The sequence below is a fragment of the Petromyzon marinus genome, chromosome 9 (genome assembly GCF_048934315.1).
Source record: "Petromyzon marinus isolate PM22_M1 ecotype Great Lakes invasive population chromosome 9, UKy_Petmar_22M1.pri1.0, whole genome shotgun sequence".
Lineage (NCBI taxonomy): Eukaryota > Metazoa > Chordata > Hyperoartia > Petromyzontiformes > Petromyzontidae > Petromyzon > Petromyzon marinus.
In genome coordinates this window covers 11,917,376-12,061,554 of record NC_133675.1, presented here as the reverse complement: position 1 = coordinate 12,061,554, position 144,179 = coordinate 11,917,376, and the positions used below count along the sequence as shown (strand labels likewise).

Genomic DNA, 144,179 nt, shown 5'->3' with positions numbered 1-144,179 from the left:
GAGGGGGGGGGGGTGTCCATACACCCACGAGACCCACAGTGACTACCACCCTGCTCCTCGCCGCTATTTTGACTCCGACTTTTTTAGTAGCTCACGTGTAGCCTGTGTCCCATGCAAACCCCATTTGCCAGGATATGTGGCTGTGAATGTACAATACTTTTACATTATTTCTCCGTCCATATTATGTTAAATTTATAGGTTGTAATGCTAGATGTGTGCACGTTAAACGCGTGTTTAACTTAGGTCACTGCCCAGGATGATGTCTGCGATTTGTTCAATGTGCATTTTGGAGACATGAGTAACCCAGTGATGTCGTGCTGTGTGTGATGAAACCAAGTGGTATGAGCGGTGTTTTATTTAAAATGTGAATGTATTTTTTAAGAAGCGTTAGTCACTCATGCTTTAACAAGAGGATATGTTCAATACTTTATACGAATTGTTTTAAAAAGTTCTAATTGTTTTTTTCCTAGATTTTTTTTCAGTTTCCCACATCTACATTTTAGAGAAATATTTAAATAATTGTATGTTCTTGGAGCTCATTTCACATATATGCTTCCCAGACAATTTTGTACTGTTGATGACATTTTTTTTGTACCAAATAAATATACTTGCAATGCATAATTTACTCTTCCTGTTGCAATAAAATTGCTGCCTAAGTATGGGAACTTTCTGCCTAATTGCTTATTTCTTAATTACTCTTTTTTAGACACTCATTTACAATATTTAAAGCCGTAAAATAATAATCAAAATTGCATTAAACGGCATTCATTATTAATTCTTAGCTTTGAAGTGTAAATCAATGGAATATTTTATTGAAATAAAGACTTTATGTACAGTATCCATTAGTCCGCCAAACCGCCAGATACGATATCAAACATGGAGACCAAATACCATTGCTCTACAAGTAATATTTACAACGATTTTTAATGAATAAAGAAAGAAAAGTAATTTTTCAGAGAACATAGTTTTCATGACATTATTTCTCCACAGCCACCCTTTACTAAAATACCCAAGTGGAAACAGTCCAGAAGCGTTCTCATGCCAACAGAATTAAAATAATATGGTTAGTACTAAAGCCATTTTACAGCATCATTTCCGGTAAACCACATTTAATCAAGAGGGTATTTCAGAATATCCACCCAGATGGGTGGATATTCTGGGTTGTATGTTGAGGTGGCTACTCTGGGATGTATGTTGAGGTGACTACTCTGGGCTGTATGCTGAGGTGACTACTCTTGGCTGTATGCTGAGGTGACTACTCTGGGTTGTATGTTGAGGTGACTACTCTGGGTTGTATGTTGAGGTGGCTACTCTGGGATGTATGTTGAGGTGACTACTCTGGGCTGTATGCTGAGGTGACTACTCTGGGTTGTATGTTGAGGTGGCTACTCTGGGTTGTATGTTGAGGTGGTTACTCTGGGTTGTATGTTGAGGTGGCTACTCTGGGTTGTATGTTGAGGTGACTACTCTGGGTTATATGTTGAGGTGGCTACTCTGGGCTGTATGTTGAGGTGACTACTCTGGGCTGTATGTTGAGGTGGCTACTCTGGGCTGTATGTTGAGGTGGCTACTCTGGGTTGTATGTTGAGGTGGCTACTCTGGGCTGTATGTTGAGGTGGCTACTCTGGGTTGTATGTTGAGGTGGCTACTCTGGGTTGTATGTTGAGGTGGCTACTCTGGGCTGTATGTTGAAGTGACTACACTGGGCTGTATGTTGAGGTGACTACTCTAGGTTGTATGTTGAGGTGGCTACTCTGGGCTGTATGTTGAAGTGACTACTCTGGGTTGTATGTTGAAGTGACTACTCTGGGCTGTATGTTGAGGTGACTACTCTAGGTTGTATGTTGAGGTGGCTACTCTGGGCTGTATGTTGAGGTGGCTACTCTGGGCTGTATGTTGAGGTGGCTACTCTGGGTTGTATGTTGAGGTGGCTACTCTGGGTTGTATGTTGAGGTGGCTACTCTGGGTTGTATGTTGAGGTGGCTACTCTGGGCTGTATGTTGAGGTGGCTACTCTGGGCTGTATGCTGGATGTTCTAGAATACCATGTCGAAGCCTTCACAATAATTCCAAACGTAACCCTCAGAGGACAAAAACAAACAAAAAAACGGGATGTTGCTTTTCTCATGTGCAGCTGTTCAAGGGCACTTCCTTCTTAAATCACATGACATATCTGAAGTCTAGCAGGGAAATTTTGATTTTAAAACAATATATTAAATATGATTACCAGGCTCATGCCAAAATCACGATGCAAGTTTTTTCAAACTCATACCAACATGAGTTGCAGAATTATAACAAATCTCTTTACTTGTTGAAATTCCTACATGCATTATGCAAAGCAAAACGTTGTATGCCTCTGGTGGAAAACGCTTAAATATTATTTATCATCGCGCTTGTTTTTTCAGGAAAGTCTCTCACCGAGTCTCAAGATTTATTTTCAGGAGCCTCCTGTCAGGTTTTCGCAGAAGGGGATGATGTTGCTAATTGAGTAATTTGCAAGTAAGTGCTGAGCATTGGGATGCTTGGCCAATGCTGAGTACGTTGTATATGCTTTTCTTTTTTGCTATGGGAAGGAACTGTAAAACAGGGGCAGAACATTCAAACTTCACACGAAAAGGCACTCGAGTCAGCATTCGAACCAAAGTCCTCCTTGCTGTGAGACACAAGTGTTCCCACTACGCCACCCTGCAGCTCAGAATAGTTTAATTTGTTTGCAAGCTGTTAGCTATGGAATAACGTAGTAAAATACTATTTATGTATCTTGTCTCTGCTGGGCTTCTGGCAAAGTCATTACATGAAGAAAGTGACAATAAAAGTCCCCAATTGTTGACTCTTGTATCTCTCATTGATTGTGAAAGTATCACATGACATGTAAAACACATATATGGAGCCTTGCCTCGTGTATACAAAACGTTTAAAATGCTCTGCTGGTTGGGTGCTGTATACAATGTATGTTACATATGTTGAACTTCTTTCGCGCCATACGTAGCCAACCGTGCTCGGAAGTAAGGAGAGACATTTGTAAGTGAAACGGTTTTAACAGTGGACATGCCACCCATGGAGAGGGCAGGCACTCCATGCAAGCTGAGCAGAGGCCACGTCTGCTATCCACGCCACCTCAGAGAGGACCACATTTACATTTCAATATACTATCAAAGTATTAAAAAGGCAAAAGTGCGGCCCTTCAACCTCTTGCTCGCGTCACTGCTCGGCGGAACGGCCTCAACTAGAGGCAACTCTAGAGAGGCCCTCTAGTGTCCTCTTGGCCTACTCTTTCACACTGGCCAGATGGGAATACCCACATTCGCGGTAGGAACACCCATGTTTCCCCACACCGCACGTAAGACTTGCTGAAGGACCAGCTGTGGTGTATCCAATGTAAAATGCTGGGTGGACAGAAGTGATGGGATCTTAGTAAGTAACTTTCCATTGTTTCAACTGCCACGCCGTGCTGATCTAACCGATGCCCTCTGGAATGCAAGTCGAGCGTGCGAACCATTGCTTCACGGCAGAATCCCTTTAAAATGTATCGTATTTGTACCTAGCAAGGAACAATTTTAATGAGTGTTCTTCCCATACATTAAGCTCGAGAGCATCTATCTATACACAGAGCATCTGGACAAACCGGTGCTATATACAAATAAAGTAATTCCGATCTCCATCCGGTTGTTGACCAAAACAAAAAAGCTGCACCTGGTATGCTGAGTGCAGACAAGCCACTTTTATCCATACAGTGTTAGTGTACGACGCAGTTAGGAAACAAACAGGGCACGATGTTTGCAAATCAACAGCCTATGTTTGCCCCAGGTGCGTGCCCCATATGGTCAGCGAGATATGCACAGCCATTCGTCTTCCCAGCGGACAATGCTTTGACAAAGCCCTGCTGTTGGCAGCTTGGTCTCACCTACGCATCAAGCCAGCCCTGACATGGGGTCAGGCATGGGGGTCACACTCTGAGGTCAAGCTGTGAAAGGAAGGGTGAAGACAGGTCACATGGGTACCGCTTGGCTCCCACTTTTTTTTGTCTCTTTTGTTTTTATAAACAGAATTTTCAGGTTAATTTAGCTCCAACGTCGAAGCATGGTACGAATTAGCCTGTTCTGAACAAGAGCAGCTGCACACAGCGCAAATACTGTGATCTAGTGCACTGCAGAAAATTTCAGTTGCAGATGATGAACATTATGCTGCATTTGTTTAACAACTTACATGGGTTACATCAAAAAGAAACTACATTTGATGGTCAAGGTCTGGACAGAACAGCTGTGTACATTCCTGCAGATGTGCAGTAAATGAATTTCAAAATAATTATCATCCATCAGCTAGCATTGCTTATAGCCATGTATCCTTCCCAAGCTCACTATTCCAAGCAGTCAATTATAATTGTTCTTATTTGTGTACCGTACTCATGTACCGTGCTTACGTTTGCAAAGATGCTTGTAATTCCAAGCATGCATCCCTACATGTTGCTTTAAGTAGTCTCAGTTTTTGTTTTATTTTCTCTGGCAATGTGAACTCATTGAAACATTCCTCGTCAGGCACAGTGGTATGCTACTTCCATTTGGAGCCTTAAAATGCTGTTGCAGTCGCAGTTAATGCCACCTCGTTTAACCTGATCACCAACTGGGCTATTTTCATGGATGTTGCATTGTATCTATAAAGTGTTTTAAATAAGCACTTCAATACACTGACAAATCCAAATGACTGTACAATAATTGTAGATAATGGATGTCATCATTCTATTTGCAGCACTTAATTTGCAAAGTAACGTGTATTTGCTTTGGTAGTAGAAAAGATGGATGCTGACTTAAAATATTCAATCAAAGAAATAGTCACCATATTCATAGACAAGGAAACACCCAGTAATCCGAGCCATCTAATTCCCTACACATAAAAAAAACTAGGTCAATATCGACAAGGCATGTTGTCATAAGGAATGGGTATCGATGGACAAAATTAACCTGTGACGGATCAGCAGCTGAGAGAGGTCACGCGTGAGACAGTGATGAAATCAGGCTGCGTGTGGAAGTAAAATGCATCGTGGTTGCACCGCACTGGGAAAAATGGCATCTGCGTGAGAAGGCATTCGGTGTTAAGACAAAAACATTTTTTTTTAGCAACGACGAGGCTCAACAGAGGGCCTAAAAACTACGTCTCGGTAAAACAAAAATATAACTCGATATTGAAGTACTGTCGCGTAGCTCCGTCAGTTGAAAAAAAAAACCAGGGCTACTTTTCTGTGGTTCGCCGACGTTTTGTCAAACTCTTTCGTCAGCCAGAGAGGTGGGGGCAGAGCCCTGCCGGAGCGGATTCAAATGAAACGCAAGTGACCCCGCGGCCTCCTCGGCTGATGGCGATGACAGATAAGCAAAGAGATCACAGGCAGGTGGTCCACGGGGACACACGGGCACAAGGCTCCCTCCGCGTCCCCCGGGCTAGAAGCGGTGCCTCAAACCGAGGCAACAGCCCCTTCACTGTTTTATCAGCTGTGGCCGGGGGGGGGGGGTTGTTTCGGAGTGGGACTCCCTCTCTCACGCTGGCGTGTTAGGCTAGCGGAGCGTGGATGATGTGGGGGGGGGGGGGGGTAACCAGTGGGTTGAAAATTACTTGAGGTAAATTACTTGCCTCATAAACCTTTTTATGGTAATACGTAGGGAGTGGACGGAGGGCTGGGGGCTCAGTGGAACAGGCACCACGTGGACAGACACACTGCAAGATTCTTAGTGGAGCTTGTAATATGATAATTGCACGGTAAACATTGATTTCATTTCACTAGAGATCTTTGATGCCGAACACGTTACAGAAGGGCTAAGCGAGGACACGTACCTTGGTTAGCACCGCGTGACTAATTGTCACGCCGTTCTGTTTTTAATGCCGCAATGATATCCTTGCGTTCACGACGCAAGCTTTAAAGAGAGGTGACTGTAAATTTTGCATGGCAGAATTAACGCAACACAAACATGATTCTTGTTTTTCTTTGGTTCTATCGGAAATGTCACGTAGAAGAAAAACGATAAAATAATAAAAATATGTTTTTCTTTTTTAAAATTATTTTATTGTTTCCCTTCTACGTGACTTTACCGAAAGAACCAAGAATATGAATCCGTGCAGTCACGAAAGCTTTAAATCAAAATGATTCTTGTTCTTTAAGATAAATCAAGGTATGGCAGCACAGCAGTGACTGGTGTACAGAATGTACCGGTACATTTTTGTACTCTTGTTAAAATGAAAAAAATAAAAACAGCAATCAAATCACAAAAAGTACGCAAATTAAATGTCCTATGCAATCAAAAAATATATATAAAATAAGAGGGCCAGCTCCAAAGTAAATATTTGTCAATCCACTTCTTACGGATATTACTCAATCAACTCCATTCCGTGTTGATCATAGTGGATTGTTCAATAACCATACTTCACCACTACTGCTCAGTGCGGGTTGGAGTGAAGGTGACTCAAACTCAGCTTTCCAGTTCCGAGCGCACTCCGCAAACCACTACACCACCGTTCCACTCCACAATGATTACAATAATATGAACAAAAATATTATGCAGACACTTGGAATTGTAGCAGAAACAAACACACATATTTTTTCTTCTTTGGTTCTTTCGGTAAAGTCACGTAGAATGAGAATCATTGCAGTCACGAAAGCTTTAAATCGAAATACACATATTTTTTGTTATGGGTGACAGCAGTACAGCGGCCGAGAGGACACCGGTCCGAGTACATCACCTACCCACGTCAAAATTGACACAGTAGGGCCAGATGCCGCTTTGGATTTGTAACGACTTGTCCTCAAAAAAGCCTTGCGGCAATTCACACTCCGAGCGAGGGGGAAAAAAAACGTCGCGCGCGAGCGCTTGTCTCTCCGGGAGGGGGAAACTCTCCCCCCCCCCTGCTCACACATGTGAGCACGTGTGAGCACGTGTGAGATCGTGTGAGCACGTGTGAGATCGTGTGAGCACGTGTGAGATCGTGGAGGACGAGGCGCTCCGCTCTCCGCCGTCCGCTTTGCACGCGACAACATTTTCTCAATCGGTAATTTGGGCAATTAATGTGTCCGCCAAGGCCCTTCCCCGGTGGGTGGCTATGAGAGAGAGAGAGACGTCTGTGGCCTTTCAAATGAGGCTATTATTTCTGCTGCGCCTCGACGCCAGTGTTGCACGGCCCAGAACCCTCGGGGAGGGGGGGGCGGTCAGCCTGCCAGAAATTATAGTGAGGGCTGAAGAAGAAAAAAAAACCGCGCTCTATTTATTTTCTTAAGAGGTAGCTTTAATTAACCTTCGGCAACGGTCTTCAATGTTTTTTCAGTTGAGTTAATCGGGTTTGATTGTGCAATTAGGTAAAGTGGAATGGGGGTAGAGAGAAGAAAAAAAACGATGCCAATTTTATATTCGAGACATGATTGTACATGATTATAATGTGTTATTTGCCATTTAGCAATTTAGCATGGCTTGCCAAATTGCCAGCGACCCCTGTGGAAACCAATCGTAAATGCTAACTTACAAGATTTGTTGGGAAAAAAATCTACCCTTGACAAGCCAGGCACAACATTTAAGTAGCCTGCTATAAACGTCTGTATTTCCACCAACATAAATACACGTGACAGTCCATGACTAACGTATACTGTGTATACAGTAATACAATGTTGCCAGTGAAATGGTATGGCCGCGTCCCTTAAATAAAATCCAATGTCACCCACAGCAAATCGTTTGTCTGACCAGGATAGACCTTAATCCATTTCTCCATTCTCAAACCTTTCGTACACGCCTCAACACAAAGCGTTTAACAGGCTCTGAGTTCAAAGTGTCGGAGCATATTCAGGCTATGACAATAAAAACGCGTTGAGTTGATAACTCTTCGATGCGTTTTTTGGGTTGTGCCCCGTGTTGTTCTTCACGATACCTGACGTTTCGCTCCACTGCTGGGAACTTCTTCCGGAACTGATTGAGTGACTAACTTTATCCAAATATTTACTCTATATAGTGTTGCCTGCTGCTCTTGCTGCTGTACACAGTTATAATTGTACGTAGTTAAGTTTTTCATTGCCACAAACGGGCACATTTGTTTTGTTCTGTATAGAATATCTATAATACAGTTTAGGGATAATTGCATCGGTGTGTATTATATAAAGCACGGCATGTTTATTTGTGTTGGCTTCCATTACTTGCAATTTAAATCTGTCAAGAAGAAACATTATTTCTCATGCAGTGGAAATGAAGAGATTGAAATACTATATGATTAGTCAAAAAAAGTTACGGGTTCATAAGTTAAATTCCCCCCCCCCCCCCCTCGCTCACGAATAATGGACCATGGAATTCATTAATGTTCGGTTTCACTTACTCAGTGCTGCGAATGAAAAGGGTTCACAAATTTGTGAATGGCTGTTTCTTGTTGGGGAAATGTTTGTTCCGGTAATTTGTGGAGCAAAAAGCAAACCGTGAAAGCCAGCCATATCCCATGTGAGCTTAATAGTCTGTGCAATTTCCATTCGGCTGTTTGACCTGAAAAGCTAAACATGTGTTTCATGCCATAAAAAAATAATAAAGTGATGCTAATTTAGAGCCCTTTGGCAATCTACTGCTGGATGAAGGCCCTCCCTATGTCGTATCAGTCATGGGAGGGGTGTTGTTTAACCATGCTTCACCATGGTGGTCAGTGTGTACTGGTGAAAGGGCTGGTTTAGATAACATTTACCACTGAAAAATTAACCATGGGTCGCCAGGTTTATAGTGCGGTGTGCAATCTGCTGTGCCACCACTCCCCCCCCCCAATTCTTACTTATAGAAGGTCAATTAATTAGTTAAATTAAACAACTTAATGACGCGACCTGGGCTTGCTGTCTGCACTCCAATGCTGTCCTCTGGACAGTCCAGTCCCTTCACCTGATGAAGGCCACTTGTGTTGTGGCCGAAACGTCGTGATTTTTTGTTATTTTATTTTTACCTACGTGACTTTACTGAATAGAACCAAAGAGTATATAACTTAATGATTCCTTTCCGTACATGGTAAATGGATGTTTATTACAAGACTGTATACAAACATTGTTTATAATGTGTGCAGCATTGTTGTGTGTAGATGTTGGTCGTTTTGGAAATAATCCAGGGAAAGCTTTTATCTAACAATACAGACACCTCCATGCAGGTAAAAAGTTTGGCAGCAATGTACAAAGGTAACTTTTCTAAAGAAATGCATAACCCTAGTACACATGTAGGTGGTCACAGATAGGTTTTATTTTATTGTAAATCCAGAATACAAAAACCATATTCGTTCATGGAATTAGTCGTTATATCAATGCATCATCATCAGCCATAATCGATCCACTGCTAGGTGAAGGCTTCCACGCTGTCACCATTTCTCATGATCCTGCGAGGCAATAACCCACCTGGCGCTTGCGTATGAGCTCATTTAGTTGCTCCATCTCCGCAGTGGACATTCACTCACTGGGGCACGTTCCATTCCTTGGCTGCCACTGTAATTATTATTGACCATACGCCATCAATGCACACCATGACATTATATGCACGATGACATCTTGCTCATAACACGCAACATGAAAGGGCCGTTCGTACGCAAACAGCGCGTTCTGACTGCCCCTCGCGAGTGTTTACTGTGCAGTATGCGAACACGCCAAGCTGCTTCAGGCCACTGGGAGGTCACAACACAGCACTTTTATGTGCGCACGGACAAAAAAAAATAAGAAAAAGTACAAAAACAACCCATTGCGTCTCCTCTCCACGTCTCCTCTTATTTTTAAAGTAACTTTACACAACAGACTTCCTTTTTGCCCACAGCTCACGGGGCTCGTAGCGTGACTACACGAGGCAACAAACCAACAACATCGCAATCAGATGCACAAAAATGATAAACATAATTTCTGCTTACATCATGCGACAGTATCCATCCATTGCTTGTAGCCGCGCGCCGTCGATGGTAAGGGGGCTTTTTGGCTTTTTATTGCACGGGTGGGGCAGCGGGGAAAGGTTCGAGCCATGGTGTGTGCCAAATGGGGGGGGGGGGGGGGGGGGTTGGGTAGCTTCTATGGTCTCTGTGTGGGTTTTTAAAAATATATATAAGGGTCGTATCTCCATCTGCCAGCCTCGTTTTGGCCGTGTTTGGGTTTCCGAGTGCACGCACACGCTGCCACCAAGGCGTGTCTCCTCCCGTGGATCCCCGACACTTGTAGTGTCACACCCAGTAACCACGAGGAGCTCCACTGAGAAATTATGTAACACACATACACACGGTATAATTGTTTTAAACTATAAAGTGTAAAAAAACGCAGTCTTATTTTTTTCCAGGTAAGGCCTATTGAGCGATGTAGCTCTTTTTCAGTGACCAGGCCACGAATGATAGCTCAACGAAGTGGCTTATCGCGTGGAAATTTATAGCGGCCAAATACTCTAAACACATGGGTATGTTTTGCTAAAACTTTTAATGACTCAATGAATGCATTATTGTCAAATTTAATATGTATTAATTGGTAGTTCATATTTGTGAATGGGGTCATTGTTTTCGTTACACATTTTCAGTTTGCAATTTATTTAAGTGGTTTATGATACGAATTGGTTCATGCTTTGGCATAAAATATATTAAAAGAGAATTAGCAATGCCATTTTCAATGTGATGTTTTAATAATTGAGCTTAATTTTTTTGTTTGAATATTTTCATTTTGCGTAAATGTGTCTTTAGTTGTTTTATTTAATTATTATATTTCTACTTATGCCTCATACTGCGTCTTGAGGTGTTCTCGTATTCAGTCAAACAAACAATTCAAACTATAATTCAAGATCCGACCATGTCCGTCCAATGCTCACCGACTGCTGCAAAATGCTGCAGGCTGCCACCTCGTGCTGCCCTGCAGGCTGCCACCTCGTGCTGCCCTGCAGGCTGCCACCTTGTGTGCTGCCCTGCAGGCTGCCACCTTGTGTGCTGCCCTGCAGGCTGCCACCTTGTGTGCTGCCCTGCAGGCTGCCACCTTGTGCTGCCCTGCAGGCTGCCACCTCGTGTGCTGCCCTGCAGGCTGCCACCTTGTGTGCTGCCCTGCAGGCTGCCACCTTGTGCTGCTGCCCTGCAGGCTGCCACCTTGTGCTGCCCTGCAGGCTGCCACCTTGTGCTGCTGCCCTGCAGGCTGCCACCTTGTGTGCTGCCCTGCAGGCTGCCACCTTGTGTGCTGCCCTGCAGGCTGCCACCTTGTGTGCTGCCCTGCAGGCTGCCACCTTGTGCTGCTGCCCTGCAGGCTGCCACCTTGTGCTGCCCTGCAGGCTGCCACCTTGTGTGCTGCCCTGCAGGCTGCCACCTTGTGCTGCTGCCCTGCAGGCTGCCACCTTGTGCTGCCCTGCAGGCTGCCACCTTGTGTGCTGCCCTGCAGGCTGCCACCTTGTGTGCTGCCCTGCAGGCTGCCACCTTGTGCTGCTGCCCTGCAGGCTGCCACCTTGTGCTGCCCTGCAGGCTGCTTGAGCGGCAGCCTTTCGAACTTATCGAACTTATTAGCCACATCAGCGGCTCCGACCTATTAATAAACTCCGCGTTCAAATCCAATAAAATTTGTTTTATACATTTGTGGCGCCCATTGGAAAAGATACACTGGATATCTCAGAATATTAAAGTCAGCCCCTCCAAAGTTAAAATCCTGACTCCGCCCCTGATTATAAGATATTTTTACTTATGCCTCATACTGCGTCTTGAGATGTTCTCTTTTTTAGTGAAACAAACAATTCAAACTATAATTCAAGATCCGACCATATCCGTCCAGTGCTCACCGAGCTGCATTGGTTTCTGGCTGCCGAACGAATACATTATACGGTTGCACTCATTACACGTGTAGGGGTGGTGTGGGAAGGAAACACACAGTGTGGGAAGGTAACACACAGCCACACCTTGGTGGCTACAACCACGTCCGCTATAGCCCCGCCCTCAGTGATGTATGATTATAAAGGGCGGGGAGCCTTGAGAGCTCGGGGCAGTGTGTTGGGGCCAAGAATGAAGAACCAGTGAAGAAGGAAGGCTGGCTAGATAGACCCTGGGACTTCCCTGACCACTGTCCTTTTGAGGGCCGGCACAGTAAGCCAGTGGTGCGGCCCCAGAGCCTCAGAGCCGGAGCCCTTTTAAGGGTCGGTCTAGTTGGTGGGGTGCCGTGATCTGTATTTGACCAGGACAAGATCAGATAGCCTTCTCTAGCGCCTGTAGCTGGAGGAACTGGGAGCACAGGAGTTAGGCTAGAAAGCCTAGGGGGTGTCCCAGCGTGTATACGGGTGAAGGGGCCGTTACCCCTTCCAGTGCAACCCTTGTTAAGTTAAATAAACAGTGCTGCCTCTACTCCATCGTCTCCGTGTCCCGTGAACCCACTACACACGCAAAGTGTTTAGCACAAATAGACCACAATTCGTTGCTGATCTCGTCAAGGAGCATAAACCATCACACGAATTCCGGTTATCTTTGCAGTGGCTTAAGGGTGTCATCGAACAAAGATGGTCGCTTCTCCCGCCGTCTGAAACGTTCTTCCTTCCGATATTAGGAAGGCACTGGAGCGATGCACTTTCAAATCTAGTTTGAAAACTAATTTATTTAGAACTGCTTGTTGTCTTTAGTTTGTTGTCCTCCGCCTGCACCTCCGATTAGCACGCTTGGCTATGTACGGTATTTTGCAATTATTGCTCTACCTCTATGGGACACAGAAACCCAGTGATTTAGCCCCAGATTCAAGAACGTGTTTAACACTTTTACCTTTTGAACAACATTAACACATTAACCCTAATCACTTAGCAACTCGATGCACACCTCCAAAATAACTGAGCATGACATCACCTCTCACCTACATTGAGATACGTTCACATCAAGTGAGAAAAGCATTATCAGCCACGAGCCTGTGACTGAGAACTTTTGACAAAAAGGTTATAATCTGGAATCTGCTTTCTTCTTTATCTTGAAGGTCCCATGGTTACGACAGAAACGTGAATAGAAGCCGAATGTCATTGTGATTCAGCAAGCGTTCACAACTCGAGATATAAAAAAGAGGTCACGCACAGGAGCGCGCCTTCTTTTGAATGGCTGATTGACCTTTGCCAGAAAATCAGCCACCCACCTGTGGCAATATGGGCTGTTTATTCTCTCTGCTCTTTATTTCCCTCCCGTGTGTGCCTTGCCCTGCAGATACGATAAGATGGAGATCTACACGATTACTGCCACCAACTGTCGAGAGCCTGCCAGAAATTATCCTCAGAGTTCAATCACCTTTGCTACTCAGGCAATATTAACACTCGCTGTGCTTCATTTATTCCAAAGGGTTAAACATAGACCAATGGCGTTTCATTACCTAGGGAATGTGCACACAGGAAATTGGTCCACAATGCAAGGTCGTAAAGAGTTAACAGTTCCTCCAATCACTAATCTCTAGTCAAGGTGTCTTTCCTGAACAGCCTGTTACATTTTTGGCTTCACATGGGTACATACCTTACATGTTTTGCCTTATACAAAGTATATTGGATTCATATCTACGCTTACACATACTGAGGAAAGTGATTTTCATAATTCCTATCCTGGATTCACAATTCTATTCCTAGAATTGAAAGCAATTCGTAAAGCGGTTGTGGGATCCGCAAAAAAGTGGAATTTGATGGGGAGAGCCGGGTCACGTGGAGCCTGCCGTGGAATTAAGGAGAGAAGGGAGGGCCTGTGGGGCCTGGCCGGCATCGTGGAATCAGCATTGAAACATTTGCATGATGACTCAGAAATTATTTTATTTATTTTCTGGCTGGTATCGGTTGACTCCCGATTCACCATTGAGATCCATGGTTGATACCCAGTGTGGGAATTGGCTCAATCCCACCACGATTCTAGAACGACATTCAGACAATAAAAATAGGGCCCATGGGACCTAGCTGGCCTATTGCAATGTCCATTACAAAGAAAGGAGATTCCTCCATTGGACGATTCCTAGGCTGTCAAATAATACCAATTAATTTTGATGGAGATGTAAAACTAATCATTTAAATATGTCAACATCCTTCTGGAAGATTTTTGGGCTCCAAAAGAATCCCATTCATATTTAGTTTTGAAATTAATTTAATTCTATTGGATGATTCTTTTTATGGCAGAACAGCTGTAAGAATCACCTCTCAAGTGAATGGAAATCTTAATATGGATATCATTCGGCAGAAACTGTCCATTGTAAAATCGTGGCATTTGGGTACAATTCTTGCACGGTTCACCCAGCACTAATAGACACACATATTACTTGATTTAAATGTAATTAAATATCATAATTAAAACAACCTATTGCAATTACCACGCTGTGTTTTATCGTATCATTTGCTAACATGGGACTAAAATTGGAGCTCAGCTTTCAATTGGTTTAACTTTCTAGGATTGTGTTCTTAAAATAGCTTCTATATATACAAACACACACATACACAAACCCCAAAAAACTAAACCATTCACATATATTGGAGGATTCAGTAAGGATTAGAAAGGCACATTCTTTCTCCCAGCTCCCCCCCAGCTCAGCCTTCCCACGACAGATAACATTCCACTGTTTGGATATGGCAGCCATTAGCACTCCACAGGGACACCTCAAATGCGGCGGGGATCCGGTATCAGTCCAGAGTGTCCTCACATCATAAGGCAGCCGCACTGCCATCCACACCATCCTGGAGACCGAATTTAAGCGTGCCTCCACAATCAGTCGCAGTGGCGCCATGCCATCATCACCCCCGAGCAGATTTCAGTCTGGTCTCTTGTTCATTGTACCCCCGATGGTGTGCGTCACTTTCTTTCACCACGTGAACCTTAGTTTGACTCTACGAGCCATTGCCAATCCAACTAAATCATAAAGCCCGTGTCACTGCTCATGCCTGAATCCAGAACATCTGACTTGGGTATGATTTATGCGAATTCTCTGACTATGTCTGGCGAGTATCAGGAATGTATGGGGATCAACCAAGACACTCGTCAAGCTCCTAACCCTCTGAGATGAACTGGGAGGCGAGGCTCAGAGGCATGCCACAGCAAGTGTCTAGCGTTCGTACCACACATCGACGTCACGGAACACATGGCACGAAGTCACCGGCCTTCAGCTGCGTGTAACCGGTCTGGGCAGTGTTGAGCAGGAAGCGTAAAACAAGTGGAGAACGTCGCATTGTGGCGATGTAGCGAGAGCACCAGACTCAGGCGAGAGCATCCGGTTGTGAGATAAAATCCCAAACAGGAGTCCATTCAGCCCTTCATTGCTCCAGGGTCAATACAATGTGTAGCACTATGTGAAAACATTAATAGCGGTTGTCATTATAGATCCGGCTCGGTCATAGAAATGTGGAATGTACACCGCTGACTTTGGGCCACCAAAAGAAAAGTCAGTTAGTTAATCCTCTTCATCTCCTATGGGACATTAGGCCACAATGAGTTCCCTCCACTTCTTCCTGTCCTTGGTAACATGTTGAGTCTCGCCCAAAGAAAGATTAATCATTGCCGCCAGCTCGTCCTTCACGGTCTTGCGCCAGGTGGTCTTGGGTCTCCCGGGTTTCCTTTTCGGGGCAATTTTTTGGTACCAAGTCCTGGTACACTTTGAGTACGTGTCCAAGCCATCCGAGTCGCCGTCTCTTGATGTCTCGTGTGATGTTAGGACAACCGGTCTTCTTGTACAGTTCGGTGTTGTGAATTGTGTTTGGCCAGAAGATGCAGCAGGTTCTCCTGAGGAGGCAATTGTTATGGAAGGACTCCAACCTCTTTGTGTCGGTCTTGAGAACACGCCAACTCTCTGAGCCATACAACAGCATCGATTTAACGTTGCTGTTATACGGCTGGATCTTGGACCAAAAGAGAAGAGTCCCATTGAATGTTAGTTTGAGCAGGGAGACGATCTAAATTGACGAAGCTAAACACAAGCGATTGATCATCCACTGGTTGTCTGTTGGGTCTCTGTGTGGAAAAGGTCAATTTAAATGCAGTTCCAACTCAGAAAACAAATGTCTCTTATTTTGTAGATACATACCTGGGGTGTGTTGTTTGGCCTCTCTGATCGGTCTGAAACTGTACTAATGACTTAGGACCCTCGTGACGTCCCTGCAGCGTGACTGCTGTACCTTTTATATATCATTGCGGTAACGTCATTGATGTTGTTGATTATGAAAGTCACTTGAATGGGACAATTCTTTCAGAGTCATGTTGGACAGCCCAGGTCTCGCACCTTTGGTAAGTATCGACAAGGTAAGCGATAATTATTGTTTTTTTTAATTTTGTGCTTTAATTTTAAAAGTGTAAATTTGGCATCAGATTATATCTTGGCCTTTTTGAAAATAGGCATGAACAATGGTGTTCATTATGTATTGGAAAAAAGAACGGAAATTGTTTTTCCTCCTCGCATTTCGACCCTAAAACCTAAATTGTTCAATCCCCGGATCCACGTGCGACATTTGCCTTGTGGGCACAGTTCACGCAGTTCCTCCCACCCTGCAAGGAAGCCTTTGTGAGAGGCATTCTGCCTTAAAGTGTAATGAATGAGAAACAATACTAATAAAAAGGCAGATCAGAAATGTATCCACACAAGAAATTACAATCTCAAAATGTAACCACCGCAAGCGCAGTCTTTTTTTCTTGGACAATTCAAATTTTTACACTCCCGATGTGAACACATTTCTGAGTTCCATCTCCACGCATTGCTGGATTATTAGGGAGGTCAAGGGGCGCGAGCACAGGTTGGGAGGTGACTCGTAAATCATCCGCTTGGACATGCGCCACGCTCTTGGGTCTTTACCACACGCTGATGCCTGCGGCTACAAACCACATCACTCAGTTGTAGTTCACATCTCGTCGAGGGTAGTTCATCCAAGGACTGTAGAAGTGAACTATCATACCATCATTTAAAGTGCCTTGAGGATTGTATTAAAGGCGCTATGTAAACTGTAGTTATTATTGTTATCGTTAGCGTGAGTGTAATGTTAAAAAAGCAGATCTTTGGCAGAAATTATTGTCGGGATGATATTGAATTGCGTATATGCGGTGTGTTGTTTGTTTCGACAGGGAGAGCGGTAACGTAGTCATTAGCGCACTGCACTTTAAACCTGGCAGACTGAGTTCGGTTCCCAACCATGGGTAACATCAGTGGTGATTGATATCTGGACACGTCCTCGCCCCCCACCATCATCAATCAACATTGACCAACACGATGAATTAGAGTCACACAACCCCTATGAATGACGCAGCAAATGGAGGCCTTCATCCACAACTGGATTGAAAAAGGGATGGAACTAATTAAAAATGCATAATTTTAAATATGTAAAAAAGGATTTAAAATGAAATAATATATAAATGCATATAGAAAATATGTTATATTGATTTAAATTGTAAAACAGTCTTAAAGATGAACACACTGATGTTATTCTCTTGAACACCACTGCCAATGCAGCATCTTAACTTAAAAGAGTATATTACATGTGCTGATATATATTTAATAATTCGCTCAGTGATTCTGCATCGTGTTGTGTGGCATTGAAGAAACATGTACTTAGTTATTTGGCACTAAATGTTCAGCCATCTGGAAGAAGTGTGCGGTACATCTCTCTCACGTGCATGTGAAAGAAATTGATTAGCTTCATAAAATGTAGCTATTCTTTTTAATCAACCGTAAAGATTTCTACAAAACAGGACGCTTCATGCCAGAGGAGCATTGGATGCTCTTTTGATTATATAGAAACCTGATGTTGAAATGCTCCCAAATGTCTTTGTACTAACCTTGCCTTAAAATTAAAAGCACACGCATAGAGAACGTACATGAAGGATATACAATATTAAGAAAAGACACACAGTGGCATTTTCCTGTGTCGCATGTCACTTATTTTTATTTCAAAACTGTGTTGCTATTTCAGAGCTTGTAAATATAGCACAAAGGAATATAAGTAGACGTGTCAGGAGCACACACACACAGACTGGCATGTGCTGAGAATGCAGTGAGAATGTTTTCTAGTTTGTCACGTGATCCTTATGGCGGTACCCCGGGGTACCAAATAATACAAACTGGCCGAGGCAATTAAATACTTTATTTCTGGGACACAATTTTTTTCAGGGGTGTTACTTCACTCCGCGACTGGGGTAACCAATCAATCCGAAATCAGTGCTACACTCCGCGATGTCGAAACGCAGTGAGGACGATTGCGCTGAAACCCTGAACGCTCGCACGCACCGTGGTGGTGCATCGTGTGCAGCTCGTCGAGATGAGTCGATTGCCGCATCGCCGACCATCGACAGACTAACAAGGACTGCATCACGGACATTATGCGAGAGCTGGGGTACTATGGTACCCCGGGTTACCGCAATGAGGTTCATGTGTCAGGTGACTGGGGTAGCTCTAAAAAATTTATTTTTTTATGTCATGTTCGCTCAGGAGTTATTATTACTCCTTCGTGATGCACTCAAATTAACAAAAATAACAACTTTGAATGCTGGAATCTGTGCGCTCAGTCTATGATGGGAATCCCTCTCTCGCTGTATTCCATTCCAACCATTCTATGCAATCATCACAGTTATTAGGCTGTCAGCAACTGTTTGGTTGTGGATGGTGGAGGTGGGTCAGACGTTTTTTTGGAAACCGTAATTGTTCTAAACCTGCATTGTGTAATTTTGAAGGGGGGAGGGGGGGGGGAAACAGGGTGAAAGACGAGGATAAAAAGCCACTCTCACTTCAATGCCTTCACGGAAGCCTACCTTGACCGAACAGTGTGCAACCTGCCGGGACACATCCCCCCTCCCACACCCATTTGGACACAACAACAACAACAAAAAAATATCTCAACAGAGCCCGCATGTTGGTTCCTGAGACCGGGGCGGTACAGCAGTATCGTGTGACTCTTTTTTTTCTTTTCCCGTGGCCCCCGGCAGCTCCAAAGCAAAAACATTCTCAAGTGTCTGTCACGGTTGCCTATGTGCCAAGGACGGAGCGTTTGCAGTTCCTCTGCTGGTCCGGGATTTGGGAGCTCGGGGCGTCGTGGTGGATGCGGTGAACTGGATCGCAGTGGCGTCTGCCGTCTTGGGGCCACCCCGCATGCCTGGCTATGTCTTTTTTGCGTGGGCCCCCAGCTGAATGAGGACGGCCTGCCAGAGCCACGGCAGTTTGCCCAGATGGGGGTGTGCGCCGCCTGAAATCGAGACCGTCGGCTAATAATAATGTTGGTGCAACCACACTTAAGACACCCCTACCTGTAAGCGGTGTTCCCCAACTTCACAGGAACCATTATCATTTCTTATTTGTTTTAACAGGTCACTCTGCAGCAATTGATTTTTATCATTAAGAGTCCGATTGTTCCTTATGCCTTGATATGGGTTGTGTCTCTCGTTATCTCAATATCTTATAAACAATATGGAACTAAGAAGCTGACAAGTTATGTTTTATTCTACCCGGACTTTGACTTTCATTGATGATGTATTTGTAGATGCAGTGAATAACCACATTGTGATAGTGGCATCAGTGCATGTACCAAATGAAAATACATTCCTCATTATAGTGCACGTCAGTCATCAGCATAGTCGGTATTACACGATAGCATTGTTTAGAAAGACGCAGTGTTAATTTCTCAACAGCTCTGTCTGGTCGTGCAATTATGACAAATGTTCTAATAATCTTCAATGATTGTCTCAAATCAATTATTGTCATATAAAAGACAAGGATAACTAATTAACATAGTTATACAGTACTGCAATTGTGTTCCCATGTTGTTAAATCAACGCGGAAACAAACTTGATTGACAAAGGGATAGAAACAATTAATATGGTAACAAAGATCCTTCGTAATTATTTTGTAAAAGTTGATTAAATAATTAAAATAATAAAATAATATTTCATATAGAAATTATTGTATTGTTTTCAATTGTAAAAACAGTCTTAAAGATGAACACAGTGATTTTTTTTTAATACGCCACCTCCACAGGGTTCCCTCTTTACCTACCTTTAAGTGCCTTCTTAAAAAACATTTTTTTTTACTTTTACTGAGCGGATGTCTGAGCTGGGCTCCGTGCATCACGGTCGCTGCCTTCGGGCGAGCGAAAATTGTGCACGTTACAAATCAGCATTATAATGATTATTATTGAAGATGTAAATGTTGTGTATTACTCGGTGAACTGTTGCCCCTTGAAATTGATTTCATCTTCTCGTGGTGTAACTTCAACATTTTGCCCTGTAATGTTAGGATACATAAATGGATCAATTGACATAAATTAACTACTCGGGTTGATTGAGGTCATTCTATTTCCATTTGCAATCGCTTGTAATTCCCGGGGAACTCACTTTAAAACAACAAAAATCACGACGTTTCGGCCACAACACAAGCGGCCTTCATCAGGTGAAGGGACCAGGCTGTCTCGAGGACAGCGCTGTAGTGAAACACAGCCAAGCTCAGACCGCGACCTTTAAGCTGAGCTTGGCTGTGTTTCACTCCAGCGCTGTCCTCGAGACAGTCTGGTCCCTTCACCTGATGAAGGCCGCTTGTGTTGTGGCCGAAACGTCGTGATTTTTGTTGTTTTATTTTTTACCTACGTGACTTTACCGAATAGAACCAAAGAGTATGGATCCTTGCAGTCACGAAAGCTTCAAATCTAGAACTCACTTTAAGTGCAATTAACCTGAAAGTCAAGTGATGACCTGCAAAAATGTTGTTCGGCAGTGTCATGAAAGTAACCTATAAACCGTAAAGGGTTGTATAGTGTGTGTGTGTGTGTTTACGTATACAGCACATGTCATAAATGAGTAATAAGCAATCTATTGCCTTGGCAGGTGATGCACATTTTGATCGACTGATATCTTGTAAAAATTGTATAAAAATAACAATAGAATTCCCGTCTAATTTTGGGCAGCTTCTTTGCAAGTCATGTAGCTCTTCAAGCACACACTGTAAAATGTGACAAGTGACATAGAGTCAAATCTCTGAATAATGTATAACCAAAATACACACTGGTGCTCATTACATGTTGGAGATGGCATTGCAGACTATGTTAGGAATGTCGCCTGAGGTGCTTTTGGTCCTCAGATATCATTACCCCCTTAGACATACACTTTATGGCCACACTCATGTACATGAGAGTCACAAGTGCTGGCAGTAAAGTCATCATCTGCAGATGCTAACTGTGCAATTCCTACACTTATATTACTCTTTTAACTAAAAAAAATACAACTCCATAAGCATTAGACATTTAGTCACAATATAGCTTGGTATGCTGAGCGATCATGTTTTAGTTCCTTCACTAATAAATCTTTGTAGAGGGTAATTATTTAGCGAACTGCTTGGGTTTCGTGTTGGCTGCCTTGGCACGTACTGTATGTGGGTTTAAGTGTTGTAGTAAGGCCTCCGCGAGAGGTCAATCCTTGTCTGTGAGGCTAAAAGACCTCGACGATGTTTAATGCAGGTATGTCCTGCTCGCGACAGCGATCGTGTAAGATTTCTGTCCACATGTTTACACAGCCTATAGACAAATGAGTGGCACTTTGGTTTAACAGACTTTTTTAAAGTACTCTTTGCTATTTTTAAAAATATATATGTTTTTATCATGAGCGTGTATGTCGACACTTTTATTATTAAAATATTTGCCGATTTTATGTGGATTTTTTTTTATTCTAGAGACAAGCTAACAATTTGTTTTGCATTTGCTAAAGAAATGTTATGACAAAATAAGGAAAAAACATGCAGTGTTGCAATCAAAACAAACAACATAAACCCCACCACATTCGTAACAAAAAAATGACATTTATTTTTTTACGAATTAATGCAACAACTTAAAAAGACATCATCACAATTATCCCTCTATTTAAGGCCGAAACAGGAGGAAGATTTCTCCACAACTCTGGATGTCACCTGATTATGCTGGTTGTAATTACAGGCGAAACGTCACGGCACTCAGATTGTAAACGTTGTCGTGGGTTTAGTCTCCAACACACAACCGGTGTGCTGTCCTAGTAACAAATTGGCATGTTTTGTTTACGTGACAAACCTTACGAGTTGGCTGTGTCGGATGGTGGCGGGTTTAACGACACATTTATATTTATGCGATCTAACCCAAAAATCTCTCCGATAGATAATATTGGTCACGAAAGCCTACGTGTTAAACCAGCATGGCGTTAAATGCTATTTTATTTACTATATCAAGTCAACGATGTGCAACGTGCATCACGCACTCATTAAACACGTCTCGTGGGAAGCGCACCAGCATACGTACACCTCTGAACATTTCTCTCAAAACACCAACTTCATTTTATAACAACTCTCCCTCAGGTAAAGCTAATACACAAGAACACTTCTGTTCACATTTTGCTTTTACTTCATTACCGCACAACATAGGGTTGCCAAGACAAAAAAAAACACGAATAATCTGCTGTCGTTAACCTGAGCAGGGCATGCGCTTGTTCGGGCGTAGAGTTGTGTCTGCCTGGCTGAGCTGGAGACAGAAGCTGCTCCTCCACCCACTCATTGAGCCACAATGAAGGGGATATGGGGGCCTCGGCTGCCTTTGATCCAGGCCTTCAGGTGGACGTGAGCGATTATGGGGGGGGGGGGGGGGTTGGCATCCTGTGTGGCTCGCTCCACTGTTAAGTGGGAGGAGACCCCATTATAGGACCATTACCTTGCAATCACGGCATTCAAAAAGTCACTCCTTTCAGCTGCCAGGCAGGGCCTCTCACGTTTTAAAATATGTTCTTTCATTTACACCATTGAAACGGGCACATGGCCAGATACAATTTAGTGCAACATTCTCAATAATATGTACTAAGTTATGCTTCTGTACTATACATGAAAAAATGCATGTAACCGATGTTACGTGTTATTATCAGTGACCACACGAAGCTGGTTTATAGTAGTGGAACCATTCACTAATCTAAATAATATAATACTGTGGCGATTTGATGACTTATCGCAATACAGGCTTACGATAGTATCAAGAAATGCATTATTTTATTAATCAATTGTAGTGAATGATAGCACTTCCAGTGGCCGCAGGGGTGATATCACATCACAAGCTAAATCGATGAACCCAATGCATCGTTCCACCCCCAACTGGTTCCGTGCCTTGTCTACAATAAGGGCCCCCTGCGGCCGCAGGTTTTTGCTGATGGGCAAAAACAGCCCCCTTTCTGTCAACACCAAAGGACCCCACATTGAAATCTACAAGGGCCGTGTGTACAAGTGCTCCTTGGGTGCACTTGTTTATTGGGCTGGCAAAAGGAAAGGGGGGTGGAGTGCCAAGCGCCGCACACAGCCACCGTTATCACTTACCCCAGCAGTGTTGGTGTGGCGTGACAGAAGTTCAACATCCATGCTTGTCGTAGGAATCACCCAGAATACGGGTGAATTGTCACGGTTTTGGGGGGACCGCAACTCGATGCAAGAGTCAACTCTTCTCGTTTATATTGTTTCTTATTTGTCTTGTCTAATTCATAATTTGACCACTAGCATAAACATACCATTGGCATATTATTTGGACATAATTTAACAGATTCTCAAATGCACTTAGTTATGCGTGTATCGTGAGCACACGCATATATTACAGTCGGTGATAGATAATTGCATGCCTAAACTGCAGCACCAGATGCTCGTTTAATTCCAATTTCCTATGCGATGGCTTCTTGGTAAAAGTACAACACAGTGCATTTTCCATCGCGGGGTTATTGGGTGACCTCACGTTACGCTCTCGACAGATCCACTTAATGACACAACCATACCGCCCCTCTCCACAGCTTTGTACACTTACCCTCAGTGTCAAATCTGCACTCCTTCATACGACTTCCTTTCGCATGGACAATGCACAATTTGCTCACATCAGTTGAGAAATGTATTTAAGGTTGGTAAATTAACTTAAGTGACTCGCAAAACAGTAGACGCAGCAGTGTTATTTTAAGAAATTTAGGTCGTTTTTCCTTTGTCGGTGCTCATGCAACAACTTCAATGATTTTTTTAAAAATACCTCCACATAAAACAACACTGTTGAGCAGACACATCACTTAAGCACAGACAAAACACAATGATCCCCTGTATATAACACACACAACACAACTACCGAGGCTGTGCTTATTAATAACACACACACAGTGAACTAAAATGAAAAGCTGCAAGTACAATTTGAATTGTGGGCGCGCGGATGGGTCACTCAAGTTAAAGGCCCAACAGCCTCAAGGGGCCCCCTCTGTGGGGCCCGAAAGCCTTTTGGAGTTGTTTTGGTTTGGGGCCTGACACGCGTGGTGGTGTGGTGGGGTGGGGGTCCAACCCCACTCCATGACAACTTGAATGGGCCGAGTGAGTGAAAGTACTGTACTTGCAATGTCTCTTTTCTCCCCACCCACCCACCCTCCTCCTCTCCACGCACTCAGGTTTGAAGGGCAGTCTTAGACCGTTCCTCAGTACCCAGGGCAGATGGGAAGGAGTGAGTGGGGTGTGATAGACGAGGGAGGAGGGAGTGAGGGTGAAAGAGATATTTGAGGGGAGCAGTTATGGAGGAGCAATACAGGATTATTATACAGAAACCCTAAAGCGTAAGGATGCTGGTTTGTGTTAATCATTATAATCTTGCTCATTATCATCATCTTAATAAATGTAACCACCATCATCAGCTCTTTACAGCTTAGCGGCCAACACTGCCTGCTCATCGAGTCTTGTCAGTTCTTATTCAAAAGTATTCTATCAAGGTCCCTCTCGCAGCATCGCGTAACCTCATGTTTTTTTTTCTGTAACATCATTGCATCCTTCAGTGGTTTCACCGTTAACCTTGGAAACAACCTCCAGAGGAAAAAAATTCACTCTCCATCGCTGCGGGCAATTTGGTGAATTGTCAAAATTTGGTATGATTTGAGATCGATAATTTTTCATACTTTTTTTCTTGCTTGCATAGTTTACCATTTACGTGGTTTTTTTACCGTCTCATTTGTCAATTACCATATGAATACCCTCCTAATTCGATACATGTAACATGAACATAGATTTTTGTTTATTGAGGAATCATATTTATATTTTGCACACACTTAAATAGTTTAATATAAAAACATATGATCTGGCCATGTCGCTTAGCAGAAGGACGAGTGGCTCGCCATCGAGGTTGGCGGTTTATTTAGCCCATCATCCCTCCACGGCCGATAAAATAGGTAACACTTTTTGGGGGGAAGTCAACAGTGGTTACCCTACGGATAGACTTGCCCCAGCAATAGGAATAGGGCATTTCCACCAGTGGCTCAGGGCTGTAAATGGGAAAATTTTCACTTCATTGCTCATTTAAGTAAGAAATTACTTTGCTTATTAATAAAAAATAACAGCACAGTAGTTTAGCAGAGAATACAGGAAACGACATTGCTAGGCTACACTATATTGTAGATTTTGTCCATGTTTTAGCTTCAACATTTCCAACATTTTATCATAAAAATGTACCTCAAACTAAAAGGATTAAATGTCAAAAATAATATAACCATAGATGCTTGATAAAGGTACATTTTATACAATCCCTAGATAAAGTAAATATATTTCATAGCCTCCTAATATTTTGATAGCACTATGGCAATTAATCAATCAATTGCACACAAAAGCAAATTCAGACAGTGAAGCAGAAAAAAATCGATAAACCAGGCTCAGTTTTCTTACCATTGCAGATATAAGCAGGTGAAAGCTTTGTCTGATGGAATGGGCTGTTCCTGCATGAGGTTTAACTGCAGGGCACAAAGCCAGCCAACCTGACATTATCATAAATTACTTGGAGAAAAAAATATATGACAGTTTAGGTTAAATATATATCAAATAAAGTTTATCGTACAAACATAGGCTTACGATGATTTAAAAACGGATTTTTGAGTAAAATAAAAACCCTTAAAAGAAACTTTTTAGACCCCTGGGCTTAGTTAAGAAAATATAACGTTGGCACGGTTGAAGAGATTGAAGTTGTATTCGTTGTTTATTTAACTGCTCACAGTTTGCGTATTCAAAGTGACCTTTCATATTAAATTGCCACATTACAAGCAAGATTTAAATGTCAATAAAAGAGTAGTGTGTAGGGGTCACAGTATATTTCTTTTGAGTCAAAACAAAATTTTGACTCAAATTCTTGAGGGAATTATTTTGTTCTGCCTACGCTGTGAAAAAAAATGTCGGTTAAATGCTTTTGATCTCTTTGGGCACCCTTAAGAAGTAGTCATGATTGATGAATATTTTTCTTTGCTGTGCATACATATATTCTCCATACTATATAGTGTATATGTTGGATTACATGTTAGTACTGTACGCTTGTATTATTTCTCTTCACACATAGACCTAAACCTTTACTGAAGTATACGAATGATGGTGCAATGGTTTGTCCACTGTGCGATGAGTCCGCCCAACTCTGATTCAAGACGAAATTAAACTATTTCTTATTTTACCAGGTAAAGCCCACTGAGCTAATATAGCTCTTTTTCAGAAGCGATCTGGCCACAAATGATAGCTCAACAAAGTGGCTTATCATCTGGGAATTTATAGCAACCAAATACTGTAAACGTGTGTTTCTAAATGTGGAGGTTAAAACGGGAGCCAGAGAAAAATACACGCGACCAAGGGGAGAACATGCAAACTCCAAAAATACAGCAGTTGTCAGGGTCGAGATCGAACCCACGATCTCCTGTTTACCTGGCGAGGTAGTTGACATCTCGCCACCGTGGCGCTCGTCCGTGGCAAATGACATCCCAAAGCCAACAGCATGGTGACGCATTGTCAAACAACCCCATCATGGCATGGTATGGAGAGACATTCATCCAGCAGTGACATTGGCAACACTGACAATTGTATTTTTTACACATATATAGAATGCATGGGACACATGTAGTGCATATGCATGACCAGTTGAATCTTGAATTTGAAGCTTTCGTGACTGCAGGAAACCATACTCTTTGGTTCTTTCGGTAAAGTCACGTAGTTAGAAATAAAATAAAACAAATGACGACGTTTCGATCGCAACACAAGCGACCTTCATCAGGTGGCACCGATGCAGCAGGACAACCGCTGACATGAAGAATCAAAGAGCATGAGAAGTTGAGCAATAAAACAACAACCTTAAACACTTAAGTGACTCAAATTAACACAGTATCATATATCTTTATGTGTTACAACATAACAAACGTGTGATATCATGGATAAAGTATTTCATCATACTTTATCCATGATGGATCATGTGCACTTAATCTTTTATGTTTCATGTGCTCCTACAAAACTATAAAAGTCTGGCATGTTTTAGTGTAACATGCCATGCAAAGTAATCCCTTCTAATGGCATTACCAAAACCCTTCAGTCAGTAAGACTTGCTGACTAAAATGTGACAAATTGGAATTCCAGAAGATTGGATTTATATGAATCTGCATTGATCATAACGAACATTTCCAGTGTGCTGTTGAACAGCCTGATACATATGCTATTCACCCTCCATCCAGTATCTTTGCCGTTGTGTAATATTTTCAGCAGTAAATATATATTTTAATACAGTATGCAATTCTTTGTATTGTACAAAGCAAATGAAAAAAATAAGATTTATCCACGACTTGTTTCCAGTCTGACACGGCGCTTCCAAAGTGTACATTTTCACATGTTTGTAAGTTACAATTCAAATACTGGAGCAGAAATAATCTTCAAACTGCTTTCACCTTGTCACTGAGCTAAGGCCCGCCTATCAGATTTCAAAGTAAATCAATATTATTGCACTTAGACAAAAAGTCAGTTAAAAATCTGTGAAAATTCATTTTTTTGCCACAATCATTGAAATGTCAAATTATATTTACATTTAAACCTTTACAAGACTGATTCAACAAAAGGCTCTTGTACAGCTTAAATATATATTTTGTGTCTTACAAGGTTTTTTTTCATTAATTTCTAAAAATGCAATAATAAACCATAATTAGATCTTTAAAATTCGGCTTCACGATGTGTTGGTGTTACAGAATCACGACTTCATAATTCAGGATTATGCCACATGGTTCATCTTTTCAAAGTCCCATATTACAAAGTAAAGGTAATCCAAGTATGCAAATTAGGTATTATCATTATAGTGAATATTACCTATATTAACGTTGCTATACTGCTCATTTGGGCCACATAATGTTTGTAGTTGTTTTACTTTAAGTTTATTTGAAAATAATACAAATACACATACAAACGAATATGAAAGTTTCCACACATCAAGTTCAACGCACGTCAAATTAAATTATATTTTTCAAACTTTTTTTTTAAACCATGACATTTATCTGATTTAAAAAGTCCTCATGACAGGACAGGCAATGTAAAAATATTATCTTTTGACCATGCAATATACAACTAAAGTCTCCAAATGAAGAAAATGCAAAGGAGACCAATCACACATTCCATTATTTTCACAAAAATCTACACATTACCATCCACGCTGTAAAACTCTGCTCAAGGCCCCCAATACCCTGCGTTCCAGCCTTTCACCGTGGTCAGCAATTCGCAGAATTTTGCTTTCTTGTGATATCAACATTGCCAACTAACCCGACAGAAGTCATCCCACTCATCTAACCCCTTAAAAGGGCCCTCACTTGAATTTCCACATGCACCTCACCAAATCGGGAATCCTAGCAGAGACGCTAGAAGACGAAGAAGAATAACTGCGTATCCCTTTACTGCGCAAAAGAAAAAAAAACGTAGCCAGTGGCATCAAAGCAGCATCCGAATCATGAGTGAAGAGGGGGAGTCAGTCCTTTGATGTGAGTCACCACCTCAGCCTCACTGTACACTGCAGCTGTGTCACTGCTATTCCTTTCTTTCCTTATTTTTCTTTATGCTTTAAACAGTTGCACGTGCACCCATATAACGTGTTACTGTTTTTTGTTCTTGTCGTATAGAATGTCACTTTCTCCACGAAATTAAATTGAGCTCTTATAGAAATGCACGCTTATAAAAAAATATAAACGCGGAGGCACATTCGCTGCCCGAACGAATCCAAGCAACCACACTCCCCGTTACCATATTGAGTGTAAATGGTGAGCTTTCTGATCGCTTAATGGAAACTGGAACAAATTCCTGAACCATGTGATGCTAATTGAGGCATTAATATATTCCAGGTTCTAGACTCTCCTTCATAGACGAGCAGTGAAAAAACACAGCAGGATGTCGTACATTCATATGTTGAACATTTTTGTTCAGTATACGTGCTATGTATTGTTTAATCAAACTGATAAAGTTGTAAATCCAACCTCACTGAATTATATGATAATATGATGCAGAGTTGTATATTGACAGCGGGTAAAGTATTTAAAATAATGGAATAAGTATTTCATGTATTAAATATATGCTGTTATGATGCATGGGATTTAACTTTTTTTACAGGTGATTTTGTAAAGCACTGCCAATTTGCTGTTTGTGACAGTGTTCATAAAGCACTATAAATTATGCGTTAAATGTAGGTGTCTTTCTCCAATAACAATCAAGTAATGTACTGTGAATACAAAATAAACATCTAATTATAATTTTAACAACCTAGAGCATTAGCTCAATAAAACCTGGAATTTAAAAAAACACAATTTTTATAAAATTAATAAATGGAGCCTTATTATACAGTATTTCAATTAAGTATACGTAAGAAAAACAATATATATGCCTATTATACATTTTGCTTATGAAGTCTAAAGCGTCCATCACTCATCAAAAGCTGCTACTCAATCAATACACATGATATGTCCCAACCCAATGCTGTTGGTTATAGCAACAATACAAAAAATGGCCTCTGGTGTTTAAAAGAAATACTTTGTATAAAATTGCTCTTTGTGTAGTTCTGCTGTGCGTCAAGAAGCATGTTTTTTTGTTCTAGGTTGGATTAGAGGCGTATCATTCCCATATCAATGCCAACACATATCAAGGGAGCCCCTTGATATGTGTTGGCATTTGATTTGCACGCGTGCTGCAAACGTGCCTTTGAAATTTGAAAAGACTTTAATGCGTTTGCAATTTTGTGCATGATGTGCGCCACACGTTATAATTACTATCAGTATTACTATAACCAATATATTGTGTACGTTCTAATGGTAAGAGGTGCTGCTCACCAATATTATTTTTTAGAACACTTCAGGTGCAATGCATTGTATTAAAGTAAGAAAATGTTACCGATATCATAATTTAAAGTCCATTGAAAAGGAAAGCTTTTCATAGAGATTAGTATTGTAATGTTTTTTGAAAACTAAAATGTATTTTACAATGGATACATATGTAATAGTACTTCCCAACATGCATTTATATGTTACAAACTCTATGTATACGAGTATATATGTGTAGCATATATCATATTTGTACTGTACATTACTAATTTCTCCTACATTTTAAGTCTACATTTATGTTTACCAAACGGTATAACATTCCCACACGATGCTCGCTTCTTAGTGATCCATGGTAGATTCACCAGTCTTGTTTCAGTTTGCCTTTGCAGTCATGGTTATACCATTGAGTCTGATTGATGCAAGTGTTTAGGACATTGCACTGTGCCGTGCATGGAAAATACATTAGAGCGCTCACACACAAACAATCAGTAACACAACCGTGTCTGCAAACCTAGATGGGATTTCAGCCTACAATCCATAAAGTTTTCAAAGCACAGACACAGTATCCCACACACTTGTCTGCATGCTCCTAGGATCAGATGTGCAATGCACAATGCAAAAGCACTGGGAACAGCCTAAAGATGGGAAGGGAACTGACGGATGGCTTGGCCCAAGCAATCTGTCATAGCTACCAGATTATGGGAACATCGGAACTCATGCATCGGTAAACAGAAACATTTTCTTCGAGGGGGGCATTTATAAATGACTGGAAAATCTATGCAAAAGTTCGTGTGAAAACTCAGTTTGAAACAACCGTTAGTGTTACCGTGACAATTTTATTACAGGAACGCAAATGTTTCAGATGTTAATCCAAACTAGATCTGACGAAAAGAGGTATTCAGTAAATTTGAAGAAGAAAAAAACATGTTATGATAAGGTATTTATAACATTTGATTTAATGGTGTGGTGATTGCAAGAAAACATGCATCTGGACAAGGGAGTTTTTAAATGAAAATAAAACATATAATCTTCAAACGATGAACGTGCTTTGTAGGATAGCCAATTTTTCTTTTATACCCAAATATTTACTGGACCTTCCAAGTTGCACTATTTGGGAGTGTTTAGTTTGATATCCGAGGACAATAACAGAAACTGGGAAGCCTTCATCGGCAGCAGATTGAGCAAGGCCAGCGACTATGCTGATAAACATTAATTTAAGTATGCTTTTCATTGAAGACACAAATAACATCACAAAGATCCTAATGGGCCACTGCTCGGGACAAACACAGCGTGTCTGGAATATTCCACATTTTTTGCAACACACGTGTTCATAGTGAAGTTATATTTTCACCCAGAAAAATAGTTTGTACACGTGTGATCAAAGAGCACGTGGAAGCCGATAGAATACGGGTTGGGAATAGAAGCACATTTTTACCATTTTAAGTGTTGTGAAAATGACCAGCAATCACATAGGCCAAAGAAAAAAAAAGTCTATACAGTACTAGATGTGGCTTTGATTGGGATATTTGAAACTGGATTTTCCATGCAGTCTGCTACTACAGTTAACAGATTTCCCAATGGGGTTGCGAATTTTGGCAACCGAGAATTCAACCCTGAAAATAAAATGTTCTGCTGTGTTTCCACGTACTCCCAAGAGATGTCAAGAATTAACTGTTAAAAAAAAAATACTTTTCCATCTGTGAAGGAATTCTAGAAGAAATTCTTAGATACGTCTCTCGCAGCAATGTAAATAATTACAGGTTTTAATCAGTATGAAACGCAGTTGCGCAATACTAACATTTAAGCAAGTAGTTCTTAACCTTGACTGCAGCCTCACACCCCTTTGGTTCTCAACCGTACAAACTATGTTAATAAATGCATAGGTTTGATGAAACAAAGTAGTTGTACTTACGTGCCCATGCTTAATTTATGTATTGATGTTTTACTTTCTAAAAAAATCTGGCCATGTCTCGCATCCCCAGAAAGTGCACCTCGCATCCCCATGGGGTGTGTGCACTCCTGGTTAAGAACCACTGAACTAAGCAAGTGAGAAGTGACAGGAAGTGTCACGGTGACATATTAAAGCCATTGTATATTGAAGATATGCTGCCCGTGCACACTGGTTACGCCATTCGGCCACAATAAATATGAAGGAAAAAAAATGAATCGTTAATTAAAACCCAATACTGTAATCTAAAGCTACAAAACATAGTTTTCACATTTACTCATCCATCAGATTTGTGCACAATTATTGAAAACAGATGATGGATGAAATTGGCTCGTGTGCAGGTGGTAGGTTGATTGTCATATCACAGGGCTGTGAGGAGAGATGGCAATTGCTTGGGGAGACCTTTATATCCAGCAAGGGGAATGATCACGGCTGTTGATGACGATGCTTGAAAATCCAAACAAATGTAAATCACTTGAAACGTCTTCACACGTTAAAACAAGATGTGAAGTCTGCCGATAAGCAGAAATTGTCTCAACCTTTGAAAAAAACGCAATACATATCCGAAATCACAATTTTGTTAAAAAAAATATATAGATAATGAGATTCCATAATCTGATATGTTGTTCCTCGTGTTAAACAAACGGTACTTTAGGACAACATGTTTTATATTTAAAATATTATTTTAACATTATTTTTCGGGTCTCCCTTGCAATTCATGAACTCTTAGTGAGATGACGAAAGAGGTATAGATAAGAGAGAGGGAGAGCGATGTAGCGAGATGAGAGAAATGTGAACGAAGGATCGAGGTGCAGTGAGACAGAGCATATAGCTGCAGACAAGATAGAGATGACAGATGAATTAACTTTTCTATGTTAATTGCCGTATTGTGTTATTAAGTGTTACATTTAAGCTGATATTTGGTTCACTTTATGAATCTGGGGCAACTTGAGGCCCAACGCTTCTTCCTCATCTTCTTGCGCGTAGTGCATCTCCTGACAGTACTCTGCTAAACACCCATACAGGCACATACTCTAGCAACCAAAAAACATTGATGTTTTCCAGACTTCACTCTACTGGGGCAACAGGTGATACCCGTTTGAAGAAACACGTTTCCTGTTGTGATTTGCCACTGTGTAAACAATTCCTCTACAAATGCCCGTGTGTTTTTTTGGGGGGGACAAGTGGCTTCCTCTTTGCAATGCTGGTGATCTCTTGATGGTCTGCTTGCAGTGTGGTGCCTTTCCAAACCAGCAGAGGAAACAAAAAAATCACCAAACTTCGTCCTCTCTCTGATGTGCAAAAAGCACAGGAAATGATTGTAAAGGATCATTGAGCAGAACGGCAACAAATTAACCCGCATCTTAGTGTGCGTTACAAGTATCACGTAGCACTAAGCGTAGAGGTGATGGATTGTGAAATGAAAATGTTGAAGAATGCCTTTAACAAAAAAAGCTAAAAATAATTCTTGACTGAAGATAGAAGGACAAGATGGCTGCCCAATAAAGGAAAAAAAAGATCCTTTGTAATTATGAGCCAATTAACTATAAACATTTTATTGTTGTTGTAATACTTTAAAACATTTTCACAGTATGCACCGGTTCGTAGACGCAATGGCTCCCATATGCACACTCACTGACGTGCTTGCTGCAAATTAGCATCCAATTCATCTATTTACCCCCTCCCTCCCCCCTCCCTCAACAGAAAAGTAATTGCAACAATGTATGCCATTTTCCGTTGTGCATTTCTAAAGTGCTACAGTTACACAGACACCCTGGCATTCATCACGTATAGTCAATTTCTGTGTACACAGGTGTTCGAATAAAGTGGTTCCAATAAATCAGGCACTTGTACAAACCAACATAATACACCTTAACCTTTATCTCCTTTCATGCTCCGACATGCACACGCTCGCCTTCATGCAAAACACATCACATTTGTTAGATTCGCTGGGCTGCACTAAAGCATCTTGGTGTTTATAGTTCATAAAAAAAAAACTAAAAAAGGAACCACAATGCCCTACAGGCTGAAAAAGAAATCAGGTCAATGCTCTTTTGATTAATTAAATGTTAACTTAATGGTAAAACACCCCCTATTGCCCAATATATAGTGTATGTCTTTAAGTATGCAGCACAAAGACCACATGAGTGAAGAGATGTACTTTAGCATCCAGTTTAGGAAATCATAAAACACGTCTAAAATTATCTCACTAAGTTTTTCTGTAGAATCAATGCATTTTAATAAGAATGAGTTCTTTACAACTCTTTGTGAATCTTGTGCTGGATGAAGGCCTGCGCATAAGGGTTGTTTGACCAAACTTCATCATTCGGAATCAGATTCAGTATTTATACTGGCAGAATCCAATGAGCTATGAAGCTCTTTTTCACAGATGTCCATTCTGGTTCGTGCGGGTTCATTGAGGTTAAGGCCAGTGCGGGTGGCGGAGGGGGGGGTCATCACCAGTTCAGATATCACTTACCAATGACTTTAGACGTGATCACGAACCAAACTCAAGTTTCGGGGTTCCTGTGGCATTGTGAAAGCCAATGTGCCACTATTCCACAATATTATGATGATAATAATACAAATAATAATGCTCTTTATTTCTTAAGCCTCTATTTTCAGTTTCCTACATTGGAATACTTGGCTCGATAGCATTAAAGAGTGTTGGCACGTTGGAGAAAACCGGAGTAACACTCAGAGCTCTGCAGAGATAGATTCAAGGATCCATTTCTGTACTCCCATCTGCTGGCCAACTCGCAGGCCAAAGCCTTCACTACCTGGTATTTCAATATCTGGTATTTCAATATCTGGTATTTCAATATCTGGTATTTCAATACCTGGTGTTTGCAGGCAGTCTCTCATCCTTTTAAAGTGCGAAACCAGAATCATCCCTGGTTAACTTGCAAGATCTGATGAGATCTGGCATATTCATGGGTATTTGGCCACAAGTACTTCAATATACAAAGACTATAAACTATATAATATATCCACTATTGGATGAAGTCCTTCCTCAAGCCGTCAATATCTCTTACGGTCTCATGATGCACAGATAAATCTCCACCCTGCACATGTGCTGCATTCATTATTCCACCTCCGCGGTGGATGGACTCTTGGTGGTTATTTCGTCGTTCGCCAGCCATTATCCACGCGCCCTGCTCATGCTAATTTACTTTTCTTGACAGGCAATATGATGTCTCTAACCTGCACGTGTTACCTGACCCCTGTGTTGGTTTTCAGTGCAATTCCAAGCTTACACTCTCCACGCTTCTTTGCATAATTTTCAATTTTCGTTTCAAATTTTAATTGTCAACATCTTTGTTTTAGATCCATATGTCGTATCAGGAAATACACAGTGATTAACAAAAAAAACTTTCTTCATAAAATGGGGAGTCAGTAGCTATTAGAACGTGCATTAAAAACACCGTATATAAGTTGTTCAGTAAATTTAGATCGACACCAACACTAGTCAAAGGATTTCAAATGTGGTCATATTCGTACTACCTTTTATAAACACAGTAAAACATCGCACATGCGACGATCACACATCCACCTTGTACCAATTAACCACCCCACACCCAGTAAAGTTATCGCGCATGGTGTAATCGTCATGTCTCTATCGGTGTTCACATCTCTGACCTCACATATCACTCCCCGAGCAAGTCAGATACGCAACGCTGGTCTGTATCGTTACACCTATCAGCGATGCTCAGTTTAATGGAGCACAAACCTTTGTTAATACCCGACCTCACTCGTCGGCACTCACACATTTATTGCCGTTTGCCAGAGGCTGCAGGATCAAGAGATCAAGATCCTAACGACAGGTCAGCACGGCGCCGGAGATCCGTGGTGATGACCGTGACATTGGGGCATTATCAGAGCACGTTAGCTGTGTCTCTGAACATGAAAGGAATGACTGCCTAAGCAGCTCAAATTCGCGTTTGTAGGAAGGAGGCTGATATAATCCCCGCTTTTGAGCCAACTTCCCCCACACACTCACGGGATGCCACTCGAAGAAAACGCCGCGATAAATGGAAATGCCACGTACCAGCATTGAATACAGTCATTCAGATCCACTCAATCTGCAAAAAAATATTTGTTTCATTTTTTTCATACTGTTTTTTTTACTTTCCTTTTAAGAGTAAGAATGCATTTATTTAACAAATGGCTGTCATTGCTATTAAAGCTGAGTGATTTATTTTTTTTACCACATAGCATTGAATTTTTCATAGTTTACTGCCCTCAGGGAGGAAGCGTACTTTCATCTATTTGTGTAATAATACTTTTACGTGCATGAATCTTTCATTAAATAAGGAAAAGTTTTCCTATAAAGTACCGCATTTTCGTGCATTTAGAAAAGAGAGACTTTGAAATGTCATCAAACCACAGTCAAGGAATGTTGTAAATTCGATTAATTGCCGATTCAAGGTAACAATACAATGTGGGAAAACATAATTTTAGGGGTTTTTTTTCTACATTGCAATGCACCGTAGTGTCTAGTGGCTTCAGGGCTCATGAGAATCGATTATATTGGAAATGGATCGAAACTACTATAAACTCACCGAGTTATACGTCTCTTTTTTTCAGAAGCTACCTGGCCACAAATGATAGCTCAATGAAATGGCTTATCATCGCGTGGAAATTTATAGCAGCCGAATACTCTGAACGCATGTTCCTGAATGTGGAGGGTCAAAACCGAAGGCCCACAGAAAAATCCACATGACAATGAGGAGAACATGCAAACTCCAAATATACAGCAGCAGGCGTCAGGGTCGGGGGATCTAACCCACGAGCTCCTGTATACCAGGCGTGAGGATGTCGTTGCATGTCATTGAGCGTATTGATAATTTTGATATCGTGGAATCGATGCACTGTTTTACCCCTCGTATCCAGTCGATAAAGCAGACTGGGGATTGGTCATACCAAATACATGTCGCTAAAATAATGTTACCGAAGTGGCAATTCATGTTTCAGCAACAGAATGTGTATCAATAGTTGAGTGCCAAACTCGTAAAACTGTTCCTAGGAAGATTTCAAACATAGCGAATTCACACACGTAGGCTTCTGAGCGCAATACCAGGAACGCTTAGGAAAAAAAGTTAGGTCAAAATGTAACCTGCTCTTGGCGTCCGTTGGCCATGTTGTTATTGCAAGTACACCACCAAGACACACGGCCCCCTCGTCGCGTATCAAATAACACGTTAACGCGGGCAAGGGCAATCGCGTATAGAACTTCAAAAGATGCACCAGCAGTCATTAAGATCCACGTGCACGCACAACAGAGCCGCGACCCTGGAGAAGGTAGAAACGTGAAAACAAAACGAGCAGCTTACAGAGACCTTGCATCGTGGAAGTCGCTGTGCATCGACGAACAATTTCCACCAACGTGGAAATTGTTCGTCGGGGGCCCTAACGATTCGACCCCGCAGTAATTCTACGCGTGCTTTGCAATGTATTACAGGGGTCATTTGATTCTTGAATGTCATCTATTAATTTCCCGACATGGGACCTTCTGGCAAGTATCAAAGCATGAAAAAATAAGAATGCGTTTTACCCTTTCTGGCGATTAAACACATGTTAAGATGTCCAAACACCAACTAGAAACCTTTTGCAAGCAATCATGTCTGCATTAACCACTCACAGTACTTGTGGTGAACATGCAAACAAATATGATCTGATAATATATCGGTTTCAAGGACAATGCATATGTTATCAGAGCATGTTTGTTTGCATGTTCACCACCGGTACGTGTGGTTAATGCAGACTTGATTCTTTGCGAAAGGTTTTTATTTGGTCTTTGAACATCTGAACACCTGTTTTATTCATAATAGAGATTTTCTTTTTGGGGTTAGATCGCATAAATTGATAAATATGTCGTTAAAACCTGCCACCACCCGACACAGTCACCTGTTTTATTGTCAGAAAGGTTAAGACCTATTATTATTATTTTCATACTATTAATTTCCCATTATCGTATAATGGGAACGGTTTTTGTTGTTGTTACTTTTTTCACTTTTTATGAAGCTATGAATCGTACCAAGTCATGAAAGAAACTCACCCCCCCCCCGCTAACCCCTCCAACCCCCGAATATAGTTGCATGACATAAATAAATAAATAAACTTAAAAGCTCTCTTACAATAACAAAAATATCATTTTTAAAACTTAGTGCAGTATATCTAGGACAGCTATTGAAGGTGGGCCAGTACAAAACTGATGAAGAGCGGGTTGGATTGCTATTGGAAAGCTTAATCTGATAATGATAAGCAACAACATACTAACGTGCCTAATACATTCATAATACCTGCTATGACATTGTATTTAATACAATCATTCATCATACGAATCTAAATACAGGGTATTAAACAAGCTTTTAGAGGATATTAAATTCCACAATAATGCAAAAATAAAACTGAATTTCAGTGCGTGATTTTTTTATTGCTACGAAATGAAAAGGGCACAATAATAGCTCTGCCAAACGTTCTGTCGATGTCAAATATTTTACACACCGTGTGTAGACGTAATGGCTATCAATAACAAGTTTATTTATACAAACACGGTTCTAAATGTATTCCGGTTTGTTTGAGTAAATGGAACTCGAGATTTATAGAGGAGCTGCATTTCACGGTCAAATCTTCACTCAAAAACGAGTTCAATGTCAAAACAACATCTCACGCCCATTCATCCTTTGCCCGTGCGATTGGTGTACACCTTTCTATTTGTCAGTCAAGTCAACTCCAATTCCTTGAAATAAGTCAACCTCTTTCCTCGCTCACGTCCCTTACACCTTTGGAATGATCGTGTATATTATTTTCGCATGCTGTGTATCGTTAAAAAGAAACCAACATGAACAGTCTGACAACACTTTAAACCAATGTTATACCATGTAGTTCGTCGATTGGCACGTCTGTATGGTGGGTTAAAGTGTGGGTACATCCCCCCTGTTCCAAGAAATATGTCCATCGTGGAAGAGTAGGCCAAATGCCCCGTGGAATTCCCTCTAGTGGAAGCCTGTCGGCCCGCAGTGAGGTGAGCAATCAGGTCTCTATTGCAGAAGAGGCAATGTTCTCTGTGTCTCAATGGGTTTATTTCATTTCCCGGTTCAAGAAAGGATACACAATACATAGCAAGCATTCGCTCCATACAGCCGGGATAACAATGAAATCTGCCACGTAACAGCACATGCTAGTTACAGGCAACAAACGTAAAATTAAAATTGTTCAACGTGTTTCCATCCATTATAAACGTAGAGCCATCATGTGTGTTATAAACAGACATAAACTGTTTGTCACAAGCAGCCAGTGCAACGGCATAATCTGTCATTAGATGGCAGTATTTACACACTGGAAACCGGCACACTCCCAGTGTGTATTTACACATTTGGCAATTGATACACCGTACTGTTTTTTATATTTATTTGCAAGAAAATCTAAAAGCAACCTGAGCTCTATGAAAACCCCTTTGCACATTCAAACACTTCAACTTCTTAATTCTTATAGTAATTCTTCCCACTTTTGGGCCAAAACGAACCCTTGGTTTTGTGTGCAGCTCTCCAGGCCACTGCCGTGCTGTGATTGTGACTGCTTTCTGGAGTCCTCGCCTCGTTAAACGAATAAACGTGAGGCTTTTGCCTTGTTGTAGGAGATTGTTGTACGTGGCATCGCAAAAGAACCGCTGCATGAAGAGCTCCACGAAATTTAAAATGCCCGATATTGACTATGTAAACCATATTTACAAGGATATGCAAATAACACATGTTACTTGGCCTTTAACTCAAAAAACGAACACTGTAAAACCTTCACGGCCTTTTATTAATTCCTCGAACACATCTGTGGCCATTTGGTGGCAAATGTTCTCGTAATTAGGTAATTAATTTAGTTATTTTCATCATGAATTAATAAAGTGCACGTGTAGCATAAACATGGTCGTTGACTCCACGTTGTTTGCGAGTCTATCACTCACATCATTTGCTTGAGTCATTTAACATTTCTCGGTTGATGTACGTGACCGAGTTTGGCTTTGAACAATCAGTGCGGCACTATGGTATCGGTGGTATTGATGATGACCTCTGACCACTACGGTACTTAGTCCGTGAATGCTCTGCGTGCATATCTCTGCACGTCTAAATTTACTACTATAATGAGCCGACAATGTCTGTGTGTCCCGCGCATGACGTCACTCCACGTCGGCCAGCCCCCATCATTAATAATCATGAGCAGGTGACGTCACTCCACATTCATAATAATTAGCGGCTGACGTCACTCCACATGGGGGGGGGGCGAGGCGCCTCCTCCCCCCTCCTCGGCGTCAACTCACAACCCTCACTACAAAGGCAGAACCCTCACGTCATCACGTGGTCTCCGTAACGCTGTTGTTGTTGAGACATCAAAGTAACAAGCACGTCATGTTGAACAAGGGTTTAAACCTTAAAATGAAATATGTCTGTGTCACCGCGCCCTTACAAACTGCACACGAATTGATGCAATGAATATATCACGTCGCGGTCTGTGCTTTTCGCTTGCAAGTTTCAGATATACTGCAATACACCCGTTCTTGGACGGGCAAAAAGGCTCGTGATAAATTGATAATTGTCGTCGTCTCTCAAACTCGCAATTAAATTCATCGATACGCGCTTGTAGGAAACAAGGTGGGGTTTTTTTTGGGGGGGGGGGGGAGGGAATCGTAGGTTTTATTTTATTGAATCACATTATCCCTCCAGCCACTAGGGCCCGCTACATTTAAAAAGAAAATCGATTCTTGAAATTCAGTGGAACTGGAGAGGGACGAATCGTAAGACCTCAATGCGCACACTCGTGCAATTAAGGTGTATTTATGATTGCCGTTTAAAAAAAAATAATTATCCCTTTTCCTAAAATGGGCTGTTACCAGCTAATTCTAAAGTCCATTCATTTCCATATCATCTGCAATAACGTTGTAAAATGCACCGCACTTTGAAACACCTTAACGATGAGACATTATTTAATTCGAATTTTCCAGAAAAGCACACGACCGCATTATCAGTGTAGCAGTCGACTCTTACACCGCTTTTGTTGTTGTTGGACCTCACCGTTTAAATGTCTTCTTACTCTCGTCATCCTTGCAACATGTAACATCTTAGCGCGTGCGTTTTCAACTGTGGACAAATAACAATCAGCAATTGTAGTCTGATGAGTGACTCATTATTTTTGGTATCCGGCAGTGGCTGGAGTATATCGCTTTGTTAATTACCTCTGTGCTGCGACTTAATTGAACAATCACTGCCATTGTTCCGATAGTGTGCAAGTGGGGTGGATTATGAATGGGTTTTAAAACGCCGCACGTGCCAAGAGCGCAGAAGAGCGGTGGTTATTAACCTGGGGCGCACAAACCCCCTGGGGGTGCCAGACGTGGCCAGATTTGTTTTAATTAAATAAATAATCGGAACACAAATTAAGCACGGGCACGTAAGTTCAATCACTTTGTTTCATCAAAACCCAATGTATTTATTATTAACATTTTACATTGTTTCTTAGCGATTGATAACCAAAGGAGCGCAACACTGCAGTGAAAGTCACAAGCACCACTGGTTTATCGAAATGGAATTGTGGCGTTAAAACAATTTGCTCCTTGGTCCTGTTGAGTGTGGAGCACGCAGGCCATCTGGTGGCGAGTGTACGGGTTCTTTATTCTTTGGTCCTGTTCGGTAAAGTCACGTAGGTAAAAAATAAAACAACAAAAATCACGACGTTTCGGCCACAACACAAGCGGCCTTCATCAGGTGAAGGGACCAGACTGTCTCGAGGACATCGCTGGAGTGAAACAGAGACAGCCTGGTCCCTTCACCTGATGAAGGCCGCTTGTGTTGTGGCCGAAACGTCGTGATTTTTGTTGTTTTATTTTTTACCTACGTGACTTTACCGAATAGAACCAAAGAGTATGGATCCTTGCAGTCACGAAAGCTTTAAATCTAGAATGTAGGGGTTCTGTACAAGGTCTCTTGCCCCCTCCTCGACTCGTAATGGATTGCGCGCGGCGCTGTGGTGCGGTTTGTCTAAATCGTTAAGGCCCGAGAAGCCCCTGATTTTAGCGATCATAAATCTCCGTCCAAATCCAGCACAGGCAGCTGCTGAGCACTTTGATATCCTCTTGCAGGCTCCTTATCCGGTCATAGACTCCGCAAGTATCAACAAAACCATAGCTCTCTTAAAGTGTATATGTTAGGCGTGGAATACCCCCCCACACACACACACCATTCCCGCCAACTCCCTTGCTATTCTGTCACAATTTTGGGTCATGATTCGATTGATGAATAAATATTTTTTGCCATTGTGGTTCATGGAATAATCGGAAGTGTTTGGAGATGCACGTGCTGCAAACATAACAATCGTAAACAATTACTCAATGCATAATTACACACCTATTGCAGTGGGTTAGCACACTGAATTTGCAATCCAGAGGTGGCTGTGACGGTGCCGTCGCTGAAACGAAAGGCTAGTTTCCTTAAATGCCCTGCCTCTGTCCGCCCAGCTAATATAAATGGTCCTGGGTGATGGTGGTAAAGTATGGGTATAACACGTAGGCTTTCGCGACCAATATTATTCATAATAAAGGTTTTTGGGTTAGATCGCGTTTATTAAAATAACACATCACATAAAGTCTTCTAAAGCTAACCAAATACTACACAAAGCTAGCGAATTATTATTAATAGAGAGAATACAGCACAATAGGAGTGAATTATCTTACATTTCGGAATCGCTAAAGCAGTTACACTTAGATATAAGCAATAGTGTATCTATGGATTATTGGAATATAATCGATAACATAACACAACAATCGGCTGATAATGTGTTTAAACTAACAAAAACTAACCAAATTAATAAATTTTCTAGACTACATAATAAACAAATCCCTACTGAAAACCAAAAATGTAAAAACAAAACTGTACTGAATTTGACCAACACTGTATTAACCGGTGACATGGTCTCTATCCTTTCTAAAGGCCTTAACTTTGCCGTTACCCCACGCACAATTCCAGTGGATGAGATAATTGCTGAGGTAGAATCAGCAGTTAGACTCCTTCCACATAATGAGGCAGAGATGACTAGACATGAGGTTGCTAAAATAATTGAGAATAGCAAAGTTCCAAAAGTAAATATTAGCTCTAACGAGGCAAAAGCCTTAAGAGAGCTGCGTGTAAATAAGGATATCCAAATCCTAGCAGCTGATAAAGGCCGCACTACTGTAGTGATGTCACGAGCAGATTATGATAATAAAATTAGAAATTTACTAGAGGAAAGTACCTACATTAAAATTAAACGAGATCCAACTAATACTTTAGAACGTAAGACCACTGCAATAATTGCAAATTCATTAATCCCTAAAAATGAGCAATACCTAATTAAGCCAAGGGCCTCAAAACCACCTAGACTCTATAGGCTACCAAAGATTCACAAAATCGGCATCCCATTACGACCCATTGTCAGTACAATTGGCTCTGCCACATATCAATTAGCAAAATATATAACCAAACAAATACAGCCCTACATCGGTAAGACATCTTCATTCATAAAAAATTCAGAACATCTTGTGAATGTGATTAAAGATATTAAACTTACTCCTGATGATATTCTCGTAAGTTTTGATGTGATTTCTCTATTCACTAAGGTTCCAGTGGACGAATCGCTTAAATTACTTGATACACTAGTAAAGAATACCGGTTTACAAAAAGATATTCCGAAACTTGCTGGCCATTGTTTAAATAACACTTACTTCTTATGGAGAGGGGATTTCTTTAAACAAAAGGAAGGAGCAGCAATGGGTTCTCCTTTATCCCCTGCTATAGCAAATTTGTACATGGAAAACTTTGAAATAAGAGCACTTGCCTCGAGCACATTAAAACCATCCTTTTGGTTTAGGTATGTGGATGACACTTTGGTTGTCTGGCCACATGGTAAAGATACACTTAATGATTTTCTAAATCATCTCAATGCACAAAACCCGGCCATCCAGTTCACCATGGAAATGGAGGTGAATAACACACTCCCATTCCTAGATATTTTGCTTGGACATGGCCTAAACGGTAAAATAACACACAGCGTTTACAGAAAGCAAACGCACACTGATGCCTATCTGAATGCAGAATCACATCATCATCCAGCTCAAAAATCCTCTCTTACCAAGACGCTCGTACATCGGGCAAAAACAGTGTCAGATGGTGAGAGTCTAGTGAGAGAGATTAAACACGTTAAAGACGCACTATGACAGAATGGCTACAATAATGCTCAAATTAACAGAGCACTGAATGCCAAATCACGATCGCAAAGCAATACTACTGAAAGCGACCAGATTGTTAAAACAATAAAAATTCCATATATCTCAGGAGTAACTGACAAACTAGCCCGCGTTTTGCAAAAGCAAAACATTACAGTAAGATTTGGTACAGTACACAAAATTCAAAAACTAGTATCTTGCACTAAAGACGCATTACCTAAACTATCAACAGAAGGTGTATATCGGATTAATTGTTCATGTGGCAGCTGCTACATTGGGCAGACGGGACGTAACATCAGCGTAAGACTAAAAGAACATCAGAGAAATATTAAATTATCTCAAACACAACTGTCGGCAGTGGCAGAACATGCTTGTCAACAAGGACACTCAATTGATTTTGACAATGTTGCAGTGGTGTGTAAAACTAATTATTACTGGCAAAGACTAATTAGAGAATCCATTGAAATTGAGAGGAACAAGAATAACTTTAATCGCTCTGACAGCTACCGGCTTAGTGCGGCCTGGAAGCGTATTATTAAATAATACACATTACATTTTGATTTAAAGAATTACTAATCTACAACTCATTACTAATCATAACCAATGACTGATTACTAATCGATTATATAATTACATTACCCCCCCCTCCGCCTCTAATCACTGCACCTGATGAGTTAAGTGATGACGTCACCCTGCTGCTCTATATAAAACCGGGAGCAAGCGAGGGCTTTACCATTCTGGCGAATTGCTTGATGATGCTGGAAGTATTTACCAGCGAAACGTCGTACTCAAACTGTAAATGTGGATTAACTCTTCAACACACCGGTGGGCTGAAGTAGTGAATTATTTGTCTTTTGTCAACGTGACACTTTTTTTGCTGATTGGCCGTGTCGGGTGGTGGAGGGTTACGACACATTTATAAATAAACGCGATCTAACCCAAAAACCTTTATTATGAAAGTATGGGTAGTCCGACAGTTCCAAAGCGTCTGGCCGGCGTGGAAGATGAAGGCCACAATGCCCTCTAGAGAAGCACTCTGGTGTGAGCAAGACAATGAAAGCCTGCACAGAGACCTTTTAAACCTTTTATCCTGCATAAGTAGCTCCTAACCAATCAGCACTGAAGATATCGAAGTGTGAACAAACCCCCGTTACCAACATGGCATTGGGAAGCATTCATGATGATTCATCCAGCGGTGAAATTAAAGCAATATGTATATCATGTCTTCCAGTTGATCGTTGCACATTTGTAAACGTTTCCACTTTTGCAACAGCAGTCACTTTCAAACGGCAGTCACTGCAGAACATCAAAGCTGAGAACTTCTGACCGCAAATATCTGCATTCCCTCCACTTTCATCAATACCCGGAAGGTCAGTGCTGACTTACAAAGGAGTTTTCGCTAAAGTGGAAGAAAACAGATACTGTAATTCCTTTTAACCAGTACCGGATTAAGCTGGCGTGGGGCCTGTAGCATATGTTATAAAGGGGCCATAAATAAATAAAAAATACGTAAAGATTCAAACACAAATCTTAACTTGCATAGTAAAGTAATTGTATTTTAAATTTTGACTTAACACTTTCGTGACTGCAGGAATTCATATTATTTGGTTCTTTCGGTAAAGTCACTTAGATAGAAAAATAATATTAATACAAATAAAGCTATTTTTTTTCAACAAAAACCAATAATGTAGACTGTAGCCTTGTTATTAAGTTTGGTGAGTGTACTGACAGTCTATAATGTAGACTGTAGCCTGGTTCTTAACCTCGGTGAGTGTACTGGCAGTCTATAATGTAGACTCTAGCCTGTTTTTTAAGCTTGGTGAGTGTACTGGCAGTCTATAATGTAGACTGTAGCCTGGTTTTTAAGCTTGGTGAGCGTATTGGCAGTCTATAATGTAGACTGTAGCAATGGTTATAATGTGAACACAAACATTTTTTTTGTTCCTGAGTAGTAATTGTTATTTTCCAATTGCTTATGCCTCAAAAGTACAGAAAATGGCTATTATTCCCCACAAAATTTGCTTTTGTGACCAGGACAGTGATATTTTGAAATTTGCCTATTTTCAATGAGAAAACGTGTGCATTTGTGTCATTCCTTCACACTGCAGGTTGAAGGCCTCTCCACTCTGCCACCATCTCTCACAATTTCGCGAAGTAATACTGTGCTGTGTTCATATCAAAATAACACACGAGACACCCAAGTTTTGTCACCTCGCCGTGTTTAATTTAAAAGGTGCCACATTTACGAGGCAATGTGCACCATCGATTAACTCCTTTTTCCCCGTTACCTTTGGAGCACATGATAGTTGTGGACTATTACGTGTGGCGATTTTACCTTGGTCAATTGCGCTTTTTTAGGGGGAAAATTATGGACACATAACTCCTATCTACACAACTCTATCCTCAATATACTGAGTGCGGTTTACAGCTTATTTTGGTCTACAGTGACAAGGCATTCGACCCTTTTAAAGACATATCGTTATATACTTCATGTTTTATGAGCCACATGAGTGTTCTAATTGAGTTCATGTGAAATTTTTATTTTTACAGTGTTCATATACTTCAACTGGTATCATACATGCCATGGATGAATATTTTTAAATATATACAGTAATTTAGTCCATTGTCAGCCGTCCATTGCTGTAAAAAAACACGTTATGGGTGTTGTTTGATCGTACGCTATATCATGAAGCTAGTTTGTACTGGTTGGTGAAGAGGGGAGGCCCAGGACCGGTTCAGATATGACAACTCATTGTCAATCTTTACAACAAACCTGCAGCTGTGAATCAAACACAGGTCACTGGGGTCCTCAATGGATAAATCCCAATGTCATCTTAATCCTTGCCACTTGCTGTAAACCTTTTACACACTGTGATATTATTGTATTCAGTGCTCTCTAAATGTCATTTTATTTTATTTCACTAAAATCAAAACAAAAATTTCAGTCTTAGTTTTCTTATTTTGTTCTCTGATCATTAAAACTCCATTATCTCAATCGTACTTTCGCTCTTTCATACTCCCATCCACACTTTACCTCGCTCAGCTCGCATTCTTTCGCTCTATCTCTCTCACTCAGACTCCCTCCCCCACACCCCCCCACTCCGTGTCTCGCTAGACAGCGCAATTGGGAGCGAAGCACTCCGTCTCTTCCTCCAGCTCGGGACACGGCGCGCCTTGGTTGGCTGGCTTCACTCGTATGTAACGCGTCCGCCGTTTCACTCCGGGCTGCCCGCACGTATCCACGGAGCAGAGCCCCCAGGGTGACCATTTGGCCACCTCACAGTCCAAAGGTGTCTCTGCAAGGCACGGTCACGGCTGTGAATGGGGATTTGACTTTTTCACGTGAATAGTTGCTGAACTCCCCGGTAGGACGGGGGTAGGTGCGTGGCTCGTAAACCACAGCCAAGGTGGGCCTGGGAGAGGACTTTTTTTTTAAATTCCGGATCACTGAGCCAACAAGCCCGGGTGAAATTAACCCCAGGGTTTGATGTAAACCCCAGATGCTGGTTGAGAAGCATTAATCTTTTTTTACTTCATTTTGCCGAGTTACCAAATTAGCGTCAGGGTGTCAGGAAAGGCCTGGGTTCGATTCCCAAACTCGGGCACCTTTCTCTGTAGAGTCCATATGTTCTCCCCCTATTCCGCATGAGTTTCCTCCAAGTTCTCCCAGTTCCCCCCCCCCCGACCCCATAACAAAAAAACACATTGTCAATTTTTACAATATCAATCTCAGTTCAGATTTGTAATAATTTTAAATATAACCCACAAATTACTCATCTCGGAATCATCCCCCACCCCTACTGGCTGACTAATGTCCATCACCGAATCAGGTGTTGAGTCACCTTGTGCCACACAGGCACAGCTGCCCATAGGGGGATCTGCGCTCTGAGACGTTTCATTACGACCGCAATAAAAATGAATAGCTTTTAATAGCGTAGTATATTAAATAGCCCCTCAGAATTCTCCACATGCTTGATGAAGTGAAAGGATTACAATGATTTTTTTTTACTACAGTACTGTATACTTTGACCTCAGTCTAGCAGTATAAAGTAACATACACTGTGGGTATATATTATCATGATGGTTTAGATTTCAGGATTATCACGAGTCTAACAAAAAATATTTCAATGATTTATTTATTCACACATAACACGTCACAATCATCGTCTAAGATGATCACTTACCGAATATCATACATCCTAATTTTAAATATACAGCAGACTAACTTAATTACACTGAATTATTACAAATTATTTAATGCACGTACAGTGTTAGATTGCGAAAAGAATTGCGCTCGAGAATGCAGCACGCTTCTCACGCAGGGGATTCGGCCAGTTTGTCTCCAACCGTATAATTATTGCCCCCACTTATACACGTGGAGGACACGGTCGAGTTCCCAAGGCCAGGCACGTGGTGGAGTCTGTGTGTGTGTGTTGTAACCTCCCCTGTGCCTTTGCCCACCTGTCAGCTGCTCTATGTCATTGCCCTTGGGTGGCGCCTTCTTGGAGGAGTGTGGCCTCTTGCCCATGCGAGTGAGGACAAGTCGTGCCAACGGGGGAAGTTGTTTCAGCTTGGGGTAGTAGAATGAGTTTGCTGGATGGCTCGGGGAAGAAGATGTCATCTGCAGAATGGAGAATAGCATGACGTTGTTCGGTTAGTCGACGCGCTGACGTGTGAGCTCAGCCCTCTGGTTTCTATCGTATAATTGCTCCATTGCACCCATTACACCACAGTCTTCGCTGCGTTCGTATTGATTGTAGAAAATGTAAGAATGGCAATGGTGGCAATAAATGCTTCCTCGGGGCAGTACAATGCGTTGATTCATTGATATCCATTCTTAATTTAATTATACATGCGTCACACCGCATACATACGAATGCATGTTGTTTGCATTAGTATTTTTTGTATATTAATCATTGCACCCCCTCATACTTTCCATTCTGCCCATGATGACGATGGCAACGATGGCTATGAGAGTAATCATGTGCTGATCAGTGTGGTGATTAGGATACAGACGTCTATGGCAGCGGGGTAACGGTAATGATGATGATGAGAATCACATCTGCCACACTGCAGATGGAGAAAAAGAAAAGCAGCAAAAGCGCGCTGTGCGTCGGGTCCCGGCGTGCCTGCGTTATGGGCTCCTGGGGAATGGTGGCGTAGTTGGGCGAGGAGAAGGTGAAGCCGCTATCCGTGCCGGCGTCGTACGGCTGAAGGTCGAGGGAGAGTCTCTCCTTCCAGCGCTCGCCCTCGCACAGGTTCAGGCTATCAACGCCCACGAACCAATCCGGGCTCGGCACTAGACGCACCATCAGCGACAACTGTGAAGGAGAAAAACCGACAACCCGCACCTCCGATTAACGCTGTTGGCTACATACGGTGCAAAAGAAGTTCAACATGCATATATTTGACTCGGAATTCCCTCCCATAGTCAAGTGCCCCAAGTTCTCATGACCTTGCTCAATTACGGTACTATAGCACGTGAAGTAGTGCTGTTTGTTGATGGCGGCTTGAGGTTTTTGGATTTTGGTCCTTCGTTAAGCAGCCATGATCGACAAAAACAATACACCACCAGTGCCTCGTTGGTCAAAATACGTAGAAAAGTAATAGAAAAGACGCAAAACGTAAATACTGCAAAAAAATAACCGTAAGATAGATAACATACGAGTAATTGTATCTATATTATGGAACTGGTATCACTGATAGAGAATAATATCGGTATCAGGTGTGTGTCTTGTAAAACAAACATCAAAGTAAGGACTTCTGAACTAAATGTTTTATATTCATAAAATATTAAATAATATTTTCAACTAATAGTCATGTATCTTTTGTAGTAAAAATCCAGGCTGGTATGTATTTTTTTTTATGAAACACGACTGTCATATTAATAAACTAAATTTCGATTTAAAGCTTTCGTGACTGCAAGGATTAATCTTCTTTGGTTCTTTCGGTAAAGTCACGTAGAATGAGAATAAAATAATAAATTGATAAAATAAAATAACACAATAAAATTCTCACGACGTTTCGGCCACAACACAAGCGGCCTTCATCAAGGCCTGATTTTATCAATTTATTATTTTATTCTCATTCTACGTGACTTTACCGAAAGAACCAAAGAAGATTAATAAACTAGTTTTAAGCTTGCTTTAAAAATATGAAAATATGTAGATATAATGATGAAAGTGCAATCTAGAGAAAATCGATATAGTAGCATACAATCCTGCTATGAACTGCATCCAACTGGATAATAAAAAAATGTTACCTATTGCGACGTTATGGCTAAACATTATATCTCTGGTGTCACTTGTATCCCTCGCTCAGAGACGTAAATTGTTTATAAATAACTTGCTGCCATTTAATCTACCAGAGAAAAAAACTTTTTGCAGGATCACGAGGGATGCCAATGGCTTGGCGAGGACTTTATACAGCAGTGGATTTATCACGGCTGGTGACAATGGTGTTAATGAGACATTTCTCAAAATAACTGCCTCGAAATATCATTTGGCCCTTACTGGGGCCAACTAGAGGCCAATTGGAGCCACAGGCATTGCTGATCACAGGCATTATTGATATGTATGTTGAACTTATTTCACACCGTACGTAGCCAACCGTGCTAACCGGTGGTGTGGGGGAAGGACAACAAACAAAATCCAAAACCAGTTCTAAAGAAATTCGTTTTCAATCTAGATTTAAAAGTGCATAGCTCTCGTGGCCTCTTAATATCGGAAGGAAGAGAATTCCAGACGGCCGCAGAAGCGCACCTACAAGCGGGCGATGCCGGTAACCGTCTTTGCTCGATGACCAACCAAAAGCCACTGCGAGGATGCCTGTAGTTATACCCCTTGGTATCTGACAACGCAGTAGAATAACGCACGCACCAAGGGCTGCTTGGCGGTGAACTCCAGCTCGGTTGAGCTCTGGCCGGTTCCGTTGGGAAGCGCTGGCGCCGAGAAGACGCCGGCCACGGCGGGCGGGCGGGCCGCGGCAGTGCGGGCCTGCGCGTGCGCATCCACCTCTCGCATGATGCCCCACGCCTCGCCGCGCTCCGACATCTCGCGCACCCCGGGGCTGGCGAAGCGGCTCGCTCGCCACATCTGAAAGGGGCGCCCGTGCACCACCGCTAAGGGGAGAGAGAAACCGGTGCACGGAAAGAGAGAGAGAGAGAACATTTTCCACTGCAGTATTTTTTTTCGTGACGAACGAATTCTGAGGCCTCCCTCGAGGGCCCCCAATATGTTGGGAGGCCCTTCCCGCCGTCAGCGGTGTAAGCAAGTCGCCGCCCGGCCGCACCTTTTGCAAGGTTTCTTGCGTGTCAAAATTGTGGCACCATCTAAGCGTCTCCTTGTGCCTATCGGTGGTGGTTGGTGAAGCTCTCCGTCGTTGGCGGTCCTGAGCCACTGGTAACGATTCTGAATTCCTATGATGGAGACCTGTTTATCCACAGAATGACCCCCGTTGACTTCATATCGAGTGGTGCCGACTATAACAGGCTTAATATTATGACCACCTTACACCAATGCATCATCATTACATTTTCATCTCGAGGAGTTAGGCCAGGGGTGTACTTCTTTTTTCGATTATTAGCTAGCTACTCTTCATAGGCTACATATAAAATGTTGTCATCACATTTGCACCAACCTGCATTGATCGGTGAGGTGAAGTATGGTCAATCAACCCCCATGACTGACATGGGGGCCTTTATCCTGCAGTGGATTCAATTTGAGAATTTAGTGACCATGGAAGCCTATATGTACACCTCTAGAAATAAACATGTGTATACGTGATATCTGCAGATATAATAACACACTTCTAAAAATGCTACTAAAAGGTAAAATATAGCATGGAATATCCCAAATACAAATAACTTGTAAACAAGAGTGCATTATTGATTTTAAGCTTTGCAAACTTGGGTAATCTCCCCCCCCTCCCAACTGCTATTTTAACCATGCAGGCACAATACTGTACTGTACTTTCATTCTCACCACTCTCTTGCCTTCATCTGGGGCTCTGTACCATCCTTACTTCGATCTTTCTCCAACTCCCAATTCTCACATTTCATTCCTCTCTCTTCAACTTTCCCATGCATACTAATCAACCCCCCCACAGACACGTGTAGTGCACATTATCTGAATCTGAATTTACATATGAATGGGGAGAATCTGGTGGAGACAATCCTTCCTATTCAAAAGCAAGAAGCATACGTGGTCAAAACACGAAAGGCAGTAATCCATGAAGAAGTTAAGATTTAGATTTTCTCTAAGCGAATTCAGCTGTTACGCATGGATGACGATGACCACTATCATGATAATCACCAGCATCATGATGATGCTGATGACTATCAGTTCATGCGAACTCATGACGCGTTAGAATAAACTTTATTTTTCCTACCCTCAAAAGATGACCGCTCTCTTTAGCCAATGATCTCAGCTGCTGTGCGCGGGTGGCGACGATGTTGATCTACGACGAACCCGCCCGCATTCACCCACCCACAAGAGATGACCACTGAGCAGGTGGACGGAAGAGCGGGTACTGCTTGGGGAAGGATGTCTGGCTCCAGCGGCCGGTGAACACCAGCTGGTACTTGGGGTGGCCTCCGGCTGAGCACTTGTACGGAGAGCCGGTGGGAGCACCCCAGACGCAGCAGCAGCAGCATGCCAGCGCTGCGCAAACGGCGCCCACAGGAGGCAGCGATCTCATGCCGGCCGGCGTGGCGGGGCTCTGGCTTGGGGCTGCAGTGATACAATCAATGGCATCCCCTTGTTTTTAGTGAAATGTCTCGATTGCGACACGGCGTGTGGGCCTGTGTTCGTGTTGTACGCAGGTCACGGTGTGTTCGACACCAGGACTGAGAGAGCTGTGTTGCTTTTTTTTTGCGTGAATAATTTGTGTATTGTATAGATGTCGGTATTGTTGAGCGATCATAAGTGACAAATGCATTGTACATTACTCGTGCCGTTACAAGCCAGAAGTCTTGTAATTGTATGGGATCGGCTGTTTGAAATTTATTTATTCTTTCGTTCTCCACGACTTAAGAGCCGCATGGCTCACAGGGCTATACCTAATAAATGAAACTTGAAACTTGAATGTATTGCAATTCTGTGCCAAACCCCATGTGTATCTTCAAAAAGTTAACGATGCATAATCGCCTGTTTTGGGATGTTCATATTGTTCTCAATACACAACATACATTAATTTCTGTACCGTAATAAGCTTGAGTTTCCCCCATAAAATGTAACAACATATAAACCTGACCCACTGAGTAGTGCACTTGAATGATTAATTGCATCCACTCGTTTACACACGAGCCTTGTTCTTACTCCCTCGTCGTGAATTGCATTTCACCACAGTCGTGAACCGTGCGAATAGAAACATTTCAATGCAGCACATTCCACTGGCGCTCGGGCTAGTCACCAACCACATCCACGTGCATGCACGGCTTTAAAGTCTCCGGACGGGATGGAAACATCCAACGGGCAAAAAAAAACCGCATCTGAAATGTGGCTCGCACTGTCAAGTCGTCTACAGACACGAAATGAAATAGCATGAAGCAAAAATGTCATTTTTCAAAGTATTCCCCATGTCCTGCAATTAGTGAGCTCAATGCACTGCTAATTCACTTTAGTAAGCCATACACGATTAGATTAACACACATTTTCCGTTAATACTTAAACTATAACACATTGCAACATGTGGTGTTGGATATTTTTTTTTCTATATATATACCTATCAAACGTAGAAAACAGTCAACCGCTTGAAAGTGCCCGCGTGTGCAGCCATCGGGTTACCTGTTTGGAGGGATGGGGAGGCGATGGGTGATTTTGGCTGAGCGAGGTGTGGAGCGCTCCGTCTCGCGCAGCTTTCGTGCAATTTATACCCCACGATTTGGCAGAGCCTCGTCTCCTGGGAACAAATTACGGCGCTCAACGCGCTCCTCCCCCAAAAAACACAATTCCCCGAGCCAAAATCCACCGTTAGCCTCCACCCACCCAGCGCCCCTTCCAGCCCCTCTCACGAGTCGTCCTCCACCGACTCTCTCTCTCTCTCGCTAAAACAACTCATTTTGTACTTCACCTCTTTGTGTCCATCAACTACCCACCCCCTCCTGAAAGGACTGGCGGTGCAATGGTTACGTTACGTACGTTGGACTTCTTTCGCCCCGTACGTAGCCAACCGTGCTGATTGGAGGTGCGTGGGAGAGGGGGGGGGGGGTTAGGACGACAAACTATAAACACGAAAAGCAGCTCTAAATAAATGAGTTTGTCAATCTAGATTATTTCAAATTGCATAGTTCCAGTGGCTTCTTAATATCGGAAGGAAGAGTGTTCCAGACGGCCGCAGAAGCGCATCTGAAAGCGCGCGACGCATTGAGCGTCTTTGTTCGATGGCGAGCCAAACGCCGCTGTGATGATGACCGGAGCTCACGTGGTGCTTTATGCTCCTTGACGAGATCGGGTTTGCCGACTGCCCTCTGAACCTAGAAACCCGAGTTTGATGCCCGGTCATAGCTAGAATCAGTGGCAGTTGATGTTTGAACCAATTCTACGCTCCCCTACAGCCTCCTTTGTTAACCGACATGCGGCACAGTGTTAGGAAGTGAAGTCAAACAGCACCAATAACTGAAATGACAGACCTTCAGCTAGCATTGGATTGAAAAAGGGCTGGAAACTGGATACTGTATGTATTCCACTCAAATTCCTATACGTGGCCTGCCCATCTTCACTAATCCTACACATATACCCATTACACAATGTACACCTTACAGAATTTCACAACATGTACTAAGTCACTTGCAGCATTATCATACAATTTTATGGTAGCACATCTGCATCGATTTTCACGGTTGTGCTGTTTGGATCTCTGTTTTTTTTCTCTCCACATGCTGAGAACTTCTTCAGGAACTGAATATTCAGTTCCATCAGGAACTTATTTTTTAATATTTGCTAGTTTTTCTCCAGTTTACTCCCGTTCCTGGAGGAACTAAATGTTCAGTTCTTGAAGAAGCTCCGAGGATATGGAGCGAAACATCGAACATCATGTCGAACAACATGCAACACAACCCAAAAACACATCCGTAGTAGGAGTCGCTAAGCCATCACTGGATTATTTCTAGTCTTCCTCCAGGTGGCGCTATCCATCGCCTCTAGCCGGGCCTCCTGGATAGGCACGGTCCACATCGAGCGCGACGATCCGTGAGCATCAAGTTCACCGTGGGCGTCCTCTTGGGCGAGACCACGACCCTTTGGGCGTTTGCTCCGGATCTGATTTCAACACTCGACCCCAAAAGGGCCGAGCTAAGCCGGAACCGTCTGCTCGAAGATGAGCTACGTGCCCGGATAGGCCAAGACGGCGGTGTCGGATGAGGTCCTCTATGTTAGAGAGACAACGGGTGCGGGATGATGTCACGGTGGCAGAACACACCAGAGAGCTATTGAATGGTAGCACCTCTAGTGGTTGCAGAGGTGACATGAACCCATTAAAACAGACACCTAAAATACTGACTGACAAATGCGATTTGACGCATTGGCGTGAACGTAATAATTGATAAGTTAATGGATTATTCCACCCATACTATTGACATTTACGAGCCAAAGGAATTCTACACATTGTATAAATATTAACGACATTCTTTTCCATATATTTGAAATATGTGCTATACAGTATTTGAAAGCACTTTGCCTATTTATGTGAACAAATTGTCATTGAGACGTCATGAACTTGTTTGTAAGCATTCTGCCATGACAAAAATGTGTTTTTTTTTAACAACTAACCGGACTCACCTTGCACCTATCCCTCAATAAAAATCATCTCTACCCCATCTACTCTAACCACATGCAAACCTCAACTGTATACTCCCTACATCCCTTTCCCACTCAGCCTCAACTTTCAACTAAAACCTCCCAACTTCTCCAATCCCTCCCTCCCCACGCCGCGCACAAGCCGCCCAAACTGTTCCAGATGTTCAGAAGAAATCGGGGCAAAATAAGTAACTAAATTAATAGCCGGAGTGCTATAACTATTTAACTACTGCAATCACCTCTGCGATCAATTAAACTGACAGCTGCACTAATGCCCGTTCCTTTCTTTCTGATTAAAATAGAATTATTGCTATTCGTTTTTTCTCGTGCGTTTAAATCACGTGCAGCAAATGTGTAAAAAGTGGCAAAAGAAAGGCTTAATTGTAAATAGGTTAATTGCATTCCATGGCACATGTTCCATAAACATAGACACCGGTAATACACCCTGCAGATTTCCTACATCCGCTACAGCTTCCCCTGGAAAGGTGCTGCTTTTGTGACCTTTGCAGTAATTTTTCCACGAAAACAGTACCACGTATATATTTGTCTAATTGATTTAAAATTTAAAGGCCCCCCCCCCCCATTCTGTTTACGTCCTTTCTGATCGTGAATCATGCCACCGACAGATCAGGTGCTCGAAACTTGTATGACATTTGACCTAAACATGTGCTCAACAGTCAAGTTGGCAATGCAAACAATGAATGCCATGAGACCGCACATATTGTTCTATTCTATGAAATTTAAAAATAATATACATTCCTGTCATTCATCGGGGATATTTTGACCGTGCATTATCCTGGTGAGTGTGGCTTGGTAAAGGAGAGGCTGCCCAGGACTGGTTCAGATTTCACTCGCCATTGATTTAACCAGTGGCCATGTTTATAGTACGGTGCACTAACTACAGCACAACTGCTCCCCCACCTCGTGCTATGCCATACCAGTGCAAAATATATTTTTTATTGCATGAAAAAATGCAATACTACTTCATAAAATAAAACTGTACAAAGTGGTGGAACTGTGTTTAACACTGGAGAAAACACGTATTTCTAGACATGATGCTCGACATTTTTCTGCACGTGCTGAGAGTTTATTTCCATATTCTGGGAGCTTCTTCAGGAACTGGATTGTAAAATGTCAACCCCGTTGGAACTGAAGAAGCTCCCAGGACATGGTGATAACGTTGCATATCACACCGAACAATGCTCGGTACAAACTGAAAACACATCAGAGGTAAACTACTATAGAGTACAAATACATGTTTTCGTGCTCCTCCACAGAGCTGTAAAACCATCATCAAAATAGTTTACCACGGATGTCAGCGACTGCTGAAACAGGCACAGCTTTTGCTCTGCTGCCTTGTGTCTAATCCAGAGAAGCTCAACAAGGAAAGCCTTGGAAGGACAGATCCGTTGCCAGGTCACAGCGCACCCTTCAAAAAAACATTTTATAGTACATTTAATTTGAATTACTGTAAACACGTTCTGTCTTTCATGATTTCGTTTCTGGTAGGACTATGCATGCCTGATTTATTTAAATATAACACAACTCTTTACGTATTCTCTACTACTAATAATACATTGCATTTAATTCGACAGATTTCTATTGCTGCTGGTACTTGGCCACATAGGTTAAATTGTCATGGGTCTCAGCTTCTGGATTGTTTTACAAACTATTGTTTTGCATCGTATCATATGAAAGTGGAATGCGGCCATTGTAAATAGTAAATTATGCTGTAATTTACATGAGTGAAGTAGGACAGAATTCTAAAAGAAAAATATTTGAAGAATCAGTTTCAGCAGCCGTACTAGAGTGTGTAAGTATATTTCGTTTTAAAATGGGTTGCAGCTCTTTCAAGACAAAATATAGATGAATACATAAAACATACACAAATATACATGGGTTTAGGTGAAAATGTTGGCACAATCATTTGTGGCAAGTTCCAAAAAATAATTACATGGTGCCTGTTTTGTATTAGCAAGCCATTTTACATCCAATATGGCCTTAATACTTGCACTGCTTTTACTTAAAGTAGAGTCACAATAATTATAACGGCTTTGTAAAAATGCCAACCCATTGGATACAGCTCTGACAAACATTCCTTCCTTGTAACGTTGTCCCTTCTACCCATCAAAACTAAAATGTCATAAATAATACAAACAGGTTCAACACGATCATCATCATCATCATCAACCATGACCAATGCACTGCTAGATGAAGCCTTCCTCAAGCTAGCTCCCGCATACAAGCTGATCTCATTGCCACGTTTTAGTGCTATAGACGTCCTCGTCGGCATATTCACGCCTTTGGATGTCACTCCATCGTTAGTATGGACCACAGTCATCACCTCTTACTTCTCGTCACGGTTAATATGATCGCTAACTATTGTAAGTTATGTAATCCATGTGTTCATCTTTCTGTTTCTCGATTCAATTCCAAGGATGCATCTCTTTCTATGGTTCTTTGTGCATCTTTCAGATTGTGTTCCCTTTTCTTTGTCAACGTGAAAGTTCTTGATCCACGTCATAGCAGGTAATATTCACTCAATAAAAAACGTTTTTTTCTTAGACACATTGCTTTTCATTATGAAGTTCAGATTTGTCAAAAAATTACTCCAATATTACATATGCCATAAACGTCATCAATTTAGTAACAATGAAATTGTCAAAATTGTAATGTATAATCCATTACAAGCCACTGCTATATGAAGGCCTTCCCATACCATGTCAGTTATAGAGGTTGTTTAACCATACTACACCATCATGTTAAGAACTTAAACCGAACTGAAGGAATCATGTCTGAATTAACCACATATACTTTTGGTGAACATGCAAACAAAAAACATGCTCTGGTAGTATATGCGTTGTGTTTGAAACTGATTGGTCCACACCAGAGACAGATTTTTTTAGACCCTGGTCTCAAACAGTATTAGACCAGAGGACGCTAAAAGGCGAACAGCACAAAAACAATGCCACTATCAGGGCATCGGGAGCTCGAGGCGAGCAGCTACATCATGGGACCTCCCAGAGACAATGCATATACTACCAGAACATGTTTTTTTTTTGCATGTTCACCAAAAGTATAATGAACCTTGTGGCGGGACCCCGGGGTCCCGCATAAACGGAAGTCAAAATCTTAATGAATGATTATTTTTTTATCGACTCCGTCCCACCGCGCACATAAACTACGCGACCCACCTGGCGCGGATCGTTCTGTTGTCACGTTGTGTCCAAGCGCAGCGGCGAGGACGAATACGCAGAAGAGCTGAACAAGCGGATCCACTCCATGCTCGGGTATGGGCAGGATCATAGTAAGTCTTATCCAAAGCTGCTCAAACTGCCTACACGACTTAAGTCCTTTATTCGTCATAACGGCTTGCATAATACAGTGAAACTGCTCAACTTATCTTCATTATTATTTGTGACCTACCAATGTCTGCAGCCAGAATCAATCGATGACAATCCGATTACCTGCAGATATTTAACAGATGAGATGCGTTGCACCGTTAATTCCTCCTGTTTGATAATACTTCTCTTGTCTGTATGCATCTGTGCAGATAGTTTTTTTTTGCGGTTAAGCCATAGTCCCCACATACCACTCGTATCAATGCGGATAAGAGGAGCGGCGACCCACTACTCTGTGGAGTAACATTGGTATACACGCTTGTTACAATATGAACGGCGCATTGAAAACGCGTTCTATTTCATGTACTGTTTACAAAGTGTGTTCATAAATCCACACTGAGAAACACGATGATTGACAGAGGGGTGTCAATTCTTTTTTCGATAGTGTATTTAAATAGAGGTACTGCAGGTAAGTAGTTTTCCGTTTTAAAGGCATAGTTTAACAAGTATAGTTTAACAAGACAACACTTGCCACCATCCTTCAAACCCATTGGTGAAAAAGAGTATTGTTTTTGTTTACCTTATAATATAATGTTTATGCGAGAGCTGGGGGCTTATGGGACCCCGGGGTCCTGCCATAAGGTTCACATGTGGTTAATGCAGACATGGTTCTTTGCAAAAGGTTTCAGTTTCGTGTTTTAACATCTTAACACCTGTTTTATTGCCAGAAAGGGTAAACCCTATTATTATTATTCTTGGTTCTTTCGGTAAAGTCACGTAGAAGGGAAACAATGTTAGAATGTTATTGTTTTATATTTTTATTATTTTATTGTTTCCCTTCGACGTGACTTTACCGAAAGAACCAAGAATATGAATCCCTGCAGTCACGAAAGCTTTAAATCAAAACCTATTATTTACTTCGCAATGCTTGTCAGTGTGAGTTGAAGTCGAGAGGGCCCGGACCAGTTCAGATATCACTCCCCACTAATGTTAGCCAAGGCCAGGAATCGAACTTAGGTTACTGGGTTCATAGCACGGTGCGCTAACGACTTTATTACCACTCAACCACATCATATGCTAACGTTGTTATTACTTTTACAGCATAATTATTTAGCAACTGCTAATTTTTGTTACTGAAAACATCCTGAGATACATGTTAACCTTCCACAACCCACACTTATTTTAAAAAAGTCTAATTTATAATTGTTTATTTTTTTAGGCGAATAAATACATTCGATGCAAGAGAAACATCCGCATCTAAATTGGGAAATAGTTAGACCTGCCAAAGATATAATTTGTCCATGCCTGTGGGGGGAAAGGCACTTATATTAAAGGTAATTTTAGCTTTCCTGTGGAACACACAAACAACCTTTTATTACCCCTATACAGCAAACATGACACTGTTTTGTGTTTCCCTACATTCCTTGGGAAACTCTGCATAAAAACTGCGATTACTCAATTTCGTGAAATGAGCTCTTTATTTCAGTTCACATATGGCTGCAATTCTTTGAGATTTCTGCTCGTGCCAAGAACAATTTGACCACAAAGGATTAAGTTATTTCAATTAATCAAACATTGTATACTAAGTACGTACATAATTTACTAGAAAATGTGCATGTTTTTCACATATAAGTAAAGGGTATTTGAAATATATTTTACGTAATGTTTCACATCTTGGAAGAAATGTTCAGCACATAATGAAAGAAATATAATAGTGTAACTGATAAAAATATATATAGTATAAAAAACTATACAACGGTATTAAAAGTGACACTTTGTTTAGTGATCACACAATCATGATTCTTCTGAGCCCAGGATTAAAGTCAGAAGATGCCATTAAAGTCTTGTACGACATGGATATCATAGGCATGTCATAGCACAGTAAACTAATGTGTAAGCTATGTCATGGCCTAAATTTGAGAGTTATCCATGAAGACAAAAACGTATTATTTTTCCTTTGTGCAGACTCAATATCCCTAATGCAACCGCTCTGTAAATGCTGTATACCAGCATACCTATTATCAAATCAAGCCTAATACATCAAATTGTGAAAAGGACAGGAATAATTTTAAAGCAGAATAAATTACAATGGTATCCTCCCAGGCCACCAGACATGAGAAAATATGCCAAAAATAGTGACTGCATTCTTTGACACGTAACAATTGCCACCGTCAGCTACGTGCGGTGTGAAAGAAGTTCAATATACATACATACAAACTTTGCAAAAGGTAAAGGGTAAGGAATGCTTTCCAGATTCTGAAATGCATATAAATTAGGTAATTCTGCTTGACCTCTAAACTCTCCTACTGACTGGCAGACCAGACAGAAATGACAGCAATAGATCATGAAAGCCATACGCAGATACATGAATATGTACTTTTAAGCTCAAGCGAGATGTTATCTGCCTCGCCTAGTATACAGGAGGCCGTGGGTTCAATCCCGACCATGACGCCTGTATTTGTGGAATGTACAGTGAGTGAAAAAAGTATTTGATCTCCTGCTGATTTTGTACGTTTGCCCACTTACAAAAAAATGATCAGTCTATAATTTTAATGGTAGGTTTATTTGAACAGTGAGAGACAAAATAACAACAAGAAAATCCGGAAAAACGCATGTCAAAAATGTTATAAATTGGTTAGCATTTTAATGAGGGAAATAAGTATATGACCCCCTCTCAATCAGAAAGATTTCTGGCTCCCAGGTGTCTTTTATACAGGTAACGAGCTGAAATTAGGAGCACACTCTTAAAGGGAGTGCTCCTAATCTCAGCTTGTTACCTGTATAAAAGACACCTGTCCACAGAAACAATCAATCAATCAGATTCCAAACTCTCCACCATGGCCAAGACCAAAGAGCTCTCCAAGGATGTCAGGGACAAGATTGTAGACCTACACAAGGCTGGAATGGGCTACAAGACCATTGTCAAGCAGCTTGGTGAGAAGGTGACAACAGTTGGTGCGATTATTCGCAAATGGAAGAAACACAAAAGAACTGTCAATCTCCCTCGGCATGGGGCTCCATGCAAGATCTCACCTCGTGGAGTTGCAATGATCATGAGAACGGTGAGGAATCAGCCCAGAACTACACGGGAGGGTCTTGTCAATGATCTCAAGTCAGCTGGGACCATAGTCACCAAGAAAACAATTGGTAACACACTACGCCGTGAAGGACTGAAATCCTGCAGCGCCCGCAAAGTCCCCCTGCTCAAGAAAGCACATATACATGCCCGTCTGAAGTTTGCCAATGAACATCTGAATGATTCAGAGGACAACTGGGTGAAAGTGTGGTGGTCAGATGAAACCAAATGGAGCTCTTTGGCATCAACTCAACTCGCCGTGTTTGGAGGAGAAATGCTGCCTATGACCCCAAGAACACCATCCCCACCGTCAAACATGGAGGTGGAAACATTATGCTTTGGGGGTGTTTTTCTGCTAAGGGGACAGGACAACTTCACCGCATCAAAGGAACGATGGACGGGCCATGTACCGTCAAATCTTGGGTGAGAACCTCCTTCCCTCAGCCAGGGCATTGCAAATGGGTCATGGATGGGTATTCCAGCATGACAATTACCCAAAACACACGGCCAAGGCAACAAAGGAGTGGCTCAAGAAGAAGCACATTAAGGTCCTGGAGTGGCCTAGCCAGTCTCCAGACCTTAATCCCATAGAAAATCTGTGGAGGGAGCTGAAGGTTCGAGTTGCCAAACGTCAGCCTCGAAACCTTAATGACTTGGAGAAGATCTGCAAACAGGGGTGGGACAAAATCCCTCCTGAGATGTGTGCAAACCTGGTGGCCAACTACAAGAAACGTCTGACCTCTGTGATTGCCAACAAGGGTTTTGCCACCAAGTACTAAGTCATGTTTTGCAGAGGGGTCAAATACTTTTTACCCTCATTAAAATGCAAATCAATTTATAACATTTTTGACATGGGTTTTTCCGGATTTTTTTGTTGTTATTCTGTCTCTCACTGTTCAAATAAACCTACCATTAAAATTATAGACTGATCATTTCTTTGTCAGTGGGCAAACGTACAAAATCAGCAGGGGATCAAATACTTTTTTCCCTCACTGTACATGTTCTCCCAGTAGTCACATGTATTTTTTTCTGGGTCCTCCAGTTTTTTCCCTTCACATTTAGAAACATGTGTTTAGAGTATTTGGCTGCTCTAAATGTCCACATGATAACCCACATCGTTGACCTATAAATAATTTGTGGCCAGGTCGCTTCTGAAAAAGAACTATACAGCTCAGTGGGTCTTACCTGGTAAAATAAAATAAAAAATGGAAAGGCCAAATGTTTATCTTTCTATCACACAACTGAGAAATATCAGCTGCAGTGAAAATGTGTATATTACCAGAATGTAAATTTCACATGTTTTAATCTCCATGCTTCACGTAACATTTGTGTTTCGATGTTTACGTGTTAACAATCGTTGTACATGCACACGCAAACATTATGACAAAAGGAGTGGTTGAACACTACTTATTAGGTTATACTTTAAAAGACGAAAGATCTATTCTGATGACAACTCAATTCCTTCAAGGACAAATTGTCTCATTGTAGTAAAGTAATCTGAGCCCCCAGTGGCCCTTTCATGAGAAATACATTATCCTTATTTTCCTTTCGTTCACAATGCGAATGCATTTTACATGTGCGAGTGCAGGTGAGCTGAACAAGAACCAAAAACACTGTTCATATCCTGGCAAGATGTAGCGCTCACTCCTGTGGAGGACATTAACAAAAGCTAGGGTAGCTACTGCATGTAACGTAAGAATGAAAATATACAAATGCTATGCCAAACAATTCTAAGAAAAAATTAAAGAACCCCCTTATGTGAGCCACAAAGGACCAGATGAGGAAGTGTTGCATTGGTGAAATGTGTCCATCTATACCTAAGAGTGTTTTCAGCAATGGATATAACTCAATGGGAGGCCCGCAAGGTGCCCAAAGTTCAGATGGATTTTGGGTTACAGGGATGGCAGTGAATACAGTTAAAAGCAATGGATAGTTCAAAATGCCAGGTTTATCACGAAACAATGGTAACTTCAGTCGCAAAAGATGAAGCGGGCACTGAGCTAAAACATGTGGACTGTGATAATAAATCAATTGTTTGTAACGGTCTTGCATCAATTGCCCCCATTTACCAATAAACCCACTACTGTTACGGCCTACCTCTATTCTATTTGGAACTAATGATAGTGCTCATGGATTACTGTACTGACACCATCCATGCTTCTAGAATCATAAAACAGCCTATAGACTTATCAAATGTATTGAATGAGTGCAAGGAAACAATATGTTAGTGATGGTTATTTCATAAAATTCAGTAAGACTTGGGCATAACAGAAAAGGTGTGCATAGTTCATAACATTTGCAGCGTAACATTTTTTTTTAATGTTTAAAGGCTTGTGTTTAAGTCACGAGACGTTGAAATCAGTGGCATAACAGTCGGAGTCAAATATCAAATAAGAGACACATGGTAGGGATGGTCAGTGTTAAGATTGTCAGTTAATACGCTTTGAATCCTTTATTCTGTTCATTGAAGCATACAAAAAATCATTTATATGATCTAATTTATCAAAAACTTACCCTCCTTTCTGTGCCTCTAACAGTAATGTAAACCAATCTACCATTTAACATGTATGTCTTTGCATTTTCATTGAACTTGCATGAGGTAAAACTCATTGTAAATTTGTGGCCGAGGACAGTTGAAAAACCCGTACAAAATAAATTAACTCAATACCATTTCACTATATTATGGTCGATTTCATTCACGTTCAGTTATCTCACAAAAAAACAACCACCGTCAGCAGCGTTCTACAAAGCTCTTAAAAAAAAGATCAACAATACACTCTCAATGCCAAAAGATCAACAATACACTCTCAAGGTTTCATTAGTTCGTTACCTTCTTATGATGATAATAATGTACAGCCCTTTGTAAATCCAATGCCGGACAAAGGCCTTCCCATGCTTCACTATGCTGTGGTAATTGGTTGGAGTCGGAGTATCCAGGACTGGTTCAGACACTACACACTACTTACCACTCAACTCAGGTTGCCAGCTTGCTAGCACAGTACTATAACCACTGTGCTACCACTCCACCCAACATTCCATCATTGCCTGATCAAGATTTACAACTTTCAAACCTTCCAGTTTAAGACTGTGCCACGTTCAAGCTGCTTTCAATATTCAAAACATTTATTGAGGCATTGGAAACAACTTAGCAACAGAGTTATTTAATGTTTCATTAGTTCGTTTAAGCATAGTCACCGTAGTAACACAATTTGTTATTTGCAAACAACACATGAAATGGATTGTCTCTGAGTGTCGACACAGAAGCAAGATTTATTGTTTTAAGACTAATGTGGCTTTTTAAAATAATGACAACTTGGCACATATACCTGTGCAGTTCACAGTTGCAGGTACACAGGTAGCCATCATCTCTATAAGGTATTCATTGTCTGGGGCCACCTCTTGCAAGTCCCTCAGATAGACACACGATACGTGGTCGTGTGACTAACTTCATCAGGTAATACACACATTTATGTGCATAACACCTTAATACGCCACAATTGAAGGATGCTTATTGTGTCGTTATATCACTCTGCAAGCGAATTATCGTTTGTTCTAAAGATCGGTGGACTGTGTAGTCTATGTGTACTCTGGTCGTGCTTCCAGTTGTGGTGTCTGTGTATTGTCTATGCTCTGTTATGTTACAACGGATTGTTTGAAAAGTAAATCTGTTTCGCAGGTCAACCATAAAAAAAAAATCCAAACTTATATAACAAGCACATGGAGGTGGCAGAAATCCACACATATCTGTTAATTAACAATATATGAAAACGTGAATATCACACTCCCCCATGCCAATGGAAGGACCTTAAAGAATATTAGATTTTGATTTAAAGCTTTCGTGACTGCAGGGATTCATATTCTTGGTTCTTTCGGTAAAGTCACGTAGAAGGGAAACAATAAATTTGCTTGCTGTGGTTTTCACACCTGATGATGATTGCTTGTGTTGCAGTCAAAATGTCGTGAGAATTTAATTGTTTTATATATTTTTTTATTTTATTGTTTCTCTTCTACGTGACTTTACCGAAAGAACCAAGAATAATATTTGATTTGTGATTCCAGAGCCACCGTTGCAAATTCCACATGTAAGTCCTGCCAGAGCACATCATGTAAAACATTATCAGCCATAGTGTAGCTGCAGCTATACTGAGAACACGATTTATCTATATTTAGAGCATTTGTTCTTTAACGTCACGACAGAAATACGATTGAAATAATATAGTACATATTTTTTTTATACAATCACTATAGGATTTCTAAACAACGTACACACAAACGCAACGAAAACACGTGACATTACTCTCAACGTGAGTCACTTATATTTCACAATGCCATGACGTGGGTGACATGAGATCATGATGCTCACCTTCATCTTCTTAACGATGATATAAATATAAATATAACAATGTGATATACAAATATAACGATGTGATATATAAATGTTCAATGTAATAAGTCACACATGCGGCTGTTTGAGGACCTAAACATTCCCAATAAAACGGTGTAAGAACATTACAAATATTTATGGCATTTAATCTACAAAATGTGTGTGTTGATATGGAGTATAGTCAACACTTGAAATTAGATAACTTATACAAATATTGTATGAAATACTTCTACTTCAGAAACAAAAATTATATTTTCTGAAATGCAAACTTTTTTTTTGACTGACATACTTTTAAAAAAAAATCACACGATTCAGTTGTTCACTTTATAACCATTAAACCAAACATCTATACCGAATAATTATTTAATATACACCATTGCACTGGTCGCTGGACTCGATGGCCTGACTTACATAACTGGCCGTGGGTAAATATTGGTGAAGGATATCTGAACTGACCCTCGGCCCCTAACCTCTCACCAAATTGCACTGACCAGGGTGGTGAATTATTGTCAAACAGACCCCATGACAAGAGATGGCATGGTGAGGCCTTCATCAAGCAGTGGATTGACTGAGGGTTGTATATTTCTCGCACCTCCGATTGGCTATGTATAGGGTGGGAAAGAAGTTCAAGATGCATACATACATATATCCAAACACCACACTTGCATTTTCATGATCACTGCCACTCATTCATTGCTGTGGACATGAGAACTCGACGACATCTAAAATGCTAGATGGTAAAAAGGCTATTTAAAAATGAATCCATCTCTGTATTTCATATGCTGTTGACTGTTTAAATATCTGGCATAATGTTCTTATTAACCCATACGCAAGTGAACTTGCTTGACCTTAGCACATGTGCCTTGTTATTGGAGAGGGGTATGGAATGGATGAGCCACCGAGGACTCTGCCCTCAGGCTAGGAGTGCATTGTGACCGCAGCAGTGGCATTACCGTGCTGTGGTAGGAATCAGGGGGCATGCCGCGGCTCCAGTCCAGCCAGGCAGCGGGACTCCACGTCATGTTTTCCAGCCGACAAACCCACACAGAAGGGATTGTCTGCTAATCTCCCAGTTACATGCTAATTTCTGATTTTAACACCCTGCTGATCCAACACTTTATCACAGCTATTTCAATGCTAAATTCTCTTGTTTGATATGTAAACTCATTTGTTAAGGCGCTTTACTTCTCCCACCTAGCTTAAAAGACGCTGCGAATCTTAGCAGCCTTCATTGAAGCTCTGTCGTCCCGACAGTTCCGTTCCTTCACCTGAAAAAGGCTACTTGTGTTGTGGCCGAAACGTCGTGAGAATTTTATTTTATTATGTTTTATTTTTATTATTTTATTTCCATTCTACGTGGTGACTTTACCAAAAGAACCAAGAAGATGAATCCCTGCAGTCACGAAAGCTTTAAATCGAAATCAAATTCGTTGATCAGCTGCTCATGTCACCTGAAAAAATATAACGCAAGGAGGAGCGTTCTGCCGAACGTCACTGGCGCAGTCATCCTCTCTTCAAAGTGTTGCCTCTGTAGAGCTAAAATGAGTGGACACAGGTGAGGTGCTGTATTTACAAAACCTACCGATGTTATTTAATGTAGGAAGACGTGGTGCATACTTAAGACCGCCATGCCTGAAAATTGTAAAGAGAGAAGTCGTCATCGTCATCAGCCATGCTCAATCCACTGCTGGGCGAAGGCCTCCCGCAAGCTGCCCGCCGTCTCTCATGCTTTTGCGATGTGATAATTCCACCCAGCACATGCACTCAATCTGCTTGATCCACTTCACCCCCTGGGTTGATGTCCGCTCGGACAGTGTCGTCCATCCAGCGACGTGCCCTGCCCCGAGCCCACTGTTCTCAACAGTTTGAAACGCCATTAAGGGGCCGTCCATAAATGACGTCACGCACCTAGGGGGGGGGGTCAGACATTTGTGACGAGGGGGGGGGGTGAGAAATGTGACGTCACATCAAAATGCGCAACTTTAAATCAATATAGACAACACGTTCTACTTAATTAAATAGACTTTTTAATAAATGTGTTCTCCTACAACATCAGAGTGCAGCGCCACATTAAATACGCACTACAATGACAATAATTTAAAGCGATTTGAAGCATGTGTTATTTTTTTTGGGGGGGGCAGAGCTTTGTGACGTCATATTTGAGGGGGGGTCTGACTTTTTGTGACGCCGTGTGACGATGGGGGGGGGGGATCAAAAATCGTCCAAAATTGCGTGACGTCATTTATGGACGGCCCCTAACCTGCATATGATCTCTGGTCCATGTGTTCCTCTTTTTGTGTCTCAGTGCAATTTCAAGCGTGCATCTCGCCAGTGCCTGCTATATATTTTTGGGCTGTGTTTTTCTGGATATTTCAAAGCAGGTAGTGCACGCTGATTAAACCTTTTTTAGGCACATTGCTATGTTTACGTTTCATAATCAAGCATTTTAACCTGCTCCCGTCCGCCTCTTTAATTTGTTATTTTGATTCAGGTCCTTTAATGGCTGTTCCACACATATTATATAGAGAGAAGTATTGGGGTTCATCTCCAGATTTGATCACTCTACAAAACAGATTGCTAGCTGACAGGACTTCACATTCAGAGAGACACTGAATGCACTTTCATAAGTTTATGCTCTTGAAACACCGTACACATTTATAATATCATATACATTTTCAATTGTAACATTCAATTGCAAGATATTTTCGTATTTATATCCATAAAGAACATTGCTCCTTTCAAATATTTCAGCAGGAACTATAATCCATATTTTCTAGACGCAATCTTGTAAAATGCAATGAAAGCAGCAGAAACCGTCAAGGGACAGAACAAAAGGAGCGTACTGTTGGGTGTTCTATAGTCCAGGGGTCCCCAACTCCCGGGCCGCGGACCGGTACCGGGCCGCACAGCAGCAGCAGCAGGAGGTGAGAGCGGTGAGTCATCACGTGGCCCGCCCCCATTATTTTATTATTCACCACTTCCGTCCGCGCCTCTTTCCCGCACTGCGCACTTGTCTCAGTCACAGTGTTGGTAAGCCCACAAGTTAACAACCCTAGCAGCCACAATGAGTAAGCCCACAAGCTAACAACCCTAGTAGCCAAAATGAGTAAGCCCACAAGCTAACCCCGAGTAGCCACAATGAGTCAAAAACAAACGTCGCTGGAGAGCTTCTTTGAATAGGGGGAAAGACCCAATGATGAACACCCCCCCCCCCCCCCCGGTCCGTGAAATAAATTGTTTTCCACGAAACTGTGCCCTGGTGCCAAAAAGGTTGGGGACCGCAATCTATACCACATAGGTCATATGCTTTGATTGTCATAGTAACAACTCATAACACTAATATTGTGGCCAATATTACGTAAGCATGCCAGCGTTTTATTGTGCAAATAAACTTTGTGGTTGTATAAAATATGAGTGTATTAGAGAGCATGAATAAAACAAAAACTCACTATGTACTGTATTTTCAGATGTTGTTTTAAGTTAACTCATCAATGTATAACAGGCGCCTGTGGTGCCGCCGCAGCGGAGCCGCTCCGTCGGGGCCGTGCCCACCGCCGTGACGCCGCCACCGGGGGGCGACGACGCCGACGCTGCGCGCCCCTCGCCGCCCCCCACATGAATGCACGCACACCCCACGTAGAGCCGGGGGGGAAGGTCACCTGGCCTGACGGGTTTTCGTCCAGAAGCCCCTACTGGGATCAAGCTTCACGGTTTCCTACGGCCGGGGAATTGGGCGAACTACCCCCGAGGCTGACGGGCACCGCGGCGCCGTGACCTGGGATTGTAATGGCATGGTCACGGCAGGGGCTGTTGAGCCACCGCGGATGGAAGCGCGCACACGCAACACGAGTCAGTGGGCTGATAGCGGGAAGAACAGAAAAGCGGACGTCGAGGGGACCACTGCGGTGACGTCACCAGAGCTGGGATCTGACTATCAAAAGAGCGGGAAAATCCGGGCCTACGATTGGACGGGAGGCCAGGGGGGCAGGGCCACGCGTTGCTCTTTGAGGTGCGCCAGGACGATAAAAGAGGGTGATTCAGGCAGTAAAGGTTAGAGTCCTTCAAGGCATCGGCGTCAGCGGGGTGTTGGAGCCAGCCGTTCGAGTCGTCCGTGTGACGAGGTTCAACGCAGCCAGGCCCAATCCTCCACGGAGACGACGTAAAGCATCGCCCTTCCACAGCTTCCGGCACATCAGATTGGAAGTAAGCGTAAGTAAGAGAGAGGTGAGTTTGGGCTAATTAATCAGGCGGTAGAAAGTGGAGCGCCAGCCAGGATAAATTGAGTCCAGGATCCCCGAAGGATAAGCTAGTTAGTGTCTGCTGACCCACACAATCACGCGTAGTTTAGCGGGTTATTCGCGGGGAATAAAATCGCCAGTAGAGGATAAACTGTGTAGTGTGGCCTTTGCGAGTGTGAGGAGGAGAGTGGAGCGCCTTGTGTTCGCGTGCACGCGTGGCTGTTTAAACGGCCTTTAAATCGGGGCGGAGTGACTCCCTCCAATCAGCGGCGCGCGCACGGTGGATGCCCCTGCCCTCCAACCCCTGACCCCGAGTCCCTCGCGTGTGATTGGCGTACGGGGCCGGGCAGGTAGCGGAGTCGGGTTTGCTGGTGCCTGGGCACGTAGGGCACGTGTGTGCGAACGGATCCCGGGGGGCTAAGCGCCAGCTGCGGACCACGCCTTGCACAGCAGCGGCGAAGGTGGGAGAGGCGGAGGGTAGCAACCCTCCCCCGAGCGTAGAAGGGGAGAGCCTCGGATCGAAAGGGAGTGGGGATTCGGGGAGCAGCGGTCCCCACACACCGCCTATCAATACTTTCCTTCAAAATATTGAGTGTTTATAGGTGTCAAGTACTTTGCATTTTCGTGCGTATTTCTGTATGGTTTGTGTATCTATGTATATGGCTATGTGTGTCTGTGTGCGTGTCCATGTGTTGGCACAGCAGTGGGCACAGGTGATGCATCGGCCAGTCATCTCGGTCAGTCAACCCATGGCACCTGCTGGGTCCGTCCCGTGACCTCTTCCCAGCGGGCGTTCCACACTTCGCGTGGCCTTAAAGTGCACCTAGCCTGGCACAGGCGCCGTGGAGACGTCACCGTCACTTTGTGGCGAATGGCGGTTGTTGTTGTTGATGTGTTCTTGGTTGTGTGTCTGTGCTTCATCCTTTTTTTTCTGTGTGCGTACTCTTGTTCGTGTGCGAGGAACTGGTCGACTCTCAAACCCTTATTACTTCACCAACAACCATGGCGATAACACCAACCCTAAGCTCTTGTGCCGGAGACTCTGTGGGGACAGGCGTATGTACAATGACGTCTTCTGGTCAAACACCGCTCCCCCCCCCCCCGTTCTTCACCACGACAGAGAGTTCCTGGCGGGTTGGCCACGCGGAATGTCCAAATGCTCACTGCATAGGAGAAGCTGCTACCCCTCTGTCGGGTAGCCTGACTGGTTACTGCCTGGACCTGCATGGAACACATTAAACCTGGTAGACTGGTGCTGACTTCCGTCATGATTGAGGGGTGGACAGTCCTCCACTCGGGGCAGGGAACTGCTCAATAACAGGGAATTTGTCTTCTTTATGAACACACGGGCAGCGTCAGAGCTTAGAGGCAAGTTGTGGGAAAGCTGTGAACCCCAGTCTGTTGTTGTGAGCTCGCCTCCCCATCAATAAGAGGCGATGAATGGTCGTGGAGGTATGCAGGCAAGGTTGATTAGTTAGATGCCTTCTATGACCTGTCACAGGTGTGAGCTACAGTGGCCGCCTCGAGATGCAGTCATCTTGTTGGGTTACTTTAATGCAGGCACCTGGGCTGGAGTGATTGGAAGGCAAGGGCGCCGTAAAGGGGTGGAAGGTTAAGACGATTCTAAGGGCCCAGGCTGATATAGGGCCCAGAAGAGCAGACCCCCTTTTTCTTTTCTTATTTCTTTTCTCTTTTTTATACATACATTAAATGTGCTAGAGCCCCTCATGCACTAAATATGTATTTTGTCCGTTTTGACCATAGATTTAATATTTAAAAACAAATAATGTATTTACTGTTTCAGTCACACCCCTCCCCCTCACAATGGTTCATTCCACCTGCGCTGTCCGAGCTACGATCGCTAGTGTAGCGTCTCTTGCTTATTGCACTTGCTATGATGCAGTGCAGACAGTGACACACGCAGGCATGTCACATCAAAAGTCAGGGCATCAAAAACGGAAAGAAAAGAAGGAAAGAGAAGACAGAGAACGCCGAAGTCGACAGTATGTCACACAGTTTTTCAAAAAGAAAGGTAGCTTGCCCTATTCCTGTATTCCAAAACTTTCAGAGTTACTTATTTTTGTTGCTACATGACCTGCTTTTATCTAGCTAGCTTAGTAAAATAATTACTGAATTATGATTTACATCCAACAATAATAACATCTCTGCTGTCTCCGGGGTTATCATGTCTCGTAGACACAGATCCAGCGGCTGCTGCACACCCACGTCCTCCTTCCCCCACGTCCCCCGTCCCCGTCTCAGCCAAACAAGGTGAGCCTGAGCGCGAAACTTCACGAAGATTGAAGCCTCTAAACACGTCTTATCTACTGTGTTCGCCACATGATGATAACTTTACAAAACAAAAAAGTAATCTACACGCTTCAAAAATTACAAAATCAGTTTGCCGTGTGTGTGTCGTGTGTTCTGTGAAGTGACAGTGCTGCTGCTACGATCGATGCTGTCAAACTTGACGTTATTAATGTGAATAAAATGCCCCAGAAAAAATTATATAAAATTGAATAAAACATGTGTCTGTAGTAACCATTGGCTATAAGGAGTTTACAAAATAGATATTTTAATATTTTATATTAAGAAAACTAAATAGGCCAATAAAAATAATATGGTTATTATTACGTGTGTGTGTGTGTTTGACTTATACAGATGCAGTCAGCTTTATTGTCTGCACTTCGTTCTCCTACTAATGACCCAGTCCTCTCAGTATCAGGTAAGGTGAACATGGTCAGCTACCAAGGTAGTAAAAAAACTAATTAAGTTTTGGATTGTCTAATTTTTTCTTGTGTTGTATAGTTATATGTTTCATATAATATTATTCAACAATGCAGTTAAGAAAATATTAATGCTAAGCTGCAAATTGTTGTTGACTGGGGGACAAAAATGATTTTGCTATCCTAACCCCACAGAAACAAGAGAGAGACAGAGAGTTTTGCCAGGAAAGAGTGTGGAAGTTGAGGAAGCGGTGAGAATAGTGGAATATGAGAGCACAGAGGGAGCCCTAAGTGTAAAGGAAAATAACAGAAGAGAGGAAGATGAGAGAACAGGGGAAGCCATGAGAGCAGACTCAGAGGAAGATGAAGAAGAGACTGTTGTGTCAAATGATCCTGGTTTGTGGCCAGCAAAAATTTGCAATGCAGACAGAGAAAAAATTGTGGAAAAAATAGCTTCTTCTAAAGATAAAGAACAAGAAATGCCACATGATTCAAAAGGTAAAGCCTTCCCCGAATACCTCAAGTACACAAAGTCAGGAAATTGCAGGGAAAAGATTAAGAGAGACTGGGTCATTTACAGCCAAAGCACAAATGCACTATTTTGTATTCCTTGTGTATTATTTGGTCATGAACTAAAGAAACCTTGTATGAGCGCACTAAGCAGTCAACATGGTTATAAAATCAAAGACATAACATGGCGTCGAATGTATGATAAATTCCCTAACCACGAAAGCAGCAAAGCACACAGGGAGTGCTACTTAACATGGAAAACCTTACAACAGTCTGTAATGGCAGCTGTCCCTGGGGGAATAGACAGCAAGCTGAAGAAGCTCATACAAACAGAAATTGACAAAAATAGAGCTATTCTGAAGAGGATACTAGATGTAACCTTGTTCTTGGCCTCTAGAAATTTACCCTTTAGGGGTAAAACAAAAGACTTGGGGGATATTCATAATGGCAACTTCTTGGGCACCCTTGAGCTCCTGTCCCATTATGACCCACTACTCAACGAACATCTACAAAAAGTCAGAGACAAAAAAAACAGGAACAAGATTGACACACTATTTAAGCTCAGATATTCAGAACGAATTTATGGAGTTATGTGGAAAACGAGTGTTAAGTAGTATTCTTAAGGAAAGGGAGGAATCAGTCTATTATTCAGTCATTTGCGATGCTACTCCTGATATTTCACATACAGAGCAAAATATATTACTCTTACGATATGTAGGTTTTGATCAAGAAAACAAGAAATGGGAGGTTGTTGAAAGGTTTTTGGAGTTTAAATATTTTCACAAAAAACAGGAAGTGAGATTGCAGACATGATTGTAAATGTGCTTAACAGTCATGGCATAGATCTGAATGACTGCAGGGGCCAAGACTATGATAATGGGGCAAACATGTCTGGAAAAATCAAGGGGGTTCAAGCCCAATTATTAAAAAAGAATAAGCTGGCTACTTTTTCCCCTTGTGCATCTCATACTCTGAACCTTGTTGGTGTGCATGCAGCTCAATCAAGTCCAGAGGTTACCAACTTTTTTGGCTTTGTCAATTGCCTTTAAGCACTTGTTAGTGCCAGCCCAAAGCGATGGGCCATCTATAAGGCAAAAAACGGGTTGCACTTTACATCGTCTGTCAGACACTCGGTGGAGTGCAAGGGTTAAGGCTGTTCAACCTATAGCCAAGCACCTGCCCAGTGTCCTAGAAGCTCTTGATGCCATCCTCTCAACCTGCAGTCTGACACCAGAGGCTCGGTCTGAAGCCAGCGGCCTAAAAAAGTATTTTGAAACTTTTGATAATTTTTTTCTGTTGACTGTTTGGGTCAAAGTTCTGCAAGCCATTGACAAAAGGAATATTATTCTCCAGTCAGGGAAATTAACTCTTGAGACAGAGGCAGAAAATATCAGAGCATTGCAGGAGGAGATGCAACATCTGAGGGATGAATGGGAGAGTTTCTTTTCTGAAGCATCAATTGTTGCCCAACAGATGAGCATTAACCCTCTGTTCAGGTCAGGATTCAGCCGCCAGAGGAAAAGAAAACGGTTTCACGATGAGACAGAGGTAGAGGGAGCAAGGGAGCACAGTGCAGACACCATATTCAGAAACACTGTGTTTCTTCCCATGATGGACCACATAATCAATGACTTAAGTACCAGGTTTGCCACAACAGCTGAGATCTTGGATCAGTTTACTGTAGTTGTAAAAATGGGTCAGTTACGTGATGATCAAATCCATTCTGTATGCCAGCCATTGATTTCAAAATACAACACTGATCTGACTTGTGAATTTGAAGATGAAGTCAGACACCTCAACTCTGTATATAGGGCCACTTTCCCAGGGTGTCTGTCACCAATTTATCTGCTCAACAGCATTTACAAGATGCAGTTGCAGAGTATATTTGGGCAGGTCTGCATAGTTTTGCGAATATTTTGCACACTGCCTGTGACCGTTGCTGGTGGCGAGAGAGCATTCAGCAAGCTGAAACTGATAAAAATTATCTGAGGTCTGCTATGTTGCAGGATAGACTTTGTCACCTTGCCATACTATCCATTGAAAGCAAACTGGCAAGAAAGCTGAACTTTGATGATTTGATACGTGATTTTGCCAGCAGAAAGGCACGCCGCTGGGCCATTATAAAGTGACGTTGAACATAACTTTGTTAGACCTGGATAACAAACAGTTGATGTCTGGTTCAGTACTTGTTTAGTCCTGGACTGGTTAAGGTCTGGCATTACTCCTGGTGTGTCTTCATTTTGAGCCCTTTTGGCCTAGCTAGTTTTATTCCTGGACTGATTTAATTATGGGTTAGTTCTAGCTGATGTTTCCTGATTGAGCAGTTTGACCCAGCTAAAGCTTGTTCATGTAAAGTATATGTCAATATGTGTACATTATGTTCTGTTGTGCTTGCAATTGCAATTGAGATAATAAATGTTCTCCCTTTTATGTAAACAAGTACATATTTCCATATTTTTTTCTTGTTTTTGTAGGCTTTGTACTCATCTTTAGACATTTTAACTATGCAATGTGCTAAGTATATTTTTTAAAGTATACTGGGCATGTTTATTGGGTTAAATTTTATCTGTAAAAAATGTAGGGGGCCCAGAAATTTTGGTTTCCATAGGGCCCAGAATTTCTGGCGGCACCCCTGTTGGAAGGCATGGGTAACATCAGCATAATAACAACGGTAGGAGGCTGCTAAACTTCTGTGCAGCCCATGGTCTTGTAATCGGCAAATACATGTGTACTCCGATATACGTGAATCCGATTTACGATGATTGGTTGACACATTCGTCATAACTTTACGTTATAACGGGTTTTTTTTGTATTCTCAATTATATATATTTTTTGTATTCTCAATTATATATTTTTGGAACTCACTACCAGTTTACAAGCCCAGCCGTGGAGTTCCACCACTCTGCCCCTTCCCCCACCGTCCCAGTAACCCCTCCATCCCTCAGAAATCTCGCCAGAGCATCGTCTCATACGCCATGCACCAGTTTCTGTGTTGCTAAATTAGTGTACAGTATTTGTTTTAAATACCTGTCCAGTCATTAGTCTCCATAATTATGCATGAAAATATCTTGCTTGTGTTTAAAAAGTGTCGCATTTGTAGGTTTTGGGTTAGAACATATTTTCTAAGGAACACACCTTAGGTTAGTGATGTAATGGGACCTTATGGAAAAATACATTTCCACATACGATTTTCCACTTTACATTCAGGTTTTCAAGAACGCAACCCAAATGTATAGCGAGTTATGCCCATACACTATTCTGGCATCAGGACATCCCCACATCATAGAGGCACGCCGGGTCCAAGAAGGAAAATCTGCTCGGTTACATAGTGATGGAAAACGGAAGCAGGCACATGTCCTTAACACCAGGACCTATGGTGGAGCTGATCTAGCCTGGCGCAAGCGCCGTGATGACGTTACCGGCACTTAGTGGTGAATGAATGGTGGTTCAAACTTGATTTGGAGCTTTCGTGACTGTAGGAATTACTCTTTGGTTATTTCGGTAAAGTCACGTAGAAAGAAAAGAAAATAAATAATAGAGTACGACGTTTCGATTGCAACACAAGCAACCGTCATCAGGTAGAACTGTGTGTCTATGTTGTGTGTCTCTCTCTGTGTGTCTGTGTTGTCTCTCTCTGCTTGTGTGTCTGTCTGTGTGTCTCCGTGTCTGTGTTTGTCTCTCTCTCAAATTTAGTTCTACCTGATGACGGTTGCTTGTGTTGCAATCGAAACGTCGTCGTATTATATTATTTAATTTATTTTCTTTCTGCGTGACTTTAACCGAAAGAACCAAAGAGTGAATGGTGGTTGTTGAAAACATTTTAATTGGACAGGTTTATGCCAAAAATGTGGCCATACTATTTGGTCAGTTAAAGCTAAAATGTATATATGTCAATTTGGATTTTTGTTACAGTTTACTTGAAGAAACATTAAACAGATCATTCCAACATTGTGTAATGAATGTGCACGTCACAATAGGCAATGTCATGGTTAAAACAAATCAATTCCTTAATCAGAACCAGGCACCTTAGGCACACAAAGCAATGGACATTTGAAGAGTAATTCTACTGCACAAAAGCTTGGTCTCAGTGCGTGGCAGCTTTGTGCAGTGAATATTGTGTAAGATGTGTTATGCTCGAGGAGCTTTCAATTTTTTCCAGGAAATGGACTATTACGTGCCATTAATTGCGTCAAGAAGCCGTTCTGTAACGTCAGTCGTTTCCTTGGTTTCCGAACAAAATCTGCCACAGCGTTTGGGGCCTTTTTGTGAACTCGTGAAAGTTGACGGCGAGGGTTATAGCATAATGCGGTTTACTTGTTTTGATTCAGCAAAGCGGGACATTGCGTTCCTGACTCACGCTATATGATCATATTTTTGTTACAAGGACGAACAGCAATGTAGGCAGATCCACGCTATTGAGGATAAATGTTAAGCGATTTATTTCTTAGCTTTTACTTACAATGACATTATTTCTGTATCGCTCGTATGCATTTTTTAAACGTGTGATCAAGATTTCGTCACTCAATATATTTGCAATGTTTGTGTCATATATAAGCTACTTTTTATAGTGCCTGTTACGATTTTAATAGGGGCATAGACCAGTAATGTCCAGTATTCGTGTACCAGAGCACGATTCAAGTGCTCAGGATTTTAGTTTTAGAAAGCTGAGAGTGTTACTCCAGATGGAAAATATATCCTCCACTGCCTGACTACTCATCCAAATGCAAGAATACTGCACGTGAGTGCTTACATGAATACATCCTCATACATCCAAAAAAACTCTTTACTGATAGGCATTACGCAAGTGGGGAAAACACATTTGAATAAGTATGATACCGTAAAATAAGTATGATTCCGTAAAGCAGACTCATGTCTCCACAACTCATGTCTCCACAACTGTTGTATATGAAGACGCAAAAGTAAATTTGCTTTCTAGACCAATATTATCCACAAGAGAATGTGTTAATAAAAAAAAACTCTGGACCAGTTTCAACGCGTTAAAAAAACAAGAAACAAGAAACAATTTGTAAATAATTGTACTGTATTTCAATATTTTGTCATAACTTATGATCGTTACCATGCAAGCAAGCTTATGATCATACGATTTGACGTTACACGGTGTGTAAATGAGACTGCATTTCAAGACGCTGTAGAAATGAGGAGTAGGTGAGATGGACATTAATATCGTAGAATAAGGGGAAATAGAATCAAAGTTTTTTTTTAGATTTTCTTTCACAAAGGCTGAAAGGGGAAATAAAGCTAAAACAGAGGTGAGGAGTGAAGTAACCTTGAACAAAAGTTGACTGGAGCTAAGGAATAACGACATAAGCCTTTGGTTGTTGGAGTGGTGGGCATTTTGTAGATGGGGAGGGAGAAAGCTATACATAATACAGCATACAGCATGTGCTAAGACTAAATATAAGAATATGAAGCTGCTGCTACTGCTGCTCGTGGCGATCTCGATGTTGTCGCTGTTGTTGCAGGAAGCCGTCTGAAGACCGCATGGCGACCGAGCTTTTCAGAAGGCCGAGGAGGGCACCGGTCGCATGGAATTCTCGACGCGACAAAGTCAAGAACAAACCAACCCCTTGATTGAGTTCAACCACTTCGAGAGATGCCTTAAAATGTATTTCAGGAACGCAGTGTGATCAGAGAGAAAATATCGATTTGCGTTTCTTAAATGACTATTTGCGTGACTATTTACATTACACGGAAAAGTGATTGGCTGGTGAATAAAAAGCATCAATTTTAGATGGAATAAAACATGGAACCAGTGTATTTTAATTACTATTCATCTGTTTCATTAATATGCCACTACATGCACTGTGTGAACGTCAATGTTCAATTCGGCACGAGCAAAGAATTGCCTTCGCATTTGTAGCCCATGTCAGATCAATATTGCAATGGGCACAGACGTCAGGGGCTAAGCATGACTAACCTCAGCATAGGTTTGTTTGGTTTTTTTTCAAGCAGATAGTGCCCCCTTGTGTAAAGTACAATATAGCAATGCCGAAAACTCCTCAAGGTCTATGCAATTGAAAGGTGGTGAGTTGAAAGTTCGCGCGATGTCATTCGTGGCTGCTCTTGTTACTTAGTGGAGGCGTCGTCGTACCGGAACCAAAAAAACCAGAAACGTTACCAATTTGAATTCGCTTAAAAATTCTAAAGGTGGCAAAACGAGTTTAACATAGACGATTTGAGTTGCCAAGAGTGTATGAGGTATACAGCTGACATGCTTAATACATGCAGTTTACGTAGCGTAGCTGTATAGCTTTCATGTTGTGTCTGCTAAATGTCCAATACCACGGTAGTGTATTGGACATTTAGCGCCACGTGCTCTTCTGAGAATTCATTTCCTGAAGAAGCTCTCAGCACATGGGGTGAGACGTCGGTCATCACGTCAAGCAACGCACAGTGCAACCTGAAAACACATCGCAGGGTATTTTATATGGTATCTAATTAAAATAAAGGCATTCTGTATTTTTAAATACATGGCATCCACAACGACATGCAACTGACACTCGATAATATCACTTTATTAAAATGAGAATTGACAAAAACTTAATACGTTCAGCTTAGTTAGCACTTAAACAATACATGCACTAAAGTTATTTTGATGTAAAATATGTGAATAGTAAGATGTGAACTGATAATTAGACGAAAAAAACAATACTCAACGATTCACTTAACACAATTTAGTGACTTGTCATGAATGACATTTAGAAACCACAAACCATATTGAAATGAATTGAGAGTTTTAGAATCAAACATGGAAAGGGAAAATCAATGCATGATCTCTTTTGAAGTACACAATACTTAAGTGTAAGTTGTGTTTGTAATGTGGCTGGAGCCTTCTGGTCTTAGTATTTCGAGTTTTCTTGATCCCTTCATCTTGCAAAATATGATGGTTGTAATGAAAATAAACAACATCACCATCAATATACCTGTGTGTGGGGGTGGGTGGTTAAAACGGGAAACAATTAGACAACAAACAAATAACTAAATTAGTGAATGCATGCGCTAAAACAATTATCTCTATTCTCCTCGATAAAAAAAACTGAGTTCCAAGACTCTCCCAGGAGGGTCCTGCATTTGGAATTCTTTGGCCAATCAGATTAATGTTTTTTTTATTTCTTATGGGAGGAAACTGGTGTGCCCGAATAAAAGACACGCAAAAAATATGGTAGATTTAAGAATGTATTGCTGTACTGCTATCTACTGGGCACCTCGAAGCTAGCAAACAACAGGTGGTATTAGTATAGAACGCGAGGTTATGCTTATTGGATCCTACCACCAGCTGGTAAAGGCTGGTCCGATCAGTGTGATGATTGATGGTCTCAACGTACGGCCTGCACAGCAAGCCGGGAATCTCGGTGTGTCCCTCAATCCATCTCTAACCTTTGAGGCGCACATTAATAAAATCAACATGACCATCATTAATAAAATCGTAAAGGTCGCTTTTTTTCTTGTTTTCGGAACATTGCCCGATTACGTCCCGTCCTCTGAGCCGCTGATGCGGAGAAATTGGTTCGTGCTTTTATTTTTGTACACACATTGACGAATGAAACGCCGAGCCATCTGGAACGTGTAGTACGGTACTTTGTCGACTCGAGCCTGCTCAGAAAACAGCTGCTGGTGTCCTGGCCCGAACTCCTCGTTCAGAACATATTGCCCCTCCTCTTCACTGGTTGCTGGTCAAATTACGCATAGAATTCACAGACATCCTCCTCCATGTATTTAGGGAGTTACTGCACCCCTGCATCACCACAATGAAGCTCAAGTCCGTGGGCGATTGAGCCTCGTGCTTTTGTGCCACGTGGATTGTGGGACTCTCTGCCAAAAGCTGCCGGTAGTCCGGGGTCGGTTCGGATCTTCAAGTCCCATCTAAAAACATTTATCTTTCAGAAGGCATTTCCTATTTTAGCCCAGAGCCACTTCTAACCCAACCTCATCCCCATTGTTATTGATGTAAGTGCTTCGTTATTTTGTGCAAGACGCTAAGATGTAATTATTATTATTCCCAAGCAGTCTCCCTTCCAAATTAGTAATACCAGAGGCCTAAAGAACACAAGAATATAGATATATAGCCATGACGGTGCACATATGCATGTGTTTAAAATTCCCTTATACAAATGCATAAATATATTAATACATTAATAATAAAGGTTTATTGGTTTAGATTGCGTAAATATAAATGTGTCGTTTACCCCCATCTAACACAAAAACCTTCATTAGGAATAACATTGGTCGCGAAAGCTTACGTGTTACATGTGAATACATTTATGCATATAGTTAAAACCTGTTGTAAAAACACATGGTCGACAATGTCATGTTTAGTTTAACAGCAGGTGTGCCTTCATGTTCTGCCCAGCCACCCATCAAACCCGTCTTATCAGGCACCTGAACTGAATTACTCATGGTATGATTATGTTTGCATGTTGAACTTCTTTCACGTGGTACGTAGCCAAACCGTGCTAATCTGAGGCGCTTTCGAAGGCTGAGATTCCCTTGCAGTGATTTACCTACGGCAATTGGTTCAAACACTATCTCTTCGTATTAGTGTCAGAATCATTTATTACTTTCAAAAATATGTATACATTTTGTAAATCGGCAGGTCGCATTTGTGGTGGGTTAAAGTGTGGGTACCCCCCCCCCCCAGCCCCCCCAGCTATTGCACCACGTCTGTCAACAAACGAGGAGTTTCAAGAGGAGCTCTCTGATGGAGGCCATTCTGCCGGCAGTGGCACGTGCAATTAAATACAGGGATGCACCTTTCCCCGTGCCTCCGATTTCAGCACGGTTGATTACGTACGGTACGAAAGAAGTTCAGCATACGGGCACATTTCTATACATTTATAAGCCAATCCTTATAGTACACATTGCAAATGATGCTGTGTGTGCTCACTTACATATGATCAAGAGTGTGTAATTAATGCTGCTTTCTCGGTGTTTATTTCCATTATTCACAGCAGAGTTTTGTGGACATTGTTTTAGACACCAATTGTATTTTTTTTCATGTGCATTACAAACTATTTTCAGAGTTGGGAATATGTTCTGCAAAAGATAAAAGGGTTGTTATTATTAAATGTCATGACGGTATGTATCGACATTGGAAGTACTATATAAATACCATTCCAGCGTCAATTGTTATATTCGAATATTTGTATTCCACTTCATAAGAGGCTAACACTTAAAATAATGCTTACCCAATTTACTGATATATGAGAAAAGGTAATAAATATTGTCTGACAGACATTTTATTCTCGTTACATCGTAAAATGGATATATATTTTTCTTAGTAGATGCCCCGGAAAGTTAGACACACCCCAACACTTGTGCCCCGTGCGAATCAACAAGAACCGCCATTCGCCACGAAGCCACGGCGCTTGTGCCAGGCTAAGTGCACTTCAAGTCCACGTGAAGGTTGGTGTGTGTGAGTGTGAATCATACACTCACACACACCTACCGGACTTTTACTTTATAATACACGGGATATTAAAATATAGTCTGTAAAAACACGGTAAGATGTACTGCGTGCAGACCGTCACGCAGTAAACACTCACATTGCACCAATTTGAACATTCTAGGCAGGTCACTTCAACCTGAATCCTCTTGTCCACAAGGCTCCGAATAACGGCATAGTTTGTGTGGAAATCACTCTTGAGTGGATTTTCAGTCAAGTCCAGCTTCTTGAGATTCTTTTGAGATTTGAATAGGTCGAAGACGAGCTTATCGATGTTGCACGCTAGCCGAGAGATGGGCAGGAGACAACTTCAGTGGGTGAAGCATCACAAGTGTATACAGAACTGTACTGTTTTAAGGGACGACCAAAACAATTGTGCTAGATTCAGGATTTGGTGGGTGACTTTACCGATCACTTCTAAACAATAGCATTTACACGTAATTACGCGTATTTCATCCAATTTAGATCGGCAAAATCTGGTGTCAGGGATTTGCCCTCGCAATTTCCCATCACTTTAGTTATAGTTTAACAATGATCTCAAAATGATGAGCATTTAAATTATCTAAGGCAAGAATACTTTCTACTCAAAAATGCAAGAGCACTGAGGCGTTACAGTGTGTGTTGTATGTATAATTTACATTCTGGCCTAAGTCTGTCAAAAATAAGATAAAGGTTGCAATGTAAAAGTGTAAATTAGACAACAACTGCTCGTACCCATGGCAATGTGGGAATCAATATTCGACACACATTCTCCACTTTATCGAGACATCACAGATAATTAAGTAATTCTAGGAATAGGACCTCTGCTGAACACAGGAGTTTTTGTTACAGCTCTCCAGATTATAAGCTAATATGGTAATGCATAAGAGTTCTGGAGTATAGTTATATTTATGCTCCACTTATTGGTCACTTTAACGAGATGAATCAACAAATTCCTCACAAATACGGTGTGATTAATGGAGAGCTTATAACTTTAATGGCATGATCCCAATCCCTGTGGTGTGCCTTCACCTTTAAAGCTAATGCTTTTGAGACGTTCACAATTTTCAAAGTCATTTGCGTTGAATTCCAGGTCGTTGCTTGAAAGATCAATATGTTCAATGAAGGATGATGGATGAAAATGTGGCACGTTCACGATGTTCATCTTCGTCAGATTAAGAACCTACAAGTACATTGAAAACAGCGAGATGTTACGATGCTACGTTAATACTTAAAAAAAATGAAATTACATTGCAGTGCTGTACAATATATTTAAATGTGTCAATAGTTTGAATAAAAAAAACATGCAAAATGCACATTCTCAATGAATATTAAAATTAATAAATAAAAATATCGCAATCTCCGTGAAGTGCAGGTATGGAAATATGAATGCAGTATGTGAGATACTGCTAATACATATGTACCTTGAGAGATGAAAGATGACGGAAATCCAGTGTGTCCAGAGAGTGCATTGTTTGCTGAGGCCCAAGAGAGAGCATCTCCAGTTGAGCATTAAGACTGCTGAAACCTGATGAACCAGTAGTTACGTTTAAATATTAAACAAACAAAACTCATATCACTAAATGAGTGGGTGCATATCTAATGTTGTCCATTAGGCAGCTCAGGCTATTGCAGACTTTTACTCGAGCAGGGTCATAAATGTGTTTTAATGTGCAGTATATGGCGACATGTTTACAGTTGATTTGTTATGTAAATCCATGTCACTTCAGCCACTTAAGATCAGATTGAGATACACCCTTTGCAAGGGAGTCCTGAATGACATACACGGGTAAAACCTAATAATAAATCTGAAAGAAATCACATCCGCATGTTCACAAACGGCAGCTTCCTCATTAAAATAGATTTATAGAAATGTATTCCTAGAAATTTAATAACATATGAACTAAAAAAAACATTAAAACTGGTCTTTCTCTATAAATATTGCTACAATTTGAATTGGATCGATTTTATACTTCAATGATTGACATAATTCTTTGTCATACATAAATGTATGTATATACGGGGGGGGGTGGGGGTGGGGTGGTGGGTGGTGCCGCAGTTGTTAGCACACTGCACCAAGATTGATTCCTAGCCATTGGCCCCCACTTCAAATGACCAGAATGGTGAATTGTGGCCAGTCAACTTCCATGGGCAAAATAGCATGGAGATTCCTCCAGTCATCAGATGATAATTCATATTTATATTTGTATTCATATATCTATAATTAATTCCACTTTACTGACACTTGTATATTGCAATCATTAATACATATGAGACAACTTAATTTCATGTATTTGATGATGATGATGATAATAATAATAAGAAGTGTACTGAATGCATACCATTAATTTTCAAGAAGCGATTTGAATAGATGCTGAGAGTGCGCAGTTTGGGTAGATGTTGAATGAGTTTCATGGGGAATTCAGAGAGTTTGTTTTCCTGTAAGTAAAGTTCTTCCAAACATGTATTTCCTCCAAAGGCATTCTCAGATATATTCTGTAGACCTGAAGCATTGAGATAGAGTATCTGGACAAAGCAGTTGGGGTGGATAATGCATCGATTAATGGATTAATATATATTCTTAAGATCACGACACAGACATCAAATCACACGTACTACAATACATTTTTTAAAAATGTGTTTGTTTAAATATGTTCATGTCATCCGTTCAACCACTAAAGGCCATTACATCGATTCTTGAATTTTCAAGAATTCATCCACTCGCTGGGGGATTCACTTGAATGTTGTACACCCTTAACGTGTAGTATTGCTATAATGTATTGACAAAAAAAATGGTGTAGGCACCAGTGTCTCTTGCCCAGAGGTAATGTGAACATATATAGCAACGGAAAGCGTTTGTAATGTGAAAATGCTGTATAAACCTTTCACTACTGCCTGGCGGTGGTGGGCCATCTGTATCGGATAGAGTGTTAACCCCTTGTACACGTGGGGTTTCTCCAGGCTCTCCGCTTTCCTCCCACATGTATGAACATTAATTGATTGTTCAATAACACCGAAATATATAGTGGACCGCAGAACATGGGCGGTGGGGAGAGAATGTTATTGTATAGACTCTCATGGATTTACTGAAACCCATACAATCACCCAGACTCACAAAGACTCGCATGGAGACCTCTGATTCTTTCTTCATATAAGATAAATATGCCCATTGTGGTCACGTGGATTTTTCTCCGATTTTCCTCTCCACGTTTAAAGTGTTTGGCTGCTATAAATTTCCCACACGATGATAAGCCACTTCGTTGAGCTATCATTTGTGACAGCCAGGTCGCTTCTGAAAAATGGTTACACAGCTCAGTGAACCTTACCTGGTAAATAATAATAAAAAAAATAGTTTTGTTTGATGCTGGCTCACTGGCTGGCTGCCTTTCAACCACTATTCTGTGATTCCTCGCGCCACTAACAGTCATTATCTCTCTTCGAGGGCGAGCAAATTATGTGATCATTAAAAGTTGACAGCATGGGTAATTACTACCAAAAATAATTAATTTCACTAATTACATACAGCAAATATGAATAGCGAAATACACTCTTGCATGTGTGCCGACATTTTGGAAACAAAGAGAGGAAGGCAGGTAGGTGTCCAAGAAACAAATACCAAACAGTTATTTTCTGGAATATTTTTTAACCATGTATTTAAAAAATATATAGAAATAAAAACGAAAATAAACACAATAAAGTACATTTTATTGTCTGTATTTTAAACCGACTTACTGCATTACAACGAATGCATTTTTGAAAAAAGTTAAAAGAAATACAAAATATATATAGTATTTATTGCCATGTTCACAATCGCACTGAAAGCCATATGGTTAGCGTGCAGTATTGCGGTTTAAAAAAAATTGGCAGCCTACCAGACTTAATTGGTAGAGTTGGAAAGTATGCCAAAGCAATGTGCTTACACTGTACCCTGTTAATTCACATTTTCAGCTTTAATCGCCATGTTTTCACAAGAAAATAGCATTCACCAAAATGTGAACCAAGGCTTGTTGAGCATATAGTTGTTAATGAGAATGCTATTGGTCATGGCTCTCATTACTATTAGACAAAATGGTATCCCTTATACAGGGTGCTTCAACAAAAATATTAACACTTCTGAGAATTTGCAACATTACCACGTGACATGTTGCTGCTGCCCCCGGGGTCTGGAGACCACCTGGAGATGATTCCAGGCCACGTGTTGACAACGATGGCGATCAAGTGGAGACTCTTTGACTTTATGAAGCTATTAACATACATTTGTTATGATGTTACAGTGTATTATCCGTTATTTTTGCATTAAAAACGATAGCCCCAAAAAAGTATTAACATTTTTTGAAGCACCCTGTACAGACACTTAATGCGTTTAATAGCTGTATACATCAATTGCAAATTATGTTAGCTGTTTAAAATACGCCCTCACCGTTAAGTTTTGAATGAGTCTAAAGCTCGCTTCGCCAATGTATCCAATGCTGTTGCCACTCAAGTCGATGATTTTCACGGAGTGGCACGAATTGTTCCACAATGGAACCTTGGTGTAGTTACTCCGCCTGAGGTTTATCGGCTTGCCAGGCTCTTTACAAATGTATGTCTCCGCCGTGAGCAGCGCAGAGGTCATGAAAACCAATGACACCAGCATGGTTTTTCTCTTCGTCTGCGGACAAGAGACAGGAACAGTCAGCAATGATAAAAAAACGATTGCGATAAAATAATTTTGTACAATGAAATGCAATACTGCGGAAAGTCAACAGTGGTTGTTCTAGCGATGAAACGAAACTAAAAATGTAACTACTTTTTTTATTTTACCATTAAGGCCCACTGAGCTATATAGCTCTTTTTCAGAAGCGACCTGTCCACAGATAACAACTCAACGAAGTGGCTTATCATGTGGAAATGTATAGCAGCCAAATATTCTAAACGCATGTTTAGAAATGTGGAGGGAAAACCCAAGCGACCACGGGGATAGCATGTAATCTCCAAATATGCAGGTGTCAGGGTCGAAATCGAACCCATGAACTCCTCCTTAACCAGGCGAGGTAGTTAACAATTTGCCACAGTGGCGCCATAGGAATGTGGAATTCCCAATTAATAACTGCCAGTGGAAATGAGAACACCAACCCAATGGTAATATGGGTAGGAATATACTCTGCTTTACTTAAAATGCAAATAATGACCCTCTCACATTTACATTTCAGAATAGGATAATAATTTACAACTCTGTTATCAATCTTCAGCTGAAATATCTTCCCTTGCTGTGTCCGCGATGGTGGTTGTTCAACCATACTTCACCACGCTGGGCAGTGCAGGTTGGTGAATGAGGGGCGAAGTGACGGTTCAGATATCACTCACCACCAATGTTAACTACGGCCAGGAATCAAACACAAGTGACTGTTCAGAACACAAATATCCCATTTGTGGAGCAAAAACGCCGTGTAGTGAATCTATATATTACTGCACATATGCACTTAAATATAATAAAGTCGCTGCGATAAATTATAAAAATCACGGTGCTTCATTTTTTACGTATATAAAGTTGTGAATGAGATGTAAAATGTGTACAACTTACCATTTCCTTTAACAAACCCTGCCGAGATGTTATTCAATTTCAGCGTTTACTGTTAAACGTAATTGTTGAGGTTTGAAGTTCCAAATAAGATTCCTCACATACAGTTGACCCAGGGAGTCAAGAAATGGTGACGCTCGTCTCTGAGTACCTGCTCAAACTTAAACATGGAGAGAGAAATTCTGCGAATATAAGGAGACCATTTATGGCAAGGTGCAAAGCCGTTCCCCACAATGAAGGACATTAGTTCTGGGCATTGGCCCTCTTCCCACATCGCATGCTTTGGAGAGATAAGGCTGCAGCTGTGTGTGGGCATGAAGGACAAAGCATATGTTGGAATTTGGAAGCACATACTCCTGGAGCCTAATTAAAATCGTTTTAGATGAGACTAGGGGTTGGGAAGTTGTCATGAAATAACAACTCAAGGTTATAATGATGTATTATATATATTTTTTTCAGACTGAATTCAGTTTCAACTCATTAAAAAATCAGGAGTTTTAAAAGAAAGGTTTAACGGTAAGGATGAATCACGTGAAGATATGAATGTAACATAAATCAACAGATTTTGGTGTATGAAAATACACGAATCTTAGAAGAAGAAGAAGCCCTTTGCTCATCACAATGCGAGAATACGACCCCCTCGTGCCATGTCAGTCCGTAGGGATTGTAAAAACATCTCTCACCAAGCTGATCTTTGTGGTTTGGTAAAAATGGGTGGGCAGGGGTGGGGGGACATGACCAGTTTAGGTATTTTTATTTTATTTTACCAGGTAAGACCCACTGAGCTATGTAGCTCTTTTTCAGAAGCGATCTGGCCACAAATGATAGCTCTACGGAGTGGCTCATCATCACGTGGAAATTTATAGCAGCCAAATACTCTAAACGCGCGTCGATTCTAACCGTGGAGGTAAAAACCGGAGGACCCGGAGAAAAATCCACGCGACCACGAGAGAGACTGCATACTCCAAATATACCACAGACGTCATCAGGGTCGAGATCGAACCCGCGACTGCCTGCATACCAGGCGAGGAAGTTAATTAACATCTCCTAGCCACTGCAGCACCCCCGGCCAGGAATCAAACTCAGGTCTCTAGGTTCACAGCGCAGCGCATCAGTTCCCGAAAGTCAGCAACCAGTCATCGTTTCCAGTGGAATGACACAGATATGCACGCGTGATCATTGGTACATTTGCACTCGTTTCAAGCAATTACTTTGCTTGCTCACGCCACCGCTGGTGTAAGGGCCTCAACTACAGGCAACTTTTGGTCTACTCTCCCATACCGAATACATCCTACCACACGCTGACCTGCCGATTGTGATTGTGCCCATGTATGCTGCTGGATGAACATACCGCACGGTGAGATCGAATTAGCGAACTCGGTAATGCAAGTCCCGTCCAGTGGGCTAAGGGGCCATCCATTGAGTAGGCACGCAAGAATCTGTCAAAACTTGACCCCCCCCCCATCCCTGTACGCACGCGGACTTTTTACCCCCCCCCCCCCCCCCGAATCTATAGAACGGCCGATATTTCATCCACGCAGAAACGATCAAGAATTAATACTATTAACCTGTTTAAGCAAACAGATAGTCCACCGCCGGCTGCATTAAATAATGAAGTTGCGTACCTAGGCCACTTATTTTGCTGAGCTGTCAGGGGTACGGTGACATAACAAGTGACACCTCTCCCACAGCCCCACCTCTCCCGCTAGTACTTGTTGTCTGACGGCTGAAGACACTGACCTGTGGCTCATTTGAAGGCCAATGTAGTCAAATTTTTATCGAGGCTTCACCGCCTCCGCCCCCCCGTTTCCTATACATACGTACATTGTCAATAGACCCCCCCCCCAACCCATACGCAAGCGTACGCATTTGGGTTAACCCCCCCCCCAGTTGGGTTAACCCCCCCTCCACTTGGGTTAACTCCCCCCCCCACTTGGGTTAACCCCCACCCCACTTGGGTTAACCCCCCTCCACTTGGGTTAACCCCCCCGCTCCACTTGGGTTAACCCCCCCCCTCCACTTGGGATAACCCCCACCCCACTTGGGTTAACCCCCCCTCCACTTGGGTTAACCCCCCCTCCACTTGGGTTAACCCCCCCCCCTCCACTTGGGATAACCCCCACCCCACTTGGGTTAACCCCCCCTCCACTTGGGTTAACCCCCCCTCCACTTGGGTTAACCCCCCCTCCACTTGGGTTAACCCCCCCGCTCCACTTGGGTTAACCCCCACCCCACTTGGGTTAACCCCCCCTCCACTTGGGTTAACCCCCCCTCCACTTGGGTTACCCCCCCCTCCACTTGGGTTACCCCCCCCCCCCCCCACGCTCTAAATGGATGGCCCCGAACAATGAAAACCCCGGCAGCTGCTTTCGATTTTCGGTTAAAAAACTTTTTTTCAACACTTAACAATGTATAGCTCTTAGACATATTTCTTACCGTGTAAACAAAATGTGTTATCCGGCAAAACCTCATTTGTTTCCACAGATAAAGCCATGACGCAGAGGTCGGTAATGCATTCAGCTGTATAAGCTGAGCAACACAACCGTTTGGTGTGTTGCCAACAGACGTTTTAATCACACCAAAGGGATACAGAGTAAGGAATAAGCTCTATTTAATCAGTCCACCTCAGCCGCTATGACGTCGTTCATAAACATGGCTCATGAATGAACAGTACAGAAGTGTGCCAAGAGGGGTGGAGAGATTCACGCTGAGAATTAGAGAGACCGAAAGAGACAAACAATGGATTAGAGAGCAACATATGACCGATGATGAAGAATAATAACAGCGGGCATCCAAGAAATGCAACGTGTCCGAGAATACGTCCACTGAGGATGATGGAAAAGTGAAATAAGGTCACGTGCAGGGGCCAGGTAGAGTATTACATCACAGGAACGTGAGGAATGGCCATCATCCAGCAGCGGATTAATCATGGCTGGCGCTGAAGCTATGTCTAGCAACAATCCTACGTGAATGCATCCAACAGAGGATGGACAATCACTCATGACAATGAGATGTTCTCTTTATGTTTAACTTTGTTTCAATATCCCATTATGAAATGCAGGAGTAGGGAACATATACACAGCCCAGCCCAACGACTTCATATCACGTGGCCCAGTAGTATCGGTCCATCACCGCATCTTAGATGGACTAATCAGGTAATATAGAGTGGGGGGGGGGGGGGAGATATTTCAACCTGACAACACGTACAATGTTTCTCATTTCAGCGCGCCGAATCATTTCCATCACTGCAATGGGCCTCCCGCAGTGTGACACAAGTGACTGAGAGGTACATCTTCATTTGTGGCCCACCAATACTACTTTGAACTGTCCCATTTGTGCCGCACTTAGAAAAAGGTCCCCCCCCCCCCCACCTCTGACTTAAAAGAATCGGCAAGTGCCTCAAAGCGACACCCCCTCCCCTCCACCCCACAGCTGGTCAATGGGCAGGTCGCGTTTCGTGCCTGGCCAGCGTGAAAGAGCAGGCCGAAGTTACCACGTGTTATGTAACCGTGTTGTTTTATAGAGCACGTCATGTTTACTGCAAGTCTAGTTGTTGTTTTTTTACGTCCAACGACATGTGAATTAATGCGGTGAATGCCATTGAGGCATAACTAAAACAACACAAAGCCACACTTACCGTGTAAACAGATTGCGTGAGACGCAAATGTGGTGAGCCAAACACAACGCCGTGTCTCTGAACAGAATTTATTTTAATACACGTGACCCCCATTTCTGTGAGTCTTTACGTGAAGTGTGTGAGGATTGCAAGTAAAGGTCAGAGTGCCCTGGCATTGGATGTACCACCTGCTAAAGTAGTAAAGTGCTCAAGGGAAAACAAAAAACAACACAAAACTCGTCTTGCAGACGACTTAAATGTGACCTAACGGAACGATGCAACACGGAAAATGAATACACCGCAGACATGAATGAATGAATGAACGGGCGACACTTGTAAAGTATGTGTCATTAGGTCCCACGTTAAACTTATGGCATTACTGGAATAAATACCACGTAAAACTTGAATATACTTCATACTTTTTTTAAAATATTGGTTTATTCACGATTCAGCCATTCATTTCTTGTTATACGTGTGTCTCTAAAGCTTTGCTGCTAAACCGTGGTTTGCGAGTTCAGGTCAAACCAATGTATGTACTCTATGCATGTTGAACTTTTTTCGCATTGTCCGTAGCCAACCGTGCTCATCGGAGGTGCGGGTGGGGGGAACAACAAACTAAACACAAACAAAAAAAGCAGTTCAAAATAAATGAGTTTTCAATCTAGACGATTTAAAAGTGCATAGCTCCAATGTTCTCTCCACATCGTCGCTTGATACGCTGTGGAGGAGCCAGAGGGAGACGGATGCCTCCCGGCTGGAGGAGTGTAACATGAACAGGGCGTGCCGGGCACGACTGGGCTGCACCTTCAGACCACGACACTTTAATCTACGTTTTATTGTCGTATCTGTTGCTCAGTGCAGTTATGGTGTAACAGTGTTCGCTAAATAATACATAGAACCAGGTGAACCAATAGCGTTTTAGACATCCCTACGAGTACACATGCAATACGGTATGAGAATAGGTTTTCCCCTTCTTTCTGGCAACAAAACAGGTGTTAAGATATTCTTTGGGTCTTTCGGTAAAGTCACGTAGATAAAAGAATAAAAAAAATGATTTTAAAAAATCACGACGTTTCGATCGCAACACAAGCAATCGTCTTCAGATGAAAAAATACAGCAGGCGGACTGCTGAGGCAGGAAGAAATGTAGCGAGAGAGCTGCTGCAGCCACACCAGACAGCTTTCTTTAGAAAAGAAAGAAAAATAAAAAAGCTGTCTCTGGTGTGGACCAATCAGTTTCAAAGACAATGCATTTATTATCAGAGTATGTTTTTTGTTTGCATTCTGACCACAAGTATTGTGGTTAATGCAGAGATGATTCCCAATAAAAGGTTTCAGTTTGGTGTTTTAACATCTTAACACCTGTTTTGTTGCCGGAAAAAAGGGGAAAACCTATTCTCATAATTTGGTACTGGAAAAGGAGGTCTCATGATATGCAATACGGTATTTTGCACTCAAAAGTGTGCGTACACGTTATATTATATGATTAACACGCAATAAAAACACAAAATGTGAGCAATTAGTTTAACACAAGCTCCAGGTTATATTTGATGCCTGAATTCTGAAGAGAGCGTGTATTGATAGCTTAATACATTTTTCTTGTACATTTCCATATTCCCTACATATTTTTCACAAAATAAAGCAGCAGCAGTAGTAGCAGGATCCACCTACACAGCAAGTGCCTCTATGTGTAGGTTCATCATGTGCAACCGCACTTACAAACCTTGCAAGTTATGCATACATCAGGGTGGTAGTCATTTAGTCCAGGCAACTACATTCCATTTTGATTATTAAAGAACTGTAGTGACATCGCGGGATGTCACTGTGCTGTGCCGGCCATAGAGAGTCACGGTATGCGATGTAACGACATCACAGACACCACTATGATGTGGGTGTAGTACCGTCTCTAGAGGGGCACGGCGTGCGATGTAACGACATCACAGACACCACTATGGTGTGGGTGTAGCACCGGCCTTAGAGGGGCACAGCATGCGGTGTAGCGACATCACAGACACCACTATGGTGTGGGTGTAGTACCGGCCTTAGAGGGGCACAGCATGCGGTGTAGCGACATCACAGACACCACTATGGTGTGGGTGTAGTACCGGCCTTAGAGGGGCACAGCATGCGGTGTAGCGACATCACAGACACCACTATGGTGTGGGTGTAGTACCGGCCCTAGAGAGGCACGGCATGCGATGTAACGACAACACGGACACCACTATGGTGTGGGTGTAGTGCCGGCCTTAGAGGGGCACGGCGTGCGCTGATTGATAGCGCTGGGTGGCACCACGCTTGCCGTGCAGTGCCAGCCCTGCAGGATCGGATGTGGGAGTGCCAGGGTTACTAAAGGCCATGGCACTCTGGTTGACCCGGGAGGACACGTGACCGATTAAGTCTACAAAGGGGCCCCAAGTGGGGGCTAGGGGTGGTCACGTAGTCCGGGTCGAGATCCTGCTCGAGGATTCTGGAAAGTGGTCGTGGCCAAGGGCGGAGCCAGCCAAGCCGCAGAGAATACAAGCCGGGTCCCCCAGAGGGACCGGCGTTGTTGTTCATCTTAAAGAAGCCTCCGTCTATGTTCTACGAGTCTCCAGCATGTGGACCTGGACCCGAGCTGTGGTCCGGTCCGTTGTAGCTAGTTACGTTGTAATTAGTGTAGTTAGCCTGGTGGTCACCACCCGGTTAACTACACCAGTAATGTTGTAATTAGTGTAGTTAGCCTGGTGGTCACGACCATAGGTTATTATTCTGTTAAGGGTGCAGTTACCCCATGTGTTGGTGTTAAATAAATGTGTTGTCTCCAAGAGTACATCTGCGACTCAGCTGAACTCACTACATAACTGCTTTCAAAGCATAATTGTTGCCAACATTCGTTTTACTTATCATCAAATGATAGGTCGTAACGATGATTATAAAAACAAAGATAATGAACATATTATATGGCCCATGGTGACAGCAATTGAAAAAAACACTAATCTTATAAAGTTTTATCTTGACAGCCACCACCATGGTGAAGGGAACATGAGTCTAAATTCCCAACTCAGAAGTGAGAATAGTTTCACCTGCGGTGACTCTAACGTTGCGTTTGCACGGCCGTAGGGAATAAAATCCGAGCCATGCAGAGCTGTTCCTGGAAATGCACAAAGCTTCACGATCACGCGGCTCCACTGGTTTGACTTATCTCCTTTCCCCCCTCGTCCTCTCCTCATCCCTTCCCTCTGCATCTGGAGGGAAGTGATCATAATTGTGTTTTAATGTATATGATTATAGGTTTACCATATGCTTAGCTTATACTTTCCCCACGCTAAAATCATTACATGTTGTCATTTTACACCATCCATTGTCTTCGTCGACATTCTTCATTAAAAAAATGCAGCTTTAAAGTTGATAAAAGCAAGAGATGCAATTGATGGCATGTTCGATTTTTGTGTTTAGCCAATGATGTCATGATAATTTCTTCGAGAGGCCCAGCAGAATACATGTAGCTCCCTTAGCAAAGCGAGCTACGCTGCCCTCTGAATTCGGAGCTGTCCCGGCTTGCTACCATGGCAATTCAGCCCTGTTCATGAGCTGAGCTGGCCTGCTTTTTAGTGGCTATAGAATCATGGTATAGGCCACATAGACACATGTGTAAGAGGTTTTCCTTGTTTCCCACCAGTGGCATCCAAAACTCCTGAGTATTGCTTGTGAAAAAGGACAAGTTGTGAAATTAAGACTGGTAAATTCATATAAAATAAAACAAATAGCAGACGGACTTGAAGGTGAAACAAAAATAAGCCATGGCTGACGTGAAGACTGACCTTAAACCAAATTAACCGGAATACGCTCGATGTCATCAGATCTCCAAAGCAGAGTGGGTTTGAACCTGGATAGAGCTTGGATTGGTGACTGCCACGCAAGTCAGGTAGGCTGAGGCAAGGCCCTGCTGGCAATACAGAAAAACCTACTCTTGTAATTTACGTACATTCTCCCACGTCTACGCCTCCCACTTTCACCAACCCACACGGCACGCGGAGGGACGCTCATGCCGACAAAATGGCTGTACATGTGTAAGCCAGGCAACCTGTAGGATAGCTACTGCTGCTGGAAACGTCGAGAGGCGTGACTCTCGCCAACCTCCCCACCATCATGACCATCACCATCGTTGTCATCGTCGTCGTCGTCCTCATCGTGGCAGTGCGTGATCTCGGCCGGCGGCTGCGGGTGGAGGCAGGGTGGTCGGATTTCGCTCATCGAGCGGCTGGAGCACTTGCGGCGACCGCCCGCGTGGCCGCTGCTCGCCGTGCCGCTGGCTGTGCTGCCATCGTTGGCGTCCCAGCCCCCGGCCCCGGAGCCCGATGGTGAGCCCAGCAGGGCCCAGTCCTCTGTGGCACCGAGCGGTCGATTTCGTGTCGACATGGGTGACTGCTGGCTGGCGGCGTCAACCCGAGCATGCTCGACGGTTGACTCGTGAGGCATCTGTGCACATTTCAGGATACGAACATTCACGTTACTCCTTCGTGGGTATTGACAGTTGGGCTGTACAGCTATGTGATATTTGTTTCAAGTTGTACCACGTGTTGTCTGACATTTCGCTCGATATTCTGGCAGCTTCTTGAATCAGTTGCTGAAGTAGCTCCCTAGTGATTCAGCTTCCAACTTGAATCAGTTGCTGAAGAAGTTCCCATGAACTGCAGTGAAATGCTGCAGGCAGGTTGAAAAACATCCTTCCTCAATAACAATGACTCTGCCAGTAGACTTGTTGCCAATCTTGGTTGGTTTAAACATCACAAACTTGACAGATTAAAGTGATGGCAAGTGGCCTAGCTGTTGTGGATGAACAGTTTCACCTGCCTTAAGTAAACTCACACCTGTGAAGAGGAAAAAGCTCTGTGGGTGTGCAGGTCAGCGTGGATGTAATTAAAGAGACTCAACAAATGGACCAGCCAAAAGAATATGCGTAAAACATAAGCAGCCTGAAAATAAAGTAGTAGACAAAGCACGATGTTTGCACACCACATTTACGCGATCTAACCCAAAAAACCTCTATTATGAATTATATTGGTTGCGAAAGCCTACGTGTTAAACACAGTGTACACACACACACACTGCTCCCCAACAAATGATGAACACAAGTCAAATTAAGACGTTTTATTTATATATACAGGTGAAAGTAAAGAGAGCGAAAATACGAAATACATACACAAGATAAATAAGGCAGAATGAAACAATCAACAATCACAGTCATTATACAAAAAATAGGAATAACAGAAACTGTTTAAGTGAAAGGTGGATAGACGGGGAAGAAGAGCAACGTTGAGTGAGTAAACAGGTCGACCCGCCTGGACATACAATACGCAGGCCTCACCTGCAGAACAAAGCTATAAAAAAGGAAACATTGAAGATTAAAACTATCAGCATAACACAGTGATGTATGCAGAGATGAATGGCAGTAATCGCAGACAGTTAAAGGCAGGAAAAGGTGGATACTGTAGGTAGGGAGGAAAGGTTAGATAACAGTGGCCCAATAAACAAAGCTGGGACTTGCCGATAAATTACAAATATTTACCTAACCTGCTCAGGAATAAACTAAAAATATGTAAAAACAGTAGAGTCAACCTCCGGTGTGAGTGGACTAGTGGCCACGGGAGGTAATGCCAGGGGAGTCGGCTTGCAGTGCGAGTAGACTGGTGGCTACGGGAATGATCGAGAATAGGAGTGTGGCCAGAGGACGGAGGAGGACAGTAGAATCTGCTGGTACAGTGAGCGGTCTCGAACCAGCGAGAAGGTTCGGGAATGAGGGCGTGGCCTCGGACCGTATATAAGGGAGATGCGAGGGAGTTGCAGTGGGGTCTCCGCCTGTCCGAGTGTGAGCACGTGGCTGCTTAATAAAGAAACCATCTCAAGGCAAGTGTGTCCAAGTCGTCTTTATACATATATAGATTAAAACATAAATTTCAAAACAAAAGGATCAAAATGGGCACTTACAAAGCCTCAACCTCCAGGAAGAGAGGGGTAATGTACCCAGAAGCCAAATGATGAGCAATAAAATAAAATACAGGAGCGCTGTGGTGAATTTGTGATCAATAGTGACTGTGAGGTGAAGTCTGCATCTGGAGGTTGTAAAAAGTGCCGCATTCAAATATGACGCCCAATCTTCAACAACTAGTCCTTTCAGACACTTTTTTGAAAAGAGCATAACACTAAATCCATAATAAAGCTTCCAAAGCCTGCGGCCAGTTATTAGTACTGCAATTAGATGATGATCATGATGATGAAGCCTTGATTTATACAGATTTACCTCGCACTGGGAACCTATAATGTGCATTTTGAAAGCCACTTTAGTCGTCAGCAGTAAATCCCTTGTGCGCGTCTTCCCACATCTGTGTTACAACTCACGTACGCTGTATGCATGAAAAATATTGGCAATGCCGGTTCATATGATAGATAGTGGTCTTGGAATCCTACCAACTGTTGAGTGCATGCGTATGAGTTGAGTTATACCACGTGCATTGCAGTCAAGCGATTAATTATATAACGAGATTCTAGATTTGAAGCTTTCGTGACTGCAAGGATCAATTCTCTTTGGTTCTATTCGGTAAAGTCACGTAGGTAAAAAGTAAAACAACAAAAATCACAACGTTTCGGCCACAACACAAGCGGCCTTCATCAGGTGAAGGGACCAGACTGTCTCGAAGACTTCACTCCAGCGCAGTCTTCGAGACAGCCTGGTCCCTTCACCTGACGAAGGCCACTTGTGTTGTGGTCAAAACGTCGTGATTTTTGTTGTTTTATTTTTTACCTGCGTGACTTTACCGAATAGGACCAAAGAGTATATAAAACGAGAATAATCAACAACCAGGCTCAAGTATACAAATTGTGTAACAAATGTTCCAGTGACATTTTAGTGGCGGTACAATGTACATTTTATTTGTTTCGTCTTGAGACTGCTGCAGTCTGGAATTTGAAATCACACCGGCATCACCAATCACACACGTGACATCATAAGTTGGCACGTTAATAAATCATCTTGAAGCAGTGGCGTAGGGATAAACAAGACACGGCAGCCAGTCATAGGCGGAGTTTGACTTCTATATTTGGGAGGGGGGAGCAGGGGTTCGCTTTGCCTCTCACAGGAATTGTGAGTATATGTAATTAATTCATTTATTTAGATCATAATTATAAACTACTGAAAATAAATTTAAAAAGGTGTCCAGTTTGCTGTGCTCGCTTTTGTAACAATAATAAGAATTAAAATGTGCAATGTGTATTCCATCCTAGGATCCCAATGCGCAATGCATGAAAAGCAGGAAACAAAAACAGAAACCAGGGAAACCGACCAAACTAAAGAGGAAAGGCCACTTTAAAGAGATGGGTTTTAAAAGCAGACTTAAATACATCTACCGACTCGGATTGCCTGATTTCAAGCGGAAAGGCGTTCCATAGTTTTGGTGCCACGCTAACAAAAGCCCGATCACCCAAAGAGCGCAACCAAGACCTAGGAGTGCTGAGCAGGTGTTGTGCGAACGAGCGAACTCACCAGCACGTGTGGGGCACGGAAGAGGTAGCTGAATGGGTAGTGCAGCATGTTGATGCAGGATGCAGCGTAGATGTCAGCGTAGCGCATCACTTGGCTCGCGAAAAGCGTCTGCCTGGACCCACTTCGGAAAAGGCTGCCCATCATGCCGTAGCACATGTCCATGTCATGTGTCACTTTCTGGAGAGAGAAGAGGAAGGGGCCATTGGGACGATGCAAAGGGTTTGGGCCTTGCTCACATGACGTACACTCCGTCAATAATCATTAATTATATTCTTATAAGCCGGCCGGCCCATGGGGGATGAAAGGTGTGAGAAGATTCACACGGAACAACATTGACCGTATTTGCAAAATACTCACTGTCCCTATAAATAATGAAACATAACAACAGTTTTCGTGCATTACGGAGGATCACAAGGAGACACAACTGTCAACTGAAAGAACTGATGTACAATTAATAATAGAATACGAAATGTTGCTAGCTATTTAATGAGTGAGAGTAAAGGTGGAGGCCTGCAATTGCATGCTCACGTCACCATCGGCAGAAGGGCTTCCACTCAAGTGAACTCTTGAGAGATAGATCCTTCTCAAAGGGTGTTTGGCCTACTCGTCCAAGCTGTGCCAGACATCTGGAGTACCCACGCACACTTCACCCCACCACACTCGACTCGCCCATCGACTCTGCTGAACCCATGTCACACTGCTCCGCAGACAGAGGTGGCGGCGGCGGGGGTCGCGGGGAGGAAGGCGATTTAAGAAACTCGCCGATTCTTTCAACTGCCGCATTTGGCGATCGAACTAGCAACCTGTGAATCCAATCGAGTGTGCTAACCATTACACCATGTCAGCGTGTATAATCAGCAGGCCGAGACCAACATCTACAATCCTATCGTCATCCCTTGCTTTAAAGATCCCCACGTCATGTGAAGAAGAAGAAGAAGGAGGAGGAGAAGTAAAAAAACACCTACAACCAACCTTGATGCACTTCTGCAGAGAGCTGATGTCGGGCCTTTCATTGCTGCTGCTGTCAAGATTCCTGTGATTACGAGCAGAGAATAAAAAGGCAGCACGTGAAAGAAGGGAGTGGGGAGCCTGACAAGTGGGCATTTTTCTGCATATAAACATGTAAACAAGCAAGTTGAGCTCCTCTCATCTGAAGTGATGTGAGCAACACACATTATTTTCTGCGACGTTATCCGTACGTTTACTCCACTTTTCTGGAGGAAAGGAATTTCAGATAATTGTGAACAGGATGAAGTTGCTGATGCATCTCTCTTTTCTGTGAAAGCTAGCAGATAATAGGAAGCCGTTCCACAACCAGGGATAACAGAAATAGGGTTGCATATAGTGGGACTTTAAGTGGATCCTACAACTTCCGTGGATAATAGGAGTTGTGAACAAAAGTTATATTGTGACAAACACCAGAATATTGTTAGATCTATATAATACATGTGTAAAATATATATACATTTTAATCAGTAATTGTACGTGACCAAAACTAACAATTGTATGCAGAGTTATACACAGCGAAGGTGGTGAAAGTGTGTAAGATTACTTTTTGAACTTACTTGTACAAATCGGCCAAGTATATGTCCAATCTCTGCAATTCCTCAAACAGCGCTATGAGGCAGGAGTGAAACAACAAACAGTGATAGTACTCAAACACTCAAACGGCCTCTCGTGTCACGTAGACTCCCGTGGCATTCCACAGATGCCCCCCCTCCTTAAGGTAAGCTTATTTCAAAAAAATTTCACCCAACGTGAAATGTGCAAAGATTTATTGTAAAAGTAGGGGCTGGTTAGCTGAAGGGTTAGAGCATTGAGTTAGCACCACTGAGAACCCGTGTTTGAATCTGGGTTTCAGCCACTTGTGATTAAACATGTTCATCACGTGTAGCGAGTAATTATTCCCAGCCCAGTAACAAATGAACTGCTATTTAAAAAAAGATCACACTATTGAAGGGTTTCCACTTAATTTTGCTACATTTCGGTTCTGTGAATTAAACATTTCAGTTTAGCTGCCATGCAATGAACAGTTCTCTGCAGTTGAGATCACTTGAAAATACTTCAGAAGTAATTCTGTGACATCTTGTTCTTCGGCTGTTGTCTAACACAGAGTGATGCATTTATCTGCAATAATTACGAACGAATGCTTCATCTCATGCCAATGAGAAAGTAAAAAAAAATCTTAAATGGAATCACAGCCTCAAATTGTGAATATCCATGGCATTGCTCTAACGATTAAGTTGTTAGATGCTCAATATCGAGTATAGCGTAAAAAGCAGCAGACCGCTCTTATCTGTCCAGACGTGAAGCTCCAGGGCAAGTTCAGGAATGACCAGGAAAGTCCGCCAACCCTGTCGTTTCTTGGACTTGAGAATGTCTCCAAAGATGTGGTCACCAATGTAGAGAATGTCCTTCCCATTGACGCCCAGGAGATCGCACACCAAGTCTGATGACCCTGCATCATATCCAGAAGGGGTCACAAAGAAATAGGTTCCAAACCCGTCTGGTTTCCACACCTCGTCTTTGACATTTTAACGTAATTTTGTTTCATGTATTGTATTTGTCCAGGAAAGTGTCACCGAGTCTCAAATCTTTTTGAGGCGAGTCCTGCTTTAAAACGTTTGCTCAGTTCCTTTTTAAATAGTATTTTACATTTTGGGAACAACATTAAAACCAGTGTAGCTGAAGTAAACGTATGTTTTAACACTCAAAGGTTCACACAGATGGATTAATCAGACCACTTACTGGACTCTCAGCAAGCAAGTTTGGTAGTTTAAGATCCTTTAATGATCTGAACAAGGCCCCATCAGTGTTATTCACAATCCTTTGCATTGGATGACAGGTCTGTTATCTGTTAGCTGAAACAGCAGCTTGCTATTTTTATGGCACGATTATAATATACAAAATTGCACACATTTGTGCACAAGAAATGTATCTCAATGCCTAACGTTGGTGAAAGACTTGAGAAATCAACCACTGGCAAAGTTAAAAGGCATGCAAAAAAAATGCAAATAGTGTACGCACATTGATGTCATGCAATGATTATATATTTTACACAGAAATCATAAAATCAGGTTACTCATCCACCAGGTTCAAGGTTTTTTTCCAGATACTCATTGTGTATTGCGTGTACGCTCTGGTGATAGAGTTTCAGTTGCTATACGTGATTAGCTTCATAATTCTGCTTTTATTGCTGCAAAATACACCTCGTCAGCGTAAAACACAATTGGTGGTAGGACAATGCAATACTAAGAAAAGAGCACCACCTGATCCAGTAATGCAGAACAATTTTTGGAAATGTCTAGGCCCGGGCTTTGGTTTATGGTACCCTCACACAATATAATGTTCCTATTAATGACGTCACAAGTATTTAGGTTTCACATTACAACAAATAGTATGGCTTTACAATGGCCCTCACTTGTATGTGATTGAAGTGAAATCAAAGTACTTCATATAAAAACACAAATGTAAAGGGGCAGATGAAATAAGCATTCTCACCTCCAGAATATACGATCCCATGTTGCAGAGGTCCTGTAAAAGTTCCAATTTTCAGTTGCCCAGTTTCCTTTAAATAAAAAAAATAATGCTTACCCGCAAAACGCTCAAGCTATATTACTACATTTATAGATATTACTTCTATCGAATGTATGGATTTATTTACGACCAATGCATTGTACTTTTGCCATATTTACAAACGATATCAATAATATCGAATGTGTCAGCAATACATTTTCAGGGAATGGAGGTGAAACATTTACGTACTTCAAGAAATAAATCAATGCTGTAGGTTGCAATGAAAGATGGCAGAATTTGTTGTGGGGTGACCAAGCTTAATGTGGATTGCATTTTTACACTGAGACCTTCCAGACAAAGCATGTTTACAAATATAAACAAACCAAGGAAGTGAACAAATGACAGCATACTAGATGCAAGTATTTTTTTTATTTTAAAGATGCTTACTATCATGACTCATTATTGTGCTTCACAAAAAAGACTTATAATCTTGGTTCTTTCGGTGAGGTCACGTAGAAGGGAAACAATAAAATAATACAAATATAAAACAATAAAACAATAAAAAAGACTTGTACAATGGTTATCATTATATAATTGTGTGCTTCCTACGATGACGTATGGTCTAAAGTATGGTCATTCATGGAAAATATACGGAAACACCTTAAAAGTGCACAAATAAGCATTGAGAGATGCATTCTTGGAATTGCATTGAGAGACAGAAAAAGAAACACATGGATTGGAGATCATATGCATGTTAATAACATCATTTAAACTAGAAGAAAAGTAAGTGGGCTTGGGGAGGACACGTCGCTCGAAGGGACGATGGCCGATGGTTGTTAATAAAAACGGAGCGGCGGCCAAGGATGAAACGCAACTCAGAGAACGTCCGTCGAGGAGATGTAGAAATGAAATTGGTTTGTGTACAGGTTCTGGGTGAATTATTACATGGCAAAATATTGAGAGGCTTTGGTGATTTGAGGCGTTCATTCCGTAGTGGAGTGAGCACGACTGACGATGACAACGACAAAGATTATGGCAACAAAATAAGGGTTTTTTTTTTTTTGTTGTTACTGCACACCAAACGGCTTTGGCCTTGTGACAGTAACTGAGAGAAATGTGCACTCAAAGATGAAAGCTCAAGAGGTGAGATTCCGCGTGCGGTGGAGATGTCGCACCGTGTCCACCTGTCGAAGCACAGTTCCCTCGCCAAAGAAGAGTGGCTTGCGGGCATCCACGATGATGAGGTCAAAGTACGACTGCCATGGCCGGTGCTGGCGCCCCGGCTGGGGTCGTGACACGGCGAAAATAGCAAAACAGCAATTGGCGATTGACCTCCCCTCCTCGAACTGCAACTAAAGCAGTTCAGGAAGGGGTCGAAAGGAACCATTGGGGAGATTAACCACAAGTGGAAGAGCTGTTTCTATTATATATCCGTTTTCTTTTTAAGAAAGTACAGGAATGAAAACTACTGTACAATATCTACGTGCCACTTCTCATTGGCATGCACTATAATGGAAAGGGAAGGAAAATAGAAAAATAGTTTGTAGATGTAAGATACAATGAAACTAATTTTCGTGCTGTCCCTTCTACCAAAGGCAGCAGTTTACAGAATGAGGCAAAATAATAAAGTATGTTAAATACATTTGATAAAATGTTCAATATCTTCAGATGCACAAAGATAGAACTACTGTATGTATTTTTAGTCAAGCCATCAGTGTGTGTTCATAATTTTAAAAGTATTGCAATGCCTGCAACCTGAAACAAATTATTTAAACACCATCAATTTGACTTTTTTTCTTTTTCGTTTTGTATTCATAAAATAAAATGCGATTGAATCAGTAACATGGCAACTATAAAAAAACACTTATCTGAATTATCGGTTTCAATGTTGGAAATTAGCCTCTTACCTGTGGGCCATGCGGCAAGTCAAATAAGTATGTCATAATTTTCTGTAAAAAAACAAATGCAAATGATGACATCTTTTACAACACGATGCATTTTCATTGATATACAGTATGGACATGAGTTCTGTAATGTACCAGGAGACCAAAATAAAGCATTGCCGAGTGAGAAGCAATCATTTAGACATATGTTGGCTGACCACCATGTACTCCTTATACTGGCAATTCTGATGAATGTTGATGTTTTTTTTTAATCATGAACTTTGAACACAATTTCATACAGGTATTGTCCACTATTTAAAGATTTACATTCACAATGATGTTATAAGTATATACATATTTGTAAAATGATATTGTTCATATGATTATATCATTTCAAATCAAACATAATCCCTGCGAATGTCACAGGAAAATGCCCCTAATCAATGCAAGTCCAATGAAACGATTTGTCAACCTTACCCCACCAATGTTTACCACACAACGTTGCAACACTTCGAGCTTAGTATATATCCGACTTGCACAAGTTTGCTGTGTCGTATCGGCCAGTGTGATTGATTGGTGGTAATCATGCAATCATCATTGTGAAAGAAAATGCTTAAGTCCAAATTGCACCATTGACCTCATATGAGTCCCATGCAAAAGTCACAGGGGAAAAGGAGTAAACCTCAGGAATGATGATTCTTTTCAAGAAATAAATCTCAAGATTCATTCTCAGCTTTGATCTGGTTTTGTAATACATTAAACAAAGATGCATTAGCAAACACTCCACCGTGTTCTTGACTACATCTCTAAAAAAATCACTCTAGTCAGCCACACAGAACATTTTTTTAACATTAACCCATGCTTTTTTTAGCTCAATTTGACAAAAGGCACAATTCCTGAATTACCATTATTTTTGTCCTGGTTAGAATCAAATCTGCAGAGCATTATAATATACTGTACTTGTTTGTGCGAGTGTTTTACATGTAATAATAATGTAAAGCCATTTGCCAAATCTACTGTCATGGCAGTATGACCAGTTGTTTTGTCATACTTCACCATACTGGTCACTGCCGTTTGCTGAAGGTGGAGTCAAGCGCCAATTCAGATATCACTCACCACTGATATTAGCCATTTCCAATAATATTAAATTCTATTTATAAAGCGCTTTTCTGTAAGGTACTCAAGGCACTGTTAGGCCAGAGGACGCCTTTTGGTGTCCTCTGGTCTAACACCGTTTTGAGACGAGGCTCAAAAGAAAGCTGTCTCTGGTGTGGACCAATCAGTTTCAAGGACAATGCATATATTATCAGAGTATGTTTTTTGTTTGCATTCTGACCACAAGCATTGTGGTTCATGCAGACATGATTCCTTGTAAAAGGTTTCAGTTTGGTGTTTTAAGATCTTAACACTTAATCTTTGGTTCTTTCGGTAAAGTCACGTAGAAAATATAAATAAATAAACTAAATAAAATCATACAACGTTTCTATTGCAACACAAGCAATCATCATCAGGTACAAATGAAAGAGAAAACAAACCTAGTAAACTTAGAAATATAATGCAATACAACACAGAGAGTCACACATATGGGGTCAGTAAATCTGCGAGAAAATCTGTTTATCCACTTTGGAGAGTATTATATGTCAGAAGAATCGTAAACTCCGCTCTAAAATTAATGGGAAGTCAGTGAACAGAGTCCAAGACCAGATTTGCATGATGGGATTCCAGAATGGAAGTTACGTAACAAGTGCAGAATACTAACTCCGTGCAGTGTTATTTGCTGTTAACTTACGTCAGTGTAATTATAGTCACTGTTTGTTGCCAGGAAGACCTTCGCCACCTCTTGCATCCTACTCAAAAGAAGTGGCAGTTTTGGCTGAAAAATATTAAATGCGAAAGATGTTTTACGAACATGTTTTTATTTTGTTATGCTGTAGTTTTTTTTACATATCATCATGCCAAATCATAATGCACTTTGAATAAAGTTAATATTTCTATTGTATTGTTTTATAACAGTGACCATATACATCTCTGTGTTAAATACAGGATACATACCTGTCAACCCATACGGTTTACCCGTATTCTTGTACAGGGAAATTTAGTTTTCAGGTCCATAGAGCGTACAGCTGTTTCAATACGGGTAAAAACATATATTTGTTTGTGTTTCTCTCTTGTGATGGGACTTTGTAGGATGAACGTTGAGATATATAAGGGGCACGGGGTGATCAATAAGGTCTGAATCGGTCTGTCATAAGGTAGGGCACTGATAAGAGATGGACAGGTATGAAGATGCACGCTGCATTTAAATAGTGTTGCACTCAGGGATGATGCTCGCTCAATCGGGGCTCTCAGCAGGAACATGTTGCCCCCACCACGTTGTTTTACGCGAATGTGTAAAAAATATAATAGTAAACACGTTCTCCTGCAGAGGGAGCTGGTAGGAACGTTGGGTTGCTCGGTCAGTGGCCAGGGTCAACGGCGGCACCACGTGGTGTATTCCGCACAATATGCCCGACTGTGAGGGCGGGCACAAGCCGGCGTGAGTAGGTTAAACGTTGAGTTTTATAAGGGCACCACGGGGTGACCAGCCCCTCCCCACCCAGCCCCACCCCTCCTACCCCTCCCACCCCCACCCAGCCCCTCCCCACCCTCCCCTTTCCACCCAGCCCCACCCCTCCCATTTTTGGATGCACGACGGACGGACACAATAATCCCCTGTGGGCTGGTGTAAGCAGGAGGTTCCTACCAGTATTAATTGATTTATTTACAAACCCCCGTGCTCTTGCATACACGAGAGTACTTAATTTTTTAATTGTATTTTGATGTACTTTGTTGCTACAAATAGTCTGAAAGAACACAATTTGACTATCTTGAATTGTTCTCGCCCTTTACCAGGGAAGGGCCTGTAATCAATGGTTTATTACCTCTGTACTCAATAAAGGCCTCCCCCCGCCTCCCCCCGAGGTCATCCGAGTGTTAAACTTAATACTTGGGTGCATTAAATACCAAGAGGGATAACGATGCATCAATTGGTGGGACCCTTGGCCTGCTGAGTCACACAACCAAGTGCAATTCATCACTGCTGTCCACGAACAATTAATTGTGCTCAAACAGCAATATTACATAATATTCAGGGATTAACAGATATATCTCTGCAATGGCAACATGTAATGGCTGAGAGAAGCAATAGATATCACGATATGGCTAATTAGCCTGTGGCCACATTTGTAGCACTAAATGTATGTGCTGCGGTAGGGGATGGCTGTTTTCCCAATGAAGCATTTTGTGATTAATTTTAAATGTGTAGTGTGCTAATTCACAGACACGAGTAGGAGGTACTCTCTCTCTCTTTTATTACAGCCTTCACAGCCTTAGGGGATAACTACATATTGGGTCGGGACAGCCAACATACTGCCAGACCCATAGCTCGAAGAGGGCGAATATCACAAAGAGGGCGAATATCACAAAGAGGGCGAATATCACAAAGAGGGCGAATATCATAATGACGACGACACGACGCGTTCCACTCCAGAACGCAGCCGCCCCGACTGTGAGTCGGAGCTCGCCTTTTATCCTGAACAGCGTGGCCAGGCACCGCCCTCGGCCCCGCACTCCTCTGGATCCCCCAGAGGGCTCCATTCCTTGCCCACAGGTCCAACTGGTAGAATGGGCTGTTACCCCTAATTCTATTATCGACCAATCTCCCAGCGGCACGCGCTACAGTGACTCATTCAATGTCACTGCAAATGCATTGAAACTCGTGTACAAGAATTACGTAATTTTGTATTCATATTCATTTATCTGATGTGTGAACATCTGAAATTAAAAAAAAATCAACAGGGAAGTTGAACCTCTATAGACCCCACCCCTTCCCCTCTAGGCCCCGCCTCTTTCTCTTTAGGCTCCGCCCCTTCCCTCCTCGGCTGATTTGAGTTATGGAGGGGGACTGGCGGTGGTTGCGTCCTCTGTAGGAGGTGGTGGGAGGTGGGGCTGGTGGTGGGGCAAAGATTCCCAACCAAAATCCCTCTTCCAGCAACAGTGAAATAATAGATAGGTCGGCGAGAGCTGTCGCGATCACATCGCGAGGCAATTGGTCCATTCATTCCGACATAGCGAAGTCAAAATCATGTGGGGCAAGTTTTGAAGCAATTTTCACGTAAAAAGTTCGTAATGGACTACTTATTGCTTCGTTCATCAATAATAAATCCATAATAACGGTTTTTGGGTTAGATCGCGTTTATTTATAAATGTGTCGTAACCCTCCACCACCCGACACGGCCAATCAGCAAAAAAAGTGTCACGTTGACAAAAGACAAATAATTCACTACTTTCGCCCACCGGTGTGTTGAAGAGTGTATCCACATTTACAGTTCGAGTACGACGTTTCGCTGGTAAATACTTCCATATAAAACCGGGAGCAAGCGAGGGCTTTACCATTCTGGCGAATTGCCCGATGATGCTGGAAGTATTTACCAGCGAAACGTCGTACTCAAACTGTAAATGTGGATTCACTCTTCAACACACTGGTGGGCTAAAGTAGTGAATTATTTGTCTTTTGTCAACGTGACACTTTTTTTGCTGATTGGCCGTGTCGGGTGGTGGAGGGTTACGACACATTTATAAATAAACGCGATCTAACCCAAAAACCGTTATTATGAATAATATTGGTCGCGAAAGCCTACGTGTTAAACTAATTAATAAATCCATAAAATAAAACGTGACATTTTAGCAATGGACCTTCTTGATAGCAGAGAGATGCGTGCCACTGACCTGGAAAATTGAAGTCATATGATCTTTAACCACATACCACAGAATGCCATAGGGAATTATCCAATATAGACATGACAATACAGGTATTTTTTGGGTTAGATCGCGTAAATATGTCGTTAAACCCGCCACCACACGACACAGCCAATTAAAAAGGTGTGTCACGTAAACAGAACATGCCAATTCGTTACTAGTACAGCACAGCGTGTGTTGGCGAGCAAGGCCACAACATTTACAATCTTGAGCACGACGTTTCGCCAGTAATTACAACTAGCTTGGCATTAAGTGACATTAAGTGCATTGCTATTAATATCTTTACTTGTGCTTTTCTAAAAGTGTGAGTAAATCGTCTTACCTCTTTCGCCACGTACTTTTCCACATTTTCAAGTGTTTTTTCTTTCAGTGTCCCCTGTTGAATAAAAGCCACACCTGTGTTAACACCGATTTTTATAAAAGAACAGCTTACACATTTTAATCAGTCAATGAAGTAAAGTTAAAATATTGGTATATTAGACCAAGAATCAAATTTAGTATTGACTGTGACAATGTAAAATGATCACGTTTATGATTTGCAACGATTAAACTGTCGGAAATGTTGATAACTATGACGACATAACGCATCTCGCACGTACAAAAAAATTCATTTTTTGAGTATAGACATGAAATCTTCAAGGTAAGAATGCATGGTTTGTATCATATGCAAATGATATTCATGTGTTTAATATACATTATAATGGATTTAACTGTACAAATGAGACGATAAAACGAGCAACAATACAAACACTAGATTACATTTGAGATGTAAAGAATTTATTCTTGAATCGATATTGTGACCCTGAAAAACGAAAAATAATTTCGCTCGGCAGATAAATCATTGCATGCCGAGCAAACACAGCTAATTAAACAATACATGCAAATGCAGGGATTTATGATTATACTTGTTTACCAAGGAAAGCCGAATTCAGTTTCAAGACTTTGTCAGGAGATTCGGTTTTCGCAGTAGGGGTAGCTGTTTTCCCAATTAAGCATTTTGCGAGAAATGTTACATGCATTGAATCTCGTGTACAAGAATTACATTACTTTTGTATTCATATATGTTTATCTGATGGGTGAACACCACCCGCAATCACTGGAGGCGCTCCCATTGGCCACAATGCAAACAAAACCCAGAATAAATTATTTAAATTTGGAGGCATTGGGGAGAGGGGTGGGTAGGGTTCAGACCAGTGGTCGAATAACCTGTTCTCGCCCCCTAGTGGAGAATTCAGAAAATCCAGGAAAGTATTCTTTATATATGTTCTTTGGGTCTTTCGGTAAAGTCACGTAGAACAAAACAAATTAATAACAAAAAACTACGACGTGACTTTACCGAAAGACCTAAAGAATATGAATTCCTGCAGTCACGAAAGCTTTAAGTCAAGATTTATTCTTAAAAGAGATTGTATTCTTGTCTGTAATTGTCTTATTATCTGCACAATAGCATCGGATATGAAGTGCAGTTAGCACCACAGAGAAAATATAACCGCACGGAAAATTGGGGTTTAAATAATTAATTAAATGCTTTAAACTGTGTGAATGTCAAGCACGCATTTGCTCCGCAGGAAATGTGTGCTTGACCTGAAATGTTTTATATATTTCCCTGCTGTAAGAAAGTTTCCCAAGATAATCTGTCACTGCAGGTCAATATTATCTGTGACCAGGCTGAACATTTTAATACATAATTTAATCAGTTAAAAATAAATATCCTGAGGGTTACACGCCTCTGTGAATGCATCTTAATGATCATGGCCACCATAAATACACTTTTAATGCATTAAACCTGCACCATACTCGTGCATATTTTCCTGTTGTTGTTACATAGTATCAGTGCAAACTGGAATACAACCCTTGTTTAAAGGTGAACCATATGGAAATTCAAGGGGAGGGGCAACCACAGAGTGAATGTCAAACGAACTTTAAACGAACGTTAATAACAAACAAAATAGAGTAATTATATTACCTTATTTTATGCATTACGTTCTAGCTGTATATCTATAACGCACATGGGCCCGTTTTAATAGTTAAGGGTATGCTGAACCTCAAATTTTAAAGAAAAAACTGCGACTGGCGGTAAATATGCCAACAATTTTTTGACTTAACCGTGTTAATTCATAAAGGGGGCTGAAACTCTCTCCCTCTGCCTCCCTCCCCTCCTAATGCTGACGGGCTGCCAGAAAAACCTTTGGCGTGTTTGTGACCTTGAAAGGCAGCCAACTGTGGCCTCCAGCTGCCATACCTCACAGTTTCATAGCTCGGTGTCCCTCTTGTTTGCACTGAATGGCCGAGCCGCGCCCGGGCCATTGACATGCCAGACCAGCACGGCTCAGGAGCCATCACGTTGGGTTTTTTTGCACCGCAAAAGCCAAGCTGCGCTGCTGACGTCACACACAATGAAGGGTTGATATGCACAGTGGATGATGCAGTGATGCCGCGTGCCTACAGTGTACAGATTGACGTCACGATGGCTGCCCTTCTTAACCCCGTGCCAAATTCACAGCGCAGTGCTGTGCCAGCCCATTTACCCATTGACACATCACAACACTTCGGGTCAAGGAAATGGACAATACCAACTTACGCACCTCCTGTTTGGTCAAATGTATGGGACCTGAGTGTATTACCATGATGTGGACCCAGTCCACTGCATCCCTCACGTCTTGGAACATGCTCTTAAAGGACATGAAGAGATCTCCCTCCTTCACTCCAGTGTCACAGCTGTCACAGGAAAGCCAAGTAAGACAAAGACAAGACAAAGACCCACCGTATAGCCAAAACATACTTTTAGGGAAAGTACTGTTAGCAAGCATCTATGCAGGCTGGGACGGTACACGAGGGGGTAGGTGGCAAGCACTACGCCTGACCGCCTTTGTTTCCCTTGGTGGCGATATTTACACACCGTGCCAGGTACTAATCTGAGGCTGAGTCGACCTAGGGGAGGCACAGGACCGGTTCAGAAAATCGTCACTGGCGTTGGTCGTGAGCGGCAATCGAACTCGAATCACCAGGTGAGTAGTGAAATGCGCTAACCACTGTGCCACCGCTAACCACAGCCAAGTAAGAGCGCACATAAACAAGCACACATGCACATAAGGAACCTTTATCTATTCATTGTCCTTTGTAAATCCACTGCTGGATGAAGGCCTCCCCAAACCTTGTTGGCTATGAGGGTTGTTTCACCATACATTACCACACTGGTCAGTGCCGATTGGTGGAATGATGGGCCCGGGACCTGTTCAAATATCACTTGCAGCCGATATTAGGCATGGGTAGGAATAGAACTGAGGTCAACGGGTTCAGGGGCTCAGTGTGTTCACCACTGGGTCACTGGACAGCAATCATCCTAGAAAAACTCTAAAGCAACACTAGCGAGTTAATGTTCAACAGTCGGTTACTCCAAATCGTACAGCAAGATGCGGCAAAGGCAGTTATAATCACATTCTTATCATTGGCACACACTTCATAAACCTGTGGTTTTCTAAGAATGTTTTTAAAACATTCATGAAACTTTCTTCGTGCAATGTCCAGCCCTGCGCATGGGCCCGGTGCATGCTTCGACCATCAGCAACAATCGTTGCCCCCCCCCCACAGACTCATCGTGGATCACGAGTTGACCATACATTCAGTGCGTGATCAGCAAACACAATTTGCAGGCCCTAGCCCCGCTGCGTACCCAATACAACGCCTCGGCGATCAGCAGCACAATGGGACACCGACGTTAACGGAAAAAGGGAAATGTTTATTGACGGGAAGCCACCACTCGATTGGAAACCACTGGCAGTTGTCTGCATTTGCGTTTGCTCTTTGAAAAATGTGGTTCAAGATTTTGTTTTTTTCCCCCTGTTTATTAATGGGGGTAAATTTGGTTTTTAAAATAAATTTGCACGCCTGAAAAGAACAAAAATTTCGAATATAGTCCAGCTGTATATGTGCATTTTGTCATTTTTAATTTACAGATCGCCAGACATGGTCATTAACTCAGAAACAAGTTTTAAAAAAGCCACAAGGTAGCCAGATATCAGTGGAAAGATGTGAAAAGTCATAGAGATAGCTGAAAGGACAACAAATTATGCAAAGTATAAAGGTCACTAATGCTGTTCTTTAAGCAAAAGAAGTCAAGCAAGAATGGGCAGGACACGACACGATGAGAACAAATTGATGAGAGATGAATAAAATTAATTAAGAGTGGACACCGGGAGAAGGCAAAAGAAGCAGAGAAAGGCAGTGGTCGAGGTGTCAAGATAAAATCAAATAATTCAGAGGCCGCTACCGGGCACGAGCAGTCACGGAAAGGCTGGAATGGGGCGAGGGAAGCCTTTTGCCAGCAGACTAAATAAATTCAGAGAATTAAAAAAGTGTTGTGTCAATTAAACTTCAAAGTGTTGTTGTATTTGGTTTTAATAGGCTACCCACCATGAGTGCCAACAGAAAGTCCCTCAAAGGTGGAAAACGTCTAATTAATCCACCTTTGAGTTATGTGCATTTTAAAGCGGTCTGTTAGGGCCATTAGAGAAAAAATATTTATTCCAATCTAAATAAAAACCTTACAAAAAACACTAAATGCATAATTATAAACGTAACAATACACATATTCTTGGTTCTTTCGGTAAAGTCACATAGAAGGGAAACAATAAAATAATAAAAGTATAAAACCAAGAATATGAATCCCTGCAGTCACGAAAGCTTTAAATCAAAATTTAACAATACACGTTGGATTGAATTAGCATGCAAATACATCTGCATCTCAATACGCTGAAATCATTCAATAGACAATACCTAGTAATATTTTATTGTACTACCTTAAACATTACACTATGTCACACAATTTTTGTTCCTGGGTAGTAAGTGTTATTTCGGAATCGCTTATGCCTAAAAAGTATAGAAAATGGCTATTATTCCCCACAAACTTTGCTTTTGTGACCAGGACATTGATACTTTTAAATTTACCTATTTTCAATGAGAACACGGGCGAATTTGTGTCTTCTCATTCACATAAAGTCAGAAAAAAACAACATATGAATAAAAATTAACATGTATTTATACTTAAGTAATACAAAATTTACTACAAAAGATTTAGAAGTGAATAGTTTTTCGAGATTTACGATTTCACTTTAAATCACTTTCACGAATCAGCCCCCAAATGTAGTCTCCCATCATGTTCTCGTTATACTGTCCTTGGTAGCGGCGTTCAAAGGCCAGTATATCCTGGTGGAAGCGCTCGCCTTGCTCCTCCGAGTACGCTCCCATGTTATCCTTGAATGTATCAAGATGAGCATCAAGGATATGGACTTTGAGGGACATCCTACAGCCCATTGTGCCGTAGTCCTTCACCAGTCTCAACCAGCTCCACATAGTTTTTGACTTTGTGATTGCCCAGGAAGCGACGAACCACTGCAACAAAGCTGTCCCAAGCCGCTTTCTCCTTACTAGTGAGCTTCTTGAGGAATTTATTGCACTCCAGGATCCTCATTATCTGTGGTCCGACCTTGGCCTCAGACAGCTTAGGGAAGAAGTCTTGAAGGTACTTGAAGGCTGCCGACTCCTTATCTACAGCTCTGACAAATTGTTTTATAAGGCCCAATTTGATGTGCAGTGGTGGTATCAGCACCTTCCGGGGGTCCACCAGTGGCTCCCAATTGACGTTATTCCTCCCCACAGGGAACTCTGTACGCTGTGGCCAGTCCCGCCTGTGGTAGTGCGCCTTGGTGTCCCTGCTGTCCAAAAGGCAAAGATAGCAGGGAAACTTGGTAAAACCGCCTTGGAGACCCATTAAGAATGCCACTATTTTGAAGTCTCTGATGACCTCCCAGCCATACTAATCATACTTCAAGGCGCCCAGCAAGGTCTTGATGGTGTTGTATTCCTCTTTGAGGTGCACTGAGTGAGCCAGGGGAAGAGACGGGTTACCATTATGGAGCAGCACAGCTTTGAGGCTCCTGGATGAGCTGTCAATGAAGAGGTGCCACTCGTTCTGGTTACAGGCGATTTCGGTTGCCTCAAACAGACTGGTCACATTGTGGCAGAAGCAGAGCCCATCTGATCTGCGACTTGCACACTTTCATCCAACAAGTTCCATTGCTTGAGCCTAGACGTCAAAAGCTTGGCATTGGACTTGGTGAGACCAAGATCTCTGATGAAGTCGTTGAGGTCTTTTGGTTGGGTAGTATGGGTTTCTCTCCTCAGCTCCACCTCTGAAATTGTCATCTGGATCTACGTCTGCTGCTCTCTTCTAAAGACGACTGCTCTCTCTCCAGAGGAGTGGGTACGGGGAGCTCATGGCAGTGTGGCACCAGGGCGATGGATGAAGGAAGGTCCGGATACATGATAGCAGATGCATTCTTGCCAGTCCGACGTTTGGAAGGGTCCACCATGCAGAAGTAGCAGTTGCTTGAGTGGTCAGTGGGTTCCCGCCAAATTCTTGGGATAGTGAACTTAATGGCTCTCTTTTCCCCTCTGTACCATCCTACAGAAATACATTTATTTCACCCATGACTAATGTGTAAGAGATTCTCGCAACATTTTTCATGTTATATTTTTTTCAATAACATTGAAAATTGTAAAACATTATAAAATTAAAAACTTTTACAATTTTTAAAATTGTAACAAATTTTATAACATAAAATTCCGAGCAACAATTGTCCATCTTACCTTCCAGCGTTTCTTTGCATTGCTCGCAGGTGAAATGAGGTGCCCAGGGTTTGTCTTGTTCCCCGACAGGCATGCCGGAATGTGCCTTGCAGGCCTCACACATCTTAGCAGATGCTTCAACAGAGTGCTTTGTCGCTCTTGTCTTGATAAATTGGCCGCAGACATAGCAAAATATGTCTGCCGGATGCTTGCAGCCTCTTGTTGCCATCTCAGAAAAATGCAGATATGTATCCATTTCGGCAGCTGGAACTAGACTGAACTGGTGGGCTTAAGGCCCCTGTATTTATACTACTATTTATATTACTGGAAAGGTCTAAGAATGTTCTAGAAGTTACTCCAAGTTTACTCAGCACTGAATCTATCTGGAATGTTCTGGGAATTAGGTAAATTTCCAAATATCACTGTCATGGTCACAAAAGCAAATTTTGTGGGGAATAATAATAACCATTTCTGTACTTTTGAGGCATAAGCAATTCGGAAATAACACTTACTACCCAGGAACAATAAATAAATGCATTTTACACAGTGTTATCATTGCTTAAGTTTAAACAAACTTTGCATTGCCAGCCAGATTACTATTAGCTACTAATGCATATGCATGAATGAGACTTTGACCTGTATTAGTGAAATAACATGTCCCATACCTTTAGCACCTCCTATCTAAGAGCCCGGTGGGGGGGGGGGGGGGGAGTTGGTTATAAACAGTATAATGCTAATAATAGGGGTTTTTCCCTGTTTTCTGGCAACAAAACTGAAACCTTTTTACAAGGATTCATGTCTGCATTAACCACAATACCTGCAGTCAAAATGCAAACAAAAACATACTATGATAATATGTGCATTGTCCTTGAAACTGATTGGTCCACACCAAGGGACGACTTTCTTTTGAGCCTCGACCCAATTGGTGCTCGACCAGATGACGCCAAAAGGCGTACAGCTCAAAGACAATGCACTATCAAAGTAATGAGGGCACGGGGTGAGCATCTACATCATTAGACCTCCTTTGCCAGTACCAAAACATACATACAAGCCAAGACTTGTTCTCCTGGGAAGTTGTATGGATTTGTTGCCTAGAAAACCTGAGATGGAGCTCACTGCCTAACCTGGCATGGAGCCACTGCATGTTCCTGTAAAACATCATACATTTAAAGAGATACTCCCGTATGATAAACCACCAAATACAAATGTGGCATAAATGGAACAGGGAACCTTTTCGTCACTGCATTCAAGTAGGAGGTGCCATTTTCAGATAAGAAAATCCACTGGTGAGTTGATATCCTCTCCACAAAATAACATACAGTGGTACCTCGGTATACATCGTTAATTCGTTCCCGAAGGTATGACTTATCCCGAAAATGGCATCTACCAAACGAATTTTTCCCATAAGAAATAAAGGGAAAGGAAATAATCCGTGCATGTGTTCTGGAAGGGTCGCGAAATGATATTTTTATACGTGCATGTGTTCGGGAAGGGTCCCGAGGCCTATATAAGACGAGCGAACGAGCTCGGAGGGGAGTGGGCTGAATACAGACGACAAGACAAGTTGAAGCCGGACCAGCATAGGTTAGCTAGAATATCCCTGTGGGCGTGAGCGCAGTCCGTACATCGGCATGCTTAAACGCCGCAGCTGCCGTGGTATTGACCTGCTGAGACAGCGAGACACGGCAGCCGAAGGGACGAAGGGAGGACCGCAGAGAGTGAGACCGGGAGGCGGCGAGTGAGAGAGCGAACGAGCGGCGCACGGCGGAATCTCGGCATGCTGCAACAAGTGCTGTAATGTTGACATCGTGAATAAAGTGGCCCGGAAAGAAAAAGACAAGAAGTTGTCTGCCTCAAATCTACAAAACTACACAAATGTAATGACAGGGTGACACCTACCGGCCTATAGGGGTAATTACGCTTATAGCTGCATTGCATAATGCCGTATTATTGTAATGACAGGGTGACACCTGCCGGCCTGTAAGGGTAATTACGGTTATAGCGGCATTACATAATGCCTTATTATTAAGGGGTCTATCTGGGGTAAAGGTCAAGGGCGGAGTCAGTCGAGAAGCTCCGGGAACCATCCCGAAGTGTCTGGAAGGTTCTAGAAAGGGGGCGTGGCCAGAGGTGCAGCTTGGCCACACCAGGCAGATTTCGGGAGCACCGAACCAGAGCTTCGGAACTGTTAGCGTGGGGTCTGGGTTCTGGTTGTGTCGCTGCCGTCGTCATCTCTTCGTCTTCGACCACGTGGCTGGTTCTTCTGCAAGACCAGCTCCTCTCTTCGTCTTCGACCACGTGGCTGGTTCTTCTGCAAGAGCAGCTCCTCTCTTCGTCTTCGACCACGTGGCTGTTCTTCTGCAAGAGCAGCTCCTCTCTTCGTCTTCGACCACGTGGCTGGTTCTTCTGCAAGAGCAGCTCCTCTCTTCGTCTTCGACCACGTGGCTGGTTCTTCTGCAAGACCAGCTCCTCTCTTCGTCTTCGACCACGTGGCTGGTTCTTCTGCAAGAGCAGCTTCTCTCTTCGTCTTCGACCACGTGGCTGGTTCTTCTGCAAGACCAGCTCCTCTCTTCGTCTTCGACCACGTGGCTGGTTCTTCTGCAAGACCAGCTCCTCTCTTCGTCTTCGACCACGTGGCTGGTTCTTCTGCAAGACCAGCTCCTCTCTTCGTCTTCGACCACGTGGCTGTTCTTCTGCAAGACCAGCTCCTCTCTTCGTCTTCGACCACGTGGCTGGTTCTTCTGCAAGACCAGCTCCTCTCTTCATCTTCGACCACGTGGCTGGTTCTTCTGCAAGACCAGCTCCTGTCTTCGACCACGTGGCTGGTTCTTCTGCAAGACCAGCTCCTCTCTTCGTCTTCGACCACGTGGCTGGTTCTTCTGCAAGACCAGCTCCGTCGCCACCGCTGCGCTCGTCAACCAGCCAGCGTGGCTACGCAGGACGGAGATGGGCTGCGTGTTTGGACAGCCTAGGGGTGTAGCCGTGTTACGAAGTGTACCGCCCTGTCTGCTCTTAATAAATAAGAAGCCTTCTACTCGATGTGTGTCAGAATTCGCTCACTACACAAGTATTAACAGATGCTGTATTTTGTGCTGTGTTTTCCATCAGTTTTACCTTGTTATATTGATTAAATACGTTGGAGTCGGATGTTCACCCTGGCTCTGAAGGTTTATTGAATGCGAGGTTAACTACTCGGATAGTTGTGCAACGCAGCGCACAGCGAGGCCGAGACAATACAATAGTATGGCCCTTGCTTTTTTTTTATCAAGGTTACCCTATTCAAAGCAGGGACATTTTACAGCGGAAAGCTGTGTGGAACGCAGTGTTTTCTTGAACGAACCATCAGATTGTTTACAGTCATGTACTATATATCCCAGCAGATAGCATTCGTAAAACACCCACCCATTTCACACTGGTGGTGAAGGTAATACTAACCATATCTCTGCAATAAATCTGCCTCTCATTGTCCTTGTCCTGTGGTGATAGGTGGCAGGAATTACCGCTAAGGCACAGAAGTTGTGATGTTACCTATTAATTTGTCCATGTACTCTATTCCTGTTGTGGCACGTGCCAATTTACCGTCATACACGGTGTCCATGGAGTTAACAATAAGTCAATTCACTGCTTAGCAAGGGCCCGCCCACTCTGTGCTGGTAATGTTGGTTGTTTGACGATACTTCACCACGTTGGTCAGTGCGGATTGGTGGAGTAGTGATGGTGGCGAGATGTTAACTACCTCACCCGGTATGCAGGAGATTGTGGATCAGATCCCGACCCTGACACCTGTATATTTAGAGTTTGTATGTCCTCCCCATGGTCGCGTGGATTTTTCTCCAGGTCCTCCAGTTTTTCCCTCCACATTTAGAATCAACATGCGTTTAGAATATTTGGCTGCTAAACATTTCCATATGATGAGCCACGTTGTTGAGTCTTAATTTGTAGGCCAGGTCGCTTCTGAAAAACAGCTATATATACTCTTGGGTCTTTTGGTCAAGTCACGTAAATAAAAAAATAATAGATCACGACGTGTTGATCGCAATACAAGCAATTGTCTTCTCTCGCCTCAAGACGATTGCTTGTGTTCCAATCAAAACGTCGTAATCTATTATTTTTTATTTACGTGACTTGACCAAAAGACCCAAGAGTATGAATTCCTGCAGTCACGAAAGCTTTAAATCAAGATTTAACAGCTACATATAAATATAGCTCAGTGGACCTTCCTTACCTGGTAAAATAAAATAAATAAATAAATCGTATTGTTTATTGTTTGAAGTGGCAGGCAGGACCCGTTGTTCATATCGCTTGCCCACTGACGTTAGCCGTGGCCACAAAACTGAATTGGGTCGCTGAGTTCATAGCTAAGTTGCGTGAACCATTGTGCCAGTGCTCAATAAAAGGTATCATTCGTTTTTAAAGAATCGCGAGTAGACGGCAGTTTCAAGTGCGAGGTTTAACGCTGATGTTACGTGAAAGGTGAGGTGTATGCCAAAAATCACAAAAGCTCAAGCTGCTAACAGAAGCATTTGAAGCAACCACAGCTGAGATGGGATGTGTTTTGTCAACACCATAACAGATATGTGGAGGCTTCAACAATTGAGACTCGTAAAATAAATGCTTCATACTTACATGTGCATCTTAGCCTCCATCAACCTCGTTCAAATTTCTGTCTATCGATAGTTATTTAACTATATTAGACAGCATGTCTGCTAAGCCTCCATCTTAACTTACATAAACTGGGAGTTAACCTGTATTTGCAAGATCCATGGAGCATAGTTCAAATCTGTTATATCTCCAGCTATATGACAAGTCTTTTATGCTTATTCACAAAAAACTCATCCCTATGCATTTTAGCCAGGCGCTGGTAGTGTGCATCTGGAGTGCAGAGGCAAGAGTTTTGTTCAGAAGTCTCCTGACGTGTCCAAAGAGGGAATAGCGTCTACCTGTGATGATGTCCCAGATGCATTGATTGCCTGGTTTGTGACGATGTCGCACCCCACGACTCTGACAATCTAGCACTGGCACCTAATGCGGAAAGACTGTAGAGTTGTCTCCCGTGTTCCTTCAGCAGTGTCCACGCCTTTGAACAACCCACACGGCAGCACTGGCAGGATGCAAGTGCTGTGTATATTCGGCTTTTTTGTTGCAAGGCTTAGCCACTTGTTTCTCCAGGCGTGGACCACCTGACCCAAAAATTATCCATCAGTGATGCACCTCTGGTGATTAGCTGGAAGAGTCGAAGTCACATCCTCGTTATGGAAATGTCTTTGTGGCTTCGACGACTTATCCCACGAGCAGGACGGGGATTCACGGGGGCTCGTGACCTAGTGTATCGGATTAAAGTTTTCATCCAGGAAGTGTGCATCCACATGATGCTGGCCTCCTCTTCCACCCGATGGGAGTGCTGCCAATCATTGATTATTGGGCCTCTTTGTTAACAGAGCTGCGTCATGTGCATAATCAAGGTCCGTGAATAGCGAGTCTCTGATTTGCATGCCCGGGTCACCGCTGCATCAACTGAGAATCCAGTAGACGGCACAACAGAACAGGGCTAGAACGAAAATGCAGCTCTGCCGAACCCCAGACGTGGTGGCAAAGGAGCCAAATATGTTGGATCCAATGCCTTCACATGAGTGGGTTCCCGCATGAAGGTCCTGGATCAGCCTGAGTTGAAATGGGGCGGGGGGGGGGGGAGTATACGGTCGCTTTGGGGGCTCTCACAGGGAGTTTTGGTCGAAGGTAACCTTAATATCGATGTAGGCCACTTGGAGTGGTCTCGTCAACTGACGGTTGAGCTCAAACAGTGGTCACTGTGGCCATCGTGGACTGTTGTAGTGGACCACAATGGGTCAGCAAAAACTCGACACGGTTGAGTAAGACGTGGCTTTACACTTTTCCCAGTGCTGAGAATAGTGATAAGATGGTAGTTGGGGCAAAGGTTTGGGTACCTTTTGGCAAAATCATCTCCAGTTTTTTATTTGAACCTTCACTTCTATGTTGAGTACACACAGCTCTACATTAGCATTGACTCTGTCAACCCAACCACACTGTCCACACTCACATTCTGCTGTATTGCAGTCTCATTGAGGAATTGCTTCTAACTTTCTCCAGCTAACTGTATCCAGAACTGCAGTGTAGACTCCTGAATGGTAACATTCACTGAGTAACGACTCTAGTTTGACCATGCACCTCTTAAACTCTGACATTGTAATAAAGTGGTACTCGAGATATTTTTAGAAAAATAGCCTAACCTCGGGGGATTCATGATGCGTCAGTGGAAACATCAATTAGAAACCCAAATGAAATCGAAAATCAATAAGGACCACTTTTTTGTAACCTATGTAGCATGTACAGCAGAATGCATTATCCAATGCTCAGTGGCAGATCCTAAATCTGAAGAAAAATAAACTACATACCTTAAGTAATTCCAAGCCAGAGAGTGTTCATTTTTTCAAAAGGACTTCAATGTTTATTTTCTAAATCAGCAATTGAGTTGCATAGTTGAGAGTTGGCCAAGTAGATGTTTGCATTCTACCACATATAATGTGATATCTCTCCACAGAGCGTTCTGCCACTTTGCCTCTGCACCTTACCCCACACCATATGCACCCAGGAGCTGGGTTAGGTGTCCACGTCGTAGTCAATGATTGGTATGAAAGTGGTTTATGTATCCATAACCCTGCCCCATCAGAGGCAGTTGGTTGATAAAGTTGGGATCTTCTTCTGATCTCCAACCAGGTCTACGTTGTGCTCTGGTGATCGGGCTTTTGTTAGCGTGGCACCCAAGCTATGAAACACCTTGCCACTTGAAATCAGACAATCAGAGCAATTCGATATAATTCTATATATTTAAGTCTGCCTTGAAACCCCATCTCTTTAAACTGGCCTTCCACCTTTAAATTCGTTAGCTGCCCTGGTTCTATTTTTGTTTCCGGCTTTTTCGTGCATTATGCCTTGGGATCCCAGGATGGAATGCGCATTATACATTAGAATTATTATTATTAAGTTGAATAATAGTCTATGGTTACTGTTTTAGGTAGTATGTAACCTCTTAAACTGGTATGTTTGCTGCACTAATTGTATTACTGATGATGCCAGTTGGCAGCAAAATGCAAGAGAGACTGGGAGTGGCAAAGCACGCAACATGCTTTCTGACTTACCCAGCATGTCCGGCAAAAATCAGACAACTTAAATGTATGGCTACTCATTCAATGGTGGCAATTGTGAGAGCACTCAAGTTTTCCTGTCTGCAAACGTATGCCATTTGAGCCTGTGCCATGACTTGTCAGCAGGCCGTCACCACCGTACATGGCTTCAGAGCTCACCAAGCATGGCAAAGATGCCACTCAGCCATCGTACAACGGTGGTCACTGTAGGTAGTAGAACAAGCAGACGAATTCCGAGAGGGGAGGTAAGTATGTCATTGTGACATGTGGAGTGTGGTGTTTTATTTTGAGCAAAAAATGTAGACGTCACCTTATATAGCGAGTGCAGTTGATGAAGAAGTCCACAAGGCATGCATAAAGGTAGGTCTCTGGTGGACAGGTAACAGATACATAAGCACTGTTTAGTAATTGTAGAAGTAAACCATACATCAAGAATGGCTTGTGTACTTTTATATTTGCAGAGTGTGCAACTTGTATGCAAAACCTCTATATGGTCTGCAAATGAACAATAAAAATAGTGGTTTTGGTTATATAGCTTTCAGGGTCTATGTCAGGTCTCAAAAGCAAATAAAATTATAATGAGATAACTTAGGAGGAAAACAAGAGAGTGTTAGTTTAACACGTAGGCTTTCGCGACCAATATCATCAATAATAGAGTAATTTTGGGTTAGATCGCGTAAATATATAAATGTGTCATTAAAACCCGCCACCACCCGACACAGCCAACTAGTAAGGGTTGTCACGTAAACAGAACGTGGCCAATTCGTCACTAGCACAGCACACCGGTGTGTTGGAGAGCCAAGCCACAACATTTAGATTTACGTGACAACCCTTACTAGTTGGCTGTGTCGGGTGGTGGCGGGTTTTAACGACACATTTATATATTTACGCGATCTAACCCAAAAAAAACTCTATTATGGAAGAGAGTGTTAATTCCACCAAACACCTGAGCACCACTAGAGTAACATCAATACAATGAACTGCCAAGCACAGGTATTGGCCAATGACAAAACTTTAAGATCCTCTGTAATGCATTAACAGACTGTTGTTAGTGAGCACCATGAAGACCAACATGGCACAGAAGGGGGTGGTGTGCCTAGCGCCATGCCCCACCGCATTTGTCTCCCCATTGGTGCTGTTTACACACCACACCAGGTACTCATTTTAAGGCTGCGTCAACCTCAGGGAGGCCCAGGACTAGTTAGATATTCACCACTGTTGTTGGCCGTGCTAACCACGACACTACTCCCCACCATAAAAAATATATATTTTAACAGGACAAAATGTACACATATATACGAGCAGGGCCTAATAAAACGTGCCTACAGGCACATGCACGTTTCTTGCTTCTCGACCAAACTTTGTGTTTATGTTTCTTGACTAGTAAACACTCATGTACGTACAGTACATCACAAGGATGTCACTCACTCATCGTAAGACTTAGTAGCAAACTACTAAGCCATATGTTCTACGCTTAATTGCAAATTGTTGTGATGGGTATGAATCCGTGGAATCTTTTTGTTTTATTATACTCTGCATACTATCAAATATTAGCGCAAAAAAAAAACTAATTTCATATGTACAAAAAATTGTATTAAAATCTACTGAATTACTGCTAGCAGAAAGCCCTGATGCATATGGATGTGTTGGAGGTTGTAGGATGTAAATGCTTTAATGAATATCATTTATTCCTGGGCATATTCGGTTTGTATACCAATGATGCAGAAACCATGTGGAAATGTCACACAGCAGTGCACTTCATGTTTCAGAGATTGGTTTGTGGAATAAATGTATCACTGAACTTCTTGCAAAAAAATCAGAAAATTGACCCTTTTATCCTTTAAATTAGCAGATAATGTCACCTTCATAACATAAGTCTCTCTACGGAATAAATAAAAGTATTTTTTTCACATCCCATCGACCCCATTGCCTTTTGAGAATGCATAATTTCAGCAGCATTCCACCAGCATCAATGCTGTTGAAATCACGTACTCCCAGAAGGCCGTGGGGCTTTTGTAAGTTACTTTTATTTATTGTAGACTATTCTATCCTTTGCGTATGGCAACATGTTCGGAAGATAAATGTAGACTTGGAACCTTGAAGGGCATGTATGATATCATATTATATGTGAATAAATCCCAATGACCACACCACATCTATTCAGGAAATTGAACTGGCCTTACCAGGGAGGTTGAAGAGAGTGTTGAGGACATAGAATCTCTCGGTATCATCTCTCTGGATGAACTTGTTTGAGTACTGCTCTCTAATCTCAGGCCTAAAATACAACAGACAACACAGGAAGCCACGAAAGATATGTTAAGACACTAAGACTATCAGACATGTATAAGTACTGTATCTAAAGACTACCTAAGTAATCATTGCCACAATCCACTGATAAACGTATAATGTGTTTTTAAGCTACTTGTATATTAACCCTCAATTATTACCAATAGAATTGCATAATTGAAGAAAGTATGTCTAATTATCAATGGAAAACGTAAAGCACGTACCCAAGGTTACTTTACAATTATCCTCTAAGTTGGTATGCAATATGGTCTTCTTTGTATGAAGCATTGTAATCAAGGTACAGAAAATAAACTTATTACAGGCATCGGTTTGGCATGTGCTCTGACATTGCCAATATTTGATCTGAAATTAAGAGTGATTTTCCAAACCATTCGATCATATAAAGAGGAGAAAAAATTGACACATTTATGGGTTGTAAAACTTACAAGAAAACACAAAGTGCTGCATTTTTATGTTTGCTTCTATATGCAAATATTGCATGTTCAGCATACATTTTGAAATATTTTGATTGTCGGTATACTGTATGTATTTTTTAACCTTTCCGTGTTCAACTTAAATCATAGGTGGGTGAATTTTCTGCATCGTATAAATCCACGAGTCGTCTTTACCCCGCAGCTCCGATTAGCAAAGTTGGCTACGTATGGTGTGAAAGAAGTTCAACATACATACCCCTTCATGAATTTAAATCCGTGGACGCAGACCAAGAGATTACCATATGCGTCCACCTTCAGTAGGTTTCCATAAAGAGTGTCAAAAACCATCCCCCTGCCAAGAGAAGAAAATTGAAGACATACCAACAACTCACTCATTTGTATTTCACAATTGCGCATATATTTTACATCTATCATGATGGCTAAACGTTGTTTATTCCGTTCCTAAATGGGCCTGGGGTGGAGCAGTGGTGGCACAGTGGTTTATGTATTGCATTATGAACGATGCAGACTTACTCTGATCTGGCCAGGGCAAACATCGATGGCCGTGGCAAAACGTTGCTGAATATGTCCTGGGTATTCCCATTGCCATCCCGTTGTGAAATATGGCCAAACAACCCCCACGACTGACGAAGCAGATAAAGTCCTTCACAAAGTAGTGGATTGACAAAGGGCTACAAATGACTGTACTCTCATTATGAATGGTCCTTGTTAATTTAGGTGTTTAAAAATAAACAACCATTGTTATCCTGATCCAATGACATGTTCACATGTCACGTTGCAATAGGAAATAAAATATGTTTAAGCAGAGTATTTCAAATTAATCCAGCTACCACAAAGATAATCGTTTAGGTGGCTGCTATGGAAAGAAGTCAAATATTTGAATCCATAAATTACCTTTATCACTACACCCCCTAGCCACCACCAGCATCACCCTCTGCCTCACCCGGGGTGTGTTCAATGGGCCAAGAGGGCTTTGCCATGGCGCTCGGAGGCAGAAGTCAGCTCTCATTGTGAGATAACTTTTTCAAATGGCGGAGAAAATTTGCACAAGCAAAGGGTTTAAACATCAATATATATGTTTAGTTACTCATATAAATGTACTAGTCGTATTGCAATTTACCCCCCCAAAGCTATTTGAGAATCGTTACGATTTGATGAACTAATAAATGCGGTAAACTTGTTTTTTTACAGTTATGTGAATGTAGCAGCCTCTAGTGGCTGCAGGGGCTCGCATGAACCTGTTGCATGCAACAATTGCGAATAGAAAAACATCGAATCTCGAACACACGTGATGGGCTGTTAAGTACCGCGGGTTCTAAGAAATGATACTGATCGATTAATCGATGCATCGTTACTCCCCCCCATGATCCACCCGCCACCTTCAAACAACCGGACAATGCCCACCGAACGCTCAGCGCCACAGACCGTTAGCTCCTGTCACGGCACGCTCTGGGCTAACGGAGCCGTTCAACAGAGAGGCTCGTTCTGGTAGCGGTCTGGAGTGCTTGGTGCCCGTTGGACGCACCCCTCCGTACGACACCTCGCAATGGATTAAGTTCACTGCAGGTGAGGATAATGTCACACAAAACATGCAGGACGTGAACGCGAGAACTCGTGTGGAGCTTGGTGCGAGCGGTAAATGTACGCAGATTGGGTTATCAGAAACACCGGGTGTTTCGGTGAGCCGTGGATATTCTGGTGCTAATATCGTATCAGTTGAGTTTGTTTTTGTCCAGAACAGTAATGGAGATTCAAATAACTTTACTTATTTAAGATTATTAAAGAAGGCATACAATGATAATACAAATGACGACTCAAATAACGGTCTCAATTACTTGAGATTTAGAATGGTAACAAAGAGCTCACAAAAGATTCGAATTATTTCTGCATATTAATGTACATTACATGATGGTATTTTTCCCATAAAAGCCAGTACCAATTCCATAGAAAATATGTCTTTACCAAGATGTGTGGTTTGACTCAAACAGGCATTTTTAAAAGTTTAACAATGATGCACTCCCCCGATTCAAGGAAAATGACTTCCCACACCAAACCTATCTTTCCAAAAACACTCCTGCCCACACGTACGAACTCTGCACTGAAAAATGTCCTGCCCCTAATAAATAAGGTTAAACATGTTAGTTTATAGAATAAATATATTGTATTCACTAATTTCTATAATAAGCAGGTGCAGTGAGATTCAGGAAGGCTCCGTGAGGTAGTGCTCGTGAGTGAGGAGTAAGGCGACACGTTTATGGGGGCTTAGGGCTGTTAAAGCCCTGGGGACCCCACTTTTGTACTCATACTCCCTTTCCCTTTTAACTGTCTTACATGAAACATCGCATTGTTATTTACGAGGCATATTTCAGGTGTAGTTTTTAAATGTGATATGCGAATTATAAAGTTAAGTAAAAGTTAACACGAACAAAACTATTTTAATTTTGGCTATATATAACTGGTAGTAATTCACACAATTATGCTTTGGTTTAAATAAGCAAATTACACTGTAGGATGTATCATCTTGCTACATTATGGCATTTAAACCATTATAAAGCAGTATATTTATTTTTTGGTTGGGGGGGGGGGGGGCTCAATGGTCATAAGATAACTTTAGCAGCCCTCTAAAGGCCCCGCATTAATCCGACACTGGCCAGGAGGGGTTCATCCTCACCTGATGGGGAACTCGGGATCGTACTCAAAGTTGTGCAGCTCTTGAGGGTAGCCGATGGACACCAAGCGCTCGATGGTCAGATCAAACTCCAGGGCTTCGTACTCTGGTGAGCGGTACACTGTGGGAGGGAATCTGTTGTCGTGACGCGCCAGACAGTCCTCTGTTCTCTTTGTGCAGGTGGTAAAAAATAATTATCAGTGTACAATATGTTCAACCGCTAAGCACTTAAATACGGTGAGAAGTCCACAAGGTAAATTAAGGACTGCTCTCTGTAATTATCTTGACGATTTTTCCAATCCAAATGAAATGTCACAATACTGTATACTTTCTTCATGTGTTTGTTTTTTTTGTTAATTCGCAATTAGAGAAAAAAAATATTTACAGTAAAATACTCATTGAGAATGTTTATCAAGTCTTTCACTAAAATGGGAGCTTATTTATGTTTTAAGCTTCAGAAGTTAATATTTTCCACCACCGATTCTTCCAGAAAGAATGCATATGTTTAAAAGAGCAACCATTATATTGGACTTGCAGGTCACTTCCAGAAAGCTATTGTAACAAGCACTGAATATTCCTCCTTACTTATCATGCGACTGCCCACATGGTGCATGCGTGATCGGCTAAAGGGTATACATGCAACTGCAGGAAAACGTGAGAAAATTATTAACCAATATTAAATGAGTGATACAAGAAGCATCCAGGAACAAATGGACCTGTCCACGTGTTTTTTTAACATGAACCCACATCAAGACATGAGTGCAAAGGGCTAATTCCAGACCATGAGCAGAGTACTTTTTGAACACTTTAGTGCAACAGGGTAAAGGTGCCAAGCATAAAGTTGTGCAAAGGTGACGTTTGACCTTTCACTTGATTGGGCACTTCCACGAACAATAAATGTGATAAAGTCATCTGTGGACCACGGGTGCCAGCGACATATCAGGTACCCGCCTCACAGCCCAGCACATTGACACAGTTCTGATAAGCAGCCTGTACTATGCCACCTTTTGAACTGATCTTGTACGGCATCAGCTAATGGGAGGCCCTCATTCTGAGCACGAAAGCCATACGCACGTAGAACAATAAACCACGTCTTGTGAAAGCACTCCTGCACGATTAGGATGGCCGATCAATGCTTCAGCTTATCAGCCTCTAACCGTGGTCGGGTGGATTTTTCTATGAGTCCTCCGGGTTTTCCCTCCACATTTAAAAACATGCGTTATTTGGCTGCTATACATTTTCACATGATAGGCCACTTTGTTGAGCTATTATTCGTGATAGCCAGGTCGCTTCTGAAAAAAGAGCTGTATAGCTCAGTGGGCCTTTCCTGGTAAAAAAAAAACATTTAAAGTACATCGCAGTATTGATTGTCGAGGAAACCTTGACTGTGCATTTTGAACTTGAGCCAATGCAATTGGCTATGATATTGTTTGGGACGTCACATGTGTTACTGCCAGCAGTGGCTATGTCTAATACCCTAAATTCATTTACAATTGAACTGTTTCTAATTTGGATGCAGTAACGTGGCTATTAATGATTTAAGGCAATGCTGCTATTCATCACACCATGAGCTATGCTCAATTGGGTGAAAGGTGCATGGTGTGATGAAAACAAACTAGAGTGCCCTGTATAAATGATTGAAACAAATTTGCATTCATTGTAGCATGAAAGAGGAAAAATATTTGAAACATCATGTTCATATTTCCACAGCCATTTGCCCTTTTGTAAAGGGTCTGAGTCTCCAATAGTGAGTTAGAAAGGTGACTTAAACATTCTTTGGGTTTTTCGGTAAAATTACGTCGATAGGTTCAAAGAAAATACAAAAGACTACGACGTTTCGATCGCATCACAAGCGGTCGTCATCAGGAAAAGGTTGTTAGCTTCTAAAGGCAAACTGTTTCTAAAGGTTTTAAATGGACGTAGCCCAAATATCAGCAGCATGGGCGGGGAAGCTAATGTTAATGTAAGTGATGGGCAGTGACCGCGATTGGTGGTGGGTTTCCACCAATTAAAGGGCTGCCAGGTAAACATTTGCATGTTAATGTAAGATCGGTGAGCGGCCTCCATGGCTAGCGTGCTGAGGTGGCTATGTTAATGTGAGAGATTAGCATGTTGATGGGAGATCGCAGAGCCACCGCCACGTCGAGGTACGGCGCACGAAGGTGGCTGTGTTGGTGTGAGAAATTTAACCTGTTAATGTAAAATCGGAGAGTAGAAAATAACAACTAACATCGGAAGGTGGTAGGATGGGAACATCATGGCCAGTTTTGACTTAAACTGGTTGATAACGTCCTTCCAATGATTACTGAGTTTGTACCCATCTTCTCAGTTGAAATTGTGTCTGTGTCTGTATATATGGATGGCTTCATGAACGAATCTTTGTTGATAGCCAATGGGTTTGCAAAGTACCTTAGTCTGAGATAAATCAATATCGTGTGAGCCCACCGCATTAAAACAATGATCAGCCAGATCTGCCTTGTGTTCACGAACACAGTCCGAGAACAGAAGGCAGATCTGAAACATGTTAGGACCAATACCTCGGCCGTGGCTGCTCTTTAATTGGTGGAAACCCACCGCCAATCGCGGTCGCTGGGGGGAGGGAGGGGGCAGAGACGGGGAGAGAGAGGGGGAGGTAGAGATAGGGGTGTAGCTACCCCCCCCCCCTCTCTCTCCCCATTGTCTAACACACTTGGATTGCGCCCTCGCCTTCAGTTCCACCTCCATCTCTACACCCCTCTCTCTCCCCCTGTCTCTGCCCCCTCCCTCCCCCCATTGTCTAACACACTCGCTTTACTTGTGCTACTTGTACTTGTGGTGCTTTGCTCCTACATTGGTGCTGGCTGCCCCACCAACGCTGTTTAAGCCGCACAGCTTTGTTCACTCTGAAAGCCCTTAGAAGCAGTTGCGTTTTGAGGCTTGCCCCCTCTGTTCTCTCCGCCGGATGAAGACCGCTTGTGTTGCGATCGAAACGTCGTTGTATTCTTTTGCTTTTATTTTTTATTTATTTAAAAAATTGTATTTTATTTTAATTTTATTTTCTATCTACGTGACTTTACCGAAAGAACCAAGAATATGAATTCCTGAAATCACAAAAGTTTTAAGTCTAAATATATGCCACGTGCATTTTGTTCTTACCTGCCAGTGTGTAGTCCATTTCCAAACCAAAACATCGTATCCTCTCCACTGCTAAACTACGATTCACAAAAATCCTACAAAAGGATAAGCAGAGAATAAGTAGGTTTAACACTATAAAATTAAACCTACCACACTTAGTTATCATATATTTAAGTTCATGAACCCATCCGTGCAGACCCATGAGTGGGTATTCTCTTGTGAGATTTGGTTTACTCTTGGTGCTGCAGTTATATAGTACCCAAAGTTCGAATTCTCAGCCAGGGCTATCATCAGTGGTGAGTGATATTTGAATCGGCCTTGAGCACCACTGCACCAGCCCACACGGACCTTCCCCGTGATTGATCGACGTGGCATTTGTGTAGGCCTTCATTTGGCGGTGAATTGAGAATCGGCTGTAAACCAAATTGGAAAACAGATATGACTAGGGATAGAAGATCTGCATGTATCAAACAAGAATAAATACTTTTAACAAATACAAATACTTTTAATTGTGCTTTTGGTTATATGACACGCCAAGATAAAAACTAAATTTCAGTGTTTATATTTGTACATATGTGGATAATGCATACTCGTCCAAAAAAAGCATTGTGTTGAAAAAGCTCAACACAATTATCATAACTCTGTGCTAAGGGGCCGTCCATAAATGACGTCACGCGATTTTGGACGATTTTTGACCCCCCCCCCCTCGTCACACGGCGTCACAAAAAGTCAGACCCCCCCCTCAAATATGACGTCACAAAGCTCTGCCCCCCCCCCACCCCCCAAAAATAACACATGCTTCAAATCGCTTTAAACTATTGTCATTGTAGTGCGTATTTAATGTGGCGCTGCACTCTGATGTTGTAGGAGAAAACATGAAAAAGTCTCGTTAAAGGGAAACAATAAAATAATAAAATATATATAAAACAAAAAAAGAAAATTCTCACGACGTTTCGACCATAACACAAACAGTTATCATCAGGTGTGAAAAGCAGCGGCAAGAAACATTTGAAAGAAGTGTCGGTCCGCATCTATTTATTTATTTATTTCTAAACGGTGTATTCATTTATTTACAAAAAAAAACGTTAGCGCCACGGGCAGCGATTATTGTTTCCCTTTAACGTGACTTTACCGAAAGAGCTAAGAATATGAATTACTGCAGTCACGAAAGCTTTAAATCAAAATTAAAAAGTCTATTTAATTCAGTAGAACGTGTTGTCTATATTTATTGAAAGTTGCGCATTTTGATGTGACGTCACATTTCTCACCCCCCCCCCGTCACACATCGTCACAAATGTCTGACCACCCCCCCCTAGGTGCGTGACGTCATTTATGGGTGGCCCCTAAAGAGGAAATCACACATGTATACACACACACTATATAAAAGGTGAGATATGTTTAGTTTATGGCCCTTGCCCAAAAACGTTACCGATTAGACATGTGGATATGTTTTTGGTGGGGGGGGGGGGGGGGTGCAAAGGCCAAAAAAATACATTCAGTGTTATACATGTGTAGTGACATCGCGGATGTCACTGTTTAATGCCGGCTCTCGAGAGTCACGGCGTGCAATGTAACGACATCACAGACGCCACTATGGTGTGGGTGTAGACCGTGTAGTACCGGCCCTAGAGGGGCTCGGTGAGCACTGACTGGCAGTGCTGGATGGTACCACGCTCTGTGTGCAGTGCCGACCCCTACAGGATGGGGTGTCAGGGTGCCGGCTAAACGGATGGGGTTACTATAGGCCATGGCACTCTGGTTGACCCCGAAGGACACGTGACCGGTAAAGTCTCCACAGGGCCCCCAGGTCGGGGCTAGGGGTGATCACGTGTCAGGGATCGAGATCCTGCTAGAGGATTCTAGAAGGTGGGCGTGGCTAAGGGCGGGGCTAGCCACGCCACAGAGAATATAAGCCGGGTCCCCCAGAGGGACCGGGGCTGTTGTTCATCCTGAAGAAATCTACGTTCTACAAAGTCACCAACACGTGGACCTGGACCCAAGCTGGGGTCCGGTCCGTCGTAGCTACTTCCAGTGTAATTCGTGTAGTTAGCCTGGTGGTCCACCACCACAGATAGGTTGTTGTCTTGTTAAGGGGTAGTACCCCGTGTGTTGTTTTTATTAAATGTGTTGCCTCCAAGAAGTGCGTCTGCAACTCGGTTAAACTCACTACATATGTATACGTTTGTTCTTGATGAAAGTGTTGAGTATGTCTTATTTATGATTGTACACCACTGCCAATGCAATATGACGAGTTTTGTGTTGAACTTTGAAACAACCCAAACGTTGCCTTCTCGTGACGATGCGTTCAGGAAAGGAAAAAAAATGACTTTGAGTACAGCACCTGAACGCAATTGGTAATATTTCCAACAAATGTGTGTCCTTTGTCGATGACGAGTAAGCCACAGGGTAGAGTTGCTGATACTGTGCGTGTTATCAGGAGGGCTTCATCAATCCCTTGCGATGGAGACGATGGTGACATTGGTACGATCCACTGCATGTTTGGAGGTTGTGCACTCTGGCAGATAAACCTGAGTGTAGCTTTCTTTTTATGGTCACCATAATTTTTTGTTTAAACGTAAATATATAAATAAAACGTATACTGATCATGAGTCAAACAGGCAAACACTGAGAAAATAAGTTAATGTGGAGGTTAAGAAAGTGATTTTAGCAGCTTATTCAAGATGTGGACAACACTTAATTACTCTGGCTCAAATAATGTTGCTGCACAGTCATATACCTGTGATCACAATTAAGTGAGAACTCATGTATAACCCAAATACAAACTATTATATCATATCCTCAGCCCTTTGTCGATACACTACTAGATGAGGACCTCCCCACACTGTGTGGGTCATGGGGGTTTCTTTGACCATACTTCACCATGCTGGTCAGTGCGTATTGAAGGCGGGGAGCATGGATATATAACGGTGGATTTAATGCACTACCCTCTGCTGCCTCCAACATAACCCCGCAACAGCTAATATATCACAACGTATGGTGGTCGCCCATCCCAAGAACTATCCAGTAATAAACCTGCTTAGCTCCTGAGATCTGACAAGATCACGTGAATTCTGAGTGATTTGGTCACAAGCGAATGATATGTTTATGAAATATTTTTTACGAAAACAAATCAATGCACTACATTATCGTCATCATCATAACACCATCCTGTTTCGCAAGAGGTTAGGGGGATCACTTCAGCCACACCGATAGTCATATGCTGTAAAAAAGAAATGCATTTACGTCATCCCATTTTTATTTCATTTAATAATTTACTCAGCCACATGTTATACAAAAAGAAAAAAAACTCTACTGGTCCACAAAAAAAGTACCCATGTCTCGGTTATAAATAAATAAAATGTGTGTTGCTTTTTACGTTTCAAAATTACAATGTTGTAGGAGTACACTTCTGTGCAGGATTTGATGGAAATTTTCTGCTCTTTGTATTGATTTTTTTTGAAAGGCAAAAAAAACATTTTTTTTTTATCTAGAGGGCATGCGAACTTTCATTTCATAACACATATCAACGAAATGAGCACTAAAAGTCAAATCGTGCTATTGAAATCAAAGAATATATCTTTATTGATGCATACCTGTGTAGTGGCGTAACGCACGGGGTTTGCAAACAGCGAGTGCATTTTATGGTGAGCAGGTACAAGCGTCAAGACATGGAGTAGCCGCTAAATAGGCGCCAGCAATTAGGGGGAGAAGCAGTAATTAAGCGGGTGCATTTGGGGACAGGCAGGTGCGAGCATGGAAACACGGGGTAGACGCCGGAGAGGCGGGAGATTGAGGCAATAAGAGAGAGAGAGAAAGCACTGCAGGAGGCGCCGCTGAGATTCCAGCTTAATGGTGGGTAACTGAGGACCCTTAATGAGGAGGGGGATATCAGGGTGTGTGCGGAGCAACACGGTTGGAGCTGAAGGAACGAAGAGGACAAGAGCCGGGGAGAAGAAGCCTGGGACATCGCCCTCCACACCTCGTCCTCCCCAGCGGTGTTGGCTGATCCCCCGCTGGGGGCAAGGACCAGGGTGGAGGTGTGAGAGAAGAGTGACAGGCTAGTGGAGTATCAAGTGACAGGCTAGCGGAGTATAGAGAGAGGGAGTTCGGAGCAAGGGCGCATTGTGTTAGTGGGAAGAAATACAATGACACGTGAGAAAAGCTCAAAGTCTCCGTGTGAATACACCACTACACCTGTGTAATTGCACTGTAATCATATTTCATACTCAGGTAAAGAAGTTGGAAGGTTTGTCCTTATGTCGGATCGTGCCGTCAAAAAGTCACCACAATCATGAACGCAGATTCTTTAGCTGTGCCCTCTTGTGTGAATGAATTCTCGACAGCGACCTGGAGCACTCTCACCGGTGGCACGCCTCCCGTTTGTACTTGCGAGCTGTCATCATCCCATCGACGCTCACAGAAGGGTTCTGCTGCTGTTTGATGCTCTCGCACCAGGACGACATGGCGATGAGTTTGCTTTACACTTCTGGGTAAGGCCTTGGGGGAGCGAGACCACGTGTTTACCAGACAGGCACAAGTCACGTTTTTGTCACAAGCATAGTTAGGCAGCATCTCCATCATCACTGTCAGAACCAAATTAGAAAATCTAAAGCCATCGACCTGTGTTTGTTTATTCACGACATTCATACGTGTGATCCTTCATTAAATTGCACGTATGTTATGTCATATTAACTAAATTTATTTCTTCGTGCATACAAATTGTGGCACTCTTCATTTTTGTTAATTTGCATGCTTAATATGTTTGGTCTTCCCCCCCCACCCCCTAATTTATTCTGTGAAAAAAAGAATTGCTGTGAAAAAAGATTTTCACAGGACTTCTGAAAAATTATTCGAGTGGCACATTTATCTTAAAGAATAGAGGTGACACATACTCTCTGGTTCTTTCGGTAAAGGATTTTTATTTTATACCTACGTGACTTTACCGAAAGAACCAGAGAGTATGGATTCCTGCAGTCACGAAAGCTTCAAATCTAAATAGAGGTGACAGTTGTATATTCACTATGCTATGAGATTATCACGTAAAAATGATTTACCAATATTGAAATATTGAGAGCTGGAATGTAATTTGTTTATGTCTCAGACACCTTGAGACATTAGTGGAAGACGCCTTACAATAATATTAGTATATGTGTAGAGGTGTTACGGGAGGGTGACACGCGGTTGTAGGGTGGTGGCCACAACCACGTCCGCTACGGCTACCACCCTGGGGGGCTGTGGGGGACGCTGTGATCCCTCCCAGCCCCACCCCTCAGTGAGGGACAGTATAAAAGGTGGGACCTGGGGAGCTGAGAGGCAGTTCGACTCAAACAAGATGAAGAGCCAGTGAAGAAAGAAGATCGACTAGCCAGACCCTGGAACTCCTTTGGCCCGTTGTCCTTTTGAGGGCCGGGCAAAGCAAGCCAGGGTGTGACACCAGAGCCGCGAGGGCTGATGTCCTTCTGAGGGCCGGACTCGTGTGGCTGGTGGTCGGGACCTGCGCCGAAGCTGGGCTAGGTCAGATAGCCTCCTGAGAGAGGACCAGGATAGAGGGAACCAGGGAGCTAGCGTGGGCTAAAGCTCGGGGAGCATTCCCTCTGTAGAGTACGGGTGAAGAGGCCGTTACCTATTCTTAGCTCTTTCGGTAAAGTCACGTTGAAGGGAAACAATAAAATAATAACATATACACAAAACAATATATTTTATTATTTTATTGTTTCCCTTCAACGTGACTTTACCGAAAGAGCTAAGAATATGAATTACTGCAGTCACGATAGCTTTAAATCAAAATTTTGGCCGTTACCTCTTCAAGTATCAGATTCGCCACTGTAATTGAAGCGTCTGTAATAAATACGTGTTGCCTCAAGTGACCAGTCTCCGACGTCAATAAGGCCACTACATATGCATTGACCAAGCCAGGTTTAAGGGAATGATTCTCTATAATTGACCATATACATATGATAGTATAAAAATAAGTTCTGGAAAGCACTCATGAATATAAAATACTGTACTATCATGCCGAGCATTTGGGGAATATGAAATATGCATTTGACTCAGGAGAAATTGATGCAGTCATTCGAGTTCTTTCAAATCAATGCCTCAACAATATATATTGATATATGAATACAAAAACATTGACAAAACCGTAAGTTACACTGAGATTTCATGAAAAAGTAAAACACATTTCAAACGAGTCTAACAAGGAGTCGTGTATTCACCAAAATAATTTTGAGCCACATGAGACGATGTTTGTTAAAAGTTGGATTGGAGACATAAAGTCGTAAAATAATGGACACAATATTAACGGTCTCTCCTGACATTTCGTTTAAATGCCGCACACGTCGCTTAAAATATACTTGTGTTTGAGCAGTGGCTGTATGCTAGATGTTACTCTTCCCAGAGGACACAAGGCCATCACGTGATGGTAGTGCTTGAAGAGTGTTGTTAAAAAAACACACATGCAAGTTCGGAATGCTTAATAGTAGTTGTGCAACTCTAAGAGTTGTAAAAAAAACATTGTTAATTTATATTCAACAGTGCTAAAGACCAATGGATATAAAATTTCGATTTAAAGCTTTCGTGACTGCAAGGATTCATCTTCTTTGGTTCTTTCGGTAAAGTCACGTAGAATGAGAATAAAATAATAAATTGATAAAATAAAATAACACAATAATATTCTCACGACGTTTCGGCCACAACACAAGCGGCCTTCATTAGGTGAAGGGACGAGACTGTCTGGTAGGACAGCGCTGGAGTGTCCTACCAGACAGTCTCGTCCCTTCACCTGATGAAGGCCGCTTATGTTGTGGCCAAAACGTCGTGAGAATATTATTGTGTTATTTTATTTTATCAATTTATTATTTTATTCTCATTCTACGTGACTTTACCGAAAGAACCAAAGAAGACCAATGGATATATTACTCATGAGGTCACCATCGATACATTAATTAAACAATTGTATGTGGTTTAGGCAATGCAACCACACTGACTATAAAATATGGCAATTACAGCTGTTAGCATTTCTTAATCCAAGGACCCACCTTACATTTAGTAATTTATGTATATAATACATATATAAATTACTTAGCAGTGAAGTAGTGACACGTTGGCTAGCGTGGTGTATTATGATTAGCATGGTTGGCTATGTACGGTGCGAAACAAATTCGACATACAAACATAAGCCCTACAAATTTAGTTCGATTCCCAATCACGACTAATGTTGGAAGATAAATCGTAAATCAAGTTTGGCGAAAATGTATCCATGGTGGACTTATATTGTACATACGTCGTAAATGTGTGTTTTCCAAATTTTGTATCAACATTTTTACCAACATGTAAAAAAAATACATAAAATCAATACTCGATTGGATAATAATAACAATAATATTTCACAAATGTTATGCGATCAACTTCAACTCCATGGGACCAAATCCTAAAGACGCATTCGAAGCGGCGCTCAACGCACCAACACTCACAGCGTCGTCGTCATCATCATCATTGACCGCAACGGGCCTGATCCGCAGCTATGAGTAGGTAGATAGGCACGTTGTCAGCGGAGACCGAGATGAGGATGTTTGTCCGGTGTGGATAAGCGACGAGACAAAACGACCCTGCAATGACCCCTCCCCAACCCCCTGAAAGGCAAAAGCGTATCGATCCCCCACCCCCTGTGTGTGTGCGTTTCGGCACGACCGATCTCACGCGCCCCGGGCGCAGTCCACGCCAGCACAGCAGCACGGCAAAGCAATGTCCGTGGCCTTAAAATCACCGCTGCCGCATACGCCGTGAAACGGCTGCACTAAAAAACCACACCGACACACACACGCGCAGACACGAAACACGAAGCCTCTCGGAGTTGCGTCCACGTACCGATGATGATGTCTGTAGAGTGCAGCCGCGCAGCCTTGGGTTAAATATATATTTGTGCTGGTACGGTATCCTTGCCTGTTGACTCTCCTCGGCCCACCGTTCTCTCAGTGGCAGAGAGATGGCTGGCAGGGAGGGATAAGTCACCGAGCGCTCTCGCAGTCACCGCTGCTCCAATGCGCCGCCTGACATCAGGGTCAGTTTCAACGCTTGCGGAGTCGACAGAATGTTGTGTTGCGCTTGTGAAACACATACCCGTCATGGCACCAACACCATGCAGCCGAGCCTCCACTATTTTTAGTTGGCTATTGACATGGTGTTACCTCCTTGCAGTCCAGTAAAGTTTTAGTTTGCTTGCCTCATGCCTCGGAGTTAATTTCCTTTTTCACAACACGAGACTAAACGTGATCACACGAAAAGCAATCTCCGCCTCGCATAAGCATGAACTTAATTCGACGTCTTGTGTAGACGTAACCTCCATAATACATATGTGTCAATAAACCTGCCACCACCCGATACAGCCAATTAGTAAGGCTTGTCACGTAAACAAAACATGCCAATTCGTTACTAGTACAGCACACCGTTGTGTTGGAGAGCAAATCCACAACATTTACAATCTTGAGTACGACGTTTTTCCAGTAATTACAACCGGTATCATCAGGCGGCAGACAGATTTTATGGTTGACATTGGTCGAGAGAGCCGACGAGTTAGACGTAACCTATTTACGTGACTGTTAAGTTGACATAACTCGTGTCACCACGCGCATAATATGTTAACATAATTCCTGTTCGTGTGAATTGGTCGCCGCAGTGGCGAGATGTTTCTCCCTTGCCTGGTATGCAGGCGGTCGTGGGTTAGATCCCGACCCTGATGCCTGTTACATATTAGGAGTTTGAATATTCTCCCCGTGGTCGTGTGGATTTTTCTCCAAGCCCTCTGGGTTTTCCCTCCACTTTTAGAAACATGCGTTTAGATTATTTGGCTTAAAAAATTTCCCACGTGATAAGCCACTTTAACGCCAGGTCACTTCTGGCCTTTACCTGGTAAATACAAATTATTTAAATTTTTATTTAAAGCTTTCGTGACTGCAGTAATTCATATTCTTAGCTCTTTCGGTAAAGTCACGTTGAAGAGAAACAATAAAATAATAAAATATAACACAAACGGCCGTTTCGACCATAACACAAACGGCCGTTTGTGTTATGGTCGAAACGTGAGAATTTTTATTGTTTTATATATATTTTATTATTTTATTGTTTCTCTTCAACGTGACTTTACCGAAAGAGCTAAGAATACAATTATTTAGTTTAGTCACACAAATGCATAACGGTCCACCACATCCCCTCATCATTAGCAGATGTGGCCTATGCACTGCTGGATGATGGCCTCCCCACACGTTTGCCATCCGTCATGGTCCTTCGATGCCATAATTCATATAACTCCTGTAACATGAGCTGACCCCATTGCTCCATCTCCGCAGTGGCTGGCTCGCGAAAGCATTCTCTGCTTTGCCGGTCATCCACCACCAGCCTCGTTCATCGGCGATCATCCCTTTCTAGTCATGTGTCTAGCCCAAAAAAATACCTTTCTTCACAGCCGTTATGCGTGATGGATGGATCGACATCTACCTTTATAGCTTGCAATTCTCGACTTTGAAATGTCCTCCCATTATCTCTTTCCCCAAGCTTGTGTAACCTTGCTCAATTCAAGAAACGTGTTAACTCTTATCGGTTACAACTTTGATACTGCTTTTCGTTGCTGGACACTTGACGTTTTGGGCCCTTTGGGCCAGTGCTTGGCAACGATGAGAAATATTACGATTCAGTCCGTGAAAATATATTTTTCAAGTTAGTTAGCGACAGCAAAAATTCTAATGTAGACGAGTGGTGCCATGTTGGTAACATTAGAGCGCGTCTTCCCGTACACTTTTAATTCAAAGAAGGACACATGGTAAGCTGGAAGCCCCTCCCTTCCTCTGTCAGCAGCCATGCCCACTCTCAATAACCATGCGCACTAGACCACTTGCCCCACTGACAGTGGCCTTTTTGCTCTGTCTGAAGCTGTCCCTGCCTACTGCCCATAGACCCCGAGTACTCTTCTGTCAACCCGACCCATTACTCAGGCAGCCCAGCACTTTCACAATGTCATGAGTCGAGCAATGGGGCCAGAACATTTTAAACTGGGACAAAATTCAGATTTTCATAAATTATTCAAGACCTTTGGAAAGCCTTTACGAAACTATGCCTTTCCCAGCCAATCGGGGTGTTTAGTAACTTTATTCAGGGCACACAGCCCATGGAGTGAGAATGAGAGCACCAAAATATTGGTCGTGAACATCACGTGTAAATGTTGGAAAAGGGAATAAATTACTGTGGATGGATATCATAGATAACAATTGAGACGATTGTATTTGGAAATATTATAACTGAAGATTGCATATTCTTGAAGGAGATTACTGGCTGGATTGTCATGGGAATAGTGGCATTCAGTGAGAGAACAATGGTGCTAACAAGGCGAATGAGCAGACAGTTGAAAAAGAGACTCGTGAAGAATCTAGTGTGGAGTGTAGTGTTGCATATGGCAGAAACTTTGAGAAACTAATATGTAAAAAGACTGGAAAGTCTAGAGATGTGGTAAATGTTGGATCAGTTGAATTTAGAGAAAGAGTAATTATGAATTCTAGAGCAGATTCAGTAGAGAGCAGTACGTATAATCAGAACTATCCTGACAAGACCAAGACAATAACATTTTACGACTTTACGGAAAAGGGTATGTACGGTGAAATGAAAAAGAATGTTCAAGATCAGACTGAATGGAGGGAGTTTAAGTCAAATGCCTGCCGTATAGCAAAAGACTAAAGAAAACTAAAGACGACGTCTACAAGATCTGAGCTTCTTGTACTGGTATTGGGGTCGTGTGTTTACCTATTATTTTTCTTAATTTATTCCAATCGTGCTATCGGAATCACGTCATGATACGAAATCTCTATTCAAAAATCTCCCATAGATCCTTACGTGTCAGTGAATGTATCGCATAAGAGAGTTCTTACAGGACGGCTCCCATTGTAAAACCAAAATTTTTTAAAGAATATTTTTAATTCTCATCGTTGAAATATAGCCAAATCAAGTGCAAACCCAATATAAATTTGATGGGATGATCTTGAACAGGGATTGGTGACCAGGCTGAGATCATCAACTCACAACACTTGAGAAGCTGCTTTAATTAGGAGCCGCTCTCGGGATTCAAACCCAAGGATCTTCGTGGCAATAACTTTACACATCGGGCTTGAGTATGTATGATCTGTTTATGACAATATTATGTATTTACAGTTTTAAGGGACCTATACTTTTTATCATGAGCTGATTGGATGTTCCGTTACGTGTATAGTAAATTA

General features: G+C 42.2%; 3 protein-coding genes and 1 long non-coding RNA gene across 8 annotated transcripts; 1 reads left to right on the top strand and 3 right to left on the bottom strand.

The window, feature by feature from the left end:
- Positions 1–46,408: 46,408 nt before the first annotated feature.
- Positions 46,409–54,120, bottom strand: SPON2 (spondin 2). Its single transcript, XM_032950429.2, has 6 exons — positions 53,992–54,120; positions 52,693–52,935; positions 51,085–51,326; positions 49,336–49,527; positions 48,668–48,827; positions 46,409–47,502 (listed from the first exon to the last, which is right to left on the bottom strand). The coding sequence occupies exons 2-6, from the start codon at positions 52,901–52,903 to the stop codon at positions 47,318–47,320; spliced, it is 990 nt and encodes a 329-aa protein (XP_032806320.1). The 5' UTR covers positions 52,904–52,935; positions 53,992–54,120; the 3' UTR covers positions 46,409–47,317.
- A 15,934-nt stretch (positions 54,121–70,054) lies between these two features.
- LOC142924166 (uncharacterized) lies at positions 70,055–76,820 on the top strand. 2 transcript variants are annotated; one of them, XR_012941330.1, is made up of 4 exons: positions 70,055–71,005; positions 71,742–73,072; positions 73,237–73,311; positions 73,702–76,820. It is a non-coding gene; the product is annotated as an uncharacterized LOC142924166 (long non-coding RNA). The 2 variants fall into 2 exon arrangements; XR_012941331.1 differs by lacking the exon at positions 70,055–71,005 and adding an exon at positions 71,012–71,501.
- Positions 76,821–80,791: 3,971 nt separating this feature from the next.
- On the bottom strand, positions 80,792–89,752 carry LOC116940515 (protein phosphatase PHLPP-like protein). The gene is made up of 8 exons (XM_032950431.2): positions 89,282–89,752; positions 88,139–88,369; positions 86,061–86,244; positions 85,143–85,246; positions 84,751–84,901; positions 83,840–84,021; positions 83,186–83,330; positions 80,792–81,220 (listed from the first exon to the last, which is right to left on the bottom strand). The coding sequence occupies exons 1-8, from the start codon at positions 89,282–89,284 to the stop codon at positions 81,093–81,095; spliced, it is 1,128 nt and encodes a 375-aa protein (XP_032806322.1). The 5' UTR covers positions 89,285–89,752; the 3' UTR covers positions 80,792–81,092.
- Positions 89,753–91,872: 2,120 nt separating this feature from the next.
- Positions 91,873–141,093, bottom strand: LOC116940516 (cytosolic purine 5'-nucleotidase-like). 4 transcript variants are annotated; one of them, XM_032950432.2, is made up of 18 exons: positions 140,788–141,093; positions 137,284–137,418; positions 132,943–133,016; positions 129,811–129,928; positions 127,375–127,470; positions 126,582–126,673; positions 124,709–124,766; positions 113,233–113,326; positions 110,931–110,984; positions 107,601–107,684; positions 105,836–105,877; positions 105,104–105,280; positions 103,914–103,980; positions 102,700–102,870; positions 101,978–102,029; positions 101,385–101,445; positions 100,413–100,589; positions 91,873–97,351 (listed from the first exon to the last, which is right to left on the bottom strand). In XM_032950432.2, the coding sequence occupies exons 2-18, from the start codon at positions 137,382–137,384 to the stop codon at positions 96,968–96,970; spliced, it is 1,902 nt and encodes a 633-aa protein (XP_032806323.1). In that variant the 5' UTR covers positions 137,385–137,418; positions 140,788–141,093; the 3' UTR covers positions 91,873–96,967. The 4 variants fall into 4 exon arrangements, with proteins under 4 accessions (XP_032806323.1, XP_032806326.1, XP_032806325.1 ...); XM_032950435.2 differs by having other exon boundaries at positions 105,104–105,211; positions 140,788–141,088; XM_032950434.2 differs by lacking the exon at positions 140,788–141,093 and adding an exon at positions 140,394–140,539.
- Positions 141,094–144,179: the final 3,086 nt, after the last annotated feature.

Bases quoted from the DNA above. Each gene is read 5' to 3' on its own strand.
- SPON2 (XM_032950429.2), bottom strand. From the start codon at position 52,903: ATGAGATCGCTGCCTCCTGTGGGCGCCGTTTGCGCAGCGCTGGCATGC. The intron at 49,528-51,084 runs GTGCGTGCGTTA...TCTCCTTCACAG, and splicing joins TCACCGCCAAGCAGCCCTTG to TTGTCGCTGATGGTGCGTCT. The intron at 47,503-48,667 runs GTGGGCAAAGGC...CGTGCCTTGCAG, and splicing joins TGACATAGAGCAGCTGACAG to AGACACCTTTGGACTGTGAG.
- LOC116940515 (XM_032950431.2), bottom strand. The intron at 84,022-84,750 runs GTGAAGGCACAC...TCTCTCGGCTAG, and splicing joins CAAAAGCATTAGCTTTAAAG to CGTGCAACATCGATAAGCTC. The intron at 83,331-83,839 runs GTGAGTGTTTAC...TATCTTTTGCAG, and splicing joins AATGTTCAAATTGGTGCAAT to AACATATTCCCAACTCTGAA.
- LOC116940516 (XM_032950432.2), bottom strand. From the start codon at position 137,384: ATGTCGTCCTGGTGCGAGAGCATCAAACAGCAGCAGAACCCTTCTGTG. The intron at 124,767-126,581 runs GTAAGGCCAGTT...CCTGTCCACCAG, and splicing joins CACTCTCTTCAACCTCCCTG to AGACCTACCTTTATGCATGC. The intron at 113,327-124,708 runs GTGACGTCTACA...TTCCTGTGACAG, and splicing joins AACTGCACTCGCTATATAAG to CTGTGACACTGGAGTGAAGG.